The 119,057-nt window shown below is 37.0% G+C and overlaps 3 protein-coding genes across 5 annotated transcripts; 2 read left to right on the forward strand and 1 right to left on the reverse strand.

Moving 5' to 3' along the window:
* Nucleotides 1-16,932: 16,932 nt before the first annotated feature.
* LOC121372104 (polypeptide N-acetylgalactosaminyltransferase 3-like) lies at nt 16,933-21,189 on the reverse strand. 2 transcript variants are annotated; one of them, XM_041498368.1, is made up of 2 exons: nt 21,174-21,189; nt 16,933-18,811 (listed from the first exon to the last, which is right to left on the reverse strand). In XM_041498368.1, the coding sequence occupies exon 2, from the start codon at nt 18,634-18,636 to the stop codon at nt 16,951-16,953; it is 1,686 nt and encodes a 561-aa protein (XP_041354302.1). In that variant the 5' UTR covers nt 18,637-18,811; nt 21,174-21,189; the 3' UTR covers nt 16,933-16,950. The 2 variants fall into 2 exon arrangements, with proteins under 2 accessions (XP_041354302.1, XP_041354301.1); XM_041498367.1 differs by lacking the exon at nt 21,174-21,189 and adding an exon at nt 20,060-20,608.
* Nucleotides 21,190-24,254: 3,065 nt separating this feature from the next.
* LOC121370716 lies at nt 24,255-74,181 on the forward strand. Its single transcript, XM_041496129.1, has 24 exons — nt 24,255-24,339; nt 26,211-26,256; nt 27,816-31,898; nt 32,530-34,379; nt 35,554-35,770; nt 41,306-41,445; nt 42,529-42,637; nt 45,707-45,922; nt 46,753-46,856; nt 48,242-48,382; nt 50,563-50,715; nt 53,078-53,180; nt 53,756-53,863; nt 55,492-55,619; nt 57,493-57,576; nt 59,414-59,584; nt 63,601-63,708; nt 64,210-64,379; nt 64,845-64,937; nt 67,536-67,682; nt 69,943-70,050; nt 70,570-70,657; nt 71,474-71,609; nt 73,716-74,181. Exons 2-23 carry the CDS (start codon nt 26,217-26,219, stop codon nt 71,603-71,605), a joined length of 8,493 nt encoding a protein of 2,830 aa, XP_041352063.1. The 5' UTR covers nt 24,255-24,339; nt 26,211-26,216; the 3' UTR covers nt 71,606-71,609; nt 73,716-74,181.
* An 8,872-nt stretch (nt 74,182-83,053) lies between these two features.
* On the forward strand, nt 83,054-112,960 carry LOC121370718 (zinc finger CCCH domain-containing protein 14-like). Of its 2 annotated transcripts, none has more exons than XM_041496132.1 (17): nt 83,054-83,171; nt 85,169-85,211; nt 85,953-86,067; nt 87,262-87,302; nt 90,949-91,152; nt 93,084-93,538; nt 94,752-94,802; nt 97,303-97,475; nt 98,095-98,222; nt 99,705-99,887; nt 100,352-100,613; nt 101,996-102,216; nt 103,345-103,462; nt 104,748-104,881; nt 106,150-106,268; nt 107,752-107,859; nt 111,691-112,960. In XM_041496132.1, the coding sequence occupies exons 1-17, from the start codon at nt 83,136-83,138 to the stop codon at nt 111,700-111,702; spliced, it is 2,403 nt and encodes an 800-aa protein (XP_041352066.1). In that variant the 5' UTR covers nt 83,054-83,135; the 3' UTR covers nt 111,703-112,960. The 2 variants fall into 2 exon arrangements, with proteins under 2 accessions (XP_041352066.1, XP_041352067.1); XM_041496133.1 differs by having other exon boundaries at nt 90,952-91,152.
* Nucleotides 112,961-119,057: the final 6,097 nt, after the last annotated feature.

Consider the following 119,057-nt stretch of genomic DNA (forward strand, 5'->3'; position numbering starts at 1 on the left):
CGTTAGTCAATTGCATGAATGACCTTGTAATTTGTTCTCCTTTTTTTCTTTTTTTTCCACTTAGTTCGACACTAATTACATCAAGCTTTACTTCTTAGAAACAGTTGGTACTGGCTAAGCTGAATGTAGCACCATGAACAAAGGACCCAATCTAGTTTTTCGTGCATACATTCTTTCAAAACGTTAGGTTGTACGACAGATATGTGATAGGTGAGACATCATATAACTTGGTTCACTTGTTTTTGTGGGGGAATTTGAGACCAATTGATTTCATGCAAATCTTATTCAGTGTTCAGAGGTATGGCACAGGTGTTGGAAGATGAAAGCATTTTTTGTTTTTGGTGTGTGTGTGTGTGTGTGTTGGCGTGGGGATGCAACAGGGTTATATTAATTTGCCTGCCAGCTGGGAGGGAGGGCAATGCATTATCTTCACCATTGGAGAGTCACAGCCCTCTTGGGACCAGCGATATATTAATTTGCCTTTCAACTGGGGTTGATGCATTTTCCTCAAAGTTGGGGGAGGGGGTACTCTCCTACTGTTTCCAATGCCTATGTTTAGTTCCATCTTTCCTATTTTGGGGTGGGGTGGGGGGATTGGTATATATATTGTATGACATGGAATGGCACTGCTTGATTGAAATCAGTGGTGTGTTCAGGAGCACTTGACCTGATCATGCTACAGATCTTACTGTTAACTTTCAGTAGATCTAAGCAAAACCAATGTTATTTCATGACCCAATGAAAACATTGCTGTCATACACCTGCCAGCAGCTTAACACATATAGTTCATGTCAGATCTACCAATGGAAACTATCACTGTGCAAACAATAATTGAATCCAGTTCCAAACTGATTGGGAATAGTAAGGAATGCAACAGTTTGTTTAATGATAAATGAAAGGTCAAGGTTCACCATCCCTGTAGTACATGTAGTTGTGTACTGATGTTGTATGTATGTTTCATATCATTTTTTAATGCATTCCATTGCTTGCACAAAGAAAATATTTTATAATGTGTATAGTACTGTGAATAAGCAGATCTGTATGTTTGAGATGATGCTACGCAATGCTGATAGTTGAGTCCTTTGAAAATGGTATCTTTTTTTACCTCTATACACCTTGTCAGTTGAATACACAATTAATTAGTAATTTTATTTTATCTCCACCTAAAATACATGTCAAACAGACAAAACGAAATCTAACATTTACCAAAATACATGTAATTAGGACTAAAATTGGCACATCAGAAATGACCACTGATTTAATGTTATTTACCATTAAATATAAGAACCAAATTTACTAAAACTCTAATGTAAATATAGAATAGGCCTTAAAACTGGTGTTTTATGTTCATTTTTATGATGCAATTTGCCAGAGTTTGACTGAGTCCAAGTCAGGGTTCCATATGTAACCAGTGGTGTCCACTCAAGTTATGTAGGGAACCATTTTTATGATGCAATTTGCCAGAGTTTGACTGAGTCCAAGTCAGGGTTCCATATGTAACCAGTGGTGTCCACTCAAGTTATGTAGGGAACCATTTTTATGATGCAATTTGCCAGAGTTTGACTGAGTCCAAGTCAGGGTTCCATATGTAACCAGTGGTGTCCACTCACGTTATGTAGGGAACCAGTTTTATGATGCAATTTACCAGAGTTTGACTGAGTCCAAGTCAGGGTTCCATATGTAACCAGTGGTGTCCACTCACGTTATGTAGGGAACCAGTTTTATGATGCAATTTGCCAGAGTTTGACTGAGTCCAAGTCAGGGTTCCATATGTAACCAGTGGTGTCCACTCACGTTATGTAGGGAACCAGTTTTAGCATGGTTAGATTCCTTGAAGCGTCCAAGTCAGGGTTCCATATGTAACCAGTGGTGTCCACTCACGTTATGTAGGGAACCAGTTTTAGCATGGTTAGATTCCTTGAAGCGTCCAAGTCGGGGTTCCATATTTGGTGTCCACTCAAGTTATGTAGGGAACCAGTTTTAGCATGGTTAGATTCCTTGAAGCATCCAAGTCGGGGTTCCATATGTAACCAGTGGTGTCCACTCACGTTATGTAGGGAACCAGTTTTAGCATGGTTAGATTCCTTGAAGCGTCCAAGTCAGGGTTCCATATGTAACCAGTGGTGTCCACTCACGTTATGTAGGGAACCAGTTTTAGCATGGTTAGATTCCTTGAAGCGTCCAAGTCAGGGTTCCATATGTAACCAGTGGTGTCCACTCACGTTATGTAGGGAACCAGTTTTAGCATGGTTAGATTCCTTGAAGCGTCCAAGTCAGGGTTCCATATGTAACCAGTGGTGTCCACTCACGTTATGTAGGGAACCAGTTTTAGCATGGTTAGATTCCTTGAAGCGCCATGGCCTGTATATTAATATGCATTCCTGTCAAAATTCTCATCATAGAAATAAAAATATTTAAAAAACACTTCATGTAATTTTCGTGTCCTTCAGTTAATTTTGTTACATTGGGATTTATTTTTAAAAAGATATCTCTGAATGTTTATTTTATGTCAACCGACCTTACACGAATCTTGTGACAGGCCGACCTGAATTATACTGAATAACGGCCATTTCAGTGTGTTCTGTTCTAGTGCCTATGTCATACTTTAAGGTACCATTTTCAAAGAAGGACCCATTTACAGAATACTAAACATTCTTCCATTTGATGTCCTATTTGTGTCTTGAGTAAAACAAATTCTCAAAATAATACATAATTAAGCTTCAAGGGAAATGTTAATGAATATGATATTCTATTAATACATGTATTTGTGAAAATCATTTTTAATTTTCTGTGGCTTTTAATAAATAAAAGCTGTGCTTACATTAAATTGGTAAGAATACCACTGGAGTAAAAGAAGGGGACTCTTTAGCAATGATACTGTTAGAAGACCTTCTGTTTGGAAAGAAGCTGGAAACATACAGCTGAAGTTAACAACAGTTCAAATCCGATTTAGATTTAGAAAGTTTATCTTGCCAGATTGAGCCTGTTTGTTTTGTTTTCAAAGTTTATTTGGTTACCAGCCCTGAATTACAAAATACATTGTGTTCATGGTATAATGGAGCCTTTTGAGGACGTGTTTCATTTTTATCTACTGGTATTGTACAGCTGGTCTTTGAATTGTTATATTCAATACTTTGTATTACCAAATTCAATAATAACCAGTTGAATGCTTAATACCAGCATAGTAAAACACAAATAATCTAGTCACTTGTCTTGAAGTAGCATTAATTACTATAGTGAAATGAAATGCTTTTTGTATTCCAAATTTAAATGGTATAGTCACATTTTTGCAGTTTAAACACTAAAAGAAAAACTTTTTTCCTTCTAATTATTGTAGCGGGCCTTAGAGAATGGAAACTGGGTGTAACCATTCATGGGTTACAAAAAAATAAATTCAGGTAACCCATTTCCTTTCAGAATCATGTAAATGATAACCGGCCTCGGTGGTGCAGTGGTTAAGCCATCGGACTACAGGCTGGTAGGTACAGGTTTCGCAGCCTGGTACTGGCTCCCACCCAGAGCGAGTTCTTAAGGGCTCGGTGGGTAGGTGTAAGGCCACTACACCCTCTTCTCTCTGACTAACCACTAACCAACTAACAACTAACCCACTGTCCTGGACAGACAGCCCAGATAGCTGAGGTGTGTGTCCAGGACAGCGTGCTTGAACCTTAGTTGGATATAAGCACGAAAATAAGCTGAAATAAATTAAAAATCATGTAAATGATGTCTTATATTTAATGTGTGAACAGAAAATGGGTTATGCAATGAACTAGACCTGTATGAGTGACATGCAAACAAATTGATCATTCTCGCTATTTTCAGCGGTCTGTGATAGTTCATTTAATTTATCGAAAGAGTGACGTCACTCATTAATGACACAATTTTTGCTGAATAAAATAAAATGTTAATTTCATTAATATAATATATCTGTAAGTAATTTTAATTTTTAAATTAAAAACAGAAACAATATCAAGATAACTGATTGGAACATTATTAAACGGTTCCGGGTTCTTGTTTTTTCCACTGGGTTACTAACTAGTACGGTGACTCAAGGTTTTTATGCACATATTTACCAGTAGTACAGGCTTATGACCACTGTGTCTAGTAGATTTGATACAAGTCAATGCCAGTTTGTGTACAGGCGACCATTGTGAACAGCCAATACACTTGTGTACGGTAACTATAATCACATGGTTATGCAAGTAGTGTCTTGATTGGTTGGATGAACAGTCATCTTTACATGCAGTAACAATGGAAATGGTTGATGAGATTTCTTTAGTGAAGTCAGAGTGACCAGTATAATAATATATCATGATAAAGTGAGGCTTTTATGGTGTTCATATCTTTAAAGAATCAATGTTTTCACTAATACTATATTGTCTTGAAGTTTATGGTTTTTATAGAACAGTCTGCCCACCATTAAAGAGACTGTCCTGACTATACTGTCATTGTTAAAATATTTCTGATTGGCAGAGCCTTTCTAATGGCTGAAATTAGATATTAAATACATTTTCTTCTTTTTGATTATCAGAGTGTGTATATTCAATGTGTTTGTTGTCATCCTAATGTTTGAGAGCAAGACGTAGCCCAGTGGTAAAGCATTCGCTTGATGTGCGGTCGGTCTAGGATCAATCCCCGTCGGTGGACCCATTGGGCTGTTTTTAATTCCAACCAGTGCACCACAACTGATGTAACAAAGGCCGTGATATGTACTCTCCTGTCTGTGGGATTGTGCATATAAAATATCTCTTGCTGCTAATCGAAAAGAATAGCCAATGAAGTGGCAACATTGGGTTTCCTTTCTCAATATCTGTGTGGTCTTTGCCCATATGTCTGATGCCATATAACCATAAATAAAATGTGTTGAGTGTGTCATCAAATAAAACATTTCCTTCCTTCCTAATGTTCGTGGCTCAAACTTTATTTTATTCCATAATATGTATTTTTTCATACATACAAAATTAGAGGGAGATAAAATCCAGTTTAGGATACTACAAACATTAGGATGACTAGAAACATATTGCATATACAAACAGTGAATTTTTTAAAAGTAGAAGATATATTTAATATAATTCTAGTCATTAAATAGAGAATAATACATGAGTGGCCGTTAGGTACCATTTATCTCACGAGTTTTAAAATGTATCTAACGAACAAAAGCGAGTTTGATATGTTTTTAAATGAGTTGTGAGATAAATGGTATCTAATGGACACGAATGTATTATTCTATTTCTTACATATCTTCAAAAACCAGGATTTAAGCAAAATTTAATATCTTTTTAGACTAAAAGGTATTTACAGCCATTGCACTTGTAGCTAACTTATGCTTCACAGATACATGCTTATCAGGTTAACTATACATCACAGTGTAATATATTTCCACCGTGTTGTTTTTTATTGGCTGCATGGCACTGGTCATCACCCAGGCGCAGCCAGTCATATGTCTTGGAATTGTGTATTAACAACCCATATGTTCTAAAAAATAATGCATGGTGTTCTCACCAATAGGTGTGTAAGAAAAAGGATTCTATTAGTTGGAAATATCTGAACAATGTTGGCAAACTCGGAATAGTCTATAACATTAATACAGCCCCACCAACATAGTGTATTGTATTTGAATACGGTAGTGTATTACGATTTAATAAATCACTATAGGACTGTTTATGTACCGTATTTTCCCGTGTATTATGCGCACTTTTTTCCCAGAAAATACAGGTTAAAAATGGGGGTGCGCACTATACATAGCAATAGAAAAAATATCTTTTAAAAATGTCCAGCGATCACCCATGAAAAATCGCCGATCGGTAGTTTACGGTACTTTACAGGTTATTGACAGTGTTCATTACAACGAAACGCCAAAACCCTCTTAAAAATCGCTTTTCACTTGTGATGGTTGTAATAAATGCAAAATAAATCTACAAAAGTATCCATACCTTGCCAAAAAGTGAACCGGCCTCGGTGGCGTCGTGGCAGGCCATCGGTCTACAGGCTGGTAGGTACTGGGTTCGGATCCCAGTCGAGGCATGGGATTTTTAATCCAGATACCGACTCCAAACCCTGAGTGAGTGCTCCGTAAGGCTCAATGGGTAGGTGTAAACCACTTGCACCGACCAGTGATCCATAACTGGTTCAACAAAGGCCATGGTTTGTGCTATCCTGCCTGTGGGAAGCGCAAATAAAAGATCCCTTGCTGCCAATCGGAAGAGTAGCCCATGTTGTGGCGACAGCGGGTTTCCTCTCAAAATCTGTGTGGTCCTTAACCATATGTTTGACGCCATATAACCGTAAATAAAATGTGTTGAGTGCGTCGTTAAATAAAACATTTCTTTCTTTCTTTCTTTCTTTCTTGCCAAAAAGTACACAAAAATGACAAAACTGGACCGTAAATATTTTTAATTTCCACGAGATTTAATTCGGCCATTTCCGGCAAACCGGAAATATACCACACTATTATAAATTTAGAAATCTCGCGCATTCACGTTAGCCACGAGAACGAAATGTATATGCTATATTTTTGTTTTCATATATTTATTAGTAATTTACAGTGTATGGGGTATATATAACTGTTTTGATTTGTGCACGTGTGAGTCTGTGACATGTAAGTACGCAAGTACTAGCCTTTGTTTAATGTGACATGTAGGTCTATGTACTCAAATACCTAACTTAAGTTTTGTTTCTTGAATATACCGCTTCTTTCGCTTTTTGTTAATTTTGGTGACGGGGGAAAACGGTACATCTTGGATTCACTGTTGATTTTGTGGTTTAAAAAAACGGTGCGCATTATATTGTGGTTTATGGGTTTTTTTTCTTGGAATAAACGTTCAAAGTGGGGGGTGCGCATTATACACCGGTGCGCATAATACATGGGAAAATACGGTACCAGTTATGGTCAAATAAATTGAAATTAGGTTACACACAGTATACGGGTGTGATAAATTCATGATTGCCAAACTTGTATATTGTGTATTTAATTATTTGCATACTGAAGAATTTATAGTAGTATTTGTATAAAAATTTGTACACAATTATGTGGATTAAGAATTTAAGGTAATTTAAGAGAGCAAGAACTGAGTAGACAATTTTTCCTATTCTTGTCTTGAAGCCAACATGAAATCAAGTTGCCACTGCATTATACTGCACATTAATGTTAGCTCGTATGCTCCTTGGCACTGTTTTAGAAAACATCTGTATTATGATTTTAGGTAGCTTCCTTTATAATTAATAATACACATATTTCATACTGATCTTTAATTTTATGTTTTGCTTTATTATTATTTTTTTTTTTTTTTTTTTGGGGGGGGGGGGGGTGTAAATTGAATTGTGTAACATATCATTACAACTCTATGTATAGTACATATGTGAACATGAAGAAACTTTATGGAATTATTCTAAATATTTGGTTTTTTGTTGTAAATGTATATTGCTGTAAGTATATAATGTAAATAACTAAAAGTGAGAGAAAAAGAGGCGAGTGCTGTAATACAGTCAGCTTGTATTAAAAGACTGTTGAAAATAAAGTTTTATCATACATTTAAATTGTTAAACTACTTTATTTTCTTCCATTTATAGCATTTACAGTTACTGAAATGATGCATTAGTCCTACCCATAACAATAAGAATACTGTACCCATAACCTGGGGCACGATTTAGCAGTCGGTTGAGCACTCACTTGAGATGCTTGCATTACAGGATCGAACCACCTGGGTGGATCCATTCAACTAATTGGGTTTTTTTCTTTCTCATTCCAACCAGTACACCACAACTGGTCAAAGGTCATGGTATGTGCTTTCCTGTCTGTGGAAATGTGCATATAAAAAATCCCTTGCTGCTAATAGAAAAATATAGCTGGTTTCCTCTGATGACTACAAGTCTGAATTACCAAATGTTTGACATCCAATAGCTGATGATTAATTAATCAACATGACACGAGACCATATTATAGCTCATTTTAAAAGAAAAATGATATAAAAATAATATACAAATAACTTTATAACAATAAAATACGTGTAGTTAACTTAAAATGAAGAAATTACGCTAATCAGTATCAAAGTACGATGTATGCATATTTCTTCGTGAGCGTTCGGAAAAAAAAGGGAAGTGACGTCAGAGCCGCTGTACTCTTCCACTGTTTATATATGGAGTAAGGGGCTTACGATCTTTTCAGTCCAATAGTGCCGTACTGCGCGGCCTTTGGGTGTAAAAATAAACAATTTAAACGATCGGGATTGTCTTTTTATGGTTTTCCAAAGGATTGTATCCGAAGAAAGACGCGTGTATTTTATCGCAAAAGAAAAGATTGGACACCAACACCGCATAGTACTTTGGTGTCAGCCTATTTACAGCCCGGAGCCCGAACGTTACCCGGAGACAAAAACAGTACTCGGTTGCGAATGCCGAGGTGTACATTGTACATATTTGGCACAAAGATACACCTCAGCATGATGTATTTATATATGTTAAAACAAAAATGTAGAATTTTTTATTTATTTATTTTTTTGGAATTTTTTTTTTTTTTTCATGTTAGGGCTGTAGGCCTACATAACAAAATCTGTATTCACCGTCCGAAGAAGGAAACGTCAATATGTAATTAAATATGGCATATACAAACATGGGATTTGGCATAAGGATACATCTCAGTACGATGTATTTAAATATGTTTTTAAAAAATGTGTAGAAAACAATAATAATTTTAAATAATGTTTTTAATCTTCGGGCGGAATACGTCACAAAAACGTTCCTCATCGCCCGAAGCAACACGAAGTTCAATACAAAATAAACCACTACTGTCGGTGTCAAAATAACTATGTTTCATCCACGGGCTGACTTGAGAATCGGAGTGTTGTTTTAGTTAATTGGTCCTTTCTTTCCGTGGCCTGCACATGTGATTCCTGATTGGCAGGTGTATATTGCAGGGTATCGACCAGGTAAGTGATTACCACGGTCTAGACATACGTACAAAATACGTGCCAGTTTTTTTTAAGATCACAAGGTACTGTGGCGTAACCTGTCGCGACTATAGTACAATGTTAATGGACATTATCAGCCGCCCTGCTTCATTACTGTAAATAATGCTGTAAAACCCTTGATTAAGTAAACTTTCCCATCTAAAATTACAAAACTGACCAATTACGTAGTACCAAAGAAAAGAAAATTATCAATTGGGTATCGTGAGTGGTCGTTTTTACTCTAACGCACCCTACCAATAGGCCTAATAATATGCTACTTTTTTTATGAGAGAAAAATACTATAACCCCATTTCGTTCTATTGATGCAAATAGAAATATATTTAGTTTAAAAGTTGATTATACTCTCAAGTCATTTATGTTGTTTTACAAGCCAGGTTAATGAAAGTGAAGCGCCTTGTCGTAAATTAAAGCGTTTGTTTACACTGTGCATACAGATTTCATTATGTACAGCCCGAACATAAAAAATGCGATATTTTCTAAAAAAAAAAAAACCCAAAATTTTTTGTCCTACATTTATATTTTTTACATATTTAAATACATCATATCGAGGTGTATCTTTATGCTAAATATGAACAGTATACACCTCGGCATTAGCATCGAGTTTTGGTTTTGTCTCCGGGTTACTTTCGGGCTCCGGGCTGTAAATTGGTCGACCGGTCTGGTCTGGCACCATCAGTTTCTCCACCCTCCGACTCGCTATCCGTTTTTTTCTTCAGCATCACTGTTGTAAGTAAATGTGTGTCTTTCTTCATTTACTAACAGCTCATATTGATACGGCAAAACGTTTTGCGAACGAACACTCATTGTTTTGGTAAGCTGTTTAAGTCTTAGATTCTTTATGAGTGGTACGGACTAATGCTTTTAAGTGTAAGGCTTCAGATCAAGCGACGCGTCTCTGACGTCACGGACCTCGTGATTGCCCTGCTCATTAAAGATCGGCAATTTCCGCTAAGAGCTCGTATCTGGGGTTCTTTTATGGAGATATTTTAAGTAATTAATTTTGTATAATTTTTTTTTTTAGGTGATTCAATTTATAATTACTTGTACATGGTTGGTGCCAAATATGGTTTACGTGACATGTTTCCTTTAAACAAAGCAAACTTTAACTTTGTACCCATAACTATATTACATTCATTGGTATTTAAACAATCTATAAAATAAGAATGAACATCTCACTTTTATATAGAAAGAAATGTTTTATTTAATGACGCACTCAACACATTTTATTTACGGTTATATGGCGTCAGACATATGGTTAACGACCACACATATTTTGAGAGGAAACCCGCTGTCGCCACTACATGGGCTACTCTTTCCGATTAGCAGCAAGGGATCTTTTATTTGCACTTCCCACAGGCAGGATAGCACAAACCATGGCCTTTGTTGAACCATTTATGGATCACTGGTCGGTGCAAGTGGTTTACACCTACCCATTGAGCCTTGCGGAGCACTCACTCAGGGTTTGAAGTCGGTATCTGGATTAAAAATCCCATGCCTCGACTGGGATCCGAACCCAGTACCTACCAGCCTGTAGACCGATGGCCTAACCACTACGCCACCGCGGCCGGTGTACACTTTTATATAGAGTCCAGGGCCACACATTATGTATGGTTTACGCCTGACGTAAGTGTTACGAGTGCTTTATGTTACCGGGCCCTGGCTCCGTATTCATAAACGTACTTAAGTCAATGTATGATACTTATTTATGTACTTTAAGTATGTATTTAGGTATCATACATTGACTTAAGTACGTTTATGAATACGGAGCCTGACGGAGCCACGTATGACCATGTGAAAAATATTTGTTTTGTTTCCCCGCGCTGTACCTTTTGTGGGAAAGTGCATATAAAAGGTTCCTTGCTGCTAATGAAAATTGTAGCAGGTTTCTGACTGTTATGTCAGAATTACCGAACGTTTAACATCTATTGGCGAATGATTAATAAATACCGAAACTGTTTATTTTCCAATGCCAAAACTGATAAAGAGATCTATATAGCCACACGATCTACTTCTGCCTCATGGACTGCCTCTGGCCTGTTTAAAGTTGATTTGTCCCACTTCCTCCTATAGTATAACCCTGACCTATTTAGGCTGGTCCCGGCCTACCTATCAGGGACTGGCTCAGTTAATGTTGCCTTCTCCTACCTTTTCCCATGACCTAACCCTGACCTATTTGGTACTATATCTATCCTAGTCTGTTTTACTGGCATATAGTCTACTGCCTTCTGATCCTTGTGGAAATTGTTTGAAGAAAGCAAACGACCATCATAAATCAGTATATTATACCTCACAGATGAAGAAAAATGTTGGTGCCAGTCTTGAATTTTTGACAAGGCGTCATAATGACATCAAAATTTTAATATCGCGGCCATTTTGAGTTCCTTAATAATCTAAAATGAATAATAAAACTCTTATTTCTTGGTCAATCTTCACGTACAAGATGTTAAAATGATCAGACTAAACAGCTTAATTAGCCTACATACATCTAATGATAAAAGTGTGGCCATTTCGGGATAATGGGGAGGGTGTAAATGAGGTCTCCTTTTGTTTTGGTGTATTTTGTTTTTATAGAATCCAGTGGTAACAAACATCAACATGACAACATTTGAACAGTTTTGCTTTATTCAGTGAAAAGAAAATTGTGCATCTGTTTCTTGTATAACAGTACTGTATTTTGACTCAACGGTAACTGTAATTCACATATTTACCACCATATAACGACATGCAGTCAAAGAGCTTGAATGGGGATAAACGTTGCCACAATATGGTCACGGTAACGGTAGTCGCGTTGTAGATGGCGTGGTCAAAACTATAGCCTCTCTGTGTCTTGGCTAGAAACCAGGAAAAAGAGGAATTAGCAATACCTCGCACTGGATATATACAAAGGAATTTTGTGTTTGCATGTCCGGCTATAATTGCAGTGTCTCTTTTTACAGTGATTCATAAGCGCATGCCATCACAGCTACATCCAACGAGATCTGTCCAGTACCTGTTCTGATTTAGTAAAGTAGTTTGAGGATGGTAGTCCTAGCCTCTTTGTGGCGGTGCAGGAAGGATGTTTTGTCCAGGGCCACATTCCACGAAGGTAGTTATGCATTTCAGGTGATCTTGGCGCTAAGATTGCTTCGTGGAACGGGGCCCACAAGAAGTTCTCCTCGAGAGTGGCTGTCCTATTCGTGAAATCAATTATTTTGCCAAATGCCTATTCGACTCTGCATTGTGCAGAGATATGGTCTTGATAGCGTATAATGGTTTTGTCATTTAGATTGTTGTTGTACTTCTCTTCCTTTCAACCTCCTTCAAATGCTGAAACTGGGACCCCCAGAAGCTCGGACAAATATTGCTGTTCAGCTCAGGTTTTTCCTGAGGTGAATAGTCTCTCAATCAGGGGTTCATCTGACCCAGGTAGATGGGACAATATTGCAGAAGATAATACACAGTGACTCATGGGGGCTGTGCTACAATGATACATTCCCGCGACGTCCACTCAGAATTTGCTAATTGGTTCTATAGTGGGCATATATAAAAATTAAAATAACCACACATTAAATGCCATGGCATACTAATTAAACCTTTTTACGCAACGTATTCCATTTAATACTATAGGCACAGCGCAAATTGCAAGTGAACACCTTAGACGCATTATATTAGGTGTCTTTTATCAACATCTATGTTATAGTAATCTAGGCCTTTATTTTATAATGACCAGCATGCTTTTGAAAATGTTCATTATTACTGATCACGTCCCAGTCAAAAGGATCGCTGCCTGAAATCTTCATTAAAAAAACCCTCGCGTGTCTTTATATTAGTCCATTGATCTACAGGAGACCCGTGTGACCCCCGCCCGTTTGAAGTGCCCTTCTAATGACTTTTTAAAGATATATTGACCATCTACCATGTACAGCACTAAATGTCCCTAAAAACGGTCTCAGGGCATATATCTTTCTTTTAAAACATTTTCAGGAAGCATGCTCCCGAACCCACAGGTCTACAAATCTCGTCCCCTTTGGGTATCGGCTCATTTGCACTTTTTAGACTTGTGTGACAACTCACACGTTACAAACTCCTAGATCCGCCCCTGTTTAGTTATTATATATATCTTTGGTATATCTTTTGATTGGAATCCACACTTTACAATATGTAGATCTTTATTTACATTAATATATTAACATGAACTTTGTGTATTATTAAAAATATAAAGTTTGTTTTGTTTAATGACATCACTAAAGCACATTAATTTATTAATCATCGGCTATTGTGGATGTTCAAACATTTGGTAATTTTAACACATAGTCTTAGAGAGGAGAAACTCGCTATATTTTCCCATTAGTAGCAAGGGATCTTTTATATGCACCATCATTTATATGCACAGACAGGATAGCACAAACTATTCACAGTTTTTGATATACCAGTCGTGGTGCACTGGCTAGAACGAGAAACAGCCCATTGGACCACCAACGGGGATCGATCCGAAATCACCTGCGGACCAGGAAAGCGCTTTACTAGACTACGTCCCGCCCACAATAGAAGACGTAACCCGTTACACTCATACACGCTGAGAAGCGGATCAAAGGCGAGTGGGTCAGGGAACCCTCTTCTCTGAAAATATTCACGTACTCTTTATTCCTCTTGTTTCCATTGCAGGCCCGAAGGAACGATATCTGGAGTGGGGAGCACAAACCCCAGGTGAGAGGGCACAGTCGTGTGTGCGTGTGTGGGGGGGGGGGGGGGGAGGGGGCGATAAGCTATTTATTTTTTATTTATCAATATAGAGTAGAACAAAAAACATATTTTCATCCTCGGGTAGGAGAGCGCGCGCACACACACACACACACACACACTTGCCTAACTTGCACCGTTCGGACGAAATTCAGTCCTCGGGTTCGATCATGGAAATGAGGTTTAACATACATGTACTACTATGCGCTCGGACGAGTACGTTCATTTCATGTATACTTATTATCGTTCTTAATTGTATGGGTTGTCTGTCTAACTCAGTGGGTTAGTGGTTAAGTATGAATTAAGGAAGTCGGTTTAGTGGCCTTACAACTAACCATTTAGTCGTTTCTCGTTCTGGGTGGAAGCCGGTACCGGGATACGAACCCAATGCCTCCCAGCTTAAAGTTAGATGGCTTAAGCACTACACCACCGGGGCCACTGTAGTCGAATACATGTGTGCCTAGATCGTCACCCATCTAACGTATAGGGTGCATTTTCACTTAATAATCATGTTATAGCTGTATATTTAAAAATGTTAAAAAAAACACCCCTTCCTTTTCTTGTTCTAAGTACGGTAGTTGACAATTGGCCCAGATTGGTCCTCTCGACTCTACTTCCACACATGAATATTTGTGCAAAGTCAGTGGGAGTATGGATCCTATTACTGATTACAAGCACTGAAATGATATATGGTCCTATATATGCCAACGTTCGCCTTAAGCGCTTTAAAATGCATACTCATAATCATCTTCATAAATCAAGGCTAATATTCGTTCCTCGTATTCAGCCTTGATACATGTAGTCAAGATTACTGATATCCACTACTAGCGCCCTCTATTGGAAGAAAATTTGTAAGACCGATTATGTCCCTTACACGATAACATCGCTGACCAGTCACAGCATCGGTAACATGTGACAATCTTGAAAGCAATATCAAAAATTAGGTCTCACTACACAGATCACTTCCGGGTGAGAGTTGATTGATGACGGTCCACTATAGTTCCTAATTGTGGCACATGTTATGGTTCACATATTCACTTCTAGGAAATGGTGAAGAATTAAAACAATATGTATGTTTAATGGTAAGCCTTCTGGCTGTAGTTTGCCCATGTTATTTTGTAATATTGTGCATCGACCTTTTGGGACATGGGTATAGAGTGCAAGTGACAGCCGGAGTGAATCGGTTAATGAACCACCTGTTCGGACGGGTACTACAGCCAGATGCGGTCATATAGCAAAAAATTGAGACGGAAATGTTCACAATTTTGGAATGAATATAAATGCTTATATAATGTATGTTCGCAATGGTGTATGTTGTTAGTACCAACGAGAACCCGTGCTATGGGCAATCTTCGCTTGAAGTTGGGCAGTTTAACATGGGTTTCAATGGCAGATGACATCTGTGTAGTGAGACCATAATGTAAAACATGAAATTACTGTTTATCCCAAAATATATAAGTTTAGCAAGCCAAAATGAAAATGTACTAGTGTAGCATCTTTATAAAAGGTAATTACATCGATGTGGATTTGAGCCAAGCGTATGGGGGCCCTATTTGGGTAAATATAGCAAACATGTCAATTTTATTTATTTTTATTATTTTTCTTTTTCTTTTCTTTTTATTTTTTAGGGGTGTGTGTGTCAAAATGTATATTCTAGTGTTCTTACATGTAATAAATAAATTGATATGAGTGTCTAACACTGAGTTTCTCATTGAAAAAGGTCAAAATTCAAGGTCACAAGGTCAATATCCAAATTCACCCTAATTTCTGTGATTTTGTGCATAATGAATTTTTTCGAATGTACAGTCATAGTGACAAACAGTTTTGATGGTATTGTGAATATATAACATAGTATTCTACTATGAAAGTAGAATTTGTATCTGCCATTAATAATATGTGGATCTTCATGCTGAAATATACAGAAGAAAACAGGATTTCAACACTTCATTATGAAACAATTGTTGCCCATAGCAACAATTGATGGAAACTAATATTTTTAATGAACTAACTAGATAATTAGCTTCTTTGTTTGTTCCCCATATCAGAACTACCAACAAGGTCATACATTACCATATAGTGGCTGCTTGTTTGATGGCCATCTATTGTGTGGATGACCAAGGAGTAACAATGTGATATGAAGTTTTATTGGATGGTGTGGTGCATCTATCTTTTGGTGTATTGTTTAGAGTTCATAAGTTACACGCCTCTAGTATAGCTTTCCATGGTGTAAATGACCCAAATTATCAAACTGACTTCAAACCAAGTTTGACAAAATCGGTCAATAGACTTTAAGGTCTCACTACACAGATCACTTCCGGGTGAGAGTTGATTGATGACGGTCCACTATAGTTCCTAATTGTGGCACATGTTATGGTTCACATATTCACTTCTAGGAAATGGTAAAGAATTAAAACAATATGTATGTTTAATGGTAAGCCTTCTGGCTGTATTTTGCCCATGTTATTTTGTAATATTGTGCATCGACCTTTTGGGACATGGGTATAGAGTGCAAGTGACAGCCGGAGTGAATCGGTTAATGAACCACCTGTTCGGACGGGTACTACAGCCAGATGCGGTCATATAGCAAAAAACTGAGACGGAAATGTTCACAATTTTGGAATGAATATAAATGCTTATATAATGTATGTTCGCAATGGTGTATGTTGTTAGTGCCAACGAGAACCCGTGCTATGGGCAATCTTCGCTTGAAGTTGGGCAGTTTAACATGGGTTTCAATGGCAGATGACATCTGTGTAGTGAGACCTTAACCGCCGGACGCTGACGCTGCCATCTTTGTTTACAATAACAAGGGAATCTATAAGGAGCGTTGCGATTCGCTGCAATCAGATCTCGGGGGGGGGGGGGGGGGGGGGGAGAACTAGAGATTAGACGCGAATATCGCGCCTTTTACCCTACCGATTAACGTAACGCCGATGCGACTGTCGAGTCGCCGTTAATCGGTAGGTGATTGTCAAGCATTAAAGAGGAAACCCACCATATTTGTTCCATCAGTAACTAGGGATCTTTTACATGCAGCATCCCACAGACAGGATTGCACATACCACACCCAATGGGCTCACCGATGGAAATCGATCCTAGATCGACCACTGAGCTAAGTAAGTAGAAATTATGTTTCAATTTCAAATATTCCACATACCGGTATGTCGCAAATTGAGGAAAACCATATTTAAATGACAGGAAATGCATTTTGAAAAAATTACAATTTAAAAAAAAAATTAAAACCAGATTCCAAATTTACACAACTTTATTGTATAAAGTCTATATCGTAGGTGAATGTCCACGCGGTAAATGGTTCAAGTTCGTTTTTCTGCGTGCACGGCATTATCATGGCTGTCTGGCGGTAGCCCGTGGAAGGGTCTGGGTCACTGACATGCATCACACAGTGGTTGACATCAAACCACACGACCTGCTGTTTTTCATTGATACTCCACTGTTGATTCACATCCTTCTCCGTGCAAACATCCAACACTAGATACATATTTCTTACAGACACACATTCATCTTTCACGGTCATTTTACCTTCACTTGATACAGCTATGCTGAGTGCTGCACGACCCCAGCAGTCTACCATTTCAAAAGGGCTCGACGCCGGTTTATCGGCGACGCCAACACACAGTGAACTCGCCTTATTTTTCATCTTCCCAAATTTTACTGTAGTGTTTGGAAAGGTTTCAAGTTCCGGGAATACGTTCCGGATGTACCACGAAAAGTCATTGCATTGGAGCTTTTGTTGTATTGCCCTTATTCGTGAGTAGTCCCCGGCGTCTCCATTGGGAGACACGCGTCTCTGGTGGACAGCATAGAAAAACTTTTTATATTCGCCCAACCACAAGTCAGCAATGCGTTTTTCATTGTATAATAAATCATCGTAGGTCATTTTAAATGGATGTCCAGTTTTGAATATATGTCCAACTCGCGAACATTCCAAAATTTTCATTTTTCCGCCACACATCCAAACTCTGAGAGAAAGTTCCACATCCTCAGCGCCCCACGTCTTCATGTCCACATCAAGGCCCCCAATATCTAAGAAATATGTTTTATCCACTGCAAAACAGCATCCAATAATGGCTGGCGTGGCAATAGGGTCAGACGGGTTTCGTTTAAGGAGCTCATCTTGTGGGATTGGGGAGAAAGTGTATCCTAGAGTCCATTCGAATTCCCCGCGCATATTCTCCATGTACTTTCGGTAGTCGAACGTTATGGGGTCGATGATGTCAATGGCTGGTTGCACAACAGTTCTAGCGTCTTTGTAGATCTCCCAGGCGATGGGTTCGAGCCATCCCTCGTTTACTTCAGTGTGCGAGTCGAGATAAACCAACACCTGTCCCTCTGCTCTCTCTGCACCCAAAACACGCGACTTCATCGTCCCAAGACGCTCAGCAGATCTAATAATTTTCACCTTTTTAAACTTTTGTAAATAATTCTCCAGCGGCGATTTGAGAAATTCCAAGGAACTCGTATCATCAATGACTATGATCTCGTGGAGGAGTCCTGGTGGGCTTCGCGACAGCACGCTGTGAACTGTACGAAGAAGTGTCGACCAAGGCTCGTCGTGCATTGGGATCACCACCGAAACAGTTGGTAAAGCAGACGATGTTATATTTATTTTCCTGCACTCGTACGGCCTCGTGTCTGGAATGACCCTGTGCAGTGAAAGGCTATGCGACCTCGACACATTGATGAAGAATCTCTCAAATTCTAGATGTTCGTCGGTAGGGAAGTTTGCCGCCTGCTGGTTTTCATCTTCTCTTCCCGACGTATAAGTGATCGTTTTGGGAAACGTTTTATCAACCATGGTACTTTCAAATCTGCTGACCACGATTTTCCGAACAGACTGTAAGTCGTTTACCAACACAAAAATGTAGACACCAATCACCAATAATACCAAAACAATTATCCATTTGTGGCGAATATTTCTTATTTGACCCATGTTTATTCGATCGCTGCACACCAGTGACTACGAATGACCGCTCACAGTGAGGCATTATGAACATGCACGTGCGTGTACAAAGTCGCGTTGTACAAGCTCAGCGCTGCGTGAGAAGTCCCCAAATAGTGCCTTTCTGTCAACAGTGATGTGGATGGCTGAGCAGCGCTATTCTGCGCTGAAGAAAAGAAAGAAATGTTTTATTTAACGACGCACTCTACACATTGTATTTACAGTTATATGGCGTCAGACATATGGTTAAGGACCACACAGATATTGAGAGAGGAAACCCGCTGTCGCCACTTCATAGGCTACTCTTTTCGATTAGCAGCAAGGGATCTTTTATATTCATCATTCCACATACAGGGTAATACACTGGCTGGAACGATAAATAGCCCAATGGACCCACCGACGGGGATCGATCCCAGACCGACCGCGCATCGAGCGAGCGCTGTACCACTGGGCTACGTCCCGCCCCGCTATTCTGCGCTGACAGCAGATTTTTACATTTAATTTTTTGTTCAACAACACTACCCTAGGCGCTTATATACTCATCGCATTTCACAGAGAGAGAGACGCCCAGACACACACACACACACACACACACACACACACACACACACGCGCCTAGACACACACACAGAGAGACGCCCACACACACACACACACACACACACACACGCACGAGATAGGCAAGCGTTCTAGCACTGAGCTACACATCGCCCCCTCCGATTTTAAATGCCGCGTTTACCAGTGTTAATTCATTGATTTGTATTATGACCATTTGACTTTCCATAAAATAGAACCTTTCATAATTAGCCTATATAACACCAGATGATGAAGGAGGAGGGTAAGCGGGGCGTAGTCTTGTTGTAAAACGATTGCCTGGTGCGCGGTCTGACTGGGATCGATTCCCGTCGATTGGGCTATTTCTCGTTCCAGCCTATGCACCACGATTGATATATCAAAGGCCGTGATATGTGCTATCCTGTCTGTGGGATAGTAGATAAAAAAAAAAAAAACCATGCTACTAATACAAAAATATAGCGGGTTTCCTCTCTGAGACTAAATGTCGAAATTACCACGTTTGACATCCAATAGCCGATGATTCATAAATCAATGTGCTCTAGTGGTGTCATTAAACAAAACAAACTCTAACTTTTTTTCGAAATTACCATAGCACCAAAACCACCCCGCGCCCGTTACCGACCCCGGTCGGGCTGCTGGCGTTCTCTTGCACCTGCCAGTACGAGCGGTCCCCTCTCCCACCCACCCCAACCCTTTCCTATCCTGGACAGAGGAGCCTGCCATGGTCGGCACCTGCAACCAGGACAGGCGTGCGATGCAACAGCTTTCTCTGGATGTGCACGTAAACCCCTAAAATTTAGTCGCGGCGGAACGTTAAGTGGTAGAACGCTCGCTTTACCTTGGTGGTGGTGGCAGTGTGTGTGTGTGTGGGGTCGATCCCCCACAGTAGACTCGATCGGGGTCTTTCCGCTCTTGTACATCAAAGGCCGTTGGTGACACTGCACTGTTTATAAATGAGAAATAGTATAATATATGAGATACGCTTGCCATTCCCGTCTCTGTCCCTCCTCTGCGTGTACTATTCCCCACTGTGAACCGTGGTACAAAGGTGGCAACATCATCGTAATGTATTTCACAGTGGTGCATGGATGGGACGTAAAGTAAAGCGCTTTCCTGATGTGCGGTCAGTCTGGGATCGATCCACGTTAGTGGGCCCATTGGGCTCTTTCTTTCCAACCAATGCACCACGACTGGTATATGAATGGCAATGGTGTGGTTCATATAAAAGAACCCCTGCAATTGGATAAAATGTTGCGGAATTTCTCTCTAAGGCCCAAAAACATACTGGATCTGGGTCTGGGTCTGGCGAGTATGAAACGCACTGAATCGAATATGATAAAACACACCGCATCTGTGCTGGCGTCAACTACAGATCTGGCAAAAGACGTCATAGAACATGCGCTATATTTTTACACTGCCAGACCTTATTTTTGTCAAAATTAGACACCTCCCTCTCCCCTGTAACACTCCGTAACGCTAGACTATAGACCCCCAAAATATTACGTAGCGCTTGGAACCCATGCGATGGGTATAATATAATTTTAACGTACTGTTTGCAAGTTGGGAAAGCGCAGATCTATACGCATGTCAACTCGATTTATAATCCTTCTTTATTGGATGTATACGCCTAGCTATAACTACCTACATTAAACATTGTCGCTGTGACAGAGCGTTTATGAAAAACACAAAATGATAAAAAAAAAAGTAATAACAAATGTTTTAAAGTTTTGACATAACGCTGTTAAATACCCCCCCCCCCCCCCCGCGTAATGCGACATAACGTTTGGACGTACTCCCACCCACCCACCCACTCGAGCGTTGCGTAATATTTGAATGGCCCCTAAGAGTTATGTACAGACACAGACGTCAATATACACCTGGACCCATATTCACAAAACATCGTAAGCCTACGACTGAAGAGCTATTCACGAAACAAAGAAAACGTAAGTTACGTGTAAAGTTGGACGTAAATATAAGAGTGCCTCCGGTTACAACTAACGCTGCACGTAAGTGTGTACATATAATAAATCAAGCACGATCGCCGTTATTTACTATTATTTACGGAAACTGGCAGCATTTCCAATAATTGAAGCAGTTTGCGATGGCGAACGCCCACGGATTTAACATTTTTGTTGGTGATCGAACGGATGTTTTCGACTCGGCCAATTTCTCCTGAGTTATCTTTTCCTTTTTAAGAACGTCCTAAAGTTTGTACCAAAACGCGGATCCACACCAATACCAAAATGCCATGGTTCACCGTGTTTTTGTTAGCAGATAACAAACAAAATTGCGTTTCAAGCATTTGCGCATTTACCCGGAAGCCATCGTTTCTAATGTTTTTTTATTTTATTTCTCCGGTGAGAGCTGCAATCGTAGATTTACGTCCAACTAAGTTACGTTTACATTTACGACCGTCTTTGAGAATAAGGTGCTTGTTGCACGTAAACGTAAATCTACGGCAGACGTAAGTGCTAGTCGTAGACGTAAAGTTACACCTTTTTGTGAATATGGGTTCAGGGCCCGTGCTTATGAAACTTAAAGTCTAGACTTTAATAAAGTCCAGCCTTTAAAGGTAGGGTCAACTCAAACAAGAGCCTTATGTGTTGGAAAGATGCATACCCGGACCACCAACACATACTGACACTTTAGCAAATGAAGAACGCGTAATTTTAGAGTTAATAAAAAATCATGATTATTCCTGCTAACTGGGGGCAGCCATTATGTTTAGTTTTTGTGACGTCCGGTGGGATAGCTTGGGGCGAAGTGACGTCAGCTCCTTACCATCTCCTGTATGTACAGTGTAAACAAAAGCAGTAATTTTCAACAAGGCGCTTCTCTTTGATCAACCTGACTTGTAAAACAGCATAAATGACGTAATAATATAATAAACTATTTAACTAAATATATTTCAAGTTGCATTAACGGAACAAAATGGGGTTATAGTATTTTTCTCTGTTTAATAATCCAAAGGAAAAATGTACACTATTAGGCCTACTGATATGCTACGTTGGAGCAAAAACGACAACCCACGATACCCAAGTGATAATTTTCTTTTCTTTGGGACTACGTAATAGGTCAGTTCTGTGGTTTTAGATGGAAATGTCTACTTAATCAATAGTTTTACAGAACTATTTACAGTAATAAACCATGTCCATTACAATTTTAGGGGCGACATGTAGTATTCCACAATACCGGTATGTATTTTTGTGTCTAGACAGAGTCAATTAATTGGCTCGTCTGGTTACCAATCAAATACACACCTGCCAAACAGGAATCGCAGGTAGAAGCAACTAACAGCATAGACCAATTAACTAAGAAAACACTCCGTGTAACATTTCAGTACGTAGGTTAATGCATGGGCAAAACATTGTTAATTGTTTCGACTTGTTGTGTAGCCACTTTGACAATGGTATTTTATTTTGTATTGAAAAATAATATATATAGTGCTGGATATACAAGTTATTGATGGCTTACTGGGATGTGTATTATTACAGAACATTGCAATGTATGACTATTCATTATCCCGCAAAAACCAGGTAGATTGTGTTTCTCTAGTTCTAAGGCTCATTCCTGACGTTACGCGTTAAGTATTACGTAACCACCAGCTCGCCAGAGGGCGTACTCACTGAGATGGTACAAAATGGCTGCGCCCGTTATATCAGGCCTCAGACCACAATTAATTTCGCTATATGTTTCTATATAGCCTTAGTGGCTATAACATTTTTATTAATATCAGCAGGCGTGTTAAGTTTTGTATGTACCTTTGCCTGCATGGGGGACACATACCTTGAAAAGGACAACCCCTGTTGTCCAGCTCTTTCTCCCAGCATATTGGATTAAACAGACACACCCTCTAAACCAGGCCGGAGTACACCCATTTTACACAAAAAGCACTACTTTTGCATGGGCCGGAATTACCACAAACAAGTCTTCAATGTCAACAAGTTACACATGTTTACAAACTACATGCTATCCCCTGTCACTTCAGTCAAACAGTTGCCACTTCATAGCTGTCTGCCATGAAATAATTACAGTCAAACAGCAGACTACTTGCGCGGTCAAATTTCCGGATTTTCGACAACCAAATGGGAAGATAACTGTAATCTGAGGCCATATATAATAACCGTCACATTTAACCGTTTTATTAATTAACTATACGATTATACGTGTTAATATTAAGCAATAATGTGCATTATATATCGTTGAATATGCATACCAGGCCAAATGCCTTAATTGTCCTCTCCTTTAACGTAATGCTATTTGAATGGCGTTGCCATGACGTTAAAGTCTGGACTTTATTAAAGTCTAGACTTTACGGTTTATAAGCACGGAGCCAGACAGAACAGAACAGAACTTTATTACACTCTAAGCCATCGTTTGATGGCATTTGAGGAACACATATATACATACATATCAGCGTCAAGATAACAGGCTTCAATAAAACAAATAATTCATATACTGTACATACTAGAAGTCTTAGGAGGAACAGAAAGTTTTGTTAATAATAGTTACAAATTTACATAGCTTTCTAAAGATGCCAATTTTTTTACAATTAAAAATCTGCTTAAATTTATGAATATTTGGTCTAATGGTATAATATTTATGAATATATTTACATCTTTCTTCAGTAAATTTTGTACAAACAAATAAATAATGAAATCCATCACCAATGTCATCAGTAGAACAATAAATACATTTTCTCTCTGCATATAAAATATTGGACCACCTTCCTGTCTCAGTTGGTAAAAAGTGATTAGCAATACGAAATCTAAGAAATACATTACACATAGTTTTATCCAGTAGCGTACTTGCAGACTCGGTGTATGGGCCTAAGACTATGAGTCACAATCACCAAATGTTTGACATCCAATAACCGATGATTAAACAAAACAAATTTTAACTGTCACAATGGTGTAAACTATGATTAAGAGTAATGGAATAATATTTAAGTCCATCTGACACAGGTGCTCCTTTGCATCAAAGGAGGAAAAATTATTCCAAACGTCAGAATTCACAAGGGAAATAACTCTAACAGAACATATTTTTAAAAATGGCGTGGTTGTTTCTTTTTCGATTTTTGAATAAAGATTGTTATAGACAGTGAACGAGAAAGTGAAAGTAAGTATGCTTCTTGTGTCAGAACACATAAAATTGTTTATATAACTGTGAAAAATAAAAGTCTGCAATTAAACACGTATTGCCCCCTAACAGTGCCGTCGTTCGAATGCCTGACGTTATCACGGTTTTGTTACCAAGCCTTATTTTGTCCCACCGGTTTGTCTCCCCCCACCCCAAGTTATTTCGCTCCACAAAATGGTAGGACTTTCCTTTGGCACTGTCATGTATACAGACCATTATAACTACATATCATAAATAGTAGACTTAGGGTTAGTGACAGTGCCAAAGGAAAGTCCTTCCAAAGAAAGTGTCTCACAGCCCAATAAAATATTGTTCAACCAGATACATACATGTTAGCATTAATAGAGATCATTAAACAAGCTTACATGTGTGTCGTATTGATTTTACTAAATAAGTATCGGGAAAGCATAATGTGGCTTCCCCAGTCTTAGCTCTGTGTACTCCAGGGCTGGCCAGAAGTACTAATCCGCTCGTCCCAGACGAGTAAAATTTAAAATTCAGTCGTCCGCCAGGAAACCAAAATATTTTAACACAAAAAAGCCTCTTTATCCCTTCAATTCCGTAGTCTGCAGCAAGCATCATCCGCCATTTCAAAGCTTGGCCAAGACCGTGTGTGTGTGCGCGTGCATGTCAGGGCCTTAAAATCACATAAACGGTAGTTTACAGTATTATATTGGTAAACTCACGAAGCCGAACTTTCGTTTCCTGTGATTATTATATCGAGTACCGTATTTGACCGGAAGTAAAAAAGTTTGTTTTATTTAACGACGCCACTAGAGCACATTGATTTGTTTTATCTTATCATCGGCTATTGGACGTCAAACATATGGTCATTCTGACACTGTTTTTTAGAGGAAACCTGCTGTCGCCACATAGGCTACTCTTGACCGGAAGTAAGCCCACGTCTTTGAATAAGGCCTCCCCCCCTCTTTTTGAAGGCATTTAAGAAATTAAGCCTTTATTCGTAATCATAGTGTATCATGTCGGTGTCTGTGAAGTAAATTGCCAAAAATGTTAAAGGATCGAAAAATAACTGTTTAGAACTTTACGAGAATGCCAGATGCCAGAATTTCTAAGGTAAAGTGGGGTTACACTCCTCCTGAAAATGAGGGAAATTAGATGCCCTAAAATGCAATGTCTTGCATTCTACAAGTGAAATTCATCCTGAAACTATAGGGGTATACATTTTTTTAAACATTTGAAAACACAAAATATCTTTGGTACATTTCGTCTATTATGATCCCCCCTCCCCCCAAACAAACAAACAAAAAACCAACTAATAACAATTGAAATTAATGTTATTCACTCTGAAATCATTAACTCAAAGTAGCATATGTTCGATGATCATTCCAAAGTAAAGGGTTAACGTTTAAAAAAAATAAAATATCATAAACTCATTTCTAATTTTCCTTCATTGTAGTAGCATTTTTGTTTTTCTTACATTACCAAATTAAGGGAAATAAACATATTTAGTAATACAGGGCTTTGTATGATGTAAAATTGTTTGACACGTACTGGTTATATTTCCCTGTATATCTTGAACTATGCGGATAATAATAATTTATATTCCACTTGTTATTGATACTTTGGTCTATAAATGTACATGTAATTGAATTATTGCTACATAGATCCACAATTTAACAGAAAAACACAACTTAATTATTTTTTAACTACCACTGTTTAACATGTTTGAAAAAACAACAACTTACATGTACATTAGTGCGTTTTAGCTAAAAGAATTTACACAGAGTGTATAAGTTTCAAGTTATGTACATTTGGGTCTGTCTTTAGTATGTCACTCTGATTTTAAAAATGCTGTGGAAAGCTTTAATTACATGTTTTCATTTCAGATATATATGTTGGATGGGAAACAGGAAGATGTCTCTGACAGTGAAGGTGAAATTTTACTGCTGTCTCCAATATCTGTTTCTCTAAAACCTGCTAATGAGATAAGTAAGCATGCTAGCAGAAATCCGTTTAGAGATGAAACTAATTCAGGTGATAAATGTCCAGTAACCCTGACATGAAACAACAACATTGTCCATTTGGTAAATCTGATCAATCCATTACCACGGATTTAATAAAAAGTTATTTGTAAGATTGCCAGTCATCTTGTACTTGTACTGGCATTATTTCATACTCTTAGTACAGTTTACGCCAGCTTGTACACAAGTACGCACCCTGTGTACAGGACAAACCAGAACTCAAACTCAACGGTTCATACCCTTCTCAGTCTGTACTCGTAGGCTACTAGGGCATACAAAAGTACAAACATCATGAACTTTGTACATGTAAAGTTAAAGTTTACTCTCTCTTTTTTTTTTTAATGACACCACTAGAGCACATTAATTTATTAATTTTGGTAATTCTGACATATAGTTTTAGAGAGGAAACCTACTACATTTTTCTATTAGTAGAAAGATATTTTTTTATATGCACCATTCCACAAACAGGATAGCATATTTTTATATCACAGCCTTTGATATACCAGTCGTGGTGAACTGGCTTGAACGAGAAATGGCCCAATGGGCCCACCGACAGGGATCGATCCTAGACCAACCATGTATCAGGCGGGCATTTACCACTGGGCTATGTCACGCCCCTTTGTATATGTATGTACGAGTGATACATATACACATTCAAGCAGCAGTTTAGTGGGCCTTTTAGTCATCTACCGGTCCAACAAGGGGGACTATAGGTTTCATCTCCGTCTGTCCATCCGTCCGTCTGTCCCACATATTATTTCCATGACGTTTTCTTCACAATGCCTTGAGGTATTGAGTAGAAATTTTGTGTATGTAGCTTTATCATGTACTGATACAGATCAAGTTTGACTTTTGTTGCAATTTACCCATTTTTGACAGAGTTATGGCCCTTTAACTTAGGTAATAGGTAAACAAAAAATTCCAGATTTGTTTTGCATTGCCTCAAGATACTTAGTTATTGAGCTAAAATTTGGTGTATATGCTTTATCATGTACTGTTAGCGATCAAGTTTAACTTTCGTGCATCAGGGCTAGCTCTGGGTGATCAGAAAAGTTTGCCAAATTATGTCTTCATGTTAAAAACTTGTAGAAGTGCCATTATTTTCTATCAAAATATCAATTACATGTGTATTACATAAAATTATTTCCCCAAATTGAAATAAAATTCGGCAATTATTTAAAAAATTCACAACTGGCAAATTTGGCAAGTGCCAGAGCTAGCCCTGATGGTGATTTACCCTTTTTATCTTTTTGTTTTTTTTACAGTTATGACCCGTGAACATCAGCAATACGAAAATGTGTTTGGGCCAGTAGAGGACATGTATTGCTTTAGCAGTACTCTCAGAATGCATGTTTTTACAATAAATAAAATTTTACATGTAGTTCTTCTGTGTATAGTTGGCAGATATTTGAAAGTTCTTTAATGAGATTCTGTTCGTCCAATGATCATATTGTGCATTATTCCATTTAGGTACTCTGTTTACAACCGTGAAGAAATCTTCACCCCAAAGTTCAAACCATGAGTCTGGATTCCATCTTCAGAAGTGCTCGGTTCCACTCTGTAGATGTGATGATGAACAAACAGTTACCCAGCCTCTGTCGTCTGAGTCAGATTCCAGTGTCCAACTGCCTGGTACGAGACACAGAAGTAAAATGAGCACTCAGACGAAGAATTTCCCTTTAGTGTTAAGCGATGAGTCCACTGATGATGATGATTATATCATTATTGATTTAGATGACTCACTGGAAGATGCAGGTAGCAGTAATAAGGAGGACGTATGTGTGAAGGAGGACAATGATTCCCATAGCACAAACACTGATGAAGGAAGACCTGCTACCGACATGACCAGCAGTACCACTTCTGGTGGCCAGTGGCTGTCTAAAGCCACTCAACACCAGAAGACATCAGGCTTAGTTGAAAACCATGCACCCACTTTCACGCCTCCAAAACAAAAAGTACACAACTCTGACAACAAGGCCATAAATGTGGTGAGCAACGTGGAAGACGAGCTACTGCCAGTGCAGCATTGTTCAAAGGATCATGTAGGTCTGACCAGTGGTGAGGAGAGCTCGAAACCATTGCCGAGAAAAAACAATCTTTCTTCAGAAAGAGAAAGCAAAACGGCTCGTTCTGGTTTAAGTTCAAAGCCGTTACCATCGAAAGATACTTGTTCCAAAAGCATAATCAAATCGCCATGTTCAATTTTTGAGAGAATGTCTCAGCAGTCGTGTGGGAGAAGCAAAAGGAACATGGCAGAAGATTCTGAAGCAATGTTTACACAGAACACACAGTCTTTCGGTGATGACCTACCCACTTTGAAGTGGCCCAAGCTGCGGAATGAGCGTAGAAGGTCATCTCAGGTGTTGAAGAAAGCTTCTGAGACCAAATGTGTGGAAGCAGAAAGCTCTGATAGCGATGTCCCTTTAGATGCCTTATTAGAAAGCATTACTAACATTATTAATCCAAATGCTCATCCTCACTCTACTGAAACAAAACAATCTCCACCTAGAAAAACATTGGTTGTTAATAAAGGCGGTCAAAGTGGCCGAAGAAAGAAAAGAACAGTGAAAAAACGTTCTAGTAAAAAGAAATCGCACATGCTGCAGGATGATGATTTTGTACTTGAAAGTGAAAGTTCTAGTAGTGAATCAGCTAACACGGTGCTGAGTGACGTTTCCACTGACAAAGAATTAGTTGCAGGAAGTTATCACAAATGGGATGTTTTGAAAAACCCCACTGTTACTGAGGCAGGTAATAATGGGTCGATTGTAAGTACAGAATCTGATAGTGTTTCTGAAGGTGACGATTATTCTATTATTGACACGCCACCACGTTCCAAAGAGAAAAATATTTTTTCAGCATTTTGTTTAAATAAGCAAGCTGGTGAATCTTCAAGCAAATCTAAAGGTCATAGAAATAGTGAGAAAGTCATTTCCAAACATGGAAATAAAAATTGTGCAAAACATGAGAAAAAACTAAAGGGATGTACAGAAGAATGTGTCACCACAGTGCCTACTGACAACCGTGGTTTTATGGGCAAATTATTTAAAGTGCAAAATAAAATGAAGTCACAACAAAATCAGCTATTAAGAAAAATAAGCTCTAAAGAATCTTCAGTATTTTTAAATGATGATACTCTGGAACGTAATGTAAATCAGAGTAGGTGTGCTTCCAAGAAAATAAAAGTGATCGGTATGGAATCTGACTTTGATAGTGATGCTGACACCCAGGACCCAATGGATTTCAACCAGATAGAACGATCAGAAACCGCTTTAGCAAAGACCAAGGTTGTGTGTGAATCTCATGTCGATGATGATGATGATGACATACAGGAGCCACAGCTGTGCATGGATTTCACAGATGATATTGAAGATGAAACACAGGATCCATCCCAGTATCCAAATCAGGATGCTGTCTTTACAGAATGTAAGGTCCAACACAATGGTGCTGATGCAGAAGTTGACAAAGGTGTTGCAAATACTGATGAAGTAGACTCGGTGGCTGCTCACATTAAGACTGAACCAGTAACTGATCATGAACAAGATGCAGAAGACAAGAATTTTGGTTACACTCAAGAGGACGACTGTATTTATATCTGCGACAGCTCTGATGAAGAGGAACTGCAGAATTTTTCACAGACGACCTTCAAAGCATCCACACATTCCGATTCCGATTCAGATGATCTAATCTTTTTGGACTATTTTGATGGTGATGAGATTCTGGGGTCTGTCCATGTGAAGCAGGAACCAATGGAAGATGAAGCTGATCGCATGTATTTAGAAGACACTCAGATTGACCATAATGACAATTACAGCAGTGCATGTGTTCGTGGTGATGCATCTGATGACAGACATGAGCCATCTGGTTATGCTGGGATTGGTTCCACTGCATACACTGCTGCAACACAGGTTGATGGTGTGCCCACAGACTTACATGAAACAGGGCCGAGTAGCATTTCTGATGATGATGATGTCTACAGTGCTATGACACAAATAATGCCTGAAGACATTAGAAGTGTGAAAACGGTTCCTATGACAGTTGCAGTAGAACCTACATGGGATTTAGATGTTGATCCATACCAGCTGGCTACTCAAGTTGATAGAGACGAATTATCTAAAGATTTACAAGTTGACTATAAATATAGCAATCGTAATGTTACAAAACAAGCTGGAGCTCAAAACAAAGTGCAGTCAGACTGCAGATCATTTGAGAGAAATGAAAATCTTGAAGATCCTTTTCATTGTGCAACACAAATTGATCATCACAGACCTTCAAAAAGGAAACTGGGAGACATAGAGGATGATGATGATTGTTACAATGCTAGGACTCAGGTCCAGTCAACAGGTAAACCTGACCATACTTCATTAAAACAGTCACGATTAGACTCGTACTGTGCTGACACTCAAGTTGACAGTGTTTACCAAGGAGAAACCCAAGTGGATGAGCCACGACATAGAGATAGTTCTTCCAGAGTAGAGTCAGACATATATCAGGTAGGTCCTGAGCAGGCTGTCGATGAAATATCTGATGATGATGACATGATAGTAATGTATGATGAAAACAGACACAGAGAAAAGACCCCATCATTCAAAGAACATGGTTTTGATGATAGTGACGAAGACTTGTTTAATGCAGCCACACAAATTGATCAAACTCTCTGTAGAACTGAAAACGTGAATGGTGACCAGGTTAAAGGGCCCAAGCACACGTTGCAGAAGTTAAATGCTGACAGAGTTGCATTGCCAGTGTCCAGTGGAAATGAAGATGCTGAAATGTTGTCGGAAGAAGATGATGACCTGTTTAATGCATTGACACAGTACGATCAAGGGTTAAAGCCTGGGACCTCGGATGAGGCAGCAAAATTGGAAAATAAAATTGCACAAGAAACTATTGATGATGCATACAATTATGAAACACAGATTGACTTGCCTTCAGACAACGATTCTGTTAACAAGCAACATAAAGATGATGATAATGATATGGACAAGTATCTCTGTGCCACACAGGTTGATCCAGGGCCATTAACTAAGTCTGGCTTTGATGATGATAGTGATTCATTACCTGAATTAGAAGACGTTAATTTGGACGACATTCCTGTGGATCCAATGCATTTCCCGGACAAAGAAGATAAACCACTGAACAAACATATACGAGTCAACAGTGGTGAAAAGCTAACAACTGCAAGTGCACTAAGAACGACTTTGACAGAAATAAAGCAAAAGATGAGTAAAAAAAGAACGTTACTGGTAACACCTCCTCAGAAACTTAAGAGTAAACAAGAAATGAGACACGGTGCTGTAATTGTCAAACCTCCATCGATGTCTTTCACGAGTTCTGTGTCCAACATTACCACTGTAGACCAGTGGTTATCAAAGTCGAGTGCTCCAGCAGTTAAGACGAAAGAACACAACAAAAAGAGAAAGAAGAGCGGAGAGGAAGAGGTTTCTCTCACTCAGAAATTCATAGAGGCCAGGGAACAGCTCAAGAACAGACAGAAGCTGCCAGCTGAGAAAGTTCCAGCTACTGCAACCAAGCACACAAGAAAATCTACAGGTTAGTTCAATGGCCAAGTCCATTAGGGTAAAGAATGTTGCATGCAAACACTAACATTATTATAATGCTTTTGAATTGATTAAAATATTGTCAGAAATGCAGGGGTTTTTTTTAGTACAGTAATGAATATAAAATAATTTAAGTTTAATTTGAACTTTTGTTTTTTTGCAATGCCTAAAGATATTTAGATGAAATTTTGCACATAGCTTTACCATGTACTGTTAGAAATAAATTTGAACTTTTATGGCAATTTACCCTTTTTTTTTTATAGAGTTATGGTCCTTGAATATAGGAGATACGAAAAAAAAATTGCTCCCGGTAGGGGACATGTATTGCTTTACCAGTACTCTCAGAATGCTTTTTTCATTGAATGGTATGGCTACATGTATGTTGACCAGGTCATCACCTAGGAGAAGCCAGTTATATGCCTTTATTGCTGTGTCATATCATAAATAATCTATGATGTTCTCACCAATGGGTGTGTAAGAAACTTGTGTAAATTGCACAGTAGATTTATCAACATCCAGAATGATTAAACCAGCAAAGTGTTACATAATAAACATGATTTCAGACATCATGATTTCAGGCAAGCATGCTATTTTTCATAAATTTTGATTAATTCTCTGTTTAGATGCTCGTTCTGACTGCTCTGATGTAAAGCTACCAGATGCCGAGGAGATTCTGGCCAAAGGTCTTCCACTGCTTTCTGCCAATGTGCCAGTGGATAAGCTGTACAGACACAGGAATACCTCTGGCCCCGATGAAGTCGGCAAGGAACAAGATTCACATCCTGTTAAATCTAGACCTTCACAGAGATTCGCCTCCAGAACAGCAAGGATGGCACATTCTATGCTGGATACGGAAACAGCTTCCGTCAGTGTGGAAGACAATAAAAGGCTGGCTGGAAGTGAGCATGCCTCAGTGTCGGCAGATAGTGGTATCGACGACATTAACTTTCTGTTCGGGGATGGCGCTGAAACCACTAGCTCAGTGAACAGTTCTAACACAAGTAACTTGAAAAGTTTTAAGGATGGTAGTGCTGTAGTAGTCGAAAAAGAGTTGAGCAAGTCATCTGTCACTGACAAAGTTTGTACTTCAAAGGTGGTTAGTAAATCTACGCATGGCTCATCCAGTTCCTTCAGAAGGCAGCATTCTCAGTCGTCAGGAGGTGATGTCCACAAAAGCAGTTCCTGTCATTCGGAGGTCCCGTCTATCAAAGTCAAAGAGGTTTCAACTTGTGAACGTCCTTCAAGTTCTAAATTGGAGGATTCATCTAGTAAAAGATCTGAAGCAGATGTCTCGTCTGTTAAAAGTTCTTCAGGTTCTAGGAGTAAACATTCATCTGGACACAGCTATGCAGGACAGAGTCACAAGGATAAATTACACAAGAAGAGTGATGCAGTCCATGATGATCATAAATCCAAGGTATCTAATTCTATGAAACGCAGTACCAAACCACACGGCACAGCATCAACAGGCAAAGCAGAAACAACAAAAGACATTTCAAGTAGTAGAGAATCGCATTCAAAGCAGAAGACAGATCGTGAAAAGACATCACATTCAAAGCAAATGCCACATCACAAAAAGGACATTTCAAGTAGTAGAGAATCATATTCGAAGCATGGGACAAATCGTGAAAAGGTGTTACATCCAAAGGAAAAAACTAATCATGAAAAGGAGTCTCATTCAAAGAAAACAACAAATCATGAAAAGATGTCTCATTCAAAGGAAATAACAAATCATGATTCAGTATCACATTCAAAGAAAACTACAAATTTGGAAAAGGTGTCACTTTCAAAGGAAACAACAAATCATGAAAAAATATCATCTATTTCAAAGCACAAGAAGCATCATGAGAAGACCCCATCACATTCAAAGCAGGCGACAAATGACATGTTATCATCAGACTCGAAGCAAAAGACAAATCATGAAAAGCGTACACAGTCAGAACCAAAGACAAATCATGAAAAGCGTACACAGTCAGAACCAATGACAAATCATGAAATGGTATCATCACATTCAAAACAAAATAAAAATGACAAAAACATATCACATTCAAAACAAAATAAAAATGACGAAAACGTATCACATTCAAAACAAAATAAAAATGATGAAAACGTTTCACGTTCAAAACAAAATACAAACGATGACACGGTAGCATCGCATATAGTGGCAAGTGTAACCTCTACATCCAGTTTGAAGGATTCAAAATCTCTGAAACGATCACTTTCCACAGATAAAAATTCCCCGTGTGTGAAAACACCTGTGTCTGCGGTACCACCTGTTGGTGGCTCGTCAGCTGTGATTGGACAGAGTAAACCTCCACAAAAGAAACAGAAAAGGGTGACCTTTGATTTAGTTGGAGCGATCACATCACTGTCTGGCATACTGCCAAAACAGGCAGAGGCAACAGCCAGTACAAGTCACGCTACTGGGGTGATTAAACATTCAATAGAAGACTACAGGAACAGAATGTTAAAGGTATTTAATCGGTGAACGCGTGAAATGCATATTATACATTATATGGTTACATCCAAGAGTAAGACTGTTTTACGAGTATATATGGTATTTTACAAAATGGCTAAATCATTCAGTGAAGTTGAATTGTAATTTATGATTTATAATGATTTAATTGTTGAAATTTTTTAATATTGAATCATATTCAGCAACAAGCTGATTGACTATCAGTAAGATGTAATGTAGCACATATTTGGCACAAACCAGGGCCCAATTTCACAAAACATCGTAAACCTAGTTTTGCACATAAACTTAAATCATCGAGTAAACCACAGTTTTTATTACTATTAATGTAAATGTATGCCCGGTATAACTGCTAGTCGCAGACGTAAACTTACGATGTTTTGTGAAATAGGCAGTGCTAGCTCTGGGTTAACACAAAGTTTTGCCAAATTATCTATTAAACTTCAAAAATGGCACAGAACCAGTTATTTTCTAATAAAATGTAGTAAAATTATTTCGCCAACTTAAAATAAAATTTGTCAATTGTTTTTAAAATTCGCAATTGGCGAATTTGGCTACTACCAGAGCTAGCCCCAGGTCTACACATGTATCTGGGTGACAGAAAATGTGGCCAAATTAAGCTTTAAAAAGAACAGAACCTACAGTTATTTTCCAACAAAATAACAATCATAACATGAAATTATATTTTGCCATCAGGCCAAACAAAATAATAGTTGTGGTTGCAGTTGCCTAACTGCCCCTAGAAAAACTGTGCGGCCCTAATGTTTTTAAAGAAAATCACCACCCACCCCCCAAAAAAAGAAAGAAATTGATGATTGACCTAGCCTAAATTGATTTTTTGTTTGTTTAATTTTTGTACAATATTCAGTTGAGAATTAAATTGTGTTAGGTTTGCTTTCTTGCTACATATATGTCTTAATATAAAATATTTCAGTCTTTTTAAAGAAAGTTTATACAATACCTACCTAACCTAATTAATTTGGCTTGATTTTTTTATATATTTATTTTAATTTATTTATTTTTTTAAAGATTTGAGCCTACCTACCCTAATTTTTCTGTCTTATGTAATCGGAACAACACCTATTATTCTTTTAGGCCTCACGATTATTCCCCTTTGATGACCTTATTTAAGAATTGACTAAATGTATTAATGGTTAGCACATTCATCTTGCAGCCTCAGCCTCCACCACCACCACCTGACACAAGGGAGCCATTGACTCCGGTCAGACAATGGAGTTTTGCTGGGCATGAGGACAACATCATGCAGCCGGTAAAACCTGTGACCAAACCAACATCAGAAAGGGCTCCTGGTGAAAAAGGAAAGCTCATGGACTTCCAGCATTTCCAGTCTCGTATTCTGTGTTGGAACCCGATCTGGTTGACAGAGCAAGGTTTACATTGCTTTTAATTTTACAATATTTCCCGGGGTTTTGTTTTTCGTTCCTTGATTAATTTATAATTATACTGAAATCAGGGTTACTGAAAATAAATAACGTCATTAAAATAAAAATTGTATCTGTCATTTGGGTACTAAAGAAAAGGAGGACATGTGATATTAAAGTATATTTAAAGGAGACCGGACACCAAAAGACATGTAGTGTGTAATGGATTAAGTTAGCGTCAAAGACCGCATTACTCTAATGCCCGGCTCGCTGCGAGGCACCGGTCAGCTGCGCGTCTTAGGTTTGGGGTAAAAACAGAAGTGGGTGGGATTATGCATAGATCTGAATGAAAGCGAGGCAATACGTCATCGGTGAGAGTTACCAAGCAATACCGGTACACGTGTTGATTCTTTGGTTGTGCCTTTTAGTCGTCTTTTTTTTTTTTGTCTCCAGGTTTATCGGAAATTTAATTTACAAGATAATTAGTGTTATTATATACTGTCGACGTAATTATATGATGGTTAACTGCGCAGTGTTTAACTGCAACAGTAACAGCAATGCATCCCAAGAAACGGCCAACATCATGGTTTCGATTTCCAAAAAACCCCGAAAGTTGTTTTAAAACATGGACGCATTATTGTCGTCGAATGGGCTTTACACCAACAAAATACAGCAGGTTATGGTACATTTACAATGTGAAAATTAAAACGAGTATGTACTTAAGATATACATTAAATAAAGGTATTGCAATTTGTTCACATACGAATGTTTAAACTTCACATTTATTTACCTATAATTACCAAATTAATTTTCACCGACAGCCCACAACGACTCCATACTAACGTCTCTTGATCTAGTTGGTTTGTTAACCTCATAACAAAACACCTTCAAAACGTGAATTATTACGTTAGTTAACAATGTTTATCGTCAATTCAGTATATTGTCATTAAAATTAAAATGCTAACACTTTTGCCGGAACAACATATGTTCTCTGGCCAGAAGGAATGATGGTTAATTAGTTTTAAAGCTAATGTCGATTATTAAAGCATAATAAAATTGTACTTTTCAATGCTTTCTGTATGTCATATTAAAAATACTCTACACCAAGTAATTATTTTAATACCTACCCTGGGTTTCTGCCAGAGGGTGCGGAGGGTAAACTTACATGTATGTACTAAAACATCTCAGAAATTAATGTATATGTATATATATATTGTTTTATTTTTTCGATAGATTATAGTAACATAATTGCTGTTTAAAATTTATAAAAGTGCATGAAATAAAATGTTCAATAAAAAACCCCATTTCAAACCTATAACCACGCAATATACTCCTTTGAATATATGTAGTTTTTACAGGCCCGTGGGAACGACTTTTTGGGGGCACTGACGGACCGGGTATAAACTCTACATCAGAGTTTGGTTACAATGGCAAAAATTAATGTGATAAAGAAAAGCTCACAAGTGGGGGGCACCCTTCGACAACCCCCCCCCCCCCCCCCCCCCCCCCCCCCCCCCCCCCACAGTTCCTATGGGCCTGTTTTATTACGTACCCTCAAATTATTTTCTGGCAGAAAACCTGGTACCTTTGGCAGAGGTTGAAACAATTGGTGGTCTAATTTTCGACTGTTACCATAAAATAATATAATTAATCACTTTTGGCATCTAGCAATTTAAAGCAAAATTAACAATAGTTACCACATGGAATAAGCATCACATATTATTTTGTTTTACCTGTAATAAATTTTCATCAGGACTTCCTTCTTCCTCCATGAATGATTAAAGAAAATAATACTGGATATATTGTAATTATTTTTATTTTATTCCAATATATAACAAATGTGTTTTATGTCAGTATGTGGAGCAAACTACCTGAAACAGTTGGTTTGAAATCATGATTACAAAATCCTAAAGATAAAAGGAACTGGTTCCTAACTTCACCCTCTACATATTATCTACATTTGTATAGGCCTGTAGGAACGATATTTGAAGTGGTGGGGAGGGGGAATACAGTCTAGTGAGGGATACAAACTAGATTTTTATCTTTATATCATCTTTATTTATGCAAAGTAGTGAAAATTTAAAACATACATTTTCATCCTAGAGTGTGTGATGGAGAACAAGCCCCTAGGCCCGCCCCTCCCCAGTTCCTACTGGCCTGTTGTATTTTATATTAATAAATGCAAAGACTACATAATAATATTGTCGATAAGACATATTAGTTGTAAAATGATTGTCAGTATGTGGCAACAGTATAATATTTTCCAACATTTCTGTGTTTCTGTACCCGGCTGTGGACAGTTTCGGCAGACTGGTAACACATTTTCTTAATAGTTAAAAGAACACGGTTTAACCAGACACATTAAAACTTGGAGGATAACTAGTTAAGAGAACAAAGTTGTTTGTTAAATTATTATATCTTGCTTTGGTGAGGAGGGGACGCTTTTTGCAAATTTGCGAAATCGGCCTCTGGAATATCCACTGACGGGTCATATTTACATCTATGCTGAACAAGATTTATGATGAAATATTATTACATTTTGTGTGCTTTTCTTCTAATTAGGTCCATTTGCTTCAGTTTACATTAAAAATGTCATAAAAAATTATGTTTAAAAAAATGCTTGTATGCTAGTCTATGACCGTGTGGCTTTCTCGTCTTCGTCGGCAGTTGATTCATCCAAATTTTCATCTAAGACAACATTGCCAGGATTAGGGACAAAGTCTCTGATAAGTGGTTCAAACTGATACGGTTTGATGCCATTAGCACAAGCTGGACACAATTCTTCGTCAATCGAATCGCTAAGTTTGTCCATGCTGCCAGAGTTCGACAAATCCGCTAGCCTGACGCCCGTGGCTAGTGGTCTTTAAGTTCGGGCTAGTGAGAAATGCAAAACCACTAGCCCACAGGGCTAGTGGTTTCCACCTCCCTCCTTATCGCTCGATCGTGTTTGGTTTTTTCTCTCGGCTGAAATTTCATTTAATAAATTTGATTGTGATGTTTGTCATCGAATATCAACAACGCAATCAGTATATAATAATAATCCACTTGAACTAGGTCTGCAAACTACAGTAACATGCTATCTCTACATCGCCACAGTTACAGCATGCATTGTTTATTTTTGCCCTTTCAAGTTTCTGGCACAGGAAATAAGTTTAATGACATGCGTGTTTTGATTGGTTGGACACGTCACGTGGTAGTTAATCTCGCACATATGTTTTAGGCCAAGAACTTGGAAATCACCAATCGCGACTACAGGTTAATCTCAATCAAGTAAACCCCAGTCATGCTTTGAATTTCAGTTTGTTTTATTTACCTATTGTTTTCTAATTTAACACTTCGCTGACATGTGGTTATCGGCAATCAGGAAAACAATTTACTTTAATGGTAACCGCACATGCAATGACTCTGCTTGGCCTATTACGTGTAGCGGTCTGGATAATGCGTCACAGCTGCCCATACAATATGATACATTTTTTGTTCATTAATTAACAACGGATTAGATGTCACCGTTATATTCTTTTGATATCAGTCTGACACGGGATAATGCCCTGTATTTGAGCAATTGGCATCACCGTTCCTGGCGACATAGTAGGGTCCTAAATGTATAACCCACTACCAAATACACTGAACCATGTATTACCGTGTGTCACACTGTCGTACCTCATTTAAATTTAATTAGTTTGATAGTGGTTTTAGATATCAACCATGAGTTTGCTCAATTATTTTTCCCCGGAGGGAGGGCAAAAGAGAAAACGGAACAATGACAATGGATCACACTTGACAAAAAAACAAATGTACAACACGACAAAAAACTGAAAGTTACAACATGATTTAAGTGTTTGTTTTATTTTACTCTTATACTCGAAAATGTGTTATGTTACAAAAATTATATAAAAATCCAACTATAATTAATCAGAATTTTGGGCTAGTGCTTTATCTTGGTGGGCTAGTGGTTTTCACAAGCCTACTAGCCCTGTGGCTAGCGACTTTTAAAAATATTTGTCATACTCTGTGCTGCTTGGTAGTTTCTTCTGTTTTCCTCTCATTGATGACGTCACGGGTCTAGCTCATCAATTGTCGACAGTTTCCAGAAAACATCGGAGATCGGCGGAAAAAACCCCCCAACCAAGAGTGGCATGCTTAACTTAGTCAATAAGGGGAGCGCGGTAGTTGCGTGTTGTGGATTATGATGGTAAACAATTCATTACACCGTATATATGGTTTGGTGTCCGGTCTCCTTTAATGACACTCTAATCTGCATGTCTCAGGAATTCACTGGTTGTGGTTTTTTAGCAAAGAAAGGTCTGAAAGGAATATTTGTTTGACAATAACTAAGCACATTTTTAACTGTTGCTATTTAGTGTCTTTATTGTGCTGCAATTACAAACTTTCTGCTATTATATGATTTACATGATTTTATTTGGCGTCACTGAAGAACTGAATGTTATCCTTTGATAAAATGCTAAAAAAAAACTAAAAAAAAACAAATCACATCATTACCAAAAATTTTTATGGAAAGGACATTAAGAGAAATTCTACTATTCTGTCAAAATTTAAAAGTCATTACACCTTCTTGAAAATTTCACATATTATAAAGATATCTTTATATTACTGGAATGTCAAAAACAAATCATAGGTCACTGGACAAAATTTTGATCCACGGGCCATAAAGTGAATAGATGTATGAATCACTATGACTTTTCCTTTTTTCCGTGTGTAGTCAAATTAATCATGTTTTATAAATATTAACCATATTTAATTTAAAATATTTCTGTAATGCCACAAAGAGAACATTAGTTGTGTTGCTTAAAGTGACATCCAGCAAACACACAATACATATCTTCACTACTAAAACAGATTTTTAAATGCATTGGAACTAAAAAAAAAAAGTTACTTTTTAAAACATTTACGGACTATTTACTTTATAATTGTATAAAAAGTCATTATACCTTTATAAACTGAAAAGCATACTACAGCTGGGCCTATAACATATATAGATGGACAGTATTTTGTGTATGTTTCAGTGCTAAACCTATACTTAGTTATGTCATGCCACTGTTGTTCTGCTAGTTTACACTGCCAGATATAGTGGCGCTGTGTGCAATAGTGTCATTTCCCATTAAAACTGATTTTTTTTTTTTTTGTATTTGGAATTAAATATGTTTTGTTGTTTGTAATTGTAAGAATTCTTTGTAATTTATTATTTTATTTATTGATGTATAACCATCACAGGTTTAGTATAAAACTGCTATGCTATGTGATTGTATACAATCTGTGACTGTTATACATTGATAATTCAACCCCTGTAATTGTCCACGACAATCAACAATGCCGTGGAGATTGCCACAGAGTTATTCATTCTTCAAGACACTTTTTCTTGCTGTAGACTGTATATGATTTCTGTTTTCCTTGACATGTTTTATGCTGTAGACATTTTCTTAATTGCAGGGTTTGATAATTCATAACAAAAATTTACGGTGACAAACAATTCTTCTATAAATACAAATCGTTATTTCTACATGACCATACATTCTGTATATTCAGACAAACCGCAAAATGCCAACTGTCCTCCCCCTGTGTTGAAGCCCTCAGAGAAGGTGTATCCACTGCTGGAGAGCTACAAGAGCATTGAGGAATACCAGTTGATCATGGCCAATCTCCTGTTCTTGGAGACTTGGGCAATGGTGAGTGTTTCGTTAACCCTTTCAAAATCTCAGTTATTTTTAGTCCCCTATCAGTCCAACCGGAGAGGACTATAAGTTTCATCTTCGTCCTTCTGTCTGTCCGTAAGTCAGGTCCCATATATAGTTTTTCTGCTGGTGTTTTTTTTCACATGAAATTTTGTGTATAGCTTTATCATGTACTGTTACAAATCAAGTTTGACTTTCATGGTAATTTACCCATTTTTGACAGAGTTATCACCCTTGAACATAGCACATAAGAACATTTTTGTTCCGTACTTTTTTTAAATGCCTCAAGATATCCAGTTGAAATTTTGTGTATAGCTTTATCATGTTCTGTTACAGATCAAGTTTGACTTTTATGGTGATTTACCCAGTTTTCACAGAGTAATGGCCCTTGAATTTAGGAGATGCACAAGAAAACAAAATTACAGCAAAATTTTGTTCAGTGCCTCAAGATATCGAGTTGAAATTTTGTTTATAGCTTTATTATGTACTGTTATATATGGCCTGAAATAGTTTGTGTGAATAAATGTGACCAATTTCTCAGCCAAACAAAATATTAAAAAATAATGGCTTATACTGAGCCAGTAATCTGTATTAGGTCATTGGCAGACTTACTTTGAAACCAGTTTTTTTGCCAAATTCAACTTAATTCCAATTTTCGTGAATGAGACCTTTATTCTTGAGTTTTAGATAATGCTAGTGGAATTGTGTAGGCAATATAGCCTTTTATTGTCAGAAATCATCAAAGTACATATGCACAGAGTAACGGGGTATTTTTTAGGTGAGGTGTGCAGCATAGAGCATAAAGAGCACCTCCGGTATTCGGGGAGGGGATGCAACACTTGCAGAGTACATCAATGTATTGAACAGTACACTATCGGTTGCTACTCTCACTTCTGGCTGGGGGTTGGCAGGTCTGACAGGTCCAGATCAACAAAACATACAGATATAAATATATGCAGCAAGGGCAGTGACTTGAATGACTTTGTTAAAAGTTCAATCCTCCTAATTTTGTTACTGTTTATAAAAACATTATTATAATTATTATAATTATGTGTTTTTTGTGTTATTTTTTCATAGGTTTCAAAAGAATGGCGTGAAAAGAAAGATAGGTTAACAACAGGACAAGCCATTTGCTACTCAATGAACAAAGTTCCTAAGCAAGAATTGTTAGATTTTAATTTTGTGGGTATGCTTTTAATGACATTCTGTGAATTTATTTTAGTTAGTTATTTAAAAATGAAAAATGTATTGTTGTGATTGTGGTCCTTGAAATTGTTCCGGCGAGTGATCACCTTCGCGTCCCTCCTCACTTGCCTACAAAGTTTCAGGAGAGTGGGAACTTGATCTTCTTGAAATGAAATGTTTAATACATTTTATGTTAAACTTCATGTGATTGCACGCCTAAAGTCCGAACCAAATTGTTAACAACTACGATAAATTACTCTCCTACCTTTAATTACCATTACATTTCCCCCAAATTTTGTCCAGACACAAGTTGTAAAAAAAACCTGTACAATGACACAGATTCCACATATGAGACTGTAACGAAGTCACCAGTATCGACTTCGCTGAGATTGCATAGGGCAAAATACATGCAGTTTTCTGCCGTCTGCCATTTTGCTTTTTTATGGAATACTTTTCAAGAGGAGTTTTTTGTTTTTTCGTAAGAAATACCTGGAAATTGTGAGTTGAAAAAGTTGTTTTTGGAAAATATTTTAAAATTTGTTCGACAACAATGGTGGAACATCACAATCCTTTTCAGGAATTGATAGCTGATTGTGACAGCTAATTTAATAATGAATTTGACTGTTTTACCAACAACGAAAATCATGAAATATTGGGACATGAATTGTTCATTTTCAAAAAATATTCTGGTCAGAAAAACACAGTTATTGGGAATAATGGACATAAATACTAGACATCTAGCCAGAAATGCTCGTAAGTAAATGCAATATTATAGATTTTTGCCTAATTTTAATCAACCTTAACTGATCTCAAAAATGTTTTTTTTTTCGAAAAACCCACAAAAATAATACTTACCAATTCAAATATGAACATTATTTTATGTATTTATTAAAATATTTATGTGAAAATTTGTGAGTTAAAGTTATAAATTTGTAACCCCTCAACATGATTTTTGTCAAAAAAAATTCCACTGGTCAGAAGGTTTAATTTTAAATTCAGTTAAAAAAATTATTTTTAAATTATTACACTGGTGTATTTTAATAACCTTTTCGTTTTTTGTTTTGAATTGTGGAATTAATTATGTGAACAAAGCACTCATTTTAGATAGCCTGGCATTATTTAAAATATATTTTGGTTTAAATACACATTATACGGAGCTGGACTTAGCCCAGTGGTGAAGTGTATGCATGATGCACGGTCGGTCTAGGATCAATCCCCATCGGTGGACCCATTGGGCTATTTCTCGTTTCAGCCAGTACACCACGACTGGTATATCGAATGCTGTGGTATGTGCTATCCTGTCTGTGGGATGGTGCATATAAAACATCCCTTGCTAATAATGGAAATATGTAGCGGGTTTCTTCTATGACTGAAAAAAAAAGATCATATGTTTGACATCCAATAGCTGATGATTAATAAATCAATGTGCTTTAGTGGTGTCGTTAAACAAAACAAACTTTAAATACACATTATATATATCTCAGTAAATATTTCCCACACATACACAAAAAATCAATGCAAAGATATTGGGGGTGTCATGATGCACTGATGCATTGATCTTTCACAATACTACTGCTGACGATACAATATACGATACCCTTGTTTGTGTATCGATTCCTATTTTGACCATGTATATATTCCTATTTTAATCTATTTACTAACACCAACTCATCAGCTGAGGTGTACTTATTGACACGTTATTTTTGTCATGGAAAGACAGTGAAGTGGGTATATATTATGTAACTGCTTATGTCTATTATGTGATATTTCTACACTAAATGTGTGTTTAAGCAATGTTTTTCTTTTATCATGCTTATTTCTTATTTTGAGATCATTTCGCCCAAGTTTTAGCTTTTTGTTTTACTGGGAAAACAGTGAATCAGGAATTGTGATACATATTATATCATGAACTATGTATCGTAACATGTATCATATCATGAGGTAGGTGTATTGTGACACCCTAAAAAAACCCACTAACAGATCAGACCCTAACCTAGCTGGCAAAATGAATGTTTTCTTCACCGAAAGTCGGCTAAGTCACTGAGTTAATAGCACTGGTGACAATTCAAAGTTGCCGTAATATTTTGGACCACTGACTTGTTTAGTGTCATAGCTCACTTGGCACCTTGTCAGTCCGTGTTTTTACTTTGGTGCCAGACTGTACATCGACACATGTCACACCATTTGCACTGACCAGTGTTCAGTAATGGGTGTATACTACCAAATCAAATCCCATAGACGACAATAGTAACATATGTGGCTAAAACTCCTACCTGCAACGTATCAACCGACATAAACGCCACGGATATAAATACTACCACCCCTCACACTTAAAGTGAATCATAAAAAAGTGGGTGTCAAGCTGCTCGTTTCTGAGTTAACGGGTAGCGTCTATGACTACCCTAGTTCCGCACAAAATTCGAGTACTTTTTTGTACAGGTACCCCATACATGTTTCAAGCACAAGGCTACTTGACACATTGGTACTAGCTGAAATAAAATTGCATTTTTTTTTAACCCAGATAAAACTATTATTTTTTACAACCAACACACTCACATTTATAACCAATCACAGGACTTGTGGTGTTCACTTCTCTATCAAAAGTTCGGTGCACCTCGAACTTTGACCCAGCCGGAAGTTATTTGGTCTAGTACTACCTATAGCCAGAAAATACTAATTATTATTTTCATTTTAACATAACGACACATTATCAACTACCTAACAATATAGTGTTTTTTTAACGAAACATACAATTGTTTTGTTTAAATTTTATTACTGGAATTAGTAGTATTTTATATCAAAATATTACGATTAAAACCGAGTGTATAATTTAGAATTATTCTGAATTAAGGCAAAACATGGCGAAAGGTTACAAAATATACTGCTAAATGTTTACTTCACACACACACACACACACACACACACACACACCCCTATTTGTATCAAACTTCTCCCCTTTCTTCTGCGAAGGGAGAAGTCATTTCTCCTAAATGTTTTTCAATTCTAAATTAAGACCTACAGGTTATAGTATACAGTACTGATGCTTGATATTCCTTCATGTTGTATACAGGTGTTTTGACAAGAGAACAAGTCCAGCGTCGCCAGTACCCCATCGAGGGGGATCTGATTACCATGGACCTTTGGGTGACTTGGCTTCAGAGCTGCAATATAAAGCCTGAAGGCAACAAAGGACCGGTCATGTATGAGCAGATGGGTTGCATTGAGCACAGTAACATTAGACCGATGAAAGATGCCACACCGTTCTTTCAGACATACCCGCAGCTCAGTAAGTAACACTAATACACTCCCATCATATGTGGTCTTGTAGAATAGAAAAAGTACACCCTCGGTGGTGGAAATTTCTAGAGAGGGTGTACTTTTTCTATCCCACAAGACTGCATATGATGGAGACTTTTTCTCCCATCCATTCAATAAATAAATAATTATTTTACATGAACAAACAATTAAAGATGGCTATCATATTTGCCACGTCTGTTTCATGTGTTTTATGTGTTAAATATAATTTAACACTACAATTGAACAAGATAGCTTTTATGATGAAGATTTTAATAACAAAATATCGATCTAAAGCTAACAGGCTTGCATTAATATGATGTCATATATTACCAACGACGCAATACTCCCCATGTTAAATACAGTGACGTCTTAGCCTATACAAGACAGATTTATTCTGTATGGGCTGAAGTTATGGAATAGGTCTGTCTTGCATAGTTAGGGATGAGAGAAATTTTATGAGTGCCTGCTGAATTAATAAACTAAATTATCACATGGGTTTATGACATGGATATCATGGGTAAGTTATAGGATAAATAAAATTATTACATTGACTATATTTTAATATGGCGGGGGAGGGAGGAGAAGGGACTGTGTCAACAAATACCATATACCCTGAACCAGTTTACAGTTTACTTTTAAATTTAGTAATTGAAAAAAAAGTAAGAAAAAATAAGGTTATGGTTGGGGCAAATATTCAGTAGTATTTCATCTGGAATGTGTTGACAATTATCTTCCTTGTGTACCAGTAGAAAGTGTGAAACACATCGGTGACATTATCTTCTCAGACTGGTATGAAATTAATGTTGGTTTTATTTTCAGAACCAAACCGGTGCAGTAAAACTCAATATTTTAAACTGGACATGAAAATTTGTTGCCGAAGCAGAAAGTGCAAACCACAGCCTGAAAAACCAATGCAATATAAGGTACTGTATGTTGTTTTTGTTTTGCAGAAAATCAATATTTTTTATTTTTCATTGTATTTTCTTCATTTAGTTAGCATTCAGTATCATAATTCGCTGATTATTTTATTTCAAGTTTAGAAGTAAAAATTTTACTAGATAATTCCCTTTCCTTATAGATTTTGTGTTGTCCGTCTGTCCCACATATAGTTTTCGTGGCGATTTACCCATTTTTGACAAAGTTATGGCCCTTGAACTGAGGAAATATGAAAAACAAATTCTCTGACATTTTTGGAATGTCTCAAGATACTGAGCTTGAATTTTGTTTCTAGCTTCATCATATACTGTTACAGATCAACTTTATTTCATTTGATTTCAACTTATTTTCGTGCTTATGTCCAATTACGGTTCAAGCACCCTGGGCACACACCTCAGCTATTTGGGCTGTCTGTCCAGGACAGTGAGTTACTTGTTAGTGGTTAGTGAGAGAGAAGAGGATGTAGTGGTCTTACACCTACCATTGAGTTGTTAAATTTTGCTCTGAGTGGGAGGCGGTGCCGGGCTGCGAACCCTGTACCTACCAGCCTTTGTTGTGGCCGGTAGGAGACATCTATTGCTTTAGCAAAACTCTCTGAATGCTTATTTCCTGTTATACCTTACAACACAGCATAGAGTGGTACAGGCATTTATAGCAACAGCTATCCTGTACTTGTATTTGTGATGTAAAATATTTTGTATGTAACTTTTTATTTTACACTTTTCACTTACCAGTTTTGTTACCATGTCATGTACAGAAAGAAATACATTAAAATTGATGACAACATTTTTGGCAGCAGATGCCAATCTGACCAGAATATATTACAATCTAATTAAAATTAGCTCCACTGGTTAATTACTATACCTGTGGATCTAACAGCACCCCATTGGAGCTCATGTCCAACTGACCTTTCATTCGACCAATTAAAACCTTACTTGCAAAATCATGCCAGTGATTTGAAAAGAATTCGAAAACATTTGGGATTATGCCTAGGGTATATGAAATGATTCGGGTGAATTACAAAGTATGCCGGAAACTAATTTCAATATAAAATTTTATATAAAATTTGTTTCAAGACGAAAAAAACCAACATGAGGGGACCATAGGTTTTATCTTCTGCTTTCTGTCTGTCTGTCCCTTTGTTGCACATATCATTTTCCGGATTTGTTTCCACAATGCCTCAATATATTGAGCTGAATTTTTTTTATAGTTTCATCATGTACCGCTACATATCAAGTTTGACTTTCGTGGCGATTTACCCATTTTTGACAGAGTTATAGCCCTTGAACTTAGAAGATGCAAAACAGTGTTGGGCCCGATGGGGGACATGTATCGCTTCATAGCAGTACTCTCCGAATGCTTGTTCTTTCAGGTACTCTGCTCCATTTCGTCAGAAAAGAGAAGATTTGTTGCACTGGCATCTTTACCCCGCAGTCCTCTCAGAAACCACATCCTGGACCCGACTGCGGATGAGGTGTTCTTTCACCGAGTGCCTCCGAATACTTCTCCAAAGGTATACTCTGTTATATACAAGGGTCAAAATAGGAAGTAGAATGTGGCCTGCTGTTGTTTTAAAAAACCCCACCCCAGACCAAACAAAAAGAAGAAATATCTTGCTAATTATGGCATGCTGGAAATAGGGATGAGGCGAGGGTTTGTGATGGTGTGGGAGAAAATAGTAGCTCTAAGATGTATTTAACCTTTAGACTACTGGATTAATTTTGGACAAAAACCACATTGAGTGGGTACAAGTTTATAATTTTTACTCGCATATATTCACTTAAATGTTTTATAAATTCATAAAATAAAGTTCACATTTGAATCGGTAAGCAGTATTTTCGTGGGTTTTTCTAATTTTTATGAAAAAGTCACGTTTACTAACAGGCATTTGTGGCCAGCTGTCCAATATTTATGTCTGTTATGGTTTTTTGACCAGAATAAAAAAAATTATAAAACGAATTTATTTATATCCCAATATAATTAATATTTGGTAATTTTCGTTGGTAAACGATCAAATTTATTATCAAATTATCTGTCACAATCAGCTGTCAATCCCTGAAAATTATCGTGACCTGCTGCCATTGTTGTCAAGCAAAAATACTTGCCAAAAACCACTTTTTGAGCTAAATATTTCAAGGTACATGTGTATTTTCTCGAAGAACAAAAACAAAGCAAAAGCCACCATCTTGTCACGTAATCTGTTTTCTGTATTATATTTCTCTTTCCGATGAGTGCAGTGTGCAAAACGGCGGGAAATATGTACACAGTGTACAGTATGTTGACTAGTGTGATGTCGGGCGAGATATCTCGCCTGCTGTACTCAGAAGGTTAAGAGCAGCATGGAATTAATATAATATATATTATATTACAATTATTGTCTTAAAACTATCTTAAAAGTCCTAAAGTTTCATTTAAAAACTTTAAACTTTCATGTGGGAATAAAATAACCAGGGGCGGGATTTAGCTCAATTGTTTAAGTGCTTGCTTTGCAGAATCGAATCACACTGGATTGGGGGGTTTTCTCGTTCCAACCAGTGCATGGTATGTGCTATCCTGTCTGTGGGAAAGTGCATATAAAAGATTCCTTGCTGCTAATGGAAAAATGTAGTGGGTTACCTCTGACTATGTGTCAGAATTACCAAATGTTTGACATCCAATAGCCGATGATTAATTAATGTGCTCTAGTGGTGTTGTTAAACAAAATGAACTTTAAAATAACAAAGTGGAACTAATATACAAGACAATGATGGGCTAAATAGCAGATGAGATAGTTGTAGATGATTTTATCTCTTAAAAAATTACCTTTTTTAGGGGGAGGGGTGTTGGCAGGTCAATTTATTTTTTTCACCTGCTTGGTCTAAACAATTTACTATTTTTAACTTTTAGCAGGCTGCCATTTTGAGCCACACTTTGGGGGTAAGATTTATCTCTAGTAATGAGTAATAAGTAAACATTGTTTCACCAGGGGCATCAGTATTTTCTGAAATGTTAATAAGTGTTGGAAACCATGTGGCCTAGTGAAATAACTTTGAGGAATGGGGCCTTAGATTACAGTTATCTTCCCATTTGGTTGTCCAAAATCTGGTAATTTGTCTGCGCAAGTAGTCTGCTGTTTGACTGTGATTATTTCATGACAGACAGCTATGAAGTGGCAACTATTTGACTGAAGTGACTGGGGAGAGCATGTAGTTTGTAAACATGTGTAACTTGTTGACATTGAAGACTTGTTTGTGGTAATTCCGGCCCATGCAAAAGTAGTGCTTTTTGTGTAAAATGGGTGTACTCCGGCCAGGTTTAAAGGTTGTGTTTGTTTAAACCAATATGCTGGGAGAAAAAGCTGGACAGCAGGGGTTGTCCTTTTCAGGGTATGTTTCACACAGGCAGGCAAAGGTACACTGAAAAAATCCACGGGCCTGCTGATATTAATAAAAATGTTATAGCCACTAAGGCTATATAGAAACATGTAGCGAAATTAATTGTAGTCTGTGGCCATGGGACAAAATATATCTGCAAATCCAGTGGTGTGATGAATGATGGATAGTTTGTGGTATCATGAAAATGTGTCACGTCCCAGTGGGACGTATATGACTTTCAGGTAATAGTTATATTGTTGCTAGCTTGGACAGATGCTGCATCTTACATGACCTCAGTTTGGGATTCTTATTTTTATTTTTATTTTTTTTATTTTGTCAGCCTTACTTCAATCCATCGCAGTACCATGCTATAGAAGCCATCTGTGCGTCAGTACGAGAGCCCATGGATAAGCCAAAGATATGCATATTGCAGGGACCTCCTGGCACTGGGAAGACCTACACCATCATAGGTCTTATCAGCCAGATTGTAAAGGTGAGTGAGTGCTGTAACTATAACCAGATTGTAAGGGTGAGTGTTTGCTACTATCAACCAGATTGTAAAGGTGAGTGTTTGCTGTAACTATAACCAGATTGTAAGGGTGAGTGTTTGCTACTATCAACCAGATTGTAAAGGTGAGTGAGTGCTGTAACTATAACCAGATTGTAAGGGTGAGTGTTTGCTGTAACTATAACCAGATTGTAAGGGTGAGTGTTTGCTACTATCAACCAGATTGTAAAGGTGATTGTTTGCTGTAACTATAACCAGATTGTAAGGGTGATTGTTTGCTGTAACTATAACCAGATTGTAAGGGTGAGTGTTTGCTGTAACTATAACCAGATTGTAAGGGTGAGTGTTTGCTGTAACTATAACCAGATTGTAAGAGTGAGTGTTTGCTGTAACTATAACCAGATTGTAAGAGTGAGTGTTTGCTACTATCAACCAGATTGTAAGGGTGAGTGTTTGCTGTAACTATAACCAGATTGTAAGAGTGAGTGTTTGCTGTAACTATAACCAGATTGTAAGAGTGAGTGAGTGCTGTAACTATAACCAGATTGTAAGAGTGAGTGTTTGCTGTAACTATAACCAGATTGTAAAGGTGAGTGTTTGCTGTAACTATAACCAGATTGTAAGAGTGAGTGTTTGCTGTAACTATAACCAGATTGTAAGAGTGAGTGTTTGCTGTAACTATAACCAGATTGTAAAGGTGAGTGTTTGCTGTAACTATAACCAGATTGTAAGGGTGAGTGTTTGCTACTATCAACCAGATTGTAAAGGTGAGTGTTTGCTGTAACTATAACCAGATTGTAAGGGTGAGTGTTTGCTACTGTCAACCAGATTGTAAACGTGAGTGTTTGCTGTAACTATAACCAGATTGTAAAGGTGAGTGTTTGCTGTAACTATAACCAGATTGTAAAGGTGAGTGTTTGCTGTAACTATAACCAGATTGTAAAGGTGAGTGTTTGCTGTAACTATAACCAGATTGTAAAGGTGAGTGTTTGCTGTAACTATAACCAGATTGAAAAGGTGAGTGTTTGCTGTAACTATAACCAGATTGTAAGAGTGAGTGTTTGCTACTATCAACCAGATTGTACAGGTGAGTGTTTGCTGTAACTATAACCAGATTGTAAGGGTGAGTGTTTGCTACTATCAACCAGGGCCCGTGCTTATAAAAGTTAAAGTCTAGACTTTAATAAAGTCCAGACTTTAATGTAATGCTATTTGAATGGCGTTGCCATGACGTTAAAGTCTGGACTTTATTAAAGTCTAGACTTTAAGGTTTATAAGCAGGGGGCCAGGGGCCTAATTCACTAAACTCTTGCAACTTTGCGATCTCACAGTGCAATACTAAAAGACTTGCAAAGAGGATGCTTTGTTGTCTAGCAGAGCCTAAGAGACCTTTGTGCATTAGGACCCAGATGGTTAGGGTGAGTGTTTACTACTATATCCAGATTGTATGGGTAAATGTCTTGACCTGGTACTTATAAACCTTTTAAGAGTCTAGACACAAGACTCGAATAAGAGTCTAGACTCAAGACTCGAATAAGAGTCTGAGGCTTTAATGCCGTGGCTACACCATACCACTAATGTATGTTTTACAACACTAGACATACAAGTCTAGACTAAACACAGGCTCTGGTCTTTTCAGCTACATTGTAAGGGTGAGTGTCTGGTCTTACCAACCATTGTAAGAGTGAATGCTAGGTCTTATCAACTAGGTTGTAAAAGTGAGTGTCTGGTCTTCTGAACCAGATTGTAAGCGTGAGTCTGTGGTCTTATCAACCAGATTGTAAAGGTGAGTGTGCTCTTTATCATCCAGATTGTAAGCGTGAGTATCTGGTCTTTATCATCAGATTATATGGGTGAGTTTCTGTCATTTTGAAGACCAAATGTCAGAATTATTAAGACACCTAATAGCTGGTGGTTAAAATTGTTTTGAAGGTGTTTATTAAAGGCATATTGTCACAGACCACTGACTTATTTAATGGTCTAACAAAATATTATCAGCAAAAGTAATTTGATTTGTCCCTAAATGTACTTTATTCAAGCATCTTCATAACCACTATACTCCATTTATTAATGATATTTGGTAAAAATAATTGAATTATGGCAATGGTCCATAATTCAAAAAATAAAATTGTTTCGAAGGTTGACATGGATTTCACTCCATCATGGTTCAGTCAAGGTGATGCGATAGTTAGATTTGGTTTCCAACAATTAATGTAATTTTTATTTATTATTCATTTTTAGAGAAATAAGGTCATTAAATCCGTGACAGTATGCCTTTACATTACCATTCATACCTTGTTGGGTTTTTTTCTATAAAAAAAATTAGTTTTCATGAATGCTTGTATAGGAGACAAGCCGCCCTGTGTGTCTGGTGACTCCATCCAATGGAGCAGCTGATGAGCTCATGAGACGCCTGATCGACTTCAGAAAGAAAATCATTCAAAAAGGAGGTAACAGTATTAGGATTTTCTACAAGAACACCGTACGTGGCTATGTATTATTAGGTATTAGGATAGGTATTATTTCAACATTGGGACCTGATTAAACTGGATCACCTTGAGATCTTAACATTTATGTCCAGTTTAGAGAAAGTTACTATATATCCATGGTTTGCATTTTAGTTACTATTTTATAAATACATTTTTGTCTAAAAAAAAATCAAAAAGCTGAATCCAAAATTTGGAATTCTCCCCCAAAAATGAACCCCTGCAATTAAAACTGTTTCCTTTATTCACTTTGTAAAGAAAGAGTAACTGACAAACTGTACGCACTACTATGATAATATACATTATTTTAAAGAATTTAAATGGGGTATAACCTTGAGAATGTTTTAACATAATAACTTACATGTGCTTGTTTGTTAAAATTGTTTTTGGTGTTGAAACTGTTCTGTGTTGTGGCTAAATATTTTGGTGTCTATTAGGAATTGAAATAGTGTTACATTGTTCCTTGTTGACTCAGTACAGTTGTTTATTTTGGTAGGAGACCTCTACACACTGATTTGTTTCTTACAAAATATTTACAGATAAAAAGAATGCTTTGCGTTTGGTTCGCATTGGAAATAAAGACAGCATCCAGGATGAGGTGAAGGAATTTTGCTTGGATGAACTGGTACGCAAGAATATAAAACGAGGTAAGACTGACTGAACTGAATTTTTGATTACATGCATGGTGTGTTATTCATTAGAAGTACAGGTTCTGGTTTTTGCTATTGTAACTATAATTCGTAAATAACAATCTACCTAATGTAAAAGTTTGTTTTCACAACATTTGCTTTTGCAAGTGTTTTTGAGTAAAGTTGGTTTGATATTAAACATGGTGAACACTATGGCACAAAACGGTACCCGGTGTTACGACCCTGGCAATTAACCACAGCATTCGGCAATGCCATGGAGATTGCAGCAGTGTTTTCAGTTTTCTGCAGCATTTCAATTGCTATTTCAATTTCAATTTCAATTTTCTTTGTCACTTTTGTTTGTTTTTGTTTGTTTGTAGTACTGTCAACTTAAAGTCCCTTCTTATGCCAGGGCTTCTAAATTATGGTAGCCCCACTCCCATGGCTAGTGATACTCAGTGTTGGGCTAGTAAATAACTACTATTGCCATGCCCGACGGCTAGTGAATTTTTTTGTTCAAATGTTGCAGTTAAGTCTATTTTGTAAATATGAATATCCTTCCCACTCCCCAAACCCCCAATGTTAGTGTGTTTAAACTCTATCTCCCTCTTTAGGTAACATATTTGATTATTACTAGTATTTAGTAAAATTGTATTAACTAAGTAAAGTAGGGCTAGTGAATTTTTAATTGTGGCTAGTAAATTTCTAAAATTACTGATCCCATGGCTAGTGGATTTTATTAAAATTCTAGAAGCTCTGCTTAGGCATTAACAGACATCGAAGTAAGCATTGTGTCTGGTAACCCATTTACAGGTTACCACAAAATATAGCCTGGTAACCTATAGGTTACCACAACTATATGAAAGTTAGAATTGAATTCCTGTTACTACTACTTTTCATGCTCGGTGCGCACGGACATCGGTACGAGAAATGAAATCAGGAAGTAAATTTATCTAGTGGGCGCTGCTTAAATGCAGATTGCCGAAATTGCTTGCAATTGCAAAAGTGCACACGAACATTGATGCAATTTCGTACGAGAAAACAAAACGCAGAAGTAAATTCATCTAGTGGACACTGCTTAAACACGGAATGACTATAATTGCTTGCGAACATCGATGTAATTCCTTATGAGAAAATGAAATGCAGAAGTCCGAAATGCATTGCCTGGTTTATGTTTGGAAACGAAACTACTGTTAACGTTGAAATTTTTGTCGAGAACGAAGCACAGTTCTCAACTTTTCTTACATGTGGTAACCTCCTGGTAACCTGAACAACCGTCTGAATTAACCACAAAACTGCTGTAGAAACTAAAATTACTACCATGTTTCTACTAGACATGTTCGAGTACTGGCTTTCTTGGAAGCAAAAGGTCAGACGCACATATGATCCTGTGTATGGTTCTTCTTCGTGTAAACCGTTGTTAAATAAAACATTTCCTTCCTTCCTTCTTCGTGTAAACATCACATTATCTACATAGTATGTATTGCAATGCACTGACCAATTCTAAACCAATTATTTCAGTATAGCCAGTCATAGTAACAATTTTGTGTGCTGGGTAGTTCTAAAATAATTATTGTGAAAGCAGATTTACAATTAATGATTTTAATGTTAGGTTTCCATGATGTTTTTCTGATGTATTAATTTAGAACAACTGATACGAGATCAGTCCACAGAACCAGAAAGTGTCGCCTTTCGTGTAAAACAACTCCAACAGAGGATTGCCGAGTGCAGAAAACACCATCTAGTGTTTCAGAACCAGAATGAGACAACCAAGGTTAGTTGCAAAGAGAGTAAAAGGTTAACTTCATAGTAAAGATAAAACCAGACCAAAAACATGTTTTCAAGTTACAGTCACATATCAGAAGATGATATTACATATGTTGTCATTTCCAGTAAAATCTAGTTCAATTTTATACACATTATTGAAATTTCTGCAATAAAGTTACTTTTTGCATAAAAGAAGAAAAAAAAAGAACATGAGTTAACTCCCTTGAATAGTGACATAATTTGATTGATTTTTCCCTCTGTCTGCAGCTGTGTAGTGTACATATTGAACGCTAAAGGGACATACCCTAGTTTTTAAACACTAAGGCATATTTTTCACCTAGACCCTAGTCTCAACCCATTAAAATGGGACACTAAGTTTGCTTAATTTATAAACTTGTAACAAATTTGGATACAACAGAGTGAAACAAGAGTCTGTGACGTTGCAATACCCTTAAAAACAGACTAAAATGTTACTACATAACCGTTACTTCTCGGACACACACGCGCTTTTAAAAATATGAAAAATGCATTTTGTGGTATTAGAAACACCAGAATGACCAGAAACAATTCGGGTGTATGGAAATGGATAATCTAAACAAAAAAATCTACATAATGTTTGATTTCAGTGATCATAAACGGCTCTAATGATGAAAAATATGCCTTAGTCTTTAAAAACTAGGGTCTGTCCCTTTAATAAGAATGGTGTCATGAATGAATAAGAATGATATCCATGTTTTCAAGTAAAGTTTGGGATGTTTAGCATAGTTATTTTGTGAGACATTTTGTGGCTGTTACGAGAAAGTAAATGTAGGAATAACATTTTACTTGTTGTTAAGAATACAACGTTTACAGTAAAATAGACTGAAGCCGTATATCTCCTAGTTAACATTTTTATTATACAGTTATCCTTTAAAAATGATATTCTCGCAAAATGTTTGACATAGTTTTAACACAAAAGTAATGTGTTTAGCAAATCTCTTTAGTTGCATGTAGGTACTGAGAGCTGTGATGGGTCCTTTCTTTGAGAAAATGGTAGCTCTAAACAGTTTAGCATCCCAGAACAGTGTTTAATAATTTAGTTTTCTTTAACAACACCACTAGAGCACACTGATTAATTAATCATTGGCTATTGGATGTAAAACATTAAGTAATTCTGACTCGTAGTCATCAGTGGAAACCCGATATCACCACTTCATGGGCTACTCTTTTCGATTAGCAGCAAGGGATCTTTTATATGCACCATCCCACACACACAGTAGTACATACCACAGCCTTTGATATACCAGTCGACGCAATAAACTCAGTTTGACAGTAACCAGTATCAAAATTCTATGTGTACAAAACTCTTGCAGATGGTATGTTTTTCAAACTGCAGGGGCGGGACGTAGCCCAGTGGTAAAGCATTCGATTTAATGCACAGTTGGTCTGGGATCAATCCCCATCAGTGGGCCCATTGGGCTATTTTTCTCTCCAGTCAGTGTACCTTGACTGGCATATCAAAGGCCATGGTATGTGTTATCCTGTCTGTGTTAAGGTGCATATAAAAGATTCCTAGCTGCTAATCAAAAAGAGTAGCCCATGAAGTGGCGACAGCGGGTTTCCTATCTCAATATCTGTGTGGTCCTTAACCATATGTCTAATGCCATATAACCATAAATAAAATGTGTTGAATGCATCGTTAAATAAAACATTTCCTTCCTTCCTTCAAACTGCAATTTTTTGTTCTAAGTATTTTTCACACGGTTGCATCTATATTCCAAATATATATTTATTTATTTCACACACCTTTATTGCTTAGATACTCCTCAAAATATAAGTTTGTTTTATTTGCACCTGCAAAATTTGATAACAAATCTGTATTATATCTGTACAATTTACAGGCGGACAGATGCAGGTATGAACTGCGAAAACTGCAGAATGATCTAGATTTAATTCAAAGTCAGAGGTCACCTAATACAGCCAACGTAAGTAGTTATTCCTTTCAACTTGATTTTTGTAAGTCATAACCTGTGATGTCACATTTTTAGTAAGGTGATATTTTAATTTCTACAATCGTGGAATGTGTTTATGCCTAAGAAAGCATAATTTACCAACTACGTTTAATGGTCTACCATAATTATAGGTTTTTGATTTATGGTGTCATTGTGACATTGTGATATTGACAAACACGGCCGTTACAGTACTGACTATCTATTTTGTCATCATAGGTTATTCCTGTGGACCCTTCGTACGAGATGGGGTGGGAATGGTCTTATGAAATTAAAAAATTTCAGTATTATAATAATTGGTTTCAGACAAAGCCAACAATGTTTTATTTATTTTTTCAATTTAAAGGTGCTATGTCAAAATTACAATAATGGCTGTTCCCGCCAAACATAGTTCTTAATTTTTGCTTTGAAACATAAAGCTTATAATAACTAAATAATTACATTTACTAGTAAACAAAAAATACCTTATTTTAGGACTGAATCTTGGGAGTGTATCAGACGCATTAACTAGTGATGTCACTGTTTTATGCGTACACATTCAACACACAAAGTTTATCCAGAATTCTTTGTGATCAACTTGACAAAAGAAACCAAGATGGTGCCTATGCTATATTTAGCCACAAATTATTTGGGGAACCCCTCTTGTCATCCAGTGAAAGACTTAAAGACAGTAAAATTATTATTCTAGAGTTAATTGTGAAAAGATTATGCATGGAATCAATTAATTTGTAGTTATTTATTAAAAATAAGTGTGAAAATAACAAATTATTGTCGCTTCAACTTTTACATAGCACCTTTAAGTAGACTGTTTGTCCAAATTAGACAGCTAATTACAATACCCCACAAAATTAAATTCCGTATATCTACGCCTGTAAGTTGATATCGGCTATAAGTCGAGTGCCTAATTTCAAGCCCTGAAAACATATTTTTTTTATTGACCCGTTTATAAGTCGACCCAAGAAAAACAACTTATAAATATTGAAGTATGTCTTATTTTCAGCACATGAGAACAATAGTGTATGATATTTGAACAAAAGAAAATTAGTTTACAAATTTCGGTTTTCACGTTTTGTACATCGCAATATTCCAATCAAACTACATAGCATCAAAACGAAATATTCCCTTGGTAGATGGTGAAAGCTGTTTGACTGTTACCGTATGGCACTGTACAGCATGGTTTTGTGCACAGACAACAACTTTATTTGTCAACACTGACAACAGATCACTACGATAAAACTGAAAGTATCATCAGTTAATCACGTTTTTTCCGCCATATTAATATATAGGATAACTCTGGAAAGTACACACTGGTTTTTGTACCAATGATGTGTGTCCCTGTTGCTCTAGTAAACTGCAAAGACCAGTCTAAGCTATTTTAAGGAAAAACTCAATAATATTCATGAAGCTAATCATCCACAAAAGATTGTTTGAACACCGATTAATGCCAGTGATCATATTTCAAAATAAACTCAGGCAACAGGTAGTTAGTATTGTTTACATTGTTGTGAGTGAGATCACACACCTTTTCACATAACCAAAACCGGTCTAATGCCAAAAAATAGGTTATAAAAAATAAATTTATAATATTAACATATTTGAGTATAAATACAGGGCATAATTCAACAATAAAACTTGTAAAATAATCCCCAAAACGATAATATTTTTGGGTGAATTTTTTTTGCCTTCTTATAAGTCGATCCCCAAGTTATACAATAATTTTTGGGTGAAAAAAATTCAACTTATAGGCGAAATATACGGTAGTCGTATAAACCTCATAATAATTTGTTTCCTGATGTTTGATATGTTTTTTTAGCTTGTGTCTTTGACCCTGCAAGAGGAGTACAAGATTCGTCAAAACATTATGTTCAAGGCCCACGTCATCTGTGGAACACTCAGCAGCTTTGGCAGCCAGAGGATTGTAAAGTTGTTTCAGTGTGACAGAGACAGAAAACAGGCACCATTCCAGTGCATCATAATAGACGAGGTATGAATGGAAGGAATTAATAGTGCCAGTTTGAGATATTTTCCTACAGTCACGGGATCAAAAATCCCCATCGCCCAATGCCTGTGCCAAGTGGAATTTTCATGTTGGACAAGCAGTTATGTTATCTGCATATGCCCGATGACAAGTGATTAACGTAACACCAAAACTTATTTTAATTTTGTTACAAATCTCGGTAAATCCTTTGGAAAGAGTTACGATCATTCAAGCATTCACATAGCTCTACGGAGAACTACAATAACCCTAACCCTAAATACTGGAATGATCGAAACTCTTGCCAATGTGTTAACACACTAAAACAGAAATTGTGTTGAAAGTTCGATAACAACTTAGTTATTCCCCTTTCCTCTTTTACTATCAACTGAGATCGGTAATTTCAGCCCTGAACATTCGATTGAATTCGTACAAGTAATCGGTCTGATGGTCTTCAAACTTGGAAATAGCGTCCAATACGCTTTACAGCTTATATGAAAATAAAGTATGCATGTCTTGTGTGTGAAATCAAAATGTTTAATTGTTGCATACATGGTATATGAGATGGGATACATTTTAAAATTCACTCAAACAAAGCATAAATATTATGAACTGTATTCTTATAAAAGTTGTAAGATATTTTAGTTTAGATGTAATAAACCTTGTAGCAAAACATACATGTACTTAATATTTTGCAACGGTAAATCTACGTTCATGTTAAATGAACGTCTCTTGAAGGTGAAGTTAGATTTCATTAGACCTACGCTATAATCCACAGCCATACAACAAGTGGTCACTAAGACATACATTGACAAAATAATTATATTTGGATGAACAAGTAGACACTACCAAACAAATAAATCAGCAAATGGACACTACATGAATTTAAAACATAAAGTTTACTTCAACAAGTATAGAAGACAGACAAAAATACAATAAATAGTTGATACTACTGAACACGGATATAAATTTAGTACTGCCTGAGTAAATGTTGTAACCTTTATGTATATTGCCAAAATTCTTTTTTTTGTAATTTTGAACCCCTGCTACAGTGTATTAAAACATTTTGGACCATCTCCGTTACATTTACCCGTGTAGAGTACCTGAGATTTAAGGGCCTTGGGGTTTAGCTTCCTCAGACCCATAGGATTATTTCATCTTCCAACCAGTACTCCATCTTTGATATATAAAAAGGTCATAACGTAGCCTGTGTGAAGGTGTATATAAAAGATCCTTTTGTGGTAATTAGTATGGCTCTTCATTTCATGTCACTGGAGTTGGACGGGTATGTTGTAAAATATTTTCATTGAACCAAAAGGACTTTAAATGTGCTATTTCATAACAAAGCAAATTATATTATTAGGGACATAAACTTGATATGAAATAAATGCTTAATATGTAACATTCTGTCATTATTTCTTATAGTTTATTCATAATTGAGAAAATACAACTTAATTTAATAAACTCAAAATTTAATAACCTACCAAGTTGTGGAGGATAGGATTATGTGCTATCCCTCCCCACAATTTAGTACATTCTGGATTTAGTACTTATTAGCCATTGCCCTTGTTTAGAACTAAATATGACTTTATGATTTAACAGTCATACAAAAACAATTTATTCTGTGTTTAGTACCTTATTCTTATGTCATGCGTCATTGACCGATCTACGCTGTTGATTGATTGCGCTGCTCGATCAGTGGATCCATCCTAATGGCCATCGGTAGATCGGGCTAGCATCAATTGATGGCCCAGACAATCATTGAGCGCACTACATCATCAATGGATCTGTTACAGTAGCAATGGGTAGGCCGCGCCATCAATAGATCTGTTGTTTGTGTAGCGATAGCCCGTCTGTAGATTGCGCATGTATAGATTGAGCACCCTGAACCATCAATGGATCCATTATAGTAGCGATGGGTAGGCCGCGCCATCAATAGATCCGTTGTTAGTGTAGCGATAGGCTGTCTGTAGATTGCGCATGTATAAATTGATGGCGCTGCACCATAAGTGGATCCATCGTTAGCATAGACATTGAGAAACAGCATAGCCATACTGAAGTGTATGATCACTACAGGTATGCTTCAGAAATAAATCCTTTATGTGTATTGGTTATGTTTCCTTATTTTATGGAGTATAATTTTTGTATTATTATTATTAGACAAATGTTGATCCGAGTCAATAATACATTTTAACCTGTTTTTGACAAAACATGCTTTATATAGTTTAAAAAAATATTATATCGTCATTACATAATTTATTTACAGTAACAAGATGTTATTTATATTAGGAGTAAATTATTTAACATGCACCCTTTTGCCTATCATTATAATACTTAGAAAAAGAAGAAGAATATTACGTCTGTAAAAAAGCCACTGATATTAAGTCCTTAGGGACATTTCCAATATTACAATGACGCTGCCCTGTCTAAAACTAACTACCCATTGATGGTGCAGCTTGATCGATCGATACTTGAGTGAACTATTGACAGATTTATTGATGGTGAAGCACGATCGATCGATACTTGAGTGATCTATTGACGGATCCATGGATGGTGTGGCACGATTGATCGATACTTGAGTGATCTATTAACAGATCCATGGATGATGCAGCATGATAGATCGATACTTGAGTGATCTATCAACAGATCCATGGATGGTGCGGCACGATCGATCGATACTTAAGTGATCTATTGACAGATCCATGGATGGTGCAGCACGATTGATCGATACTTGAGAGATCTATCGACAGATCCATTGATGGTGCAGCACGATAGATCGATACTTGAGTGATCTATCGACGGATCAATGGATGGTGCAGCACGATCGATCAATATTTGAGTGATCTATTGACAGATCCATGGATGGTGCAGCACGATTGATCGATACTTGAGTGATCTATTGACTGATTTATTGATGGTGTAGCACGATAGATCAATACTTGAGTGATCTTCCGACGGATCAATGGATGGTGCAGCATGATCGATCGATACTTGAGTGATCTATTTACGGATTCATTGATAGTGCAGCACGATCGATTGATACTTGAGTGATCTATCGACAGATCCATGGATGGTGCAGCACGATCGATCGATACTTGAACGATCTATCGACAGATCCATGGATGGTGCAGCACGATCGATCGATACTTGAACGATCTATCGACGGATCCATTGATGGTGCAGCACGATCGATTGATACTTGAGTGATCTATTGACAGATCCATGGATGGTGCAACACGATCGATACTAAATTCAAGATGTCTGTAAGCTGCATAACGATATGTTGACCTTGCTAAAGTTCTATGTTACTAATATATCACTTATTTGAATTTTGCTAAATTTTAAGATTTCTAATATTTTATGATTTACAGTATATACATTATGTACTGTGCATATTAATGTTCATACATAGAGAATACTACACGACTTTTAGCTTAATACCATTTTTATGTACAAGTTTATAAAAATGGTATTAAACTGAAAGGAGTGTAGTATTTTATTTATTATCTACCTATAATTATTGCTTAGAATTCATCATAAAGTAACAGAAGTAAACATTCAGTGCAGCTGGTGTTCGAGTGTCAGCCCACAATTGAGGTTAATGACCCAGATTTTGATTTTCATAAATTGTTTATTCAACAGCGGTTTTAAAACTACTTCGTATTAATGCGAGTAAAATCAGCCCTAAGTTCAGCCACCTGTTTTTTGCTTACATTTGCGAACTAATTTGACTGGTTTCAGAAGTGGTCATTCTTTTTAACATGAAGTGCTGAAACTAGTTTGGCGGACGGTTTTCTGCTCGGTCTGGCTGAACTCAGCACTGCTTTCAATGAGAAATGTACAAAATCTTACATCACATTGTGTTGACCCCATTCCCCCTTAATGCGCTGATGGCCAATAGCGTTAGTGCTTTGTTAAGGAAAACATGCATCTCACAATGTGATGTACGATTTTGTTATCAAAGTCCATTATCTCTCACAGGTATGTAATAATTGTTAATACCAGATTGTTCTCTTTTTTCTCAGGCTACACAAGCAAGCGAGCTGGATTGCCTGATCCCATTACAGTATGGAACCAGCAAGCTTATTCTTGTTGGAGATCCTGAACAACTCCCACCCACAGTCATTTCACAGGTTAGATATCTAGTTTAACATGTACAGTGCTCTCTGCATTTATAAATCCAGTTTGTGACGATTTTAAACTGTTAGTAATTCTGGTGTGTGCAAGCATATTTTATAACCTTCAGAACCAGGAAGACAAAGAGACTTTCTAATCTTAAATACCTATTAGAAATGTGTGACTTTCATAAATTCTAATTATTCTGAGGAGAAATTTTTGATGTAGAAAAATGCCTATTTCTGCAGAGTAATAGTAAATTTTTAATATGTTAACAGAGATTTAACAAAAATATTTTCTGGCTGGCTTATTTTAATTTTTATATATTGTGAAAATAAGGAAAGAGTGCTTGAATGTGGAGATATACAGAAGTTAGTAAAATGTTAATTTTAAATATTTTCTAACATTGAGATAATCTTTCTCATCATTACTTCAAATTGAAATGCCTGACTGGTGTATATATCTTAATATTTTTTACAATGCCTGACTTTCTTTATTGCTATCTTTATTTTTGACAGGAAGCTGAAAAGCTGAAGTTCGGTCAGTCTCTGTTTGAGAGATTTCACAGTTACTTCAAACATGCCGACAGCAATGCTGTCATATTGCTGGACACACAGTACCGCATGGACCCTGCCATTCTGCACTTTCCCAACCAGTTTGTGTATCATGGTTTACTCAAAACAGACCCGTAAGATCTCCTTCTTGTACGTAGCTGTATTTTGGATATTTGAATGAATGAATGTTTAACAACACCCCAACACAAAAATACACATCAGCCATTGGGTGTCACTTATTAATGCCCTTGAAAAACACAATTTGCTAGGCACAAAATAGTGGCCTGCAAAAAGTGGTCGATTGTTTTCAGACCTGATAGGTGAAATAGATTTTTACCTGTTAGAACCACCCCAGAAATTGCATGTCATTCTTCAATCGACATGTGTCTATGTGTCTATTTTGCTTTTTAGCTGTGATTCACTTATAATATTTTAATTTCATAATGCTCTATTTCAAAACAAACATGTTTCTGTATACTTCTTTCACACGGAATACAACTATTACTAGTTAAAACAGTATTATGGAAACATTCACAAGAGGTTCCACTTGATATTATAAGTATCACTGTCAACAATGTCTTTCACTGGTATATTTTTAGGTCTGTCATTCTGAAGACCCAGAAGTTTCCCCTGTTTCCATACCTGGTATTTGACATGAAACTTGGACAGGAAGAGTGTTCGCAGTTGTCAGGGTAAGTAAATCCAGTAATGCTCAACCTGTAAAAAATGTTTCTGAGAAACATTTTCAAAAGATTTACTGTAAATGTTCTTAATAATGGAGATAAGTGATAAAATTGTTAGCACTTTGATATATTGTGAAACGTCAGGCATTTGTCTTCAAAGTGTTGAAGGGTTTGATGGAACGTAGCCCTGTGGTGAAGGGTTTGATGGAACGTAGCCCTGTGGTGAAGGGTTTGATGGAACGTAGCCCTGTGGTGAAGGGTTTGATGGAACGTAGCCCTGTGGTGAAGGGTTTGATGGAACGTAGCCCTGTGGTGAAGGGTTTGATGGAACGTAGCCCTGTGGTAAAGCGCTTGCCTGATGCGTGGTTGATCTCGCATCGTTCCCCGTTGGTGCGCCCATTTGGGCTATTTCTTGTTCCAGCCAGTGCACCACGACTGATACATCAAAGGATGTGGTATGTGCTATCCTGTCTGTGGGGTGGTGCTTATAAAAGGTCCCGTGCTACTAATGGAAAAATGTAGTGACATCCAATAGCCGATGATTAAAAAAAATCACAGTTACCAAATCCAATAGCCGATGATTAAAAAAAATCACAGTTACCAAATCCAATAGCCGATGATTAAAAAAAATCAGTTACCAAATCCAATAGCCGATGATTAAAAAAAAATCACAGTTACCAAATCCAATAGCCGATGATTAAAAAAAATCACAGTTACCAAATCCAATAGCCGATGATTAAAAAAAAATCATAATTACCAAATCCAATAGCCGATGATTAAAAAAAAATCACAGTTACCAAATCCAATAGCCGATGATTAAAAAAAATCACAATTACCAAATCCAATAGCCGATGATTAAAAAAAAATCACAATTACCAAATCCAATAGCCGATGATTAAAAAAAATCACAGTTACCAAATCCAATAGCCGATGATTAAAAAAAATCACAGTTACCAAATCCAATAGCCGATGATTAAAAAAAAATCACAATTACCAAATCCAATAGCCGATGATTAAAAAAAAATCACAGTTACCAAATCCAATAGCCGATGATTAAAAAAAATCACAATTACCAAATCCAATAGCCGATGATTAAAAAAAATCAGTTACCAAATCCAATAGCCGATGATTAAAAAAAAATCACAGTTACCAAATCCAATAGCCAATGATTAAAAAAAAATCACAATTATCTAATCCAATAGCCGATGATAAAAAAACCATCACAATTACCAAATCCAATAGCCGATGATTAAAAAAAATCACAATTACCAAATCCAATAGCCGATGATTAAAAAAAATCACAGTTACCAAATCCAATAGCCGATGATTAAAAAAAATCACAGTTACCAAATCCAATAGCCGATGATTAAAAAAAAATCACAATTACCAAATCCAATAGCCGATGATTAAAAAAAAATCAGTTACCAAATCCAATAGCCGATGATTAAAAAAAAATCAGTTACCAAATCCAATAGCCGATGATTAAAAAAAATCACAATTACCAAATCCAATAGCCGATGATTAAAAAAAATCAGTTACCAAATCCAATAGCCGATGATTAAAAAAAAATCACAGTTACCAAATCCAATAGCCAATGATTAAAAAAAAATCACAATTATCTAATCCAATAGCCGATGATAAAAAAAACATCACAATTACCAAATCCAATAGCCGATGATTAAAAAAAATCACAATTACCAAATCCAATAGCCGATGATTAAAAAAAATCACAGTTACCAAATCCAATAGCCGATGATTAAAAAAAATCACAATTACCAAATCCAATAGCCGGTGATTAATAAAAATCACAATTACCAAATCCAATAGCCGATGATTAAAAAAGCAATGTGGTGTTGTTAAACAAAATAAAGTTTAACTTTTTAACTGTCTTCAAAGATCATTTTATAGTTAAGCTTACGGTGCAGTGGATTGTAGGATCGATCACCCATCAGCTTTTATTCCATCCCAACCAATGCTCTACCATGTGTATTTCACTCCAAATCAAAGTTCGTATAGCCACAACAGGAAGTAACCACATTGAACGCGTGTTGATTTAAATTGAAGCAGTTTGTGTATTTGATTTGCCCACCTTCCAATAGCTTCCCTTACTGTTCAGTCATACCATCAGTTATGATTATGATACAAACCGACCTAAATTGAGAAAGCAACTGTCTGGGATGGACCACTTTCTAAAACTTCCTTTGATGACTACCTTACATGTACTTAGCCATTGATGAGATATGTACTTGGACAATCATAAATTGAAGTTTTATTTGGTTAGTAAATTTATGATATTTGAATTGCACTAGTTTGCCATGTACCTGGTACTGTAAAACAGTTGTGCTTGAAACGAGCAGGGTGCCACTAAAATTATGAGTAGTGTGAAAATTTTTAACCAATATCAAGTACTTTTTTTGTTATATTTGAAAGGAGCAGCTTGAAATAAGTTTAATGGCAATGTGCTGTAGTATTTTAATTTATATCTATGATGAGTGCATATAACAGCCTTATTTATCTTCATACATTAAAATTGTCTGTGGGATTTGATATGGTAGTGTACATCCTGTAAATACATGCTCTGAGTTGTCTCATGTTTATTTCCGTTAGATCAAAGAATAACCCCCTGGAGGCTCAGTTTACTGCTGTGTTGTGCAAGACGATCCTGGAACGCAAGTCGATAACGCCAGATAAAATTGGTATAATCTGCCCCTACCAGAGTCAAAGAGCACTTATTTTTGAGCACTTGAGAAAATGGTGAGTTCACATAATACAGGATTAAACGGACAGTCCTGAGTTTACAACCTTTGTAAAATATTTCCGACCAAAGTGTTGTTATGATGTTAAATTAATATTTTTTTGTAAAACATAAAAGAAGCTATGTAATAAATACAGAACTTCACATACACTGTTTTTGCTTCGTATTTATTGCACTTGTTTATTTTGCGAAAGAACATACCACTCTGGTATATATTCTTGCGCAAAATAAATTTGTGCAATAAATAGGAAGTGAAAACAACGTATGTGAAGTTCTGTATATTTATTACATACCTATTCAATTTTACTATAGTGATAAAAACATTTTGAAACTGTGTGATAAATTTATTTTGTATCGCACATGTGCGATCTGGACCAGAACTTTTAAATGGGGAATTTCCTTATTTTTACTGCAGTTGGTGCCTTTTATTTACTGACGTCATATATAAATTACAAATTACATCACATCGTATTTGAAACGTTACACAAGCCTGCCGCAGAGCATGATTCTTAACATAAAGCAAATCCATGAAAGGAGTTTTGATGATAGATTTAACAAACTGTTGTTATGACATTAAATCAAAAACCGTTTTAGTAAAACAAATGAAGGTATGTAATAAATACAGAACTTCATATATGTTGTTTTCGCTTCCTGTTTATTTTGTGAAAGAACATACCACTCGACCACTACTCGGTCACGTGGTATATATACTTGCGCAAAATAAAATTGTGCAATAAACAGGAAGCGAAAAAACAATGTATATGAAGTTCTGTATATGTCTCATCTACCCGTACACATGTTTAGTGTACTGTGATAAACACCCATAGGCACAAGTTTCATTGATCTAGGATTCAGAAAATGATCTAACCATGAAACTTTTAACACAAAAGTTGATGCTGTCATCACCGCCACTGTTGAAAAAGTAATACCTATATCTCGCCTTTTTATTTCATAAAGGCGAGATGAAAACCAACACATTAAAGAGACTGTCCCGAGTTTGCAGTCATTGTAAGATGTTTGCGACAACAGAGCCTTGTTGGAGACTACTATTTCATACTAAATACATTTTCTTGTCTAGAATACCAGTGTCTGTATATCGAACGTGTTTGTGGTCATATACTGTTTGTAGCATTCAGTTTTTACTTTAATTCGTGATATATATTTTTTCGTATGTACAAAATTATTAGGAGGTAAAATCCGGTTTGGGCTACTACAAGCATTAGAACAACAACAAACACCTTGTAAATACAGACACTGGTATTCTAAATAAGAAAATGTATTTAATTTGTATGTAACATCATCAAAAAGGCTCCTTTCATGGATTTACTCAGCGTTAAGAATCTTACTCTGCGGCAGTCTTATGTAATGTTTCAAATACGATGTGACGTCATTTGTAAATCATATATGACGTCGGTAAATAAAAGGTGCTAACTGCAGTAAAATCAAAAAAGGAATTCCGCATTTAAAAATTCCGGTCCATATTGCACATATGTGTGATAAAAAAAAAAATGTATCGTACGGTTTCAAAATGTCTTTATCACTATAGTAAGATTGAATAGGTATGTAATAAATTTAATTCTGCACAGTCCTTGTCTTCTTTAGTTGTTTGTTGATCTTATGATATGTACCTTGTATGTAATAAAGATAATTCTGTTTATCTTTTGTTTTAATAAATGTCGGGGAACATTTTGTTCAGTATCATGTCGCAAGTTTTAGAGATCGCTACACAATTTTAAAACATTAAACAGTAGAACTTTGCTAATCAATTTTCAGTTGGCTAATCAAGATTTTCAAAACAAAATGTTCCCTGAATGTTATTTAGGTAATAATGACAACTTACTGTAAAAATTCTGTTATTAAATAATAGGTATATTTTGCACAGTGGTGCTCTAAGTTTTTGCTAGTTTATTATCTCTCATTCAGCAAGTTCTTTGTACATATAATATCCTTTTAATCAAGATGCCTATTAATTATTGACAACCCTATGATCTTCGTTCTTTAAAGTAACATACCCTAGCTTTTTTGAGGAATGAATCTTGTTTTTTGGTTTCACATAAAATTAATGTTGAGCTACATATACTACAAACAACCAGAAATAATTGTGATTTGCCCAAATTTATAATTTAAGCAGAAAGTTGTAAGTAAACAATTGATAACTGAATATGATGGCTGTGAAATATTGAAATTGGTACATTTAAATTATTTTATCAAAAAAATTAATACAATTTAGTGACTTGATGAGATGGTTGTGTTTTATAGTGGTCTGAGCAATATTGAGGTCGGTACAGTGGATGGGTTCCAGGGAAGAGAAAACCACATCATAATCATGTCTTGTGTGCGGGCTAGAAGTAGCTCAGGTGGGATTGGGTAAGTAAAAAAAAAGCAGAAAAAAAGCAGAACATATTAACTGTTGAGTCAGCATGTAGTGTGATTAAAGTTCCAGTCAGTTAATTTATATCTGCCTGTCTAAAAGACGGATCAAATTATGGTATGGTATTATCCATCTGTCCGTACGTCTGTCTTTCTGAGCAATTCTTGTCGGGGCCATGTCTTCCTTGCCAGTAAATATAGGAACTGATCAAACCTTGCATGCAAGTACAAATTGGGATGATGGTATGTCTTTTACCATAACTAGGTCACTGTGATCTACTTTTCATGCATTACTGAACATTAAAGGAAATGTATGTCTAAGTCTATCTTCCTTTATCTTATCAATTTGTAACACATTCAGTAATCATTGTGTTTCTTCAACAAACACCTGACCGGCATATCATGTACCTCACCCTTACTCTTGTTTCTTTTTTCACATAGAGTATAATACATGTTTTTCTCCATATTTCATTTATTATATAAAAAAAACAATTCTCCATATTTTTCTGTTTCCAGATTTCTTGCCGATCATCGCCGAATGAATGTGGCCATGACACGAGCCAAGTATGCATTCTTTGTAATTGCTCATCTCGACTCGTTAAAGGTAAAATATGTGGATGAATACTTTTATTTCCTGACTATTTAATGTCAGGGTTTTAACAAGTTTAATTTCTCAGATTTAATACATCTTTTAAAAAAACCCAAATGTAAACTTTATTTAATACATCTTGATGCAGGTTCAATTATATTAAAGATCCATTTGAGAATATTTGGATTTTATGGTGTACTGTAAAACTCAGTGGTAGAATGTTTGGCAGAGATACGATGGGCTACAGGATCAATCCTTCTCAGTGAACTGATCTATTTCATCCAGTTCCAACCAGCTTTGCACAAAAGAAAGAAAGAAATGTTTTATTTAACGACGCACTCAACACATTTTATTTTACGGTTATATGGCGTCAGACATATGGTTAAGGACCACACAGATTTTGAGAGGAAACCCGCTGTCACCACTGCATGGGCTACTCTTTCCGATTAGCAGCAAGGGATCTTTTATTTGCGCTTCCCACAGGCAGGATAGCACAAACCATGGCCTTTGTTGAACCAGTTATGGATCACTGGTCAGTACAAGTGGTTTACACCTACCCATTGAGCCTTGCGGAGCACTCACTCAGGGTTTGGAGTCGGTATCTGGATTAAAAATCCCATGCCTCGACTGGGATCCGAACCAGTACCTACCAGTTTGTAGACCGATGGCCTAACCACGACGCCACCGAAGCCGGTTTGCACAAAATAATGACATTTAAACTCTGATCAATAATTGTGGTCACATTTATTTTTTAATAGAAAATTGTGTTCATTACTAAAAGGCGAAAACTGATAATTAACAGATAATTGCAGTATAAATTTTTTGTCACAGGCAGCAGATAACTGGCGATCTATGATCAAGGATGCAAGAGAAAGAAACCTGATTTTGGATGTCACTGCAATGTCCGACTTCACAAAAATAACCAGACGCTGTTTTAAAGGAAGGGACAATCAAGACATTTGACCTGGTATGCATATTCAATGATATACAATACACATTATTGCTTAATATCAACAAGTATAATCGTATAGTCAATTAATAAAATGATTAGATGTGACGGCTATTATATATAACGGGCGAAGCCATTTTGTATCATCCCAGTGAATACGCCCTCTGGCAAGCTGGTGGTTACGTAATACCTAACGCGTCACGTCAGGAATGAGCCTTAGAACTAGAGAAACACAATCTACCTGGTTTTTGCGGGATGATAAATAGTCATACATTGCAATGTTCTGTAATAATACACATCCCAGTAAGCCATCAATAAGTCAGGAATTAGTCTTCAAACTGAAGAAACAAAAGATACCTGATTTTTGCAGATGCATCACAATATTCTGTAATAATAGTCATCCCAGTAAGCCAGCAACAATTATATATTTATGTTTAATACAAAATAAACCACCATTGTCAGTGTTGAAATAATTGTATTATGGTTTGTACATAAATTAACCCACATACTGAAATAATAATCGGAGTGTTTTCTTAGTTAATTGGTCTTTTCTTTCCGTGGCCTGTACCTGTGGTTCCTGATTTGCAGGTGTATATTTAGACGGTCCCCAGACACTGTGTTTAGACACACTAAAAAACGTGCCTCTTTTATTAAGATCACAGGGTATTGTGTGTTAACCGTAGTACGGACACCCCTCTAATCACAATCGATTACTGTAAGTAATTCTGTAAAACCCTTGATTAAGTAGACTTTCCCATCTAAAATCACAAAACTGACCAATTACGTAGTCCCAAAGAAAAGAAAATTATCACTTGGGTATCATGAGTGGTTGTTTTTGCTTGAACGTAGCATACCAATAGGCCTAATAATATGCTTTTTTTTCTTTGGAGTTTTAAAAAAAGAAAAATACTATAACTCCATTTTGTTCTGTTGATGCAAATTGAAATATATTTAGTAAAATAGTTTATTATACTATCAAGTAATTTATGTGGTTTTACAAGTCAGGTTGATGAAAGCGAAGCGCCTTGTCGTAAATTAGAGCGTTTGTTTACACTGTGCATAGAGCAGATGGACGGAGCTGACGTCACTTCGCCCCAAGCTATACCACCGAACGTCACAAAAATGAAACAAAATGGCTGCCCCCAGTTAGCAGGAATAATCATGTTTTTTTATTAACTCTAAAATTACGCGTTTTTCATTTGCTAAAGTGTCAGTATGTGTTGGTGGTCCGGGTATGCATTTTTCCAACACATAAATCTCTTGTTTGAGTTTACCTTTAAGAACAGGTGAGAACTTCAGCATATAATACAGAGATTATTATCGAGCTTGTGTGTGGTATTGATTTTACGAAACAAGTGTCATGATTCTTGTATTACGAGAGCAAGGGTAATACATGAATCCTAACACGAGTTTCATAAAATCAGTACAACTCACACGTGAGTGTAATCATTTGTTTATTATCCATATTATTATTTCTATTTTTTATGAATAATAAAGGCCGTCTCAAACTAGAAGAAGACGACGACAAAATGACGTCATATTTAACATGCTCCGTCTGAGCTAGGACTTGAGAAGCGACACTTTCCCAACGTCATGTTATGATGTCGCTTTCCCAGAATTATATCATTACACGTGTTATCACGTGTGCTTCATATGTGTTTTGTTAACTCTGTTATGTTGAACCATGTGGATAATAAAATACAGCATGCACTACCCCACCATTCCCCTTGTCACTACCATGTGTAGCTGCTTAATATAATCCGTTTTTGGAAATAGATCTTGACCAAACAAAATATGTGCAAAAGACAGAAAGGCCTGTTTAAATCAATCGTTCGTGATTACAAGTATGTGTAGGTTGACCTTAATACAAACAGAAATCCACATTAAAAATGGTTTTCTTTACAAAGTTTAGATGACTTTAGCAGATTTTCTTTTTCTGAATTAACATGTTTTTAAAACCAATGAAAACAGAACACCCAAGTTGACAACACAATTTAATTAGTTTTTTCCTGAATGACAATGTTTTAATAATACAAATTTTGAGTTTAATGTTTTGTTTGTCATTTTACAGTGAGATATCATAGCATGTGTTTGCACATTTTAATGTAATATTTTATTTTTCAGATGATGACGATTAACTGGATTAAAATTAAAGCAGAACATTACAAATTAATCTTGTGATCAGTTTTAACTGCTGGATGTGGTTTGCTGAACATGCTGGAACGAGCACCACGTGCTGTGTTTATAAGCGGGACTATTTATATCATGTGTCATATCCATTTTATAGACTGTAGTTATAAAATCCATTATAGGTTTTCAACGATGAACACTGCCAGTGTTTATTTTAAGTTATTAGTCTATGTTCTGTCCACTCTTTTTAAAAAATAGTCAACTGTTTTGTATTTTTCCTCTTTTAAAGAAAAGAAAATTTGAGGGGGACATACATGCAATAGGAGAAATGCAAAGCTATATAATTTTAATATACAGTGGACTCTGTCTAAACCGGATTCTGTGTAATCTGGATCTGTCCATTTCTAAAGCCCCGTCCAGCTCCCGTTAGCTCTTAGGTATAAATCTCTGCCTAATCCGTACTCTGTCTACTCTGGACTCCGGATCAAAAATCAAGAACGAAAGAACTGTTCAAGCATTAATTACCTCTGTCTACACTGGATTGGGATTTGACTGAACAACGGGCTGCTTAATTAGTTGAACAATGATTGACACTTGCCGAGTAATCAGAACGCCGTCGCAAGATCAAATACAAAATGTAAAGGCCGTTAAATCTGGATTTTGTAATTCAAATAATTTCGTACGTATGAATAAATAATGTTTTAGGAAATAAAATGAAATTTAACCTAGTACAAATATTAGAACGACCAGAAACACGTTTAATATGCAGCCACTAATATTTTATGCAGAAAAATATATTTGATATGAAATTTACAATCGTTAAAAAGTCTCTGTTAGTGGATAACATCTTCAAAATTGCAACAAACTCGGGAATGTCCCTTTAGGTATATATTTTTATGTCTGTGAGATAATTGATTCCAAGTCTGGCTTGTATGACTATGTTTCCCAACCATCCATGGGTTCAAATGTCGTTGTCGATCATTCAAGAACCATAACTCTGGATGAACTCTGCCTAAACCGGTCCTCTATGTAAACCGGACTATTTCTACGGTACGAAGTGAGTCCGGTTTAGACAGAGTCCACTGTATAAATAAAATTGCTTCCTTTGAAGATTTCTCCGAATTTTGTCAATATTGAACCTTGTTTTTTAAAAAAACATGACTTCGTTCTGGTTGTGAATTTCCATGTGCTGTTTAAATGCTAAAATATATATCATGAAATTGTTTAAAATTTCGTTTCCTGCCATCATTAAAAGAATTGACATTCTAGACCAGGTCGTCTTAGCCTTTGTCTTACCCACTTTTATGACATCATTCGAAGCATCTGAGAATGGAAGATTTGTATAGCCCATTTACATATTTAAAAAACTAAAAAGGTCAGGTAACCCATTTCATTCTGCATAATCCGATATGGAAATTTAATGTGTAAACAAAACAATCATTCATGTAATTATCAGAGGCCTGTTACTCTGATAACTGTGGTTTCATTTGCTCAATGCCAGGTCTTTGTTTTAGCAAAGAGTGTCTCAAAAACAAATATTGATTTGTTATTATCATGAAGATTATTTCCCTCTAGTAACATTTGCATTTGTATTTATATATTATCCATGTGACTGAAAGTAAATGGTGCTGTATATATCAGATATGATATATGTGTTATAAAACATTTTGTGTATCTCTTAAACATATGAAAAGTTTAGGCGCAAAACGCGATATATCCATTTTTCATTTTCAGTAAAAGTGATTTTTTTAATTAGAGTATATCGCGGGATTTACTTGAAGAAAGAAAATGGTTTATATCGCGTTTTGCGCCTGAACTCTTCATATATTGAAGAGACATTCTTGTTCATTGATCAAGTTCATTACCTTTTTAGGGCAATCACCACTGTGTTCCTCATTCAAGTTAAAAATCTTACAGTAGTACATGTGCAATGTTTGGGTCAGGACAGTTCATAGATAGTGTATTTTAAAGGTGCATTATCGTAGTTGCAAGTGTGGATTAAAAAAAAAAATAGGAGTGGGGGTTACATTCATTATTATTTTTTATTATTTTTTAATTATAATTGACTATAAATTAATCAATACCACATAATTTTTGCATAATTAACTAAAAAGTATTGAAATCGTAATGTGTTGTCACAATGTGCAGTTTCAAGAAGCCTTAAAAACAACAAAAAACCCCAGAAAGTTGTCATATATCCATCAAAACAACCACCACGTGTTTACCATAAAAAAATTACAGGTAAACATTTGGAGCTAAATGCAACAACTGATATAATCTTCTGTTTGTGATCTATAGATTTTTCTATTGCGGTCGACAACAGTCACTTTTCGGACACTTGTTTTGGTTTCATACACAATAAATAAAACATATCCAACAGTGATTTTGTTTATGTGATCTATTTGACAAAAGGTACTTTTAAAACTTAAAATTAATATTTTGTTCAGAATTATGAAAAATTAAAAAATACCGACCTGTAAACAACGTTGTCTGCTGTTTTAAGAATGCTGGAAAAATTCCAATGCACAATTGCTAATGAACATTTTTTGTTTGAACATTACTAATGCACCTTAATGTGTTTGAAGAAAATCTTGAGATTAAAAAATTGTACCTTTTACGAAATATGGATTTCAACTGAAATTACGGTAAGATATGTTATATTTATTGTGTACGAAGCCAAAACAAGGGTGCAAAGAGTGACTGTCGTCGACCTTAATAAATGAAATTATTATATTTTTTATGGGCATGTACTTTCAGGTATCGTAATTTTGGCATTCAACTTTGATAGAATCCCTTTATGCCAAGCCCCCCCCAAAAAAACCCGTAAGAATAGCTTCATTAGTGTGAAAGATGTTATTAGTTTATTTTTCGCACATAATACATGTCATATTTGGAACACTTTTGATAATGATGTCTGGGCTATCTGTTAACCTTTATAACTACTTGCCATGCAATAATTGAAGCATCTTCTCAAAGAAATAGTCTTGAAGCAGAGTGTTTATTTTGCTTTGAAGTTTGTAATGGGCCAAATTTAACATTGTTATCAGTATTCAAATACGCCTTTCCACACACAAGGTCCTTCAAGTTTGAAAATATAATGAATATGCTGGATGATCAATGGGAGCAAGGTCAGGTGAATATGCTGGATGAGAAAATGCCTCAAAGTCACCTTTTCATATGGCAACCTTTCATTATGTATAAATGTGAAAGTAGATTTTGCACAAAGAAGCTGAACATCATCAAAGATCATTTGTTTTGCACTGTCTCTTTATCAAATTCATGAAATATATCATTATTATAATTCTTGTATTGCCTATTGATATATAAAGGATTCGTCACGAGTATTTTTTAATATGGAAAATATCAACCGAGTCTATGTTAATCGGTATTTGTCGAGGCTAGATGAGGTTGATATTTTACCTATTAAAAAACATGAGTAGCGAATTCTATTTATCTTATAACACTTCTAAAATAACATTCTAATTACTTTTTTTTAGTAAATCACAGTACTAAAGTCGCCGCCATCGATAATATGACTTCCATCATGATTAGCACAGATTAGTTTGATGTCATGCATTTTAAACAAATCTTTGAAAATGTTACGCTCAGGTACACAGGTCTTGTTGGCTTGTAAGCAAATGACCCATCCACAGCAACAAATTACCTAGAGACCTTGCAGATTTGCATACCATTATTAACTGGGTTAATAAAGTAAATTATCACATGGGTTTATGACATGGATATCATGGGTAAGTTATAGGATAAGAAATGTCTATGCCATTTGTGTTGTGTATTTTAGCCCTTTTGGTCAGTAGATGCTTAACATTTATTATTGATAGTATTTACCTTGCTATATTGCTTCAGTTTGGAATGAATATGAATTAATGGACCAATAGTAAATATCAGCCATTTAACTTGTAGAATGTAAATTTAAGTAGTATTGCAGTAAATATGTCCTTGTGATCAAATTCTTGGTTGGAATGGACTAGAGTCTGTTTTTAGTGTTGTGAGAAAACGCTGTATATAGCTGAAGGTCCAGTAAGCTACTATTAGTTCAATGGATCGGATTGGCCAACAGACAAAATCCAATGTTGACATTAAATGTTACAAATATATCAACTTGACTGAAGATCACATTTGTGACAGATGACTTTTGACTAAACCTCACACTATTAAGATTGTTTGAGTGTTTTTCTGCTGCCCAGAATTTAAATGTTTTCTAGGACAATCATTTTTGTTGTGTTATCTGTAATTGAAACTTGTAGAATTCTTATTTTGTTGACAAAAACATTTTGACTCTCATTTTTATATTGTGAGAATTATTCTCCTAGTCAATTTTTTAATACACTTGATATGTAGTTAATATCAGTGATTTGTATTTTGTATATTTTATTCTTTTGAGAATTGTTTTTTTTTTTGCAAGAAAATCAGAAACAAATAATAAAAATAATGTTTAGTCATATTTGATTGCCATTAAAGAGACTATCTCAAATTTTATGCCATAAAAACGAGAGCAAGTGAACTCATCCAAAAACCAACTTGTCCTAGCAGTTGGTCAACTGTTTAGTCAGTTAACTTGCCTCCAAAAAGTTACTAACTCATCCCGGTGTTTGATCAACTCGCCCATATCCCACTCTACTATTCATAATTCAGATGATCATTAAAAAAACTTCATCTACTCTTTTGTGTGATGAAACTGCAATGTATTTCATGCCAGGACATACAAATGGGGTTCAGAAGTGTGAACTGTCATAGTGGTAAAACAAATAATGAACAATTATTAAATTGCTTTCATCTGCTGTTGTTGTCTAGACAAAAAAACAACAACACTGGGGCGAGTTGACCAACCACTGGGGCGAGTTGACCAACCACTGGGGCGAGTTGACCAAACACTGGGGCGAGTTGACCAACCACTGGGGCGAGTTGACCAACCACTGGGGCGAGTTGACCAAACACTAGGGCAAGTTGACCAAACACTAGGACGAGTTGGTAACTTTGGGAGTGGAGGGTGGGGGGCAAGTTGACTAAACTGTTCGGGGTGAGTTGACCAATCACTAGGGCGAGTTGACCAATCACCAGGGCAAGTTGACCAAATACTAGGGCAAGTTGACCAAACACTAGGACGATTTGGTAACTTTGGGAGTGGAGGGTGGGGGGCAAGTTGACTAAACTGTTCGGGGTGAGTTGACCAATCACTAGGGCGAGTTGACCAATCACCAGGGCAAGTTGACCAAATACTAGGGCAAGTTGACCAAACACTAGGACGATTTGGTAACTTTGGGAGTGGAGGGTGGGGGGCAAGTTGACTAAACTGTTCGGGGTGAGTTGACCAATCACTAGGGCGAGTTGACCAACCACTAGGGCGAGTTGACCCCAATCACCAGGGCAAGTTGACCAAATACTAGGGCAAGTTGACCAAACACTAGGACGATTTGGTAACTTTGGGAGTGGAGGGTGGGGGGCAAGTTGACTAAACTGTTCGGGGTGAGTTGACCAATCACTGGGGTGAGTTGATCAAACACTAGGGCGAGTTGACCAATCACCAGGGCAAGTTGACCAAATACTAGGGCAAGTTGACCAAACACTAGGACGATTTGGTAACTTTGGGAGTGGAGGGTGGGGGGCAAGTTGACTAAACTGTTCGGGGTGAGTTGACCAATCACTGGGGTGAGTTGATCAAACACTAGGGCGAGTTGACCAATCACCAGGGCAAGTTGACCAAATACTAGGGCAAGTTGACCAAACACTAGGACGATTTGGTAACTTTGGGAGTGGAGGGTGGGGGGCAAGTTGACTAAACAGTTCGGGGTGAGTTGTCCAACCGCGGGGACAAGTTGGTTTTGGGGCGAGTTGACCAGCCTTCAGACTAACATATTAACCAACTAACCAAGCCTTTTTAACAATTAAAAATGTCTGTATGTACAATGTGTTTCTTGTCATAACGTTGTAGTAGCCCAAACTGGATTTGATCTCCAGTAATTATGTATGTACAAAAAGATATATAGGCCTGTATAGTAGGAACTAAAGTAAAATGTGACCTACTGTAAACTCTGTGATAAGAAATAATTGTTTTGTTTAACGACACGACTAGAGCACATTGATTTATTAATCATTGGCTATTGGATGTCAAACATTCAGTAATCTTGATATATAGTCTTGGAGAGGAAACCGGCTATATGTTTGCATTAGTAGCAAGGGATTTTTTATATGCACCATCCCACAGACAGGATAGCACATACCATGGTCATTGATATACCAGTCATGGCGCACTGGCTGGAACGAGAAATAGCCCAGTGGGTCCACCGACGGGGATCGATCCCAAAGCGACCGTGCATCAAGAGAGTGCTGTACGACTGGGCTATGTTCCGCCCCCTGTTTGATAAGAAACACATGGATATACAGTCCGTGTTTCAGACATTTTAAAGCTGTTGATCTTAGTATATAACTGGTGTCACAAACACAGATTCATTTTTTCAGCTTGAATTTAATCAGTTTGAAAATGTACAAAGTATCTATGATGAATTCATTTTGAAGTAGTGGTGCAGTACTAGTAAGATTAGATCGATACAGGTCATTTTAGTCACTCTCTAAAAGTAAAAGTCATGTTGTTTGTACTACAGGGCCCCGTTTTACAAAGCGATCTTAGTGTTGAGATCACCTTAAGTGCATAAGGTAGCTAAGTACATAGGGGCCTAATTCACAACGGTCTCTTAGGCTCTGCTAGACAACAAAACATCCTCTTTGCAAGTCTTTTAGCATTGCACTGTGAGATCACAAAGTTGCGAGAGTTTAGTGAATTAGGCCCCTGGGCCCCGTTCCACGAAGCGATCTTAGTCCTATGATAACTTAAGTGCATAGGGTAGCTATGCGCTTACGGTAATCTTAGGGCTAAGATCGGTTTGTGGAACGGGGCCCTGGGCTGTAGTAAAAAGGTAAATCTTTATTTATTGATGTAGGCCCTGATATATGGAATTGTATCATTAGAAAGGAAAGGAATATTTGTTTAATGACACCTCGGCACGTGGAATCTTACTCATTTGGTGGATCTGTCACTTGATGTGCTTTGGTTGTGAGATTGAATTCCCTTAGTGAACCCATTCTTAGTTTCGTTTTCCAGACTAACCAGTGCTATCAAAAGCCATGGTATGTGTTTTTTTCTGTCTCAACCAGTACGGCGCCCCACGACTGGTATGTCGAAGGCCATTGTATGTGGGGGTTTTCTGCCCCAATATAAGTGACTTATGACTGGTATATCAAAGGCCATGGTATGTGTTGTTCTGTCTATGCCTCTAAGACTATGTCTGAATTATCAAATGTTTAACATCCAATATATATCATCTGACAATGATTATAATAAAATCAGTATATATTCTAGTGGTTCATTAAACAATTTTTCTATTTATTTTAAACTGTGACTATTGGTATCCAACATACAGGTAGGTTATTTCAAAAATTGGTTGATGTAGAAAAAGAAACTTGCTGCCATGCTAAATTGATAAAGCAGCAAGGGATCTTATGTGCCTTTTCCCCATAGACAGGACACTACATACCACTACCTTTGATATACAAGTTGTTTAGCACTGTTTGGGATGGAGGGAAAACTATACCACTGAGGGATTGACCCTGTGACATGTCAGGAAAGAACTCTATCAGAACTACTTGATTTCCATTTTACACAGACTAATTATATCTGCAAGTCTAAAAAAGATATAGTAAATAATTGAAACAGTTGAATCATTGACCTACTTACAGGAAAAAACAAAATCTTGTACATTATACAGTGGATGTATGTATATACAATTATATATTTTTACATTTATTTAATAAATGTAAATGTGTGCATTTTCATCAACATGCCTTTTTTTATAGTTGTACACGTACATGTCTTAAAATGTTCCAGATAAAGATTGTATAATAATGTATAATAATTGTAATAAACTGTTGATACAGTATAAATTAAAAAAACTGCCATATTATAATAGTAATTTAATTAAAATACAAGTACTAGTATATCTTCTGAGCGTTGTTGTTTTGTACTTTTATCCTTGTAGTTTCAAAAGGGGATGTTGTGTTTGAGGTGTATGTGTGTTCATATGTGCGTCCGCGCGGGTGTGCATGTGTGTGTGCATGTATGTGTATGTGTGTGTGTGTGCATTTCATATTCATTTTTCATTAAGCTTAAATTGGACTCTCAGTAATGATGTAGGGAATTGATTTTTCAGTGACAGTAACAAAGAACATCTATTTTTTGCTTTCTTTCTTTCTTGCTTTCTTTTTTTCCTTCTTTTTTGTTGTTTTTTTTTGAGGGAAAAATACTAAAAAAAGATTGAAAAGTTCACCATTGGATCCATGGAATTGTTTTTAAAATGTTATGTTGTGTGGTCCAGTGAATATGGTTGTGTATTTGTATTCCACGTCTGACACCATGTATTGAGAAGAAACTACGTTCAATCACAAGCTTTTATTCTATTTGGATGTCCACAGTGCTTATATCTGGAGTCCGCACCTTACCACAAAGTAATGTTGCCACATTTTAACTGTGGCTATATGGTGTTAGACATATAGTTAGGACCACACATACTGAAAGAGGAAACCTGCTGCAGCCATGCAATTTAATGAGCTACTCTTTCTGATTAGACTGAATAGAAAGAAAGAAATGTTTTATTTAACAATGCACTCAACACATTTTATTTATGGTTATATGGCGTCAGACATATGGTTGAGGACCACACAGATATTGAGAGGGGAAACCCATTGTTGCCACTTCATGGGCTACTCTTTTTGATTAGCAGCAATCGTTCTTTTATATGTACCATCCCACAGACAGTGTAGTACATACCACAGCCTTTGATATACTAGTCGTGATGCACTGGCTGGAACGAGAAGATTGAATAGATTCAGAATTTGAATTCATCATATACACAAAACATTGCTATCTGTTAATAGTTATGTATTATGACATTGAATTTAGTTTTTTTTTTAACTACTGTGGTATTAGTTTATTTACTTGGGAAATAAATGAAATTAAAAAATAATTTAAGAGCAGCACAAGGGGGACACCTTGTCTTACTTACCCCCTCGTCTCTCCAATGTCATATTTCTTCCCATAATTAATAGTATAAATAAAAATACTATCAAATTCATATTTGTGTATAAGACAGTCCAGTAAATAATAAAACTAAACATAAAACAAATTTTAGTTTATGCAGGTAAAACTATGTAGACCGGTATTTCTTGCTCGACTCTAAGAACGATTAGATTAGAGTGATCTAAATCATTGTTATATGGTGCTCCGAACTATATTGGAGGAAACAAAACTACGCTTCGCACAACAACGATGGCGGAACGTCGCCGATAGTTGTGATTTAGTACTGGTTGTAAGAACTTGTAGAAGTATAACATCATTCAAGCAAAATGGAAATAGGTTCAGAGATAAGCAATAAAATTCGAGTAAGATGTGTTTTAGATTATGCTAATCAACTAATCATGGCAGTGCACAGATTGAATACAAAATTATTGTTGGCAACATGATTATCATGATTATTTTTCAGCTCCGTTTTGAACATTTTAGTTGAATCCGCTGTAACCTGGCGATTTGTACAACCGTGACATATTTAGTATATGGGCGAAATATTTGCAATCTATACCTTGCTGGTCGTTCCATCAGCAGAACTACGAACGATATCCGAGATTGGGGGGGGGGGGTAGTAGTTCAAGATAAACTAATGTAAGTGCACATTGAGCACTTGCATTCGAGTTTATCTTGATGAAGCGGGGGGGGGGGGGGGGGGCACAATCTCGCAAGTATATTTTGTTTAAGGACACCACTAGAGCACATTGATTTATTAATCATCCTCTTTTGGATGTCAAACATTTGGTAATTTTGATGTATAGTGATAATAGTCTTAGAAAGTAATTACCAGTCATGGTATACAGGCAGGGACTAGAAATATTGTAGAGTAATCAATAGTTGCGCCATTGTCCGAACCAAATTATTAACAACTACAAAAAATTACTCCCCTACCTTTAATTGCCGTTAGATTTCCTCCAAAGTTTGTCCAGACAAAAATCTTGAAAAAACCATTACAATGACCAATATCGACTTCGCTGAGACCGCATAGGGCAAAAAGCATGTAATTTTGTGCCAGCTGCTATTTTGACTTTTTATGGAATATTCTTCAAGAGGGGTGAAAGAATAGGACTTAATCTAACAACATCATAACATGTTATGATATAAAAGCAAACGTGATGATGTCATATTATTTATTATTATTATTATTATTTTAATGATACCACTAGAGATTATTGATTTCATATTAATTGTGTCACGTACTTTGGAGGCTTTCACCCCTCTTGAAGAGTATTCCATAAACAAGCAACATGGCAGACGGCAGAAAACTGCATGTATTTTTCCCTATGCAATCTCAGCAAAGACGATATCGGCGACATCGTTGCAGTCTCGTTTGTGTAATCTGTATATTTGTAGTGGTGTTTTTTGTGATTTGTGTCTTGACATACTTTGGAGGAAATCTAACGACAATTAAAGGTAGGAGAGTAATTTTTTGTAGATGTTAACAATTTGGTTCGGACAATAGTTCATCAAGATTAACATTGACTGCAAGTCGAAGTGCAATCACCAGTTGACTTGTGCTTGCACTTCAACTTACAGTCAACGTTAATCTTGATGAACTATAGTTGCACACGAATAGACTCGATAGTCGCGGACGACACATTTTTTCTAGAGCAGGCGCGAACCAGTGACATAACATTTATCAACAAATGTTAAAACGACACTACTTATGTTAACGAATATGTCTAAAATAAAAAATAAACATTTTGATTGGGGATTAATATCATTTGTTTTCTGATGCAGTGAAAAGTGTTTTTTTGTAAGTAAAACTGCTGTACTCACTCATAGAGTTTGAAATTCTTAGAATTGTAGATTCAACATGGGTGCAGAAAATAAACATTCTGATAGGCAAGTTAAATATAACCTCCAGTTCAACTGGTGCCCTTTCCACAAAGACTTTGTATTTTACCTCTATTCAATACAGAATGAAATATATTTATAGTCTTAATTTTCTTAATGTTGTTGATGTTGTGTAAGCTATATAGTCCTCTTCTGGATAAATATGTGAGAAGAGAGTTAAGAGTGTGCTTGCTAATGTTAAAAAATATCAATTGACATTTTCTGACAACTAGATGATTACATGTAAGTGCTGTGTCTCAAATAAACATAAATATACATATATGTTTCTCAAATCTGATGTGCGAGTTTGAATTATTTGGCGTTTACTCATACCATTAAAGTTGTATTTTTCCAAATAGTACAAATGTTAGAATGTCAAGCAGATAATGTTTTGAAAATGATTTGATTTTTCCATGAAAATATTATATTTATATATAATATACAATAGTATGCCAATGAATTTTCTATTTTCTTTCAGTCTGCTATTAAAGCGAAGCTGGTAGAACTTGGAGCTTATGTGGGTAAGTTTTTCACAGGTTTTTATGAATTGTTTATTTTTTTAACGACACTGGTGATGTTACTACAGAACATTGATTATTGGATGTCAAAGGTTTAGTAATTTTGAAATATAGTCTTAGAGAGGAAGCCAGCTACATTTTTCCATTAATAGCAAGTGATCTTTTTTATGCACTATCGGAGATTCCCACAGACAGGATAGCACATACCACAGCCTCTAATATACCAGTCGTAGTCCACTGGCTGAAACGAAAAAAAACCCACCCCAGTGGGCCCGCCGACTGGTATCGATCCCAGATTGTCTGCTCATCAAGCGAGCATGTTACCACTGAGCGGTTTTTGATAGATGATTGAAGTTACATGTGACTTATTTTTATAAAAGCACCCGTATACGTCTTGACTAAGTGGGTATACCTGTACATATGTGTACAATTTTGTAATGTCGTCATTGTCTATGTTCTTTTTTTTTAAGTTTGAGAGGTACATGAAGCTCATTGCTTTCCTGAGGTGTGATGGGTCATACATTGATCGCTATTTCAAGTCTTTGCACCAGTTTTATTTCACAATCCCATGCAGTACCCCACTTGAAGCTGGTGTATCAAAGATCATACCATTTTATTTTTTATTGACTTCTCTGATCGTGTCCAAGATGTAAATATTGCAGAGTAATAATTTGGATTTGTCACATTTTGTGGTCAGTTTTATTTGTCTATTAAAATAATTTTACTTTTTACTTTTTGTTATAGATGATGAACTTCCAGACTACATAATGGTAATGGTTGCCAATAAGAAAAGTCATACCCAGATGTCTGAGGATCTTGGCTTGTTTCTTGGGCAGAACACAAAAAAGTTCACCAGTTGGTTAGTAATTTATCTGTTATTTCAGAAAGTGATGAAAGCAAATAACCCCTATTTTTTTCTGGATTGTAGTGTAACCAAACATTATACCTGTCCTTGTGCTTTTAACCCATTCTTTTTAAAACCCTGGAAAATTCCTACTTCTTTTGTCCAATGTTATTTTTATCTTTAAATGTTTTTACAATGAACTCTGACTGAACTCACATTATACTAGTCAATTGGATGTTTTTGTCAATTCATGTAGATATGACAACCCATTTAATCTCATGCCAGGTTACCTTTCATTGAACAGATTAAAACATCAGTGACAGCAACACCAATAACCTCAAACATAAATAATCATTTCAAGTAAAAGTTTGGTTTGTTTAACGACACCACTAGAGCACATTGATTCATTAATTATCGGCTATTTGATGTCAAACATTGAGTAATTTTGACAGATAGTCATTGGAGGAAGCCTGCTACATTTTTTCTAAAGCAGCAAGGGATCTTTTATATGCACTTTCCCACAGACAGGATAGCACATATACTAGTCGTGGTACACTGGCTGGAACGAGAAATAACCCAATGGGCCCACTGACGGGGATCGATCCCAAACCGACCATGCATCAAGCAAGTGCTTTACCACTGGGCTGCATGCTGCCCCCATTTCAAGTACTTTTTCATGTAAATGTTGGACTTTACCGTGACAAGATAGTACAACCACACACATTCTAGTCTTCTAGTAGTACCACAAAATAAAATGTCTAATTTCACCGTTCTCACTTTTTAATAAAACAACTTTACAGTTTCCCAGACATTCTCACTTCGGTAAACGTTAAACAGTTGGGACTATTAATACATTGTTGGAAACCGAGATTAGCCGAAGTTTTCTGAATGGAAAAAAAAACAAAGAAAAAAATAGTTACTTCCCTTATGTTATTTTAAGAGTAAGTGAATTGAAAAAAATGTATGTTTACAAAAATGTTATTACCCAGGAAAAAGTTAGATTTCCATGGCAGGAGATTGGGAGGTTTGATCAAATACTGGAAAAGTAGCAGAATCCAGGTTGTCTGTACAACGATATGTTCTCATTTCTTTGCAGTTAAACAGGGATGAGAATTTTAATTTGATAATGTCTGTGGTATATTTCATCCACTTTACTCATTAAGAGGAGAATCTAATAATCTTTGTTTTTAATTCTTCTTTTTTTTCCAGGTTGAACAGCTTATTGATAAAATTACAGTCCATTTCTGGTGGTAAGTTTTCAGATTAATTTTTTCTCTATTCTAAAGAACTTCTATTGATTATAGTTGCTTCAAAGGATTTGTATTTGATTGTATACTTATGAGCCATATTTAAAACTTACATGTAGACTATTTCAAGTAACAAAATGCATTTAACCATATCTCGTCCTGGTTTTTGGGAAAGGTAATGTAAGTACATGCGGATACTGCTAATAAATAAGTCATTGTTTATGTTATGGTAGCAGTTCGATTTATTTATACTTAAAGTTACATTCTCTGGTTACCATATAACATCATGTACAAATGAGAAATACAAGCTCAAATGCACTTTTAAAAAAGTTGTGTGTGTTCGCTATGAACGGATATCGTCAAAAGTATATGCTTGATTCGTCGCCTGTGCTAACATAGCTCGGCAAAGCACAAACGACAGCCTGTTGTCAGTTTCAATTAACACATGCATTTGCCGATTTCAAATTGTAGGGTTCATCTCAAAAAATTAAAAGAGAAATCTTGCGCTGTACGAAGAACGTTCGGTTGAGGATACGGTACTAGAGTCTTTCGTTAAAACCGGTTTGATCTTGACAACGTATTATCTACAGAACTTTCAAAGTTTAATTTGTATACTAGTAACACATACTAAAGTAGACAATGAACGTTTTCACTTCTTAATTTTATGTGTTAAAATCGACAAATTCAAATAAATATTCTTTTGTTTGGAAAGGTTAAAGTTGGGGAGGGGGTGTTTCACGACATCAAAGATAAAGCATATTGATTTAATAATCATCCGACCCCATACAACCGTAAATAAAATGTGTTGAGTGCGTCGTTAAATAAAACATATCCTATCCTTCCTTCCATCTGCTGTTGGATGTCTAACATTTGGTAATTTTGACATATAATCTTAGAGAGGAATTGTGTGCATGTGCAGGGGGTGGGAGTATTGGAGGTCGAAACCCTTACTTGCCCAAGCTTAAAAATAATTGAAATGTATTTTCTGGGGGAGCATGGCCCCATATAAACTTCGCTCAACACAGTCTATAACCCCAAACCCGCTGAAATCCCTGCACACCCGCCTTGGAAACCCGCTACATTTTTTTTTAGCAAGGGATCGTTTATATGTACCATCCCACAGACAGGATATCATGTCATGTCATGTCATAGGGTTTTACGTGCACATTCAGAACAAGCTGTTGTAGCGCACGCCGGCTCCTCCGTCCATGACAGGAAAGGTTGGGGGAGGGGAGAGGAGGGACCGCCTGCACTGGCAGGTGCAAGGGAGCACCAGCAGCCCATTCAAATCGGTAGCAGGCGGGTGGGGGTGGTGGTGGTGTTATGGAATTTGAATGGAGCAGTTAAATGCCAAAGAGAAAAGGGTGTGCAATTTTGATCGAGGGAATTTGGCACAATTTTGAACGGTTGGTCAAAAGGTTAATGGCCGAGCTAATATAGGTTTTGATATTAGTGAATCGAGAGTAGCTCGTTAATTTTAGACCTCTACGATGCTGTGGTGTCTCCCTAGGTTGCCCATAGGGCCCTTATAAAGGACCTGACCACTTCTGGTCGAGACATCACCAAGTACCAAGTTATTACCAGCAGCAAGTATTGGGGGTTTGGGTGGGGGAGGCCGATATTCTTTTGTTCAGCTTCCCCCGGGTGCATTGCAATTGTGTACTCGGAACCGGTATTCTTTTGTCCGGTTCCTTATTAGAGTACGTGCTGGGCCATTAAATGGGGGCGGGTGCATTGTTATCATTAGTCAATGCACCCTGTGTACTGATGCAGTGAGCGTGTAGTCTGTGTGTGAATCCTAGTTTTGTGTTAAGGTTGTACCTATTGTCTTAAGTCCCTATTCTAGTGAGTTCAACGGTCATTCATGACCACCCATCCCCCTCCATCTTTGTATAGCATTGAATACAATGACGGAGGGGGAGTTAGACTAATCTAGCTATCACATACCATGGTCTTTTATATACCCGCCGATGGGGATCAATCCTAGACTGACCGCGCATTTCCAAAAAAACACCTTTTTAGGTCTAAGTAATGAATAAAAATAACATATAGTCTTGAAAAATGTTACGTAAATCGAATACAGTACCCTTTTCCTCTACCCCTAGAGTGTTACATAATTAGTAACATCCCCTTACATGTAACGCGTATGCCAACAGCTGGCCACTGTCAAAATTTGAAGGCAAATCCCCCACCCACCGACCCCTGGAAAGGCGTTGTACCATACCTCTATGGATATAAATATATTTTGGAGATATGAGACGATCCCTCAATCAAGACAGTTAAATTTGTTCAAAAATTGCGAAATCTCACGTGATCTCTTGTTGGGGAATTCTATACTTGTGATAAGCCAATGAAAACCAAGATCGGTAAGAGCCCGTCAAACGTGTCCCACTTTCGAAATACTGGCTTTGTTTTTGACCTGGATAAGCCAGCGTAGTGAAACCAATGCGGAGTGTGGCGTCAAATATGCACCAAACGTAATTGGATTTTCTGTTCTATATGCTTAAATAATAAAAATATTCCGGATACTGCCGCTTTAAAGACTAAATTTTATTAACTTCAAAACATAACCATTTAAAAAAAAAAAAAATTGTCTCTAAATAAGCTTGACTGTTATTATTAAGCATAGTTGGGATAGGATGGACTTTTTTTGTTTCAACAGTTGTCATGCAGCGAGTGTCACATAATAAAAACATTTCCCTTATATCCACTACTCATTAGCCCTGATAGGTTTTCTGGCGCTTGTCTGAACATGTGTCTAGAGATGCCTGAACTGTAAATGAATAGTGATACTGGTATGTAAATTGAGTATGCTACCCTACCAACCTACTAGGCTACTCAAAACAAATAGCACAAGCATCCTACCCCAGTCAGACGTAGCCCAGTGGTAAAGCACTCGCTTGATGCACGGTCGGTTTAGGATCGATCCCCATCAGTGGGCCTGTTGGGCTATTTCTCACTCCAGCCAGTACACCATGACTGGTACATCAAAGGCTGTGGTATGTGCTATCCTGTCTATGGGATGGTGCATATAAAAGATCCTTGCTGCTAATCGAAAAGAGTAGCCTATGAAGAGGCGACAGCAGGTTTCCTCTCTTTATATCTGTGTGGTCCTTAACCATATGTCTGACGCCATATAACCGTAAATAAAATGTGTTGAGTATGTCGTTAAATAAAACATTACCTTCCTTCCTACCCCAGTCAGGTATAACAAAGGCAATGGTATGTACTATCCTGTCTTTGGGATGGTTCATATAAAAGATCCCTTGCTGCTAATCGAAAAGAGTAGCCCATGAAGTGGTGACAGCAGGTTTCTCTCTCTCTCTTTTTTCTCTCTTTTTTTTCTCTCTCTCTCTCTCTCTCTCTCTCTCTCTCTCTCTCTCTCTCTCTCTCTCTCTCTCTCTCTCTCTCTCTCTCTCTCTCTCTCTCTCTCTCTCTCTCTCTCTCTCTCTCTCACACCACTCACTCACTCACTCACTCACTCTCTGGTCCTTAACCATATGTCCGACGCCATATAAAGAAATAAATGTAAATAAAATGTGTTGAGTGTGGTTTCGTTAAATAAAACATTTCCTTTCTTCCTACCCCAGTCATGTATTAATTTTTAGGAACATGGTTCCCTTAGTGATATACTATAATATTCCTTTAGCAGATCAGCTTGACAGCAAGAAGAAAAAGAAGAGTGGAACGAAGAAGAAGAGTAAGAGAAGGAAGAGTTCTGAAACTGCCGCTATTCCCACCACGTCGGTAGAGGAGAAACCCAACAGAGTTGTCGGAGAGAGTCAAACTGGAGACACTGCTGGCACGGTGGTGCCTGATGACGAACCGGAGCTCACTGTTCAGGCCGACACAGGTATAAAGTTGTCATTGTTTTTCAGCACCTACTGTAGGATTGATCCCCGTCGGTGTGCCCATTGGGCTATTTCTCGTTCCAGCCAGTGCACCACGACTGGTATATTAAAAGCCGTGGTATGTGCTGTCCTGTGTTGGATGGTGCATATAAAAGATCTCTTGCTACTAATGGTAAAATGTAGTGGGTTTCCTCTCTAAGACTATGTTAAAATTGTCAAATGTAATGCACTTTCTGCAGATCAACAACTGAGGATTTATACCATCTATTTTGGGATTGCCCTATTGTCAGTATCTTTTGGTCGCAACTTTTAAAATGGATTAAAACAAACTGTCTTCATGTTGAGAATCTCAAATTAAAGGCAGAATTCATTTTATTTGGTATACAAAAAACAACTAAAACAGATGTAGGTCTGGATTTTTTAATCTTGTTTTCCAAATTCTTTATTTATAAAAGCAAAGTGAAAAATATGTTGCCAAACATTGAACATTTAAAGAATGAATTGTACATAAGATACCAAATTGAAAAGTATTCTTACTTCACTAAATGTAGAAAAACTGATTTCGATAAAAAATTGTCAAAATAAAAGAGTACAATATGAGAAGGTACAAACTTCTGAGGATCATCTGCATGAATAATATGTATATAATATACATGAGTATGCAAAGGAATGGGTGGAAACTGTCAATTATAATATGGGATTATGTGTGAATGACTGGATGTATGTTTGTCTTGTTACATGTGTGTCTGAAAATTAAAAAAAACAATTCTTTTTTAATTAATTCAATTGCCAAATGTTCTATTCCCAGTGTTGGAGAGATTATTGTAAGGTGATGATTCAGGGCTCCCCAAACCTGACATGACCTATTTTCTGGGGATAATAAAGAATTTGAAAAAACAAAAAACAACATTGTCAAATGTTTGACATCCACTTGCTGATGATTCATAAATCAATATGCTCTTGTCGTGGTGTTCAGCAAAACCAACTTTCGTTTTTCAGCACAAGTGTGGGTTAAAGATTAGTTCCAAGCATTAGTCTTGAATTGACCGGCCTTGGTGGCATCGTGGCAGGCCATCGGTCTACAGGCTGGTAGGTACTGGGTTCGGATCCCAGTCGAGGCATGGGATTTTTAATCCAGATACCGACTCCAAACCCTGAGTGAGTGCTCCGCAAGGCTCAATGGGTAGGTGTAAACCACTTGCACCGACCAGTGATCCATAACTGGTTCAACAAAGGCCATGGTTTGTGCTATCCTGCCTGTGGGAAGCGCAAATAAAAGATCCCTTGCTGCCTGTCGTAAAGAAGAGTAGCCTATGTGGCGACAGCGGGTTTCCTCTAAAAAAACAGTGTCAGAATGACCATATGTTTGACGTCCAATAGCCGATGATAAGATTAAAAATCAATGTGTTCTAGTGGCGTCGTTAAATAAAACAAACTTTACTTTACTTTTTTAGTCTTGAATTGGAACATGTTCATTGGGGTCATATGTGTGTATGCAAGAAATGAAAAGCAATTCACTTCGTTCAAAGTTACTCAGCTCACTTTCACCCTCCCTAACACCATTCCGACCTCTCTCTAGTTGTTATTTGTGTTAAAATTTGATATTATGTTGGTCCAAATTTTGATTTGGGTGGACCCAAAACATAGAGTTAATTATGCATGGGATTAACTTACGGTTTATGGCTTAACATGGTGTTTTCACATTCTTAATTTCATCAGATACTTTTAACTTTAATTAATATCTAGACATTGTCAGCCTATTTCGGGGTTTTCATACATCTTCACACAAGACCATATTAGTTACAACAGCTGGCATATAGAACTTATAAACAATAGAGTATTTAAACCATGATCAAACTTCTGTCAAAGTTAAAATGTTAAAAAATTATGTCATACGGTCTCATGGCAATGCAAAAGTTGTTTTGTCTTTCAGATGAATTCACAGAAGAAATGAAGGAGTTTGAAGAAAAGTCCAAACCATCTACTGTTGCACCTAAGCCAGAAATCAGAGTACTTAAAGAGACTGCTATGGCCACAGCTAAGGAGACTGCTAAGGACACAGCTAAGGAGACTATCAAGGAGACTGCTAAGGACACAACTAAGGAGACTGCTAAGGAGATTCTTAAGGAGCCTGCTAAGGAGGTAGCCGTAACGGTGAAAGACAGCACTGATGTAGAAGTCATCGGAGTGACTGTAGAACCCAGTGTTGATGCCATACCAACCACTACGGTCGTCTACAAGCCATCACAGGAAGTAAAGGGCACTGTTGTACAGCCAGAAGTGAAGCCAAGACCAGTTACCTCCCATGTGAAACAGCAACAAGACGGTCCTGTAAAACGGAACATTGTAACATCTTCAGTTCACAGGAAACAGACATTCATAATCAAGGTAGGATCGTAATTTGGTTACTAACATCAGTGTTGGATGTTTGTTTATTACCAGTCTTCAGTGAATGGTGTCAAGCTTTGGGGTTCCAAAGAAGACTTGACAGAGACAGCGTTTTTTATCACCACCACCAGACTCCAAATCTAAAGCATGATCAACTATAGCTTGAATGCAGAAGAAGAAGAAGAAGAATAAATGGTGTTTTATAGTCCCCCTCCCCTACCCACATTCCTATCTTTTGTTTTTCCTTAGGAAATTTTATCTTGGAGAACTCCCACCCTACCAATTATTTTTCTCCTTGAAGACATCATCTGGTGCTTTCTTTGGGGATATCAGTCCTTCTATTAGTAATGTTGCCAATATTATTTAGTAATAGTTTTAGTTTTAGTTTGTTCAGACCATTACTGGTATTTTGTTACTTTCAAGAACAACTTAAGAACATTAGCATTGGTCATGTCCAAATTACTGTTATTAAGAACTACCAATGCACCAGATGCTTTTGCAATGCTAAGTTATATGTGGTACAGGCCCTAATCTTGCTGACGAAATGAGTGTTTTCTTCGCCATAAGTTATCTTAAAGTCACCAAGTTATTAGCAGTAGTGAAAAGTCGAAGTCGCTGTAAAATTTTTGACCTAATCCGATTTAAAAAATGAAAACACAACAGACGTCAAGATCCCGACTTGTTAATTGTTGTAGCTCACTTGGCACCTTGTCGCCGTATGTTGGACAGTGTTTTTACTTTGGCGCCAGACTGTTTCCTCTAGTAATCGTGAACCTGCATATTAACCACTGGTAGCTATGTATTTGACTAAAAAACTTGATATGTATGCATGATCATGCAGTAGGCCTAATGATGTTCCTTAAAGAGCAACCTACATTTTACACATTACAAAACATCCCTAAAACTAACTTCAGTAACAGAATATTTATTATGTAGTGAAATTGCAACTTATAGTCTTTGATTTATGCTGCAACCTGATCCTTGTTATAACATGTTTGAATGCAGTTGAACATACTACGTTATTCTGTTTTACAGGGCGAGGGATTTACCTCAGTCAGTTGAATGCTCATCTGAGGTGCTTGCGTTGCAGAATCAAACCACCTCAGTGGATCCATTTAACTGATTGGGTTTTTTCTCGTCAAATAGCCGGTGATTAATAAATAAATGTGTTCTAGTGGTGTCAATAAACAAAACAAACGTTTGTGTTTTACAGCGTCAAGACAATGCTGCCAGTGTGAACATGATGTATGTTCAGCCTACAAGGGTGAGTTTCTTGTTTCCTCTGTGCTTTGTGTACTCAAGTACTCGCTCTCCACTTCTCATTTTCAAGTAAACAGCTGAGATTTATTTTTTGGCACTCGACCTTTCGTAGATGGTTTTTCGTACACAATTGTCAAGAAAATCAATCCTTGGAGCGAACTTTAACGAGGTCCTAGGATTGATTTTCTTGAGACGAGTGTCAGAAGTAAAAAGGCGAGATTAACTTTCTGGGACTCATCCTTTAGTAGGTGGTTTTTCTGACATAATTCTCGAGAAAATCAATCATTGGAGCAATCTTTAGCGAGGTCCTAGTATTAATTGTTTTGAGATGAGTAATAGAAAAACCATCTACAAAAGGACGAGTGCCAGAAATATTTTCTAGTTACTTCAGTCTTATAATTTTAATCTAATTATTACAAGATTCACTGCATTTTATTTTTGTACCGTAACTCAGGGATTTACCCAGGCACTATGTGGATCCAAACATAGGCCCCTTCCCAAAAGAAAGTGGTACTGAAGATTCCTAATTAATATGCTAAAAATTCCCAATATATTTAATTATAAATGTATGTTCTAATAAATTTATTTAACAGTGGTGAACTGTATCATTCAGTGACCTGAAATTTTCCCACAGATATGATTTGCTCACACTAATTTCCCCAATCCTATCAGACATGGGACCATGACCAAAAATTCCTGGATACCTATCGGTGACACCGAAAACTTTTTTTTGTTAAGTGAGACATATAATTTTGTGGAATTCGTCTTTAGCGTGACTGTTTCTTCTTCTTTTTCCCCCTATTACATTCAAACAAAATACTGGGTTTTTTTCAAGATAATTTATATTTTTCAAATGTCTTCTATCATTTTAAAGGAAACATGTCACGTAAACCATATTTGGCACCAACCATGTACAATTAATTATAAATTGAATCACCTAAAAAAATTTTTTATAAAAAATTAATTACTTAAAATATCTCCATAAAAGAACCCCAGATACGAGCTCTTAGCGGAAATTGCCGATCTTTAATGAGCAGGGCAATCACGAGGTCCCTGACGTCAGAGACGCGTCGCTTGATCTGAAGCCTTACACTTAAAAGCATTAGTCCGTACCACTCATAAAGAATCAAAGACTTGCACAGCTTACCAAAACAATGAGTGTTCGTTCGCAAAACGTTTTGCCGTATCAATATGAGCTGTTAGTAAATGAAGAAAGACACACATTTACTTACAACAGTGATACTGAAGAAAAAACGGATAGCGAGTCGGAGGGTGGAGAAACTGATGGTGCCAGACCAGACTGGTCGACCAATTTACAGCCCGGAGCCCGAAAGTAACCCGGAGACAAAACCAAAACTCGGATGCTAATGCCGAGGTGTATACTGTTCATATTTAGCATAAAGATACACCTCGATATGATGTATTTAAATATGTAAAAAATATAAATGTAGGACAAACATTTTTGGGGGTTTTTTTGTTGAAAATATCGCATTTTTTATGTTCGGGCTGTACATAATGAAATCTGTATGCACAGTGTAAACAAACGCTCTAATTTACGACAAGGCGCTTCACTTTCATTAACCTGGCTTGTAAAACAACATAAATGACTTGAGAGTATAATCAACTTTTAAACTAAATATATTTCTATTTGCATCAATAGAACGAAATGGGGTTATAGTATTTTTCTCTCATAAAAAAAAAGTAGCATATTATTAGGCCTATTGGTAGGGTGCGTTAGAGTAAAAACGACCACTCACGATACCCAAGTGATAATTTTCTTTTCTTTGGTACTACGTAATTGGTCAGTTTTGTAATTTTAGATGGGAAAGTCTACTTAATCAAGGGTTTTACAGCATTATTTACAGTAATGAAGCAGGGCGGCTGATAATGTCCATTAACATTGTACTATAGTCGCGACAGGTTACGCCACAATACCCTGTAATCTTAAAAAAACTGGCACGTATTTTGTACGCATGTCTAGACCGTGGTAATCACTTACCTGGTCGATACCCTGCAATATACACCTGCCAATCAGGAATCACATGTGCAGGCCACGGAAAGAAAGGACCAATTAACTAAAACAACACTCCGATTCTCAAGTCAGCCCGATCGTTTAAACTGTTTATTTTTACACCCGAAGGCCGCGCAGTACGGCACTGTTGGACTGAAAAGATCGTAAGCCCCTTACTCCATATATAAACAGTTAACAACAATGGAAGAGTACAGCGGCTCTGACGTCACTTCCCTTTTTTTCCGAACGCTCACGAAGAATATGCATAAATCGTACTTTGATACTGGTTAGCGTAATTTCTTCATTTTAAGTTAACTACACGTATTTTATTGTTATAAAGTTATTTGTATATTATTTTTATATCATTTTTCTTTTAAAATGAGCTATATTATGGTCTCGTGTCATGTTTCCTTTAAAGGATGACCATGAAGACATAAATTAAGTTTTAATAAAAAAATATGTCAATTATGTTATCATCATTGTTATTTTAAAGACTGTCTCTCAAACTGTCAACCAGCAAGCAGTTCGTGGAGGTGTAAAGCGGAGAGCTCTTTCCTCCATGGTAGGATCAGTGATTCAGGAGCCGGAGGAAGTGGAAGAGGAGTATGATCCGTACAACCCAACTGTCGGCAAAGTGGCCAGTTTAGTGCGTGTCACGGCCAGAAAGTAGGTGCTATTTGAATACACATTATCTTGTACTGTGCATATATGTCACGAAGGTATTTCAGAAATCCACTTTGATATTTGTAATCCATTTAAATACAAGTATTGTGTGAGAGAGAGAGAGAGACAGACAGACAGAGAGAGAGAGAGAGAGAGAGACAGAGAGACAGAGAGACAGAGAGACAGAGAGCGAGAGCGCGCAGGGCACGAATTAAAGAATTTGTCTCCCACAGCAATTTTTAAAAGAATTGCCAGGGCTTTTGGCAATTTTTAAAAATGACATTTGCAACAAATAGACATGACTGAAAGGTTATTTTGCTGTATGTAGACATATTTCAAATGTTAAATACTGGCAGATAATGTACAGCAGGTGCATACATGTTCCCATTGTTGAGGAGTTTACCAATGGCACAAAAGTGCCCTCAGTTATGATCTGTACCTACGGTAATTTATATCTCAACAATGGCAGTCTTAACTGACAATTAAAAAAAAAAAAAAGAGTTCATAGGTCAGTTCTCTGTACATCTTATTCTTTGCAGTCAATTTACCTGTGTTTGAAGTTACATGCAATCATTGAATTTACTTCCACTGTTGGTGAAGTGCTGTAATTTGTCTTCTCCAGATCCAGTGTTCCTCCATCCATGCAGGCTAACAAGTCTCTGCTGCTGAAAGCGATGACCGACGCCGAGAAGTCGGTCCTCACTGCCAGACCTCAGACTGTCTTGGAAACTGGAGTCCGCCCAACAGCAAGTGCGTTCTTTCATTTACTGTCCGCTTGTTACACCTGGGCTTACAAAACTTTAAAATCTAGGTCTCAGTCTTTTAATAAAGTCTCATCAATACTTAATCCCCTTTGTGCTAAGAAGCACATAAGGCTGTAACCAGAGATCGCCATTGCTGCCTGTCTTTTGCCAGCTTCTCCAGCAGCCCCCAGCTCAGACTGCCCTCTCGAATTTCCTTCTCTACTGTCGTCCATTTTTCCTTCGGTCTTCCTCGTTTCCTTTTTCCAGGAGGGGTCCATCGGAGTGCCACTCTTCGTAGGGCTGTTTGAGGCATTCTGATAACATGACCAATCCAGCGCCATCTTCGGTGCTTGATCTCCGATACCAATGGCTGTGTGGAGGTTTGTTTATGGAGTCCTTCATTGGTTATGATGTTGGTATCAATACCAACAGTATGGAGTTAAAATCTGAAGTTGTTGTTGCTAGATATAGTCTTGAGTCTGGATTTTATATCAAGTCGTGGCAAGTTTATCATTTTATTTGTTACCAAAATAAGTTTACAGTACAACTGTTATAAAGTTTTGTTTTTGACACATTTTTTCTCAGTAAAATAATGTCAAAAAGAAATAAGTTAAAGGTAATAATAGTTGTTATATATTATGTTATTAGTGAATACTGTAAACCGTATTAATATTGCGACGTGTTTTTTTCGCAAATGTATACCTTAGCGCATGTTCGCGACATGTAAATTTCACGAACGACCGTTGACAGCTCAAAAAAAAAGTGGATAAAGACAGCTCACTGTAATTGTTATAAAGTTACTGTCTGTGGAGAAAGGCTGGACTAATTTAATTACTAGTACAGGTATCTGTTAGCAATTCAAAACATTCGTAAGTAAACGAACATTAGTATTCACACGCTCAAGATTTATGTTTATGAGTTGGCGAAATGGAACAACTACTAGTAATTATTTCTGAATATTTTTGTTTCTGATCAGTGTTAGTTACCAGTTATTAACTTATTAGTGTTACCTCTTGTAAAATGAATATTCTAATACAACTTTCAATAAATTGAATTATGACTGTATTTTGTTTGTGTTTTCCTTTATGGTTTACTAGAAAATCGAGACATCACTTTAAGCACACTTCAAACTGGAAAATAGTGCGTGCGTATTAATTTCGCGACATAAGATTGGACGCGAACGACACGAAATTTATATGCACGCATTTATTTCACGGTTTACAGTATATAAATATCTTAATGTCAGAGTTTGTACACACAGCTAGATTTGCACTGTGAAACTAGATAAATTATGTTCCAAAATGTTGTCTCCCAACCACTCAACAAATACATTTTTATTTCAATGAATTATATTGTGTGCATAGATTAAAAAAAAAAGGCCCAAATTGCACAAACTCACGAGGCACAAAATAATAATTATGGTTTCTCCTACCACCCCCATATGATCAATTGTTAAACAGTCCTAATTAAAACTGCATTTTATTTTTAGGTCAAGCTTATGTGATGCCCATGCGACGCCAGACATCATCTCAAGCATACATCCCGACACAGCTGGCGTTAACATCGAGGTCACGCAAGGAGGAAATAATGAGGAACATGAAGTATACAATAAAAAATCAGACCGAAGTGTTGGTCAAACAAGAACCCAGTCGTGTGACAGAGTACAAATCGGGTGAGTTTTATCTATGTCATTGTTGCACAAAATTCAATTTCCCCCAAATTCATTTATGCGTTTGAATTGGAAGTGGATTCTTTGACATTAGCCATTGACACACTGGCCGTGAAATCACATCAAAGCGCAAAGACGTGTACACCAAATAAGGTTATGATATAACTGTAGGGTCTCGTTGCTTTCATATAATGTAGTATAATCTATAGTCCTACCAAAAAGGAACGTCTTTTTTTATACTAGAATTTACTACGTTATTTATTTCTGAGCTGATTGAAAAATAGTATTGTTTTTGTTATTTCCAAAACATTTTTACTTTTCTTTTTACGTGAAACTGAAATTATTTCCAATTTTCTTTTTGTAGGAGGATGGGACAGATTATAGGAAATGTATGTTGGTTGTTTTTCAGTTCTGTACAATAGATCTACTAGGTGATTTTAATCTAGGCAATATATTTTGCTTTTCAGTGCCAGTGTCTGTAATAGCACCTGACAGTCGAGTGGTGGAGTGTGAGGGTGAAGAGGAGGTGGAGGTGATTGAGGTTGGACCACAGGAGGTGGACACAAGCCCAGAGGTTGAGACGCCCAAGGAGAAGTGTGTCGAGGCCGATGTGAGGATTCCGGAGATCTTACAGGACGCAGACATCACGGACGAGTTCAGTGTCGTGGGGGACAAGAAGGAACAAAACAAGCAAACCGTGGAAGACAAACCAAGAATAATACAGGAGAAGTGAGTACAACACTTACAAAATGGATGTGGGTTTTTTGTTTTTCTCTCTGTTTGGTATGAATAATATTTTTTTTTTTTAAATTCATACATAATCTGGCCAGTCAACATTAGTGCAGTGACCCTATTACAATGTACTGATCTGAATATGCCACCAATCAATCATTGGTTAGAGTATTTTGTAACAGAATACCCACTTTTTTTTTTTTCTCTCCTCTTTTTATGAACCAGACTTCGTGACATGGTTCAAATATATTCTTTATTGACTACATTTGTTTAATTATTGCAAATATTTTTAATATTGTAGCTAAAATAACATGCATTACTAACTACACCTTTTTTAAAACTTCTTAGAGAATTTGTTTTGCATCATAGCTTGAAATGACAAGTAAGACAATTTGTTAGTCTGTGGAGAAATTTTGTGTTTGTTTATTTAATTTAGAGCAGTGGAGGATCTAGAAAATAATAAAAGGGGGTGGCTGGATTGGGATGGAGTGAACCGGTGGGGGCTGAGCCACGGTGAAGTTTCCGGGGACAAAACCCCCTGAAGTTTCGGCATTGTGGACATTTTAGAGCCTTATTTCACTGATTTCCGAGGATCTAATTCCTAATTAATAATTCCATAAAGTTAATAAATTTGTTGCCATTTTCCTGATTCACAACAAAATATATAGAAAAGAATAAAATTTTGTCCTTATCGATGTAAGCCATACTCAGTTCAATTGTACACCTGATTGACAACAGGCCAGTGCATATTATTTTCGCTAACGGAATGGCTATATTTGCATCTTCCTGAACGAAACTTTGAAGTAACGGTATATGTTTGGAATGAACATAAAAAAAATTGCCCAGGAAGGGAGGGGTGGCTAGCCACCTTATTCACCCCCCCTGGATCCGCCACTGTAGAGATTTTAACAGAATATTTTTGATGGGTGCTGGTGTTGTTACATTCATTTATGTAAAATAGTTTGGGTTTTTGTGGGTTTTTTAAATTCAATATTATTAATTGCTACAAACATTACTATTAATATGACATTATTTAGACACATTAAATTGATATAACTACTTGAAAGTTTTTGTTTCGCTATCAAGGCTAGTTGTGGTACTTGTCAAATTCACCAGTTGCAAATTTTAAAAACAATTGTCAAAATTTATTTTTGATTTGGCAAAATAACTGCAGGTAATAACTAATATTTTATAAAAAAATAACTGAATTTCTTTTATCTTTTTAAGTTAAATAAATAATTAGGTGAAATTCTCTATTCACCCAGAACTAGCCTTGACTATGAATGAAAGCTTAACGACACCCCAGCACAAAAATACACATTAGCTATTGAGTGTCAAACGCCCCAACTATAAACCGTATTTCGTTTGTTCACTATCAGACCGAAGGTAGAAGTAGAGCCTGCGCCAGCTGCAAGTAACACTCGTTTCATCGTCACCCTGGATGGCGTCGACCCAGAGGAGTACGATGAAGAGGCACGAGAATATCCCACTCCAGACATACGTAAAACAGAACTCATCCAGGAAGTCCTGCCACAAGTTGTGCCAAAAGTGACCCCACCAAAGATTAAACCTTTCTCCATCAGCTTGAGGGATTCAGATGGTAATTGTTTTAGGTTGCAGTACCGGCCTCGGTGGCGCAGTGGTTAAGCCATCAGACTACAAGCGGGTAGGTACAGGGTTCGCAGCCCGGTACCGGCTCCAACCCAGAGCGAGTTCTTAAGGGCTCAATGGGTAGGTGTAAGGCCACTACACCCTCTTCTCTCTCACTAACCACTAACCAACTAACAACTAACCCACTGTCCTGGACAGACAGCCCAGATAGCTGAGGTGTGTGCCCAGGACAGCGTGCTTGAACCTTAATTGGATATACGCACGAAAATAAGTTGAAATAAATAATAGGTTGCAGTCTATAGCCTTTTGATTTTAAAGTGAACAATAAATTGGTTTTTGTGGTCATTCATTACATTTGGAGAAGCAGTGGTGAACTAATAAATGAAGAAATGAAATGTTATTCATTATTTCACTAATTAATTTGTAGATATATTTTTCTTTCATTTCTTCATTCAGCAGCTCTGTTTTTCACCATTGCTTCTCCAAATGTATTATTTGACCACATTTAAAAAAAAATAAAAAATTGTTTAACGACACCATTAGAGCACATTGATTTATTAATCATCGGCTATTGGAGGTCAAACATTTGGTAATTTTGACATACAGTCTTAGAGAGGAAACCCACTACATTTTATCCATTAGTAGGAAGGGATTTTTTATATATGCACCATCCCACAGGCAGGATAGCACATACCACAGCCTTTGATATACCAGTCGTGGAGTACTGGCTGGAATGAGAAATAGCCCAATGGGCCCACCGACGGGGATTGTTCCCAAACCGACCGCGCATGAAGCGAGCACTTTACCACTGGGCTACATCCTGCCTCTTGACCACATGGGTTCCAATGTCACATATTTATCACTTTCTCTATTGTTATCTACTTTATACTATTTTTTAAAACTTCACAAAAATAATGGGACTCTAAAGTTTAATATTTTTGGCATTGTCTTTACTTGAGGAAACAGTGAACTGCCTTGTAGTCTGTTTGGCCAATTTGACGTCATCTTTATGTAAAAAAAACAAAAGAAAGAAATCTGCAAAATTTATATGTTTTGCAAAACTGTTCAAAGTATAAAATCTTTATTTTTACTGAAACTTGAATTTTGTGCATTACAGAGGAGGAGGAAGAGAGTAGCCCGGTTAAGAAAGCCAAGATGGCTGAGCGATGTCGGTTCTGGCCAGCTTGTGTTAACGGAAATGCTTGCCAATATCATCATCCTAGTGTTCCTTGCAAGTAGGTGTCACACTTGATTGTTCGCTGGTAACTTTCTGACTACTGCAGGCGAGATATCTCGCCTGACATCACACAAGTCGACATACTGTACACTGTATACAGAGCATTCCCCAATTCATTTTTCCCACCGTTTTGCACATGACACTCACTGGAAATAAATAATACAACACAGGAAACAGTTATTTGACAGTATGGCAGCTTTAGTTTTTTGTTTTTCAATGGTAGATACTAGGGAATTTTGAGTTAAAAGGTGTTTTTCGGCAAGGATTTTCACTTGACAACAATGGCGTCACGTCGCGGTCATTTTGAGGATAGCTGATTGTGACAGCTAATTTGATAATAAATTTGATAGTTTTACCAACAGCGAAAATCACTAAATATTGGAATATGAATCGTTCATTTTTTAAAAAACAAATTCCGGTCAGAAAAGGCAGTTGTTGGGAATAGTGGACATCTGGCCTCAAATGCCCGTAAGTAAACGCAACTTTTTAGATTTGTTTTCCTAATTTTAATTGACATTAACTGATTTAAAATATCATATAAATTGGAAAAACCCATGAAAATAATACTTACCGATTCAAATATGAACTAAATGTATATATGTATAAAAAAAAAATTAAGTGAATATATGTGAGTAAAAGTTGTAAACTTGTACCCACACAACATGGTTTAAGTCAAAAATTAATCCAGTAGTCTGAAGGTTAATAAAGCCAAAATGATTCACCCAAAATTAGTTTTACCTTGTTTTTAAAATTATAAAGTTTGTCATATAAATGTTTTCAAATGATACGACAGTATGCACATTGCATGAAAGTCCTTTTCTGTCCAAAAACCATAACATAGAAAGAAAAAAATTGTGATGTCAGAAATAACATGATAAAGATTATGTCAGCTATGTAATGTTGTACGTGTAATATGCAATATGGTTTGTAAAAGACATTATTTATTTTTTAAGGTTTGATTTTATTTTGGTATATATATATAGAGTCATTTGAGTTAGTGCTCTCTTAAGTCCACAGAATTAACAGTTCCAGACTTGCACATTTGCTTGACATGTTTATATATATAAACAATTCATGACTATGAGAAATAAACGATGAGAAAAAATGCATCAAAACCTTGCTGTAGAGCATGTCATCAGAGGTAATGTTCTCTTTCAGATCTCACAAATTTCTTGACGACTCACACTTTTATGATATTGATGAATGTATAGATTACAGTACTTGATAAAATTATACCTTGTTTTTTGATAATTGATTTTAAAGTACCCATTGCTGTTTTTCAGGACTTTTCCACACTGTAAGTTTGGTGACAAATGCCTGTACATTCATCCCAACTGCATGTTTGACGCACGGTGTACAAAGCGAGACTGTCCCTACACACATGCTAGTCGACGTAGTGTTCATACCTCACCACCTGGTAAGCTCTTCACACACAACTGTTAACTCATTTTTTTTTTTTCTTTTTTTTTCTTGCAACATTTTTCCAGTTTTCCTCACAGTTTATGCATTCATTCTAAACTGACATGAAGAGGGAGGGAACAAGACACCATTATAAAGTTATATTTAATGATTTGAACATTAATTTAACAGAACTGTTGCCTTTAGGCAGGATTCAAGTGCTTGTAGTCTTCTCTTCATTTTTTTAATTAATGGACTGTTATGAAAATAACAACAAATAAATCTGCTGGTTGAAAGGAACTAAAGAATGCTGCGAGTTAGTAGGGTAGTAGATTTTCTGGAAGATGACCAATTCCAAGGCCATATTATATTATCAGCAAGTTTTTCTGTGCTCGGCTATAACAGGAAGTAGTTTTTTGTCCACGGTTTTCTAGAACTTTGTTTTCTTACAAGTGATGGTTACTGAGAAATATCCATTTTGCTTTTCGCCTTTCCTAAGCTGCTATTTCAAGCCTTGTAGAGTTAAAAAGAAATTTCAGATACTTCAGCTAAGTTCCATATGACTTTGACCTCATGTGGGAGTGGGATAACAATTAAAGTTCAACTTTAACATCAGTTATAATTTGGTGAATTGACAGACCACAGCTTAATGGTCCACATTCCACTTACAACAATATTGGGTTCTGATTAGTTTCTTTTTTAGAATAGTCATTATTGGTTTTGTTGTTGTTTAAAAAAAAAAAAAGTCATAAAAGCATTTATCCTATAACTTAACCGTGATATCCATGACCTAAACCCATGTGATAATTTAGAGTATTAACCTGGTTAATAATGGTGTGCAAATTTAAAATTATACGCAAATTTACACGTCTCTAGGTAATAATGTGTTGCTGTGAATGGGTCATTTGTTTACAAGCTAACAAGACCTGTATACCTGAATGCAACATTCTATAAGATTTAGTTAAAGTGCGTGATGTCAAAGTAATTTGTGCTAATCATGATGTCATATTACCGATGGAGGTGACTTTAGTACTGTAATTTACTAAATATCGAATGAAATGTTATTTTAGAAGTGTTATAGGATAAATAGAGTTCACTACTCATGTTTTATAATATTTAAAATATTGACTTCGTCTAGTTAATCAGTATTTGTCTCGGCAGAGCCTCAACAAATACCGATAACAGTAAACTCGGTTGATATTTTCCATATTAAAAAACACACTTGTGACGAATCCTCTATTAATTGTTCTACATTAATAACATTATTTTCCACTGTGTTCTCTCCAGCCATGCAGCAACCCATGGTCATCATAGCGGCCCCATCTTCGATGGCGTCTATGGCACCTGTACCGTGCAAGTTCTTTCCTAATTGTCACAACACACAGTGTCCATTCATCCACCCCAAGGTATTGTCTGGCTTTTATCTTACTCAGAATGTTCTTTTCTTTTTGGTTAACATATGACAGATTATTAATTTCTATATAACTTTCTCAACAAGATACACTCATTTTCAGGCCATAAATTGTTTTTGACATATATGATGAATCATTGATTGCTACATAACTTTCTTAACAAGTTACATTCATGTATAAGTCTTTTCCATGCTGGTTTCACATCTTTGGCTTGTTGTTACATTTTCAGGCCATAAATTGTTTTTGACATATATGATGAATCATTGATTACTATAGAACTTTCTTAACAAGTTACATTCATGTATAAGTCTTTTCCATGCTGGTTTCATATCTTTGGCTTGTTACATGTTTAGGCCATAAATTGTTTTTGACATATATGATGAATCATTGATTACTATAGAACTTTCTTAACAAGTTACATTCATGTATAAGTCTTTTCCGTGCTGGTTTCATATCTTTGGCTTGTTGTTACATGTTTAGGCCATAAATAGTTTTTAGCTATCTCTGTATAGATATCTTTTCGGTCAACTTTCATTCCAACCAGTGCCCCTTGACTAGTATATCAAAGGCAGTGGTATGTGCTGTCTTGTCAGTGTCTTTAAGAGTTAAACAAAGATTCTGTTATTTTACACCATGACCAGTCATTTGTTTACTTTCTAAAAAGACACTGATAATCATAAATAACATGTATATTAGTTTCCAATATTAGTGTTCTCGCTGCTCTATTAAAGCGGGGCAAAATAAGGAGTATGTCTTTCCACCAACTCAACCAACACACAACGATATTTGGTAGCCAAGTTTTCCTTTTTTTGGTTGCTTTTCAGGTTATTATTATTTTTATTGGGGGGGGGGGGGTTGGAGGGTGAAGTGTCGCGCGGCTGCCCTCCTTTAATTTTCACCCACCGAGAACACTGAATATACATATAAAGGATCCACGGGAATAACCTATGATGTCCAAATAGACAGCCAGTATTATAATGATCGTGTATATCAAGGTCACAAGTTGCACACAAAATGAAAAACCTATAATTATGGTAGGCGATTAAAAGTTGTTGATAAATTATGCTTTCTTGGGTATAAATTGTAAACTTTAAAATTAAATAAATATCACCGTACCAAAAATGTGACATCACAGTTTATTCAAGAGGACCCATCATATAATTAACCTTTATCAACATTTCACTTTTAAATGTTTATGTTAATTTTTTACTTAGGTTATTATTATTTTTTCAGTTTTCATATCCCTTTCTTTTCTCGTCTTTGAGTTACATCTCATTTGTTCCTACTATGATTGCTACTCCTATTTTCTACTTCTGCTGTCTGCCTCCACTTTCCAGTCCTTGTCTCTTTAGCTGCTTGTCTCTAGTGGTCAACCATGCCGTACACCAGCCATTCCTCATCACCGGTTTGCTGTGTGCTACATCTCTCCACTTATTGGAGTGTACTTAATAAATTGTTATTAATTTGTTTTTTTAAGGCATGTAGATTTGGTTTCAACTGTATGAGAAAATCAACATGTCCATTTCACCACCCAGCATTCCAAGAGAAAGAACGACTCACATGGAGTGCAAACAAAATCACACTGGTAAATATATTTTATATTTAATACTTTGAACGTTCCTCAATGTCGGGATGCTCCTCATGGCTAATCTCATTTTCACTGTATTTCAACATGGCAGCAGCGGGTTTCCACTGTCATATCTGTGTCATCCTTAACCATACCTCTTGTGCAGTATAACAGTAACTAAAATGCACTGAGTGCCTCATTAAAAAAAAAAAAATGTTCCTTCCTTCTTAACTCTTTCACCACTAAGTTTTACAGTCTTGACCTTCCCTGCACACTGAGTTTAAATAGCAGATTTATGATCATGTTTGTTAAAGGATAAAACTACTTGTTTTATCATTAATTTTAGTTATAGGCTATACATTTCCAGAAAGGTGAATGGACGGCTGTCTAGATAAAAAAATAATACTTTCAAAATGTTAGATTCAACAGGTATAAATCTGGTAATTACAGGTAAACTATGCATATTACTCGCCTATTTGAGTAGGTAGGACTGGTAATTTAAAAAAAAACCCAGTACAAATGTTTTTCTTGTTGGATAATTAATTAATTAACATTCCAGTTATAATTTTAAAATATATATTTACAATGCTTTTGCAAAATTAAGCTTTCATTTCATCAACAGAAATATCATACCACACACATTTGTTGTTAGCAGGATCTGTATCACGCTTTTTTTTGGCATTCATGTTGGTAAATTACACAATTTTTCCATACACTGTATTGGAATAAAATAGCGAAAAGTACTCTATGGCGTTTGTGTTGACGTCAAACACTTTTACGGGCCCCGGATTTTTAGTAAACGTTGATCTGCAGGTAACCGAATATGGCTCATGTGTCCAGGTAAACTCAGGCGCGTGGTAAAACAGTGGCAAGTCATCTTGTAACTCGTCATCGGTATCATTTTCTTCTAAATTGCCATGTTTAATGACATTTCGTTCACGATCGCCAATCTCGATTAAATCAAATGCACCAAAGTCCATAATATCCCACATTTCATCATCGGAAAACCCGTCATCTGAATCGCAACCATTGTTTTCAACAGACGAAATTTCGTCACCTCGGTTCATGTTTAATTACAGTCGAATATCAGTATAAACTTGGAAAAACTCATTCAAAATTCGCTAGAACATGGGCGCAGCCATTACAGTGTGTCACATGGCAGCTATGGTCGCGCGAGATTTTGTCTAATTATAATATTGACGCGTCACTCGGAGCCAAATATGAACAGGTGTTACAAGCCGCTAAACCGGCCTGTTGTGGTGAGAGGCACTGGTATCGCTAGCCGGTATACCGGCCTGTCGTGGTGAAAGAGTTAAACATGGCCTTTTATTATAACATAACTTTTTCTCTCTTTTTTTTTGTTTTCATACAGAAATTTTTTAAATAATAATTGGTTTTAGCATTATATACTCAAAGGCAAAAGTTTTTGTGACATGGATTGTTTGGAGTAATAAATTTGTGAATGGATTTATGGATGTAAACCAAAGAAAATGTGCATGAAACAGCTTCAAGAAATGCAACCAAGCAGTTGTTACAGCGATTTCATGCTTTGTGCAAGAAACATGGAATATTCGGGAACAATGCTGTCCAGTGTTCACCATAAAAGGCCAGACATTCAGTCGCAAATCATTGCCACTCTGTGCAGCCTTCAGAAGTCCAGAAGTGAACACCGTTAGTGAACTGTTTGATGCAATTTCGTCATGGCACACCTCAGTGAAAATGACAGATGTGCAAGTCATAGGGATGCTTGAATCTGGGACCTCGCAGCGTGATGTTGCACGTCAATTCAACGTTCACAGAAACACCATATGGCACTTATGGCAACGATGTCAACAAAACGACCAGGTCAGGGACCGTCCCCGTAACGGCCGTCTACCTGTGACAACCCCTCACCAAGACACATGGATCCGAACCACATATCTGCGAAACCGGTTCCAGCCAGCAACCCTCACAAGCCCGTACTATCCCTTTCTCCACCATATAGTGGCCTCAATGAGATGACGGTGCCAGGCCTGTATCAATGCTCAAGGTGGACACACTCGCTACTGACTGTGTGAACTTTGCTCTGGACCCCCTCAAGTGATGTGGCTCATTTGCATATGGCAGGTGTGCCCTTTTCATGAACTATTGCTCATTTCCATACCTTCCGGACATTTCTCTTTCCATGTTATAACGTTTCATACACGGCAGTAAAAACTTATCATCAATTATCTTTGTCTTTTGTGTGTCACAATAACTTTTGCCTTTTAGTATATGTTAAAAACCAATCTTGAGAAAAAATGTTTAGTATCATCAATAAATAATCTGTAGTTAATAGTTTTTTGATAGTGTTCATTGCGATGAAATGTCAAAACGCCCTCATTAAAGTTGCATAACTAGCAGTGATAGCTTAATCACTTGGAGAAGGAATATATTGACTTAAAGAGTCATTTCTTTGATTCACACTAAAATACATGTAGGAAGGCCTTTTTATCATCTTATACAGAAGAGTGTTATATTTATCAATCATTATTGACTCCATAGCCAGGTTTTGGACCCCTCCATGCTCGTGTGGACCAGCCTCCTGATTTTCAAAAGCACATCCACCATGTTGAACATGATCTGCCATGCTTGCAAAATCTGGCATTTCCCTTCAAATGTTTTACACTCATTATGTCACCCAAATGCTAGGAAATCACATCTTCAGATATGTCATATCAACAGTGTCCATGGGGAGATTCCAAGAACTTCCACCCACTTTGGGATAATGCCAAGAACTTCCACCCACTTTGGGATAACTCCACAAACTTCCACCCACTTTGGGATAACTCCAAGAATGTCCACCCACTTTGGGATAACTCCCAAGAATGTCCACCCATTTTGGGATAACTCCAAGAATTTCCACCCACTTTGGGATAACTCCACAAACTTACACCCACTTTGGGATAACTCCAAGAATGTCCACCCACTTTGGGATAACTCCAAGAACTTTCACCCTGTCCATTGCCAAATTAGCCAATTGCTAATTTTAATATAAAGTGACTACAGCATTTAGTGTTTGGCTAATGAAATATTCCTTAAATTAACCACATTTTAACAATTTCAAAGAAATACTCTACTTATCTGAAAATTGGCTAACCCAGAATATGTTCCATTGTGAGCTCTGACTGTTATTTTGCATTCTTACACACCAGTTTGTGAGAACAAAATTCGTTATTTTTGATAACACATACTTGTTAACATACATACGTTCGTTAACACTTTAAAGACATACGACTGGCTGCTTGTAGGTGATGACCAGGGCCCATATTTTCGAAGCTATCTTAGCCTACGAAATCGTAAAATCATCGTAAGCTATGACGTCACTATGGCGTGTGCTGTAGTGACGTCGCAATCTACGACGGTTTTACGACTTCGTAGTGCTAAGATGGCTTCGAAAATATGGGCTCAGGTCACCAATGCCATACCATCCAAGGAAAAAAACCCCGGTCGAATCGATCACTCCATGACGAACAAATTAACCTGAAATTGACTTGTCTGTGACACACAAGTTAACTATAAACGCAAGGGCCGTAAATAGGTTTTCATTGGAAAAGGCATTTAAATTTATTTTAAGTGTTTTTTTCAGGATATGTAAGAAATTTAATACAACATATGTGTCCATTAGAAATCATTTATCTTACAACTCATTGTTTAAAAATGTAGCCAACTTGCTTTCACTTGTTAGATACGTTTTAAAACAACTCGTTGTAAGATAAATGGTATCTAATGGCCACTCATGTAGTATTCTCTATTAACGTTATAGCTCTGTTGTAAGAAATCAACAGTGTGAAACCAGATTCCATAATGTATCTTTTGTCTATTTTTCAGCCCAAGACATAATCTAGTCACACCACCTTGAATAATCCCTAGTCTAAAGACGGACTTCACACACAAAGAACTTCACATCTGTATTTGTCATCCAAAGACTGCTTATTATAGTATTTGGTCTCTTATGACTAATCTAAAGGACAAGTGTTCCCATCAGAATGATAGACTTTGGATTTCAGTAAGCATTTCAATCCATGAAGATACAATGGTTTGATACCTATTAGTTTGCCGGTGATACTTGAGAGATTCTGTCACAAGTGTTGTCATGAAGACTAAATGAAATCGGTTTCGGTGTTCAGGAAGATCATATTCAGTCCTCGAAATTCACCACCACAATCAGCAGTGTCATTGCAAGAAGCTGTTGCAAAATTGATATGTGATGGCATTTTTATCATTATTTGCTTTATTATCACTGTAACAGTGTTCTCGCTAGGTGAAAATTAAAGGGGTACGCGACCCCCTATCCCACCCCTCTTTTCCAGGACGGTATTTAAAGACTTTGAAACTGAAAGTAGGCTTTTTGGGAACCATGTGACAAGAGACTTGTTTCCTTTGATGTCGTGTGTACCAAAAAAAAAAAAAAGAAGAAAAAAAGATGGGTGCAGAAAAATAAAGGGGACAGCTAAATATGAAAGGGGGCATTGAAACTCAAAAGGGGGCACTGTGCCCTCTCTCCCCCTCTAAAATGGACTAGCGAGAACACTGTGTTTGTAGTAAATTGTAGTCGCAAGATTATCTCAATTTTGAGGGCTGCATTTTGCAGCTTTGGCAGGATGTGAAAACTTGTGACTGATTTACATAAGAACGTTTTAAAATGGAAAATGTTTCCAAGGCATTATTATCTGTTGTTAAGTTTTGTTTGAACAAAATAACTCAAGTTTTAAGAGGAAAGTTTTCCTGTGTTCATTATTAGTGTATATTACACTGACTATGTACAATATGTTTTAAAACAAGGTTTGTAAGTTCATATTTGTGTCCTGGTTTATGTGAATTCAGCTTCAGTGGAAGGATATCCTGTTGTATTAAATAATGATAAAAGTTAATTAACATTTTTAATTGATATTCCATAGTGGTAACTTCTTTTAGTGTTGTTTAAATAAGCCTAATGGCCTTTTATGTAGTGGGTTATGTTTAATTTCTGTTTATATGGTACTTTCTGTGAAAGTTACTGGTAAAAATACTTGAAATTCTATTTTCTTTTTCCTTGCCATACTAACAATACATGATGGACTTGTTCATATTTCATACGATATTAAAAATGTAAATAATTCATCTTAACATATATTTCTGTGGTTTTAACAAATTTAAAGACAAAAACAGTGTTTTAGCCCAGATTAATGATATAATTTAGTTCAAGGCATAAGTCTTAAGATGCTACTGTGTCTTCAGGTAAGTAGGTCAAGGTCAAGGTCAAGACAATGATCTTAGCTACTGTTGCTTCGGGAGTTTTCTTCAGGTGATCTTCATGTAATCTTAAGAATAGGTAACATCTTCAGGTGTACCTCCTTGTGGACTTTTTCAATTTTCAAAAACTCATGTGCCACAGTATCCAGGATCAAATCCAGCTAGGGTGAGCCAGAGGTTCTAGGATCGAATCCCAGCAGGTCTGACTGTTAGGTTGTGGGATCAAACCCCAACAGGTCTGAGCTCTAGGTTGCGACGACGCAAAATCTTGTCGGATCGCGAAATGGTGCTTTCCAGGAAACAGTGGATTGGTTCCGCATCGTCTGAAATAATGCGTCTGTAGTTTTTCCTTGTGACCCCTTTCCCTTTACATGAAAATGTACCTGACTAGCGCACAGCAGTCCCGTACTACATTACACCGATAACAGTAAATATTCTTAAAATTATTTCCACTCTCGAGATCGGTATAACTGGAACAATGAATGAATGAATGAATGTTATACACCCCAGCACAAAAATACACATCGGCTATTGGGTGTCATAAATGGTAAGTATATGAAAATATTTCTATATATTTATGTAAAACCACAGTGTAAGGAGCTGTGGGCAAAAGTATAATACAATACATAAAATCCAGGTAAGTAAAGCTTAAAACTTTGTATAGAAGTCAAAATATTGTATAACTGGAACAAGTCCTTCAAAGGAATTCCACTCGTCACAGTGACATCTTTGGCGAATTTTCGTTTTCCACGCTATATTTGAATACAGTTATCTTCCCATTTGGTTGTCGAAAATCCGGAAATTTGTCCACGCAAGTAGTCGGCTGTTTGACTGAAGTTGACAGGGGAGAGCATGTAGTTTGTAAACATGTGTAACTTATTGACATTGAAGACTTGTTTGTGGTAATTCCGGCCCATGCAAAAGTAGTGATTTTTGTGTAAAATGGGTGTACTCCGGCCAGGTTTAGAGGGTGTGTTTGTTTAAACAATATGCTGAGAGAAAGAGCTGGACAACAAGGGTTGTTCTTTTCAGGGTATGTGTCCCCCAGGCAGGCAAAGGTACATACAAGAATCCACGGGCCTGCTGATACTAATAAAAATGTTATAGCCACTAAGGCTATATAGGAATATATAGCGAAATTAATTGTGGTCTATGGCCAACAGCCGCTTATGAACGTTTGACCCGGATTTCCAGAGCAGGCTAGATTGACGGTCAGAATGTGTGACAATTTCTCGACACTCTCCTTACTCGGGACTATTGGCACTGTTGGCTGAAGTGATCACAACGGGTGCGGTAGATGGTGCAACGTTCATCGCAAGAACAAGGCGACCCATGCAAGAGTCGACATTTGTTCTTGACCATGGCGATTCATCACAGCTGGAAACGTTTGGAGATGTCGTTGTGCTGCAGACTTCGACGTCGTCGCTCGCCACTGACGCAGAACACAACAGCAGTCCTTGTAAAAAAAAAAAAAAAAAAACGGACAAACGGAACCTGTACAACATCATCACCGGCCTCGGTGGCGTCGTGGTTAGGCCATCGGTCTACAGGCTGGTAGGTACTGGGTTCGGATCCCAGTCGAGGCATGGGATTTTTAATCCAGATACCGACTCCAAACCCTGAGTGAGTGCTCCGCAAGGCTCAATGGGTAGGTGTAAACCACTTGCACCGACCAGTGATCCATAACTGGTTCAACAAAGGCCATGGTTTGTGCTATCCTGCCTGTAGGAAGCGCAAATAAAAGATCCCTTGCTGCTAATCGGAAAGAGTAGCCCTTGTAGTGGCGACAGCGGGTTTCCTCTCAAAATCTGTGTGGTCCGTAACCATATTTCTGACGCCATATAACCGTAAATAAAATGTGTTGAGTGCGTCGTTAAATAAAACATTTCTTTCTGTACAACATCACTACCTCAAATAAACACAGCTGCAATGTCTTAAACAGTTCAACGATTACAATATTCCACTATCTCCACTGTAGTTATGATGACCGCAGGTTTCGTTTCTAACACCATACCAAGATTCACTATGATTTACACCTAACAAACGTCGATTAATCAAGGAGCTGAGAGCTTATTAAACATTCCTTTTCTTCTCATCCCCTCTCCACGACTCTCTCTCTGTTGTGTGATTTCTCAAGTCGTCTGCTGTGACCACTGACCAATCAGTTCTTCGATGAATAAACGGCCATACGGTTTTGTGCGTGGGCACAGATAAAGTTTCTTTCGGCACTGCATTACGAGCGTGGTCTTGCTACAGATGCTGGTAGAAGTTAAAGGATTAAATACCTTTGCTAAGACCTTTTGCAGAATTATTACAAATTTATTTTGGCCATTGCAATAAATAATAAATTACTACATACGATCGATATTGAGATATTACACCACATTACCATGTCCAGAAATGCATAGGTTATAGATACATGTATATCCACATTCTAAGCAAGAAAATGTAAATAAATTTTAATTTTAATAATGTAAAATATTTTATTTGCCGAAAACCTTTTAAATAGCTACGAACTCAGGGTATACCATTTAACGTCACCATTAGAGCTAATTAATTAATTAATCCGTTTGCGTGAAAAGGGAACCGATGAATTGATATGTAACTCTATAATGGATAAAGTTAAAATGCATATTATTAAATTTTAAACCCATACAGTTTCATAACTTTAAAAAAAAAATTCAATGTAAATAAAGCAGCTTCTTTACAAGTTCCCATCAAATTGCTTTGGTTAAATCATCTTTTATTTTGACACTGATATTAAGGCAATTGATAGAACAACCTAGGGAAAGCTCCATTATCGATTGATGAAGCTGCATGCATTGGTTGTTCTAGCATTTTGTCTTCACCTCTGTTGATTTAATCTATATAATTTGATGGTGCATGTAAAAAAAAAAGAAGACATATTTTGTAGGCAATGTTATGAGTGTTGGTATGGATTTAAAACTTAATAATTTGCTGTTTGAACATTGTTTAGTTTATAGGTATATGCCAATTCATCTATTCCCTTTTGACCCAAACATACTATAGGCGTTAAACATTTGATAATTCCAACACGACTTAGATGTCAAAAGAAACCCCTTAGCAGCAAAGGATATTTTATATGCACTCTTCCCATAGACAGAAAAGTACATTGTACTGCAATTGATATACCAGTTATAGGGCACTGGTTGAGACGGGAAGAAAACCCCCAAAACAAACCCTAATGTGTCCGCCGATGTGTTTAGATCCTACGACCCAAGCACCCCAGGCAAAAGCTCTACCTGCAGAGATATGCTAGGCTCAGGCTGTCAACTGTTACGACGAAGTTGGCCAACTCGATGGTTGCGTTGTAATTCCCCCAAATGCCGACTTACGACGGGTGTGCTCAAATTAACAACTCATGGGTTATACGACGAGAATTGAGTTGTAAGAGCACTCAGACTAGCAACTTAACAGTCGTAGAAGTCGTGACAGCAGAATGTTGGCCAACATTGTGCTAGCAATTGGTAGCCTAGCATTAAGTTCCGCCTGTCATTTAGAAGAGATCGACTTTACCTTTATCAGGGCCGTACCCTGATCAAAATCCTACGGGGAGGGCGGGGGGCCACTACTTTTGTAATTTTATAAACAAATGAAACACTAAACAAATTAAATCCTGAGATTTGTATCCTATTTTCTGGAGTGAAAAAAAGAAAAAAGATTGATTCTCAGTGGGGCAACTGCCCCCCCCCCCCCCCCCCCCCCGAATACGGCCCTGTTTATGACCGCTATATGCTTCGCTTTTTGTTGGCTTGTATCATCAATCTAGGTAACGATGCCGAGAGGTCTTGTATGTTGCATGGAAAGTTAGTTTGTACTGTTTAACGACACCACTAGATCACATTGATTAATTAATCATCGGCTATCTGATGTCAAACATTTGGTAATTTTAGGGGGGGGGGGCACACTTATATTTTTTTATTTACACACTTACATTATTATAAAGCAAAATATCTGAAAAGTGGGGGCACATGTCGCCCCCCCCCCCCCCCCCCCCCCCCCCCCCCCCCCCCGCCCCCCGCTTCCTACGCCAGTGACCATACAATGCGGAGGCGACAATGCAGCTTTCAGGTCAGCTATTCTTTAGTTCCCAAGCATAAAAACACGTGACTTGGTGACTACTATGACAGATCAGGTATTATTATTATTGCCAGCTTCACTAATTAAATTGGATAGCCATAGAAGCGCTGTGCACATCGTCAGTCGTGAAATACAATCTTCTTGACATTTCGCCTTGGTAGTATTCTTTAATCAATCATAAACACGCGCACGCACATAAATTACCCATATTGTCTACAATTAACAGTGTGGGTCGATATTTACAAAGCCTGTTATAGACTTACACGCGTGTAACTATTTACTACATGCTTTAAACATTTGCGTTTAAGAAAAAAACAGGCTTTATAAATTCGGCCCTCAATTTTTCCAGGCTATCATTATGGCATGGGTCATATTGAAAGCTGTTATGACACAACTTCTGACAACTGTAGTTGCTATAGCAGATGTAAGCTTGCAACAAAGTCGCTAATATGATGTTGACATTGCTTCATGTTACATGTAGATGGTAGATATACATATGTGACATTTAGAAAGCTTCACAGGCCCGTAGCCAGGATTTTTATAGGTGGGGTCGTTTAGGCGAAGCACCCGAGTTGCTTAGGGGGTCCGGGGGCATATTGAAAAAAAACCCCACCGGTAAGTATGGGGGGGGGGGTGTGTTGACCGACCCCCCATTGGCTACGGGTCTGCTTCAGTAATTCTTTGAGTGTAATGTCACATTAAAACACTCTGAACTTAAAACAGACATCGCATTTACAAGGAAATGTGACTTGCAAGTTCTCACGAAAGAGATTATATACAGGAGTACTGTTCGAAGGAGAGTTAAAAAATATATACTCTTCAAAAAAAGAAACGCAAAAGGGTACAAATGGGTTATAACTCCGATTTTATGTTTCCTACCGGTTCATGCTTTGTGAATATAAGGTCATTGCATGTCCCAAACACATTCCCACGGTTACATTCGATAAAACGCAGCTACTGTACAATAAAGTTCCAAAATGTGAATATTCGCAAAAACGCAGCCACGTGCAAACCATGTCACCACTGCACGTGCGTTGTCTGCACGTGCAACATGAACACCGACAGTATAAAAGTGCAGGGTGTTCGCTTGCCTGGCCTCTGTATCTGGCCAACAGTTGACAATCCAGGACATGCCACGTCTCAGTGAACCGCAGAGAAACAATGCCATCGGCCGACTAGACGCAGGCGAATCCAGAACGGCCGTTGCCAGGGCATTCCATGTGTCCCCAAGCACCATCTCCAGACTGTGGGACCGTTACCAGCAACATGGATCAACACGTGACCTCCCTAGATCCGGTCGACCACGGGTCACTACCCCCGGGCAGGACCGCTACATCCGGGTACGCCACCTTCGGGAACGATTGACTACTGCCACCTCCACAGCCGCAGCAATACCAGGTTTGCGCAGGATATCCGACCAGACCGTACGGAACCACCTACGTGAGGTAGGAATTCGTGCCAGACGTCCAGTTTGAGGTGTCATCTTAACACCACAACACCGTCGACTCCGACTGCAGTGGTGCCAGATTCATCGACAATGGCCTCAACTGCGATGGAGACAGGTGTGGTTCAGTGACGAGTCCCGATTTCTGCTCCGACGTCATGATGGAAGATGTCGCGTGTACAGGCGTCGTGGTGAACATTATGCGGCAAACCGCGTGCAGGAAGTGGACAGATTCGGCGGGGGTAGTGTCATGGTGTGGGCAGCCATCTCACACACTGGCAGAACTGACCTGGTCCACGTGCAGGGCAACCTGAATGCACAGGGCTACGTTGACCAGATCCTCCGGCCACACATCGTTCCAGTTATGGCCAACGCCAACGCAGTGTTCCAACATGACAACGCCAAGCCTCACACAGCA

This window comes from Gigantopelta aegis, chromosome 4 (assembly GCF_016097555.1).
Source record: "Gigantopelta aegis isolate Gae_Host chromosome 4, Gae_host_genome, whole genome shotgun sequence".
Taxonomy (NCBI): domain Eukaryota; kingdom Metazoa; phylum Mollusca; class Gastropoda; order Neomphalida; family Peltospiridae; genus Gigantopelta; species Gigantopelta aegis.

What these genes read in the sequence shown, in the direction of transcription:
- LOC121372104 (XM_041498368.1), bottom strand. Translation starts at nt 18,636, where the DNA reads ATGGGTCAAATAAGAAATATTCGCCACAAATGGATAATTGTTTTGGTA.
- LOC121370716 (XM_041496129.1), top strand. Translation starts at nt 26,217, where the DNA reads ATGTTGGATGGGAAACAGGAAGATGTCTCTGACAGTGAAG. An exon ending in AAAAACCAATGCAATATAAG is followed by an intron (nt 46,857 to 48,241) that starts GTACTGTATGTT and finishes TTGTTCTTTCAG; the next exon opens with GTACTCTGCTCCATTTCGTC. An exon ending in TTTGAGCACTTGAGAAAATG is followed by an intron (nt 67,683 to 69,942) that starts GTGAGTTCACAT and finishes TGTGTTTTATAG; the next exon opens with TGGTCTGAGCAATATTGAGG.
- LOC121370718 (XM_041496132.1), top strand. Translation starts at nt 83,136, where the DNA reads ATGGAAATAGGTTCAGAGATAAGCAATAAAATTCGA. An exon ending in ACAAAAAAGTTCACCAGTTG is followed by an intron (nt 86,068 to 87,261) that starts GTTAGTAATTTA and finishes TTTTTTTTCCAG; the next exon opens with GTTGAACAGCTTATTGATAA. An exon ending in CACTGTTCAGGCCGACACAG is followed by an intron (nt 91,153 to 93,083) that starts GTATAAAGTTGT and finishes TTTGTCTTTCAG; the next exon opens with ATGAATTCACAGAAGAAATG.